Source organism: Polyodon spathula, chromosome 23, assembly GCF_017654505.1.
Source record: "Polyodon spathula isolate WHYD16114869_AA chromosome 23, ASM1765450v1, whole genome shotgun sequence".
Lineage (NCBI taxonomy): Eukaryota > Metazoa > Chordata > Actinopteri > Acipenseriformes > Polyodontidae > Polyodon > Polyodon spathula.
In genome coordinates, this window is record NC_054556.1 from 25867700 (window position 1) to 26007497 (window position 139798).

General features: G+C 42.5%; 13 protein-coding genes and 1 long non-coding RNA gene across 26 annotated transcripts; 9 read left to right on the forward strand and 5 right to left on the reverse strand.

Moving 5' to 3' along the window:
* Window positions 1–7314: 7314 nt before the first annotated feature.
* On the forward strand, window positions 7315–9714 carry LOC121297973. Its single transcript, XR_005947247.1, has 3 exons — window positions 7315–8720; window positions 8906–8996; window positions 9335–9714. It is a non-coding gene; the product is annotated as an uncharacterized LOC121297973 (long non-coding RNA).
* On the reverse strand, window positions 9580–11631 carry pdrg1 (p53 and DNA-damage regulated 1). Its single transcript, XM_041224632.1, has 5 exons — window positions 11377–11631; window positions 10979–11054; window positions 10524–10598; window positions 10324–10404; window positions 9580–10117 (listed from the first exon to the last, which is right to left on the reverse strand). The coding sequence occupies exons 1-5, from the start codon at window positions 11512–11514 to the stop codon at window positions 10035–10037; spliced, it is 453 nt and encodes a 150-aa protein (XP_041080566.1). The 5' UTR covers window positions 11515–11631; the 3' UTR covers window positions 9580–10034.
* Window positions 11632–11720: 89 nt separating this feature from the next.
* Window positions 11721–16598, reverse strand: LOC121297970. Of its 5 annotated transcripts, none has more exons than XM_041224627.1 (5): window positions 16518–16598; window positions 15634–15732; window positions 15294–15402; window positions 14850–14935; window positions 11721–14592 (listed from the first exon to the last, which is right to left on the reverse strand). In XM_041224627.1, the coding sequence occupies exons 2-5, from the start codon at window positions 15729–15731 to the stop codon at window positions 13248–13250; spliced, it is 1638 nt and encodes a 545-aa protein (XP_041080561.1). In that variant the 5' UTR covers window position 15732; window positions 16518–16598; the 3' UTR covers window positions 11721–13247. The 5 variants fall into 5 exon arrangements, with proteins under 5 accessions (XP_041080561.1, XP_041080560.1, XP_041080562.1 ...); XM_041224626.1 differs by having other exon boundaries at window positions 15634–15738; XM_041224628.1 differs by lacking the exon at window positions 16518–16598 and adding an exon at window positions 16175–16491.
* Window positions 16599–17169: 571 nt separating this feature from the next.
* LOC121297971 (protein phosphatase 1 regulatory subunit 3D-like) lies at window positions 17170–19506 on the forward strand. The gene has a single exon (XM_041224631.1). The coding sequence runs from the start codon at window positions 17183–17185 to the stop codon at window positions 18131–18133; it is 951 nt and encodes a 316-aa protein (XP_041080565.1). The 5' UTR covers window positions 17170–17182; the 3' UTR covers window positions 18134–19506.
* Window positions 19507–26490: 6984 nt separating this feature from the next.
* LOC121297719 (synaptonemal complex protein 2-like) lies at window positions 26491–28755 on the forward strand. Its single transcript, XM_041224169.1, has 7 exons — window positions 26491–26589; window positions 26770–26936; window positions 27067–27156; window positions 27357–27435; window positions 27521–27578; window positions 27870–27961; window positions 28171–28755. The coding sequence occupies exons 1-7, from the start codon at window positions 26502–26504 to the stop codon at window positions 28698–28700; spliced, it is 1104 nt and encodes a 367-aa protein (XP_041080103.1). The 5' UTR covers window positions 26491–26501; the 3' UTR covers window positions 28701–28755.
* Window positions 28756–28878: 123 nt separating this feature from the next.
* LOC121297938 (synaptonemal complex protein 2) lies at window positions 28879–33003 on the forward strand. Its single transcript, XM_041224573.1, has 12 exons — window positions 28879–29021; window positions 29122–29158; window positions 29460–29542; window positions 29864–29909; window positions 30233–30279; window positions 30427–30487; window positions 30681–30855; window positions 31044–31096; window positions 31202–31372; window positions 31716–31881; window positions 32438–32679; window positions 32776–33003. Exons 1-12 carry the CDS (start codon window positions 28963–28965, stop codon window positions 33001–33003), a joined length of 1368 nt encoding a protein of 455 aa, XP_041080507.1. The 5' UTR covers window positions 28879–28962.
* A 135-nt stretch (window positions 33004–33138) lies between these two features.
* Window positions 33139–39948, forward strand: sycp2 (synaptonemal complex protein 2). 2 transcript variants are annotated; one of them, XM_041225470.1, is made up of 10 exons: window positions 33139–33303; window positions 34501–34662; window positions 35364–35516; window positions 36467–36600; window positions 37095–37189; window positions 37289–37388; window positions 37617–37675; window positions 38338–38416; window positions 39302–39358; window positions 39563–39948. In XM_041225470.1, the coding sequence occupies exons 1-10, from the start codon at window positions 33249–33251 to the stop codon at window positions 39632–39634; spliced, it is 966 nt and encodes a 321-aa protein (XP_041081404.1). In that variant the 5' UTR covers window positions 33139–33248; the 3' UTR covers window positions 39635–39948. The 2 variants fall into 2 exon arrangements, with proteins under 2 accessions (XP_041081404.1, XP_041081405.1); XM_041225471.1 differs by having other exon boundaries at window positions 35364–35492.
* Window positions 39949–40920: 972 nt separating this feature from the next.
* LOC121298362 (phosphatase and actin regulator 3-like) lies at window positions 40921–73673 on the reverse strand. Of its 4 annotated transcripts, XM_041225467.1 has the most exons (14): window positions 73539–73673; window positions 73066–73180; window positions 60568–60729; window positions 59959–60036; window positions 59501–59695; window positions 58324–58515; window positions 57811–58054; window positions 57501–57733; window positions 56632–56785; window positions 46578–46633; window positions 43954–44015; window positions 42995–43135; window positions 42341–42417; window positions 40921–41433 (listed from the first exon to the last, which is right to left on the reverse strand). In XM_041225467.1, exons 2-14 carry the CDS (start codon window positions 73169–73171, stop codon window positions 41418–41420), a joined length of 1716 nt encoding a protein of 571 aa, XP_041081401.1. In that variant the 5' UTR covers window positions 73172–73180; window positions 73539–73673; the 3' UTR covers window positions 40921–41417. The 4 variants fall into 4 exon arrangements, 3 of the variants coding, with proteins under 3 accessions (XP_041081401.1, XP_041081400.1, XP_041081402.1); XM_041225466.1 differs by having other exon boundaries at window positions 73066–73673; XM_041225468.1 differs by lacking the exon at window positions 73539–73673 and having other exon boundaries at window positions 40922–41433; window positions 73079–73163.
* A 7072-nt stretch (window positions 73674–80745) lies between these two features.
* Window positions 80746–88269, forward strand: pigt (phosphatidylinositol glycan anchor biosynthesis, class T). Its single transcript, XM_041224615.1, has 12 exons — window positions 80746–81242; window positions 82043–82220; window positions 84445–84572; window positions 84782–84882; window positions 85130–85216; window positions 85584–85671; window positions 85823–85920; window positions 86221–86383; window positions 86522–86722; window positions 87085–87250; window positions 87360–87443; window positions 87612–88269. Exons 1-12 carry the CDS (start codon window positions 80780–80782, stop codon window positions 87859–87861), a joined length of 2007 nt encoding a protein of 668 aa, XP_041080549.1. The 5' UTR covers window positions 80746–80779; the 3' UTR covers window positions 87862–88269.
* Window positions 88270–88754: 485 nt separating this feature from the next.
* LOC121297965 (acyl-coenzyme A thioesterase 8-like) lies at window positions 88755–97449 on the forward strand. Of its 2 annotated transcripts, none has more exons than XM_041224617.1 (6): window positions 88755–89167; window positions 94468–94604; window positions 94949–95174; window positions 95651–95808; window positions 95992–96183; window positions 96287–97449. In XM_041224617.1, the coding sequence occupies exons 1-6, from the start codon at window positions 89034–89036 to the stop codon at window positions 96403–96405; spliced, it is 966 nt and encodes a 321-aa protein (XP_041080551.1). In that variant the 5' UTR covers window positions 88755–89033; the 3' UTR covers window positions 96406–97449. The 2 variants fall into 2 exon arrangements, with proteins under 2 accessions (XP_041080551.1, XP_041080550.1); XM_041224616.1 differs by lacking the exon at window positions 88755–89167 and adding an exon at window positions 93438–93655.
* On the reverse strand, window positions 89379–92469 carry LOC121297966 (whey acidic protein-like). The gene is made up of 4 exons (XM_041224618.1): window positions 92200–92469; window positions 90942–91079; window positions 90636–90773; window positions 89379–90273 (listed from the first exon to the last, which is right to left on the reverse strand). Exons 1-4 carry the CDS (start codon window positions 92291–92293, stop codon window positions 90140–90142), a joined length of 504 nt encoding a protein of 167 aa, XP_041080552.1. The 5' UTR covers window positions 92294–92469; the 3' UTR covers window positions 89379–90139.
* Window positions 97450–97945: 496 nt separating the features above from the next.
* On the reverse strand, window positions 97946–104631 carry LOC121298198 (sorting nexin-21-like). 4 transcript variants are annotated; one of them, XM_041225141.1, is made up of 4 exons: window positions 104326–104631; window positions 100746–101016; window positions 99972–100126; window positions 97946–99779 (listed from the first exon to the last, which is right to left on the reverse strand). In XM_041225141.1, exons 2-4 carry the CDS (start codon window positions 100999–101001, stop codon window positions 99054–99056), a joined length of 1137 nt encoding a protein of 378 aa, XP_041081075.1. In that variant the 5' UTR covers window positions 101002–101016; window positions 104326–104631; the 3' UTR covers window positions 97946–99053. The 4 variants fall into 4 exon arrangements, with proteins under 4 accessions (XP_041081075.1, XP_041081073.1, XP_041081072.1 ...); XM_041225139.1 differs by having other exon boundaries at window positions 100746–101794; window positions 104326–104505; XM_041225138.1 differs by lacking the exon at window positions 104326–104631 and having other exon boundaries at window positions 100746–102106.
* Window positions 104632–111476: 6845 nt separating this feature from the next.
* Window positions 111477–118008, forward strand: LOC121297722 (troponin C, skeletal muscle). Its single transcript, XM_041224172.1, has 6 exons — window positions 111477–111584; window positions 114400–114454; window positions 114855–114998; window positions 115108–115222; window positions 116421–116557; window positions 117627–118008. The coding sequence occupies exons 1-6, from the start codon at window positions 111582–111584 to the stop codon at window positions 117656–117658; spliced, it is 486 nt and encodes a 161-aa protein (XP_041080106.1). The 5' UTR covers window positions 111477–111581; the 3' UTR covers window positions 117659–118008.
* A 2055-nt stretch (window positions 118009–120063) lies between these two features.
* Window positions 120064–124124, forward strand: LOC121297730 (troponin C, skeletal muscle-like). The gene is made up of 6 exons (XM_041224187.1): window positions 120064–120168; window positions 122122–122176; window positions 122763–122906; window positions 122994–123108; window positions 123282–123418; window positions 123740–124124. Exons 1-6 carry the CDS (start codon window positions 120166–120168, stop codon window positions 123769–123771), a joined length of 486 nt encoding a protein of 161 aa, XP_041080121.1. The 5' UTR covers window positions 120064–120165; the 3' UTR covers window positions 123772–124124.
* Window positions 124125–139798: the final 15674 nt, after the last annotated feature.

Below are 139798 nucleotides of genomic sequence, written 5' to 3' on the forward strand. Positions count from 1 at the left end.
CTCCCCATTCCTTAATGACTCCATATACAATCCCTTTCTGCGCATCTAATAAGGGACACTGTGAAATTACAAAGGGGTGCCAGGTCAAAGTCTTCTCCTTGGATGAGTTCAAAAATACAATGTGTTCCCATTCTTACACAAAACAGATCCATTTCCAAGCCTGGACCACCCCTCAACACACTCTAAACTGTCTAACAGAAATAAGCCTTGTAGGGTCGCAAAATGAAGTGCAGAGATGATCAGAGACAATCGATCACACCGATCGTTGCATCAAAGGTTTATTGCAGTGGTCATCAAAATACAGAGCGCTCCGGAGAATAACAGTCACTTCATTAGTAACTAGTGTATTCTGCCGGGGTAAAGCACATACATGGTTTATATAGTTCCTACATAAAATTCCCTGCTCCTATCAGGATTTGGCACACAGCAGACAATTCATCCATCCCTACCCCCTAAACTCATATACTCAACCAATAGAGGATAGCTGTGGGGCATGATTGCCCCCTCCGTTGCGGTTGTTATGTTCGCTTCAGCCTGGCATTTATGACCTAGCAAGCAAGCAGGCATTGCCCTTCTTCTACCATCCCCCCACTGCCCCTGGACATCTGACCCAACCTAATGGTGCACTGAAACATCCACCCTTCCCCCCTCCTTTCACAAATTCCTTATGAAACATTGTAAAACCGCACCCAAATGATCGTTGGTTGATCAAGTTATAATATTTGGTTCCTTCAGCCTGATCTGTAAGAAAGCCTGTGCCGTTAGAAAAGTGATTGCAGATGCCTTTCTTCATGTTAGACAACAGAGTCAAGATTTTAAAAATAAAAGAGATTAAGCCAAAAACATGCCACAGCGTTGAAGTTCAGTTAAGCCCTAGCTAATGATACAGCCACTGGCAGTGATGTGAAGGTGACATTACAATTCTCCCGGGCTTTAACAGTGAGTTCTTGACGATATTTTTCATTAAAGCAGGAACTAGATCTCATGATGCCAAGCTACTAAAACCTGGTGGTGAGGCCCAGCCTGATTAGTCTCCACCTGGACTCTTTGGGCGAGGTTCCCTTGACATGATTGGCAACTCTGCAGGAACCAGTGAGCTTCTGATCAAATTACTGACCCTCCACACTGCAGCGCCTTTACTGGATAAGCCAAGACAACCCCAAAAGCTAATTTGACCTTAAAAATATTGATATTGCGGCTGGCAGTAGCCTCTCACCAATTGCCCTAAACAGCAGAAACACAGAGCCAGAGCCAGAGAACTATTTATATCATGCCTTTCATATCACAGCCACAAGATCGCCTGCAAAAGAAGATTCTTTTGCTTCAATGAAGACAGCACCTGCGCCGATGAACACAGAACCGCTCTGAAACCAATGCTAGGCTTGCATGTTGTGAGCTGTTGAATTTGGTCCAGTCATCTGTCAAGCCTCTCTCATTTACTCTGTTTAGTTTGAAGGGGAACAGATGCAGAGCATGCAAAACGATAACGACATACCTCAGAGAGCACAGTCATCTTCTTCGCCACTTCAATCTGGTAGAGACGGATCCATTCCCAGGGAACAGTTAATAACATGCACACAAGCACCATGCCTCGTACAAGCTGCAGCCACGGGTACTCCCCCTCCCCCTCCCCCTGTCTACCGCCTCCTGCTGGTGAGGCCAGTGCCGGCATGCTGCCAGCATCACCATCGTGCTCAGAGACAGGAGGGAGGCGCCCAGGAAGAACTGAGAGTAGATTTTCATGCACCTCACTGGACAGAAACTGCTGTTTCAGCCAGGAGAACAGGCTCCACAGCTCCATTCACTCAGCACCCCTTCTGCACTGGTTCCCCTAATTGAATAAAAAAAAAAAAAAAATGCAAGGGGAAAAAAATATAATTATATTTATTTGCATTTAAAAAATAAAAAAAATCACCTTAGGGGTATGGCAATTAAACAGCAAGCGAGTTCTTAAACAGCTTTGTACTTTAAACATGTGGGAGCAATTCAAAAAGCTGGGTTAAAAAACAAAATTATATCCTATACAAGAAAGTATAAAAAGATTACTAAACATAAAACATTTTTAATGAGTGCAATCACTAAAGCACTTGGTACTTCCTACAATTAATGCTTACAGTTTCTATTTGGTATCACTAATTACTTCCAGCTTTTCACGCTATAAAACATTTCTTTTTGGAAAATCAGAACTTAAAGTGAAGTTGGTACCTCCTGATTGGCGCACAACACCTTGTTCCTCGCTCTTCTGCTCTAAAGAAGACATTACAGTGTATGAATAACATGTGTGTGTGTGTGTGTGTGTGTGTGTGTGTGTGTGTGAGTTCCTGACCATTTCATATGCATGTGTGTGGTTGACTTCAGTATCATGACATTGTTATTTATTTATTTATTTATTTATTTAATGGTTGTTAAGCTGTGCGTGATTCAGTAGCATTCTCAAAATGATTAGATTACACTGAAACCAAAGATTATTTATACTGGCTGTGAAACGAAGCATTAGAAAACGTGACTCACCTCACACTGGAAAACAATATCTATAAAAGTCACTATAATACAGGAGACTACACGCCCTTGTAGAATCTAATGAGCCCTGCAAAAATAAATACGAATCTGCCTGAAAATGTGTAATTACATGAATAGAACAGGTACTGTATGCACACGGAAATCTGCCACCAATGGCATTTAAAAAATGATATGTCTAAATGAATCTTAAACTGGACAGGAACTTCGCAGAGAGTATTTTAATAAGTACATGTCTTGTGTTGGGATTAGTTCTGGGGTTTGGATCACTCATCAATAGAGGCCAAAACGTCTGATGTAAATCCTGGGAGACGACTCTAAGAGCATCTGGATCCTCCCTGACACCGGCTTTTGAAAGCAGATTTGCAGGGTCCAGGTGCTGTAGATTTGCAGGGTCCAGGTGCTGCAGATTTGCAGGGTCCAGGTGCTGCAGATTTGAGGGGTACAGGTACAGCAGATTTGAGGGGTACAGGTGCTGCAGATTTGAGGGGTACAGGTACTGCAGATTTGAGGGGTACAGGTGCTGCAGATTTGAGGGGTACAGGTGCTGCAGATTTGAGGGGTACAGGTGCTGCAGATTTGCAGGGTCCAGGTGCTGCAGATTTGCAGGGTCCAGGTGCTGCAGATTTGAGGGGTACAGGTACTGCAGATTTGCAGGGTCCAGGTGCTGCAGATTTGAGGGGTACAGGTGCTGCAGATTTGAGGGGTACAGGTACTGCAGATTTGAGGGGTACAGGTGCTGCAGATTTGAGGGGTACAGGTGCTGCAGATTTGAGGGGTACAGGTGCTGCAGATTTAGAGGGTACAGGTGCTGCAGATTTAGAGGGTACAGGTACTTCACACCCCGAGGAGCCAGCGCTAGTACTGTAGTTGCCGTTCTTGTGAGGAGCTCTGCTCATCAAAGAGGAAAACATCAAAGAAACAAGACTTCAAATGCAGAATAACAACCCAAAGCAATGCTGATGACCTCCTCTGACTGGTAAAAATTATTCCACATGTGCACCGATGAATAATCTATCCCCAGAGAGGACTTGACTTGACTTCACAGCTTTAGAAATACAAACCATCTCCAATTGCAGACTTGATCAGAGGCCACATTCCATGCTGGCCCGTGTTTAGTGATGCAGGACACTGAACCCTGAGCGCTCTGCTGCTGAAGACACACAGACCCACTGGCTGACTCTATTAGGGATGCAACAATACACTAAGGAAACGGAAATATAATGCGTAGTTCATAAACCTTTATCAGCACCATACCGGAAACAATACCAAACGTCATTGAAATATATTCATAGTAATTATTAATCACACTTATTCATCATTCACAAGTCGTTTGGTGGACCACAGGTAGTGATGGACGGTTTTTGGTCACATATGAAATAACACACACTGTATCAAGATACAGTAAAGTACATCGATGTCTACACCTGTAGCTCATGCATTACTATCGTTTAAAAAGTACTACTGCCCTAAAATCCGCCCAGTTGTGTTGCATATGGTAAGATCATCAGTCATCAATTATCACTTAAAAGGCAGATTATACGGTTCAGTGCTGTTTATATATTTAAGCTGAACCGATCTCATCAAGCGATCAAGGCAGAACTGTTTTGCTATGTTTATTGTCAACACATTGTCTTCCCTTTTGGCAGCTGAGCTGCAAATGAAATGCGGTCACCTGACACTGTGGCATCTTCAGCAAAGCCTTATTCTGAAGCCAAGTATACTATGAGCACAGCATAAGCCTTACTGTAAAGAAACAAATCAGAAGTGTCCAATGCTTACTCGTGGTGGGAACCCTGTGCCGAATTCAACAACTAACAAGGAGAGGGTGTTTGTTACTGGACTGGGCTGGGTCACACCAGGGAGACGTTCATCCACAGGTGGCGAGCGGCTCTCTCAATGACAGGGAGTTCAGTTTCCTCATCTTCCCACCTTGATATTCCTAACGATGTGTTACTGCTGCTCTTCCTCTTACACAGCACATGCTAATTGAGATGTATCCTAGCTTCACTGCGCAGGCATGCCAGGTGCTTACATCTCTATTAAAAGATGCCCGCAAGCCAATCTGAAGCCTCTCCCAACACTGAATGTCTTATTTATCATGTGGAAAAGAGACAAGGCACCCTGGATAGCTATGCCTATTATTAACTGCCTGAGATCCACCCTCTATAGCCTGCTGTAGATCCTGTGAAGTGATTCCTGCTCAAACAGTTTTATTGAACAGGGCAGCTTTGGTAGATTTTCTCTTACATGCTTTCAATTTGTACTGTAAATGACAGTGCAACAGAAAACTGTCTGTCAAACCAAACAACTGTACCAAGCCAAATATCTGGAATGTATTTGGGTTTGTTTTTGTTCCATAAAAGAATTCTAAGTAACCGCATCAAACACATGTCATGCAAAGGAAGTGAATACAAAAATGACAAGTGAATCCAGTAACAGCACTGGTCCTGTATACAGTGTGTCTCTTCTTTTGATTAGACGGTTTGATATACCAGAGCGGAACATAATCAAAAAAGAAGTGCTGGCACATGACATCACTAAGACAGAGACCTCTATCCAGAGCAGGATGCCAAACCATTTCTGAGAGAACATGCACATCATCTTGTGACTATGGCAACTAAAACATTTCAGAAAAATAAATACATTTTATTTTTCCCCGGGGGGCTTCGTCGGTCAATACTTTGCAGATGATTTAGCACCTTATAAAAAGGAAAGTGTGGTCTCCAAGTGTGAGCTAACACTGCACTTTCCAGCTGCTTAACAGATAACCAATAATACTAACCCCCTCCCTCGAGAAAACATCAAACACAAGAACACACAGCCCTCGCAGTCCCACCCACACTCACAACATGTGACACAGAACACAGCACAGCAACACAACATCATCCCGGTGTCACCACACAAGGACTGCGAGTCTAGCATTCTCACTGGCTTAGTTTGCACGTCCCACCCACACACGCAGGGTTACATAACTGCTCCACCCAGACTGCAAGCAGCAGTGCTGGGGGCTCTCTGTACACACCCACTAGGGCACCAATTAATTGGTCCCCCGACTGGTCTTTCTATAATTACGAGAGCCTAAAGGTCTTTAATAGCACAGACTGCTTATCAGCACCTTCATATGTGCATGTGAGTTACACTTAGCCACTCCTTTGCGATAATGACCCTTCATGTTCTCACACCACCTGCTTGTTTTTTTTACATTCAATTCTATTATACTCGATTCTTACAGGCCCATATGTCATACATAAGGACTCTGAGTCAACAGATAATGCACTGAATTGGGTATTTTCAGATTTGGAACATTCCAGATGCATTTCACACATTCTAGTTGTGTTATTGTGTGCTGAAAAGTTCCAGTGATAGGTCCAGTTTTGTCAGATGGATGTCAGGGGGTGGGGACCCTAAAGGGTTAATGTTACAATATCACAAAACATACATTCATCATTCACTACATGACAAACCTGCTAAAAAACTTAACTAGGAGTCCATTTGTGTTTGTTTAAGATTAACTGCAATGCCATTTATACAGTATGTGCACCACATAAAAACATTCCATAAGGCTGTATGGATTGAGAACAGGGTTCATAGCTGCTTGTTATTTCTAATGGACATCTTTATTGCGAGCATGCTGACTGCAGCGCAAAACAAAGTGCTGGGATACTGTATGACTGAGTGCACCCTGCCTGCTGTCACTGCTATGAAGACACTCTTTGAAGTAGAAGTACACTGTGTAAGCTATAGGGTTAACGAACCCCTGTTTATTCTACCTAATTTGAACTGTTGCGTTTCCTTTAATTAACTGAACCCCTGCGAACTTGTCAGATGAGATTTACAGTTTGAGCATGTTGGGATTTGCACAGGATGCACTCGTTCAGTGCCAAAGCCGTCCTGGTTTCAACCGTCGAGATATTCTTCACTTCCAACAGCCGAGTCAATGCTTGTACCTGGAATAGACACTATACACCAGAACAACAAACACAGACACACCTTCCAGAACAGGGAAAAGACTGCATCAGGGTGCAAGCTGAAAACAGACGCATTCAAATCGTTTTTATTCAGCAAGTGCCGGTTCAGCCAAGCATCTCCTCACAGTGACAGCTCAGAAAACAGTAACTTTCATTATCCCTTTTCTTTCACCAACACGACTTTGTTATTTTGTTCTTCCACAGAGTTCTGTCAAAACCCCACCATTTGTCTTATCCTTGAAGAAGTCTAGTATGGTCAAAATGTTAACTTTTTTTTTTTTTTTTTTTTTTTAAATATTTTTTAGATTTCCACTCTAAAATACCCAAGCCTTCTGCTTGCAATGCTGGCGCCCCCTTGTGAAAAAAAAAAAAAAAAAAAAAAAAAACAAAGTCCGCGCACTGGAATAAGGATATTACTTGGATCAGTGTTCATGGAATAATTGTACATGTAGACCTGGTAACAACTGAGATTGCTTTACAACGGGGTCTATTTAAAACTAGCTATTTTATAAACAAACTATATTTTCTCTGGGAAAAAAAGAAATCACAGCACCGTCTGTTATTATTTGAAGAAAAGTAAGGAAACAGTGCCCTCTGGTGGTTCAAAGCTGTACTAAATTAAATATTGACCGTTTAAGCAATTATGAATACTGACAACGAAACGGACTTCAACAGTCGCCAGGGTTACAGATACACACAACAAACTAAACAAAACAAACAAACAAAAAAAAAATGTCAAAAAAGGTTTTAATAAATACCTTCATTTCAAATCTGTGACAGTTTAGTCTCAATTTACATTATCAACAAACAGAAGGTAATTCGACAACGTGTGTCTCTAGGCAGGAGGAACTCCCCATGAAGAGTAAGAACAGAGTACCTCGATGTAAGGCTTGCAAACTTCAAGCGGTGGTTAAATGTCTGTTGTCGTGAATACAAAGAAAGGGGTTTATGTTTTGTTTTTATATTTGTTACATTTGTTTTATTGCAATACCTTTTTTGCACCGTCAGCGAGCCAAGAAACTGTATCCGGTTTAAGTGCAGCCTGATAAACACGAAACAAGATGCGCCGCGACAGAGCTGGGTGGAAGTGAAGGAGTGAGTCTGGCGTCTTTATTGAAGGGTTGGGAAAACACGACACGCGTGTCTGGCCGGGTGTTAGGAGACGTTATGAGAGTTTTGTACTGACCCCTCTTTCCTGGTGGCGCTAGATGCAGATGCAACCATACGCACACTATCCATTCTTGTTATACAGAACTGGCTTTACAAAGATCACATGAAAGAAAAGGATATGTTTTATGCAGCGTGTCCCCATTTTAATGCTGGTTAAATGGTTGTTTTAAGCTGTTTAATGATAGTTTTAATGCTACTTATAATGCAAATTCCTTGTTTCTACCCTTGTGTGGAAATCTGCACTGGTGTGATGTTGTTCTGTCATCATTGCCAGTGAAAGCGAGTGGGATTTTTACTGGTGTGATGTCGGATGGCTCCGGGAAAATACGGGCGCTGAAATTCCAATACTAACAGTTTATCAGTTGAGACTCCCATTGCATAGCAGCTGGAGTCATTTCAGGCCTTAATAGGACTGATAAATCAAACATCAGCCTAATTTGACATATCCTGGTACCAGCAGGCTCCTCTGTAACGAGCTCACAGTAAAGCCTGCAATGGTTTTGCACTGCTGTGAAATGAAGGTCGTGTATGCTGCAGTCACTCGTGGGTTAGGGTGCCTTTGGTGTGGGGTTGGAAATGATGCACCCCTTCTTCAGGTGTGTTTAGTGACTGGCTCTTGTTCCCCTGGGAAGCTGACTCGTAAGAATCTGATGGTGAAGAACCTGAAGAGATACCGTAAGCTGCTGGAGTGCAAGGCGGGGAGGCAGGAGGCGACCAAGTGTGACTTCTTCCCCCCGCACCTTTGAGCTGCCCTGCAAGTATCACCTGTTTGTGGAGGGGTTCAAGAGGAGCCCCTGGAGCACCTGGATCACGAAGCCGGTAAGGTGAGGCCGCTGAGGTCACTCATGAGGAAGTGCTGTGATTACTCAACAGAATCAGTCTACATGCTGGGGTTTTTAGTAAGTTACAGATAGTTTTAAACTACACTATTGCTTCATTGAGGATTTTCAAAGCTCCTTCGCACTTCACTGTGTCCTTTCTGGTTGATTGCAGGTTGCCAGGTCCCAGGGAAAGGGCATCTTCCTCTTTCGCAAACTAAAGTATATCATGGACTGGAAAAAGGTAACCCATGCTATCGACTACTTTCACTCCCCATTTCTTAACAACCAGCTGTACTGCAGTTACACTGGCCTCGTCTTACAGTAACAAAGCATTTACCACAGTGCTAAGCTTACACCTGAGTTTCTTAATACTGATTCTAGCCTTTGCCTTAATATTGAATCTCGACCCCCCCCCCTCTATTTCAGGATGGGAACCGTTCAGAGGGTCAGAAGGACAAGAAGCAGGTGGAGAGCTACGTGGGTCAGCGTTACATTGAGAATCCGTATCTCATTGGAGGTAATAGTCTCAGCTATGGCATGTTCTGAATACTAGCCAAGATGCAGTACACTTAACAATACTCACTTAGGTAGGAGATGTGGACAGAGGAATCCACAACCAAAGATATGTGAATGTGGCAGAGTGGTCATGCCTGTGTTTTGATTTAATCAACATATCAGAATAAAAACTGATCAAAGTGCAGTTGTTAATTGAATATATTTGTATTTTCCTAAAACCCTTTCACACATCTAAACGGTTATAGAGTTGAACCCTTGACAGTCATTTTCCCATGCACCTGCCCTGACTGGTATTCTGGTTTCAGGCTATAAACTAATATTCTCCCTTTGGATTTCCAGGGTATGTAAATGACAGGAAGATACAGCTGAGGCAGCTTCTGAACCCCCTCCCAGGACAGAAGAAAGTATGACAGGAAACAGCCAACCCACAGAGGGATTGAGAGATCAAAGGAAGAGGACTCGGACAAGCCAGAGCAGAAAGAGAACAATAGTGACATCAGTAGTTAGGCTGACCAGCAGTTAAAACATGTTTTAGTAATCATTTTTTAAAACAAGACTCAAGTGGATGACAGTTCTGTAGCAGCTTTACCGGAAAAAAAAAAAACACATTTTATTTTAATCGTGGTAACAATGCAGTCCCAACAATGTGATTGATGGATCCTGGTGCATGTGCCAGACTACCTTAAAAACTAAACGATTTTTTTTTTTTTTTTTTGGCCGAAACAAGTACACAATGGGTGATCACTGTGCCAGCATGGCTTACCGAGGTGTTGTAATGACTCACGCTCACACATGAATGACTTGTACCCTCTGAATATTTCACTCAGGCCCTCTGTCTAGTGCAAGCTCACCAAAGACAGAGAGGAGATGCATTACAAATACACTGCCATATTGAAGTGAAAGACAGACTCTGAACCAAGGCTCCTATTACAAAAGACAAGTTTTTAGTCCACACAAACAAGCAAAGACTTCTGTCCACGGCAGGTAACACAGTTACAGTCACAGCTGATTCTCCAAGACGATGAACCCTGGGTGGAGTTCATCTTCTGAGTTGCATGTTAACAGCCTGCAGCTCCTCTTTCGTGAGTGGGGCGAGGTTGAAACCCCGGAGTTCTGGCTTGCCTGGGAACAGAGAGATGATGTAAAGGTAACATGGACAGCAGCCTTTGATCAGACAGTGCTGCTTATGATAAAAGCTTGCAGTGTGTAGAACAGAGTGGTCGAGTGTATGAGCAGATATTCTTTACAGCCTTGCAGTGTTTAGGACGGGGTTCTGAAAACTCATCTGAATGACAAATTGACAAGGGAAAACGGAATGGGTTTCATACCTTGCAAATCGTTCAGTCGATTCACTTTCGCTTTCAGTTGGTTTCTTAGATCGCAAATCTCCTTATCAAGCTGTTTCTGGTCTGTGAAGAACAATAAAAAATAACAAATGTAATAAATTGAAAATGTTAACCTCCGATGGAACGACATTCCAGGGCAGAAGCTGCCTAGTGCAAGCTTAGAATTCCTTAAATGTGCAAACCTTTTTGAATCATCTCTTTGGTCTTTGTTCTAGGTAGCTTAATGAACATGTTCCCAAAGCAAACCTTCACCTTGTCTGAAAATAAATAAATAAATAAATGAAGTGTTCTGTTAAACAACATGCTGTCCAAGACCAAAAAAAGCACCTCACAGAATTTTGATAAAACAATAAATCAGTCTCATTCACAGACATAATTTAAATGCTACAGATCAACACAAATTATGATAAATTTAATTCTAAATGTGAACACATACACACTTTGAATTACTGATGGTGAGATTATACACACACACACACATATATAGATTATACACACACACGCACGTTTTGGAAGTTGCATTGTTTGGCCATACATTTGATTCTGAACACCAGGAGATTGAACGTGCTAATGACGGCCCAGTTCACGAACATAAGCGGTAGAATTCATGACAAGCCCAGAAACAGCCCTGTCTTACCAGCCTGCTCTCTGTCACCTTGCAGCGCTCTCAGTGCCTCCCTGTTTCTGTTTCTTTTGATGTCCAGATCCACAATCTGAGGGGACCGGGTAAAACAGGTCAGGCTACACTGCGACACTACAGCGAAATGTGCTGGTAGCAAACCCTGCTAAATACATAGGTTCCACAACATGGGTGACCCCACAAAACATTGCTAAATTACGCTGCTACCAACGTGATTTTTAATCCAAATATTCCTCGTTAACAAACACTCCGTGAGCACGAAAACACGCCCCACATTATCAACAAACCAACATGTCACCGTCTATTAGAATCGCCAAATCGATTCACACGTATCTCCGCGATGATGAATACGATTTAAAAATCAAAGCGTAGAGTATGCACGTTCACTTCCTCACCTGCTGTCTATCTGCTAAAACCTCTTCGGCTGCCTCCTCCACTTCACACAGGTACTGTAACACCTTTTCAGAGTCCATCATATTTCCGGAAACGAAGCCACCACACAAACATCTCCGAGAAGGGAAACAAGGATGCATAAAGAAGTGTTCCGGGGAAACACGCTTGGCTCTTGTCACCGCGACACTGTCCTTGATTAGAACCTACAATTGCGTTATGTGCCTTCAGAAAAAAAAAGATGCAACAATTCTGTATTTAATAATCTATGCTTATAAATTGCAAAAAAATAAATAAATAAATAAATAAAACGTGACGTGATAAGAAACAGAAATGTATATACTTGCTATGCTTTACAATAGGCAGATTTATTGAAAAACAACAACAAAAAACCCCATAAAATACAGTATTTGCAAATACACAATACAACCTTCAAACGCTTGAGGTACACATTTTCGTTTCATCCCTGACTCACGAATTCTGGTTACAATCACATGTTCTAGAATAAATAGAAGCTGGTTGAAGTTCTGAACGAAACAGATCCTGACATTGTTTTGGACTCTACAATTAACCCATTTAAACCAATTATTAGTAAATGTGTTTGTGTGTGTCGATTTTCAGAATCATTTCTGTGTAACAAAAGATGTGTGTGTGAAGTTCTACAATAAATAAAATGATAGGACACACTAAAAAAATAAGTTATTTCAGTAACCCGCCAAATATACATTCAACGTATGGAACACCTTATTGTAACAAAAAGGTTCATGTAAACTTTAAATCACGTTCTGTAACGTCGTTCCCAAGACAGCAGCTAAGCTTAACGTTTATAAACAAAACAAGCACCTATTGTGATCAACCAGAAGTCTCACACTGCGTAGGAAAGACACATAAACAAGACTATTTCTTGCCTGAACAATCAATATAAAAGTACATCTTTCAGACATATTCTCAAGCTTCTAAAAAGACAAAATCCGGCTTCCTGAAAACTCATTGCAACATTTTCAACAAAATATTTTACGGTACACATCAAAATATATTTTTCCTATCACAATTGATATCTTTCAGTCCTTCGACAGACATTATAACTTTACACTGAGGGCAGTTTCCATTCCTGAAATATGACTTTACTAAGTTTACAAACATACAACATGACACAACAGAATAGATTCTTATTTTTGCTTTATGTTAAAACTACACATGTCTATTACAATTGATATTATTAATCCTACTTTCAGAAAAGTTAATGAAAACTTTTTAATGCACCATTACAGTCCATTCTGTATGTTCTGTAGAGATGCTATTTACAAAAAAACCAAAACCTTTTAAAAGGACAATGCAACTCTCTCTCTCTCTCTCTCTCTCTCTCTCTCTCTCTCTCTCTCTCTCTCTATATATATATATATATATATATAAAACGTCGCTCCTACTAACCCTTCAGTGACAGACCAAGTGGGAACTAACTGTATTTCACTCTTAAAAACTGAACTGGCAGCAAATAGCTTGCATACTACGCTAACTGCTTAAATAAGACTTCATCGTGACTGTAATAATACAAATTGAAATAGTTGCTGTATCTAAAAAGTTATTTAACTTTTTAAAACTATATTTAAATGCAGTGCTTGTACTCCCCTAATAAGTATGATCTGGCAGAGATCTTATCTCTCTACATAAAAGATACAAATCACAATTGCTGTACTGTAAATCTTGATTGACCACATGTGGCTTTAGCACATTAAAAAAAAAGCATTTTAAATAGTTTGAATTGAGCAGTTTCTGAGAAAGCACTGAAAATGAACACAGTTGCTAATGAACACATCGTTGAAACATTTTCTTCAAGTGTTGGGTGCAGAAGGAAACCTGATCGTTTGGTAAGTGGCTATATAGTAAGGAACTGGACGCGTTTCACTTTCCCATTGGACATGGCACAGGGGGGGCCCTTTGAGACAGGGGGGGGTTCCCTCCTCCCCACCAACGACCCTCCTGGTTTGATATCCTGGCCCGACACCCCTACTGGGGCCCGCTGCCTCTCATTGCCACCTTTCCTCAGGGGACTTCCCTCATGCACATTCCCACGAGTGCCCAAGGAGACCCCACTTTCCACATCACCCGCCTTCCCAACCGCGGGCCCCCTCCGTCTTCCGTTCCTGCCAGCTGTGGACCCAACACCGCCATTCCTCTGTGCAGCCTGCGGCTTTGCAGTGGTGTCTGCCAACGGTGTCGGGTTCCTGATATTGCCGGTGGACTGCATGCGCCTCAGGTAGCTGTTCGGCGGGGAGGGGTTCCCTGGTTTCTGCCCCTGCGTCTGGGCCCCCCTCCCCCTGTTAACAGCAGCCCTCGTCTCGCTGCTGCACCTCTTCTGCGCATCCTCCAAACCTCCACCCCGCTGCTGGACTGGATTGAGCCGGGAGTGGCGCTGGTATGCGTATGAGCGGCAGGAGCCGTTACAGAATGGGTAGCGGACCCGGCAGTGAGGGCAAGCTGCCCGGGAGAGCCGAGGGGCAGAGCCATTCCCCAGGCAGGACAGGAAGGCAGTTGGGAAGGCACGCTGGCACTGCCGGATGCTCTTGGGCGAGCTCAGATACCAAGCAGGCGCTGTGTGGGGTCTGGGGCGGCTGGCGGGGGCGCTGGCAGTGGCAGAGGCGGGGGTGGTTGTTTTGCCGATCTCCACCTCAACGGTTTGGATCTGCAGCCACTCCAGCTGCAGGAGGCGCTCCAGGTACTTCTCCAGCTGGCCCACAGGCTGCGGACGATGAGCGCATCGCCCCTCCGTGTTCAGGAACAGAGCCAGCTGCCGCAGGCTCCAGGTGTTGAAGGGAGGAGGCAGGGAGTCTGGGTAGCTGTAGCCACTCTGGTTCCCCCGGGGTCCTGGGAAATAGGGGTCAAGGTCGTTGGGGTCGATGACCTCGGCCCGCAGGTGGAGTTGAGGAGGCGAACAGGGGGAGGGAGGCACTGGGAGCCTCTCAGAGTCTGAGAGGTCACTGGCGCTGTCTGCATCCTCTGCCTCTCCCTCGTACAGCTGCAGGGTCTCAATGCTGGGGACCTGCTGCCTCTCCGTCAACACAGGGCAGGGTTCAGAGGCACCAGGGGCCAGCGGAAGAGACATTTTGGGCCTGTTCCTGCCTGAGCCAGGTGACTCTACAGTGCTTTCCCCGTTGTCTCTCCCCTTATTGCTCACCGTGGAGGCAGAAACGCCCTGCTTCAGCTCTGTCGCTCCAGGTGGCCTGCGGAAACCAAACTCTTGGGTCACATAAATAGTCTTTGCAACTGTAACAGATGACATATAGAGGCACGTGTGTATCAATAGAGTTGGTGTTAAGAAATATAAACATTAAGGTTAGAAAATGTATTATGAAAAATGCTTTCCATTGGACCCATTGCAATCCTGAGACAGCAATAGTCACGTCCTGGCCATTGGCTTGTGAGCCCGTTTCAAGGTGCAGTGTGTGTGTGTGTGTGCGTGTGCGTGTGCGTTTCTCACCAAGTTCTGCCTCCAGGTAGCAGAGGGGAGCTCTCTGCGAATGAGGTGCTCACAGGTTTGGCCCTGTTCCCTCTCTTCTGGGTCCCCTGCAATCACAATGTGGGCAGTCAGAAACACATACAGAAGCACAATGACAACTGAGAAGGGCCCTCATTGGCTACTTAAAAAAGTCACCTTTTCTTATGTAGGTCACAGTTATTTATCTCGCAACACAGAGCTCACATTGTAACAGTACTGATCGATTTCTAATGGTGTAAGGTTAACTCATTACCATGAAAAGTTAGCTACTTAATTATAAACTCTATAGGTAATCACGATTGCATGCTCCAGCTGCTTTGCAGAACATTCGCTCATGGTGTTATCACATTATACAGGGGACTATGTACAATGGAAGGGTGCACTGTGAGTCACTGAGACATCTAGCTTCTACTACACTGGCCTTACCCTCTCAGCCTGTGCTGGGTCCTTGCCCTGATGAGGCGTCACATGCTTGGGCTGTGGACCTGCCTTTTTCAGGGTCCGATGATTCTGGTTGGCCTTCCCCTTCTTAGAGCTGCCAAGCAATCAGTAGTATAATTAATTTTACATAGGAGAAAATATATAATTGTATTTCTATACAAGAATCTAGAACAGGGCTGGAAATAAAGTAGGGAATTAAATATAAACATTGGTAAGCAATTAAAAAAAAGAAAAAAACTACCAGCAAATAGGGCATAACAACTAATAATAATAATAATAATAATAATAATAATAATAATAATAATAATAATATCCAGTCTCTGACCTGGGTGCTGATCCGCCTGATACTTTGCTTCTGTTCTGCTCTTTGGATACGCACTTCTTCAGCGCGGAAGCGGGTCTCTCTTGCAAACTCGGACCCATGCTGAACCTCTCAGAGACAAGGCAATTTATAACAGTGGCCTCGCTAAGAACGAAACTCCGCGGAGTCGATCATGTCTAACAACACTGTTTTATTGGTATTATTAGCACTGCATGTGGTATAACTAAACAGATACGCAGTATTCATTTATCAAACGTTGTCCCTGTCTGAAAATAATGCGGCGGTTCAATATTGTTAAAACGTCACTTTTTTATTTTTAAGTTGTTGTTCTATTTTTCAAAAATGCAGCACGTATTCGTTCCATTACAAAATCCAGTACTGTGTAATTATTATTTTTTTTAAATCCACTTGTTCGCACACACAAACACATTATATACTTGCTGCATCTACACGAAATGGATTAAATATGGCACAATTATATATATTTTTTTTTTACATAAACACACAACACGAATGCCCCTTCTATTTTAATGGATTTATTTACCTTCTGCTAAAGGTTTGTTTATCTCCTCACTGTATCCAACTGCTTAAAGGGGTCGGGCTAGCGTTTGATAAACATTGCATTCTGGGACTTGAAGTCCATAGGTAAGACCCAAACTAGATTACTGCAGGCCGACTAAATTAATTTCCTTAAGTCACTGACAAATCATATGTAGCCTAACCTCTCAAACCGTTACATTAAATATTATAATTTCCTAAAATTACACTGTTATGCATTTAAAAATGTTATTCTTTATAAAACTACAAATCCCACAAAGCACACCACACATTCTGTGTCAACAGTGAAGCTGTAAAAATAAAATAAACGCATACACATAGATACGCACCAAGCAGGCCAGTGTGCTACTGTACGGATATCAGAGGCTTTCGTGCTGCAGGATGCAGAAAGACGGACCCAGATTCTGCAAAATGTGTCGGATAATTGCAGATACGCTGGCAGCTGCACGGTAGCAGGTAGTTTGTGCCCCGGCCAGTAAATGCTTCGCTGAAGAAACTCGACGACTTCTTGGATTTCTGATAATATGAACTATACAGTGTTCGGCGGACGTGACTAATTGAGCGTTGACACAGTACGCGCTGTGTTGCTGAACTGGAACAACAAACACTAAACTTATGTAACAGTGGAATAAAAAACGGAGCTTTTTCGTTGAATGTAATGTTTTAAAATAGACAGCCAGCCAGAATGACGTTTTTTGAAAACAATCCTGTCTAGAACTTAGGTTTGAGAAGAAATTAAATCTGTTCAAAAGCTGGAAGAAAATTTAACCAAACCACATTTGAACCACAAGTTATTTATAGGTACTGTTTGACTAACCTCCTACAGTAATCAAAACGGGGATACTTATCAATCACTTACTATTACCTATTTTTCCTGGTAAAAATATAAAAATCGAATAATCAGAATCAATGATGGACCCCCGCCAGCCCCCTAGTTACGCCTCTACGTTTTGTTCATATTTATTTGCCTAGTGTTCTTCTGTGCAGGTGAACAATGCACAGGCCCAGTTTCAAGTGGGAGCACCACCTCCCCCAGCAGCAGCTACTGCAGAAACAGGTTGAGTCGGTGACCCCCAGGGACTTTGCTTACATCTCGGGGCAGTTCCAGCACTCACGGCTGGCAGAGGGATTTGGGTGCGATGTCATGAGTGGGGAGCCGGGCAGGGTCAAGATCCGCCCTCCACCACCCCGGCAGCAGGATATGAACAAGGAGCCTGCCTCGCGAGGACCCTCGTGTGAGCCCCAGCCACGGCCCATCATCCGTCGACGGGCGCGCTCGCTGCCCTGCTCCCTCGAGAGAAAGGGAGGCCCTTCCAGGGAGGGCCGGAGCCGGAGGGTGCGCTTTGTGGATTCCCTAGGTCTGGAGCTGGCAGAGGTGAAGGTGTTCAGAGCTGGGGAAGACCCCACGGTGCCCCTGCACGTCCTCACCAGGCTCATGCTGAGCTCTGAGCTGGCTTCGGGCCGGGACCTGGTGATCTCCATTCCCTACCTGGAGCCGGACTTCCCACCGGAGCAAGGCAAGCGAGAGGATTTCCTGGAGCGGCTGGCCCGGCAGAGGGTTTGCCTGGAGAGGGTCTTGTGCTCGGAGCTGGGGATCACAGGCCTTGCATGGGTCCAGAACCTCTCCTTCAGGAAGGAGGTCAGCGTCAGGTACTCCTTCACGGCCTGGAAGAGCAGCTCCGACAGCAAGGCCTGCTGGGACTCCAGCGAGGGCGGGAAGGGGGCTGCAGAGAGAGGGTCCGAATGGGACGTGTTCCGGTTTTGCCTGCCTGTGCCCCCTTTCATCCTGCAGCCCGGAGCCTCCCTGGAGTTCGCAATCCGCTACCAGGTCTTGGGGGCTGAGTTCTGGGACAACAACAGCGGCCGCAACTACAGCCTGACCTGCCACAGCTACAAGCTGACCGTCCCTAAAGAGTGTGAAGACAGCTGGATACACTTCATCTGAGCCCCTCCTCGGAGAGAGCTGAGGAAGATGGAGCAGCCTGCACACACACCGGCATCGCCTACAGTTCTCTTTACTAGAGCTGATCATAAAAGAACACTTTGAAGCAGTGTGCTGTAGTCTCCTGTTTTGTTTCAATTTTAAATTCTGCCCTGCTTCGCTTCAGTCTGCTTTTAAAAAGTGCCAAATATTGAATCCTACAACGCCTGTGATGAAGATAGCAGGTGGCATGTTATGGAGTGTTAGGGTTAAGTAGCTGGAGGTGTTACAGTTTGTCGTGCATTGAAACACTGTCGCGTGTCAGTGTCAAAGTTTGCACTTCTTTTTTTTTGCCCTGCAAAGCAGACCTGCTGCAGTTTATAGCAGACAAGAGCAGCATCATATTTTGGAAAGTTCATTGTTGTTAGTGTTAATAACTTTACCAATCCTTTCAGGTGAATGATAGCGCAGACTTTGTTGATGCGGCTCAGTATTTCTGTAGCTTGTTTGGAAGGTGAAACTATGCACTGGAAGTGGACGTGATCAGTTGGAATCAGTCATGGATCTGAAGTCGGTCTGTTTCTATTGGGCTTGGATCTGAGCGCAGAAAAGACGAGATGAATGTCGCATTGCTCTGGAACAGGAGCTGGACCGACAGTATATCAGCACAAGATATTACCAGCTTAGCATGAGAGGCATGCATTGTGGACATTGCACTTCAGCTCAGACATGCAGAGAGTGAAGTCCATCTGTGAAGCAGTGCTGTATTCCAGCAGGTTGCACAGCAGGGATGGAAATACGACTCCCATTGCATAGCAGGTTGACCAATCCCTGGTTCTACTATGAGTTCCCCTGAGTTTGTTGTGTACACTGGGGCTAATCAGACTCATAACAAAACCTGGAATGGGTGGAACTGCTATGCAATAGAAGATCTATTTCCATCCCTGCACAGTAAGTTAACCACATTAGTGCTAATGACACGTTTCATTGTAATGTTTGTATGTTATTGCACTAGCCATACCCTTCGAGCCCGTGGCTGTAATGCACCTTTCAACAGGGACTGCCACCGCATTGCAGTTTGATTCATTTCATATTTTACTGGGCGCTCCAATCAGCCACAGCGCAGAGGCATCTAGCAATGTGTGTGACAGGCTGCCACTAACATTACACACCCTGAGTGAATGCTAATGTACACCAGCAGCTTTTAGATTCGCAAACTATACTGGATTATGTTATTTACTGGGATTTTTGTAACATTAAAAAAATTGATCTTTTCAGAAAAAAATAACTGCAAATACAAATCTAGCCAATATTATGCTGTAATCGCTGATTGTTCATGATGAGGCACTTTTCACACAAGTCGTTTCTGTTAGGAATGTAAGTTATTAAAACATTTTAAAAGACGTTTGTTTTTGCCTGTATACTTTTTTACTGATACACATAATAATAGATACAAGTACAAGTGTAGATAGCGTCTCGCTTTGTTTCAATTTGACAAATTTGTCAACACTACAGTGTTTTAAAGATCGCTCATCTCCAGTACAATTATTCAGATAAAGAGGATTCGTAACTAAATATACTACGGTGTGTCTTGTCTGGTGAAATAATATAAAAATAGAGATAGAAAATTAAATTCTAAATACTGAAATGTATTATTTTTCTCAATAACAGTCGGCGAAATTCAGTGTTTACTGGCATATTAACACCCCGCCTCTGCTCCCGAATGATTGGACAGCTGTCAGATCTTTCACTTTCCCATTGGCTACTCAGTCGCCTCCAATTTTCATGCAGAATACCGTGAACGGCCTCTGCTTGCTTATGATTGGACATCTGTGTAAAACTTGGCAGAAATCTGACTCTCCTATTGGTTCAACTTACAGTCGGTACCTGCACCTGAAACAGACACAGTTTATGTCCCCCACCCAGCTAACTTATGATTGGACGACCGCAGAGACAATGCAGATATTCAATTGGTTGAATATTCGTATCGCAAAAACCATTCTTGTTGATAAGGTACAAGTGTTTAAAGCTTTCTTTAATTTCCCACGCTACGACCCGCCAGAAAGGTGTTAACGACCGATAATTTAAGAAGAGCTGCGGCGGGTACGACGACCTGGCTTCGCGGGCACGACTTCGAGACGCTCCGGAGTAACGGCGCGCTCTCACCTCGCGGCACTGCGCGCGCACCGCTCGGGTTCGAGGGGTTTTCGCGCGCCTCGTCTCGAGTCACCGGCGCAACCGAACAGGGAGAGTCGAAGTGTTCTGTTACTGCGTTTGTGTGAATGGATGTATTCAACTAGACCGCAGCTTCGTGTTATACTAAACAATTAGGTGTATATGTCTTCTGTTTAGAGTAAGTATTTCGACAGTAACCGTTTACGAGATTATGTGATCGAGAGAAACTGTTTGCCAGCCCGCGTTGGTGGTAGGTTCTTGTTTTTTTCCTTTCTTTTTTGTTATTATTATTTTTGGGTATTTTATGATTTTCACTGTTTATTTACAGTGAACAGCCTGGTAGTAGATCGAAGTTATAGTATAATGTTATTAAATGTACCGGTATGTGAGATATCCTAGACTAGAGAGAAAGAAACTACAGGTCTTGTTCATCTTTGGGATTTTGATCTGGGAGGTGCTTTTGCCCTAGAAACCCACGACTCAGAATCGATGCCTCGGAACTTATCTTTTTTCTTTTTTTTTTGATCATAGTGATGTTTAACTGCACGAGTCACCACATTTCTTTAAATATTGATGTGGGAGAGCTCATAACGAATAAATATATAATATTTATATTTTGTAAACAACATTAAGGTGAATTGCAATTAACTGTAAACACGCTCTTAAATATAGATTATGGTCAGAGAATTACATAAAATATTCTGTTATTGCTGTTGTGTAAGTCAGTTGAGCATAGGGTTCTAAAGACAGTAAGATAATGCCACTGAAATGAACCGTACAGTCAGGTGTGCTGACTCTGAAAGCAATTGAAAATGCCTCTAAGGGGCAGCAGAGTGTTTTACTTTCCTCATGCAGCTGACTTCTTTCTACACACATACACACTATTCCTTAGAAGGTGAGTTTAACAGCCTTCTTTACCCATTAATCTTCAAACCAAGGCTCATTTGCTGTATGTAGCTGATTACTGCTGATCCAATTTTATTTGATAGACATGCATAAACTGGCTTATTTTAGATTTTTAAAGCCATTATTAGGCTGCCTGAACCTTTTATCAAAAGGCTGATTTATACTGGAGCACCAAGAAAGAATATTTTGCCCAGAAGCAGGTTTTTATACATTTCAACTCCTGATCTGTTCAGACTCCTGCTGAATGTGACCTAATTCAAATTGAGTATTCTTCCCTAGATGGCACACAACACTGTGGTCACAGACCCACAGGTGATCTTTTTCTGTGATCTGGTTCAAAGTAACAGATATATTTGTATAAAAGTTGATCTCATGTGAGATTCAAATGATGATGCCATATTCTGTATTGTTTTACAGACCTCTTTCTTTTGCTGCTCAAGATGCCAGTTAGACAAGACGCCCAGGTAATGTTAAGGCATCGGGATTAGCAAGCCCATGTGCCCATGATCCTTTCTTTGAAAAAATAGAAAGGTTAAGCAATTCATGTTTAAATCCTGTTTTTCATGGTGCCATGGCATCTGTGTGTATACCCCAGGCTTTTCCTTACATATTCTGTTCAATATAACTCTTACCACAAGTGAAAGTATAAATGCCGTTTGGGAGTTTTACAATCCATATTGTAGATGTATATAAACTTGCTTAAATGGTATTCTAAAGGACAGTTAGTACACGTTCCCTTGTTCTTGTTTTGCAGCTCTTTGGGTTCCTTGGTTTTATTGTATGCAATACTTCATTTGGAATATGAATATGCAGTTATTTTAAAGACAACACTAGAGAAGTAGAAGTTGCTTTAATTCCTGGTTGTGAATGACTTCAGGTGCAGTAGCTCAGTCTCATGCCCATGGTCTAGCTTCAGTTGGGCTTGTAACCTACCGCATAGCAAGTGATTATACACCAGGAAGAAACCAGTGTGCTGTCAAGCTGGCCCTTTATTTACAGTTAGTTAAGCCTGTGTTTCTTCCTGCCTCAAGCTTGAAAAACTGATTGATGAGACTTTGAAGAAGAGTGAATTCCAGAACTTGGAAGAGTTCCTGCAGGGTGACATCAACGAAGACGCGTGTCAGAAATGCACCAAACAGTTCATCAATAAACTGGACAAAGTGATCAGAAGGGTAGGATTGGAAATATAAGGATGTTGTTCTATAAACTTCCTTACCTCGCATTAGTATCTTTAAAGTATTTATGTTTCATGGAAGGGCAGTAATATTAATTCCCAGACCTATTGTTAGTAAACATTTCAATCTATTGCCATAACAACTTGAAGGCCAACTTGAATCAACAAATGACTCTTTTTTCCCAACAGGAGCTTGATAAAAACAATGTTGAGAATGCCTCTCTGGTGTTGTCAGGCCTGCATAAGTTTGGGAAGACCCTGAGCATTCAGGCAGTTGATGGAGTCAGTGTAATGATAAAGCAAGGGCTTGTTGATAAGATAAGTATAAAGATGTAGCCTCTTGTCTGCTGAGTGGGATGCACACTGTTATATCACTGCCTTTATTTAGTTAATCAAATTGAAATATTGGGGATAAGTAACTAGATATTTAGTGTGCTTCTTTTGCAGTTTATTAATCAGCTGACAGATTTTGATGCTCCAGGTTAATCAGCTAATATTGTGCTTTTTTACATGGTGCAGTGGTTTGAGAAAGCCAGGGACATCTGGGTGGAGGGAGGACAGCTGAAAAGCGAAGCACTGTTAAATCTTACAGAAGATTTTTTTGATGCTTTGATGGTGGGTAGCCGGTTCATAGCAACATCCCTCAACCTTTGTAGCTTGTAATTAGAGAAGGTATGAGGCAGCAAGTTAAGTGCAAGTATATAACAAAACATTTATATCATATTACACAACAGTTCTGTTCACAAACACAATTGGTTTTAATATTGTATGCGTTGTATACATTTTTCAAGTAATCTGGTTTGTATTCTGCCATTGGTTTTTTAACAAGTGAAAAGGATGACACTCTAAAAAGCATGTTTTTTTTTAAAAATATAGGTTGTGTATGAAAATAGCAGTGAAGGTAAGTAATGTATTTATTTTATGCCTGTTAAGTGAATCTCTAGTTTTAAAGTGAAATGTCACATTTCTTACAATCAATATTTTGTAAGTTTCAGCAGAAAGGAAGAGTTGGCAAACATCCTTTCGAAGTTTTTATTTAATCATTTAAGAGCAAGAGATTGCTCGAATCTCAGTTATGCTAGGAAATGTTATTGTTTTATGCAGTGGTTATTCCTTTTCCTCAGGTAAAAAACAAGTTGTTGGATCGTTCTTACATCGAACAGGAGAGCTGATTGCTGATTCCGGTGTACATATAACTATCCAGCAGGAGGTAATGTCTCTAAATATAGGTTCTGCACTGCTAATATAACATTTGAATACCTTTAATAAGTTAATGACTTTTTTCCAAAATTAAAGTCTTGATTGCTTTTTTTTTTTTTTTTTTTTTTTCAACGTGCTAGGCTGTGAGAAAACTCAACATGATTCTGGGTGAAATCCCAAAAGAAGACAAAACACAAATCTTATCATCTGGGAAGTTGTTATGTGTCATGTACGTGAGTTGAAAGTACTGTGCCTGATCTGTTTCAGGGCTTAAAAGAAGGAGCTTATAAATTAGCTTTACTATTTTTTTTTTTTTTTACTTATACTGTATTTTTGCTGTAAGAGTTTTTATCCATGCTAACATAGAGTGAATAGTGTATTTACAAGTGGTAAAAGATTTCCTACAACAGATTATTGTGTCTTACAGGAATAGGTTGGGGAAAAGAATATTGATCGGTGGAGGTGAGTGAAATTGTTGTTTTTAATAAAGTTAGTAGGGGTGTAGAAGAATGTAGTGTATTTTTTGAAATACATATTTTACAACTGTTTTGAAACTTCAGTTTACAAACTAGATTTCAAGGTATCCAGAAGATCTGAGAAGACTATTAGTATGTCGTTTATCTCCATGAATTCCTGGGGGTTATTTAGAAACCTCCATACAGGAGCAATACAATTGATGTGGATGGAAGTGTTCGGCCTGTCAAAACTCAAAGATTAGTAACCGTAAGTAAGTTGAGGACATGCAAACAAACTCTGCATCTTTCAGATTATGACTTGCAAGTTGCTATAACTGAAGCTCTGTGCAGAATGACTACAGGGAAGCAGAGGCAGGAGCTGGCAGACCAGTGGTTTACTATGGAGTTTGTTGCAAATGCCTTTAAAGGGATTAAAGACTCTGAATTTGAAACGGTAACTATGCTATCTCCTGAATGGACTGCTTTTTATATAAGGTCCAAAAACTTAAAATAGTCTATTAGAACATAGTCAGAAGACATGTTTAATTTCTCCTCCTTCTAATTGCAAGGATTGTCGAAAATTCCTTAACCTGGTGAATGGCATGCTGGGGGATAGAAGAAGGTATTACAGTTTTATTTATGAATATTTATGTTACAATGTTAAGCTTGTGCATTTGTGAACAATATGCTAGGGACTGCCTTATTAGTGTGTGCTGTTGTCTGTATTTTTGAAAGGTTTTTTAATGCTGTTGTGTGAGTTTATCTTTTTATTTACAGCGTTTACACTTATCCATGTTTGAAAGTGTTTCTTGATGAACATGAGGTGAGTAGTTTAAAAACGTTTCTGTGATATCCTGATTCTACCTTTAGATGGTATCAGCATGATACTTATTTTTATATTTGTGTTTAAAATGACATGTTAATAAGAGGGGATAAAATATGAGATACATTTACCGATACTTTTGTGCATATACTGTTACAGGGCTGAGCCTAAACTTTGTATTTTCAGCTGCTAATGCCTGCTGATGACAAACTGCAGGACTTCTGGATTGATTTCAATGTAGGCAGCCAGAGTATAACGTTTTATATTTCTCCTGATGACAATGAAGAGGTAAGTGCAGGGCAAGCCCCAGAGGTGTATGTCGATCTCTTTTTGTTTAAAAGCAGTATGTAACTAATAATGGATTTGCTACTATAAATGTAATTTAAATGGAAAGATATCATGCTTAACAGCCGGGCAAGCTTTCTCAACATAAAATAAATGTTTTACATGATGTATTTATGTATAGGAAAACCAGTGGGAGACTGTTAGCCTTCCTGAAGATGAAGTGGAAAAGTATCTTGTTGAAGGTATGTCTTTAGATAGAGGTTCAGATTTCAACAATGAATATTTTGATTAAAAAAATCTGTGAGCCCTTAATTTACTGTTGGATTTGTATCTGGAAATGTAATGTATTATTTTTTTTTTTTACTGGTGTTCAGTAAAGCATGTATACTAGTACTTTTCGACAGTGTCAACCACATAATTAATTTCATATTCTGTACCATTTACAATGAAAAGGAATGCTAAATAATCTGCAGCACTATGTTGAATTTTTACCTTTTAATTTTACCCAATTAGAGAAGGATGGAAATAACCTATTAAGGGTGTCTATGAAACATCCATTGAATGTCAGTGGCAAGGAAGGATCCCAGATTCAGATATATTTCAGTGCTGCACTGAACATCGTTGAAGCAATCAGAAATGTGTATGGAGCCACAAAAGCCAAAGTAAGCTTTACTGCTTTAACTTTCTGGGGTCATTAATAGTATTTATCACATTTACTTACAGTGTAGTGCATTCATATATGCATACAAATATATGCAGGCTTGCATCTGTGTGTATCATTTTATTTAACATGCTGATAGTGTAATACATATTTACATATAGTACTTTTGTTTTTATAGGAATTTGTTGGAAAGTGTGGGAGTTCTGTAGCGAAAACCACAGTTCGAATTATCTTTGATGAAGATGGCTCACAGGTCTGTAAAGTCATGCTTTCTTTTTGCATTGACATATTTTAGTTTGATTTCTTGACTTTGTACACATGTGTATACTGTCTGTTTTTGTGCATACCTGACAGCTTTTAGTTCCGGAAAGCCAAGTTTCCTTAACACCCAAGAGTTACAAAAGGTCACCAGGGAGGCAAAATAAAAGAATCATTCAGTATTCTCAAGAATCAGTCGTGCCTCCAGAGAGGGCTAGAGCCAGCCTGGAACAAGCCCCACAGCTTCCTTCTAAGGCAAGTCATGTAGACTATAGCAATATGAAGATCTGCAATGCCAGTTTTCCTTGTGAAGCTAGTAGTTGGAGTAGAGGACTCAGAGCCAGCTATTAAAAGGGCAAAAAGTGAGCCTTTGGTTCACAGATATTATGGGCTGTCAAGGAAACAAACAGTTACCAGTACGTTGTGCTTTCTTACAGCCGGATACTCCTGCAAAGATGAGGGTGTCTGAAGCCACACTAGCCATCTCCAGTTGTGGAGGGAGCCGAACAACAATGAGTCCAATTACACGTGTCATGGCAACATGTGAGTAAAATGTAACTAGCTCGTCAGATAATCCTAAGCAGGCTCTAAAATCACTCGACAGTGTTAGAAAACGTGAATATTTATTGTGTCTATAACTAACCGTGATTGTTGGGACACAGGCAGCTGTGGGAATACCTTTGCCAAGTATCTGTGTGTGTTAATTATTCTGTTTTATTTTAGCGACTCCTGCAAGGAAAGAGAAATTTAAACCAGAATTAGAGCTCGTTGGCTCATCTAAAAGAAACAGTGATTATAACCTCAGTAAACTAAAATCAGAAACTCCCATCAGAAAGTCACCAGAATGTATCTCTGCTGAAAGAGAATATGGGACTTCAGCCAACAACAAGGTTAGCAACTATACACTGTCATTAATATCGAGTCATTATATCAGTTATTTTTGGATGTTTGGATTCATTTTTTTAATATTAAGCTTTTTAGATCGACATTCCATTAAATGAGTTGTGAATTCTTCCACAGCCTGTTGGAGCAGCTCCAGAGAGCAGTAAAGCAGATTCAGAAGGCAAGCAGGAACCAAGGCTTGGAAATGGATCAAAGAAATTTTGCAAGGTATCCAAGTGCTCAGAATGTCCTTCTTAAAAGTGTTTTAGTTTTATCCCTTGTTTTGTTGATCCAAAGTGATTTGTATTTAATATGATTACTGACTTTCTTGTCACAGCCTTCTTCTAAGAGCTGATCCACTAATTACTAAGTAATCGATCCAATTTTTTTTGAAATTGTCAGAGTATTTCTTGTTTATTCCTTTCTAGCAGATTACTGCAGCCAAGGTTGCTGAGATGCTGCAGGAGGATCAAGACAAGGCCAGAGCGTCTGAAGAAGAAAATTTAGGTACTAAATATTTCAAAATCCAAATCAAATTGGTAAATATCATGATGTACCTCTGTAACATCTACTTTCTCTCTTTGATTTTCAGCGGATTCAATGAATATTGTGCCTGACTCCCAGCCAATGATGAAAAAAGACAAGACTTTGTAAGTCTATTTGCAACATTTCCGCATATTATACTTGCATCTGTTTCTGTTTAATAATTAAAAAAATCACTTAGATTGCTCTTAGATTTAATTACTAATACTTGGATAATTTGCAATAAAGGCATTGTATATACTGTGTGCATTCCAGGGACCAATCTGTCTTGCATCTTTACTTCCAATTACAACTTTTCCATGTTCACTATTCTGGATTATATTTCATATATCATATGTATCATTTATCTGTGTCATTTTTTCCCACCTTTATGTTTTTGTTTGTGCCTTCATTTTTAGGTTGCCTAACCCACTGATCAGCTTTTCCAGGGATCAGGATTTCATCTCTAGACGCAGAGTTTCAGTGGCTGGGGGTGTCTCTCTTCAACAAGGTGTTTGTCTGTTTAGCATTATTTGTCATAGGCATATCCTTAAAATTCTCCATTTATTGAAATTAAAGATGTTGGCTTGTGCTTACAACATACTTGCATGCAATTAACGTGGGGCTCAGTTAGAAGCACAATTTAGAAAGGGATGTTTGAAGAGAATGTTAGTAAAATAATTTATCACAATAAAAAATCTACCTTTTACCCCCTAACAGGACAATCTTTCCAGAACCGAGTGTCCAAACAGCAAGCCTTCTCCGCGGCTTTCAATGACCAGTCACCTCCACAGCTGCAAAGATCCAAAGAGCCAAATCAAAAACAAGTACAAGAACAGCTGGCTGAAAAACTGGAGAAACCCAACAAAGAGAAGAAACAGAAACGGAAACAAAAAGCTGATGGCAAAAAGTCTTCTGGGGAGACGAGAGCTTTGGAAGAAAACCATGCTGCAGCGAGAGGCATCAAGGGACAAGGGCAGGCACCTCTGGCTCTACAGAAGGCAGAGAACAGTGCAATACAATGCAGCAAATCTAATAAAAAACCTGCATTGGGCAGCTCCAGAAAAGAAGCAATACCCCAGGAGATGAATCCAGCTAGAAATCATAGAGACTCTTTATCTCACAGACAGGAGAATCTTCAAAGAGGAAGGGAGAGAGAGATGGAAGTGTACTATAGGGAAATGAAAGAGAAGGTTGTTTATGTGTTTCATTATTTATCAAACCAGGTGCACAATCACCAAAACTGTTAGCAAATTGATTACGCAGCTACCCTAGCTAATCTAGACAATTCTTCATTCTCCTCTATACCAGGGAGCCTTTTGCAGTTACATCCGTGCAATTCAATGCAACTGTTTTTGCAAAAGTATTTTACCCTTGGTGAAAACTTTTTGTCATGTGGTTTTAAGTTTTTGAATTTGATTTCATAGGTGGATATTGAGCTTTGTTTTTTGTTGTTTTTTTTTTTAGAAAACCAAGTCCATTGTAAAAGATTGCATTGGTGTGACAGAAACAATGATTAGCTCTATTTCAAGCAAGTATAGAACACAGACAGACCCTTCGGTTTTGAACAGGTGAACTTGACAAGCAGCTCTGCAATGATTTAATTCCGTTGGTATTGTGCTGTATTTCTTAAGATAACATAACGCAATTTATTATGTTCTTTTATTGTAGGTCTCATCTGGAAAAATCGAGGTCTTTCTCTTTTTTAGTGAGTATAGTACAGGTGTAACCATAAGTGTTTTTAAGAGTACAGTTAATACCCTTCCAGTGAATGCTAACAAATTTGAACAGTTTCCAGCTCTGAAAATAATGAAAGATGGGTTACACATAACACTGTGCCACAGAGGATGCTTTGTTTGGGTTTAATAAAGAAACGATCACAGTCAGAGCAGTGCCGTACATAGGTCATCTGTTTTAAAACAGTATTGTACATGTACTGTAACATACTCTACAGATTCTGGTTGTCATGAGGCATTAAACCTGTGCCAATTTCATTTTCTTTCTGATAGGAAAAGGGGCAAACAGGAAACACTGGATTTCTGAAAGGATCTAGTCATTCCAAGCAAATTAAGATGAATGCTGTGCAGACTGGGTATGAAGTATTATATGCAGTAAAAATAAATATGTGCTTTACTCTTAATACTGTATTGTATGGCTGTCCCTGTAATATATTGTCTCATTAAGTACTGCAGTTTCGATGAATTTTTAAATAAAATATTAAGCATTATAATTAAAATTTAACACCCTGTTTATAAATGCTTTCTTCTGTAAATTGTTATATACCTATATTTGTAGTAAGCGTCTGAATAATTTTGAAATCATCTCAATTGTTGTAATTTACAATTGCAGTTTTAAAGTTGTAACTGCTCAGTATAAAAAGAACATTTTTTATTGTTTGTATATTTTTCATTAGGGATGATATTTACAATTTCAGCGATGAATCCACAGTTAATCGTGGGGTAGGTTTTTTTAAATCCTTGTGTGCCTCTGTTGGGATAGATGTTCTTTAAAGTAGAATATTGATTTTACATATACTTACTGCATAGTATATTAATGTACCTTTTTTTTTCTAAACTGTCTCTTTTTGTTTGTCATCCTTTGGGTGTCAGAAAAGTTTTTGTCAAATTTGCCTTTTTAACACCTAATGAAGATTTTTTTCAATACAACTGACCTTCAGTAAGCTTATCCAAAGAAGGGGTATTTGTTTGAATTTACAGTTTTTGTAAAACTGATTTTATCCTAGTGTAATTCCCACTCATTTTTACTCTGTCCTGTGTCTTAGGCAAATGATACAAGACGCTCAGAACAATCAGGAAAATCAGACAAAAGGTAAACTTACTGTGTAGTGCAAGTGCCAAACCTCTTTAAGGAGCAAGAGAAACTACATGATGTCCAGTAAGAAAATATTGATGCCAAGTAAAATTCTAGTTTGCTCCCTCTTCCATACTTTATTTACATTTTTCTTTAACTTTTTAGTGGGAAAGCTGAAGAATCCAGAATCAAGTCTGGCTCCCTAGAGAAAGGTGAAGGTGAAAAGGTAAAAAAGAATCTGGGTCTTAGCCAAGCTGCTTTGTCCTTTCTGCGTCAGTGTCAGTTTAAATGGCTATATGCAATTTTAATTAAATTCACCTGAGTTAAATATATTTAAATGATTGCTGTACTGAAATACATGGCATTGTTTTGGAACAGTGGTTACTGCTATCACTGAAGGGATTCCTTGTTGTTGTCAGCCTGGAGGTCGCTTTGTGAAGAAGCACCTGTTCAGTGACACAGACACAGAGCCCAGGGCTGATGACAGTAGGATTGAGGTCAGCTGGCTCCGGGATTATAACAGGAGGTCCAAACCAAACGTTGTGGACTATAGCAGACAGCGGCACGGCAAGCAACCCCCCAGTCCTGGCAATGGTAGGGCTTATCCTGGTCATGTCTGCCGTCTAATTGTAATAAAACAGAAGCATATTAATGGGAGGGTTTTAAGAAAATGTCCTCAGCTTTTGGGGCATGTATAGATGTTTAAATAATATTTTTACTCTGAAGTGGGTTTATTTAAAGTAAAGGAAATAAAGTCTTCAGTCATATTGTTCTTTATTTAGATAAATCGCCAGAGTTTCCAAAGCTGCGTAATGAAAAAGCAAAAGCCAAAAAGGTAAGAAAAATGTGATTGCCAAGTTCACTTTCTGTGACGTTATGCTTGAAATGATTGTGTAGGTGTGTAGGAACCCCCAATGAACAGGTTCTGTTTTGTTAACAGAATGTGGGAGGGAAAGAAAGTGCACAGAAGGACAAAGCAGTGCCCACCAAGAGGACAGGGAGGCCACAAAGGGCAGCTGCCAAAGGCCATAGGTACTGGGAGCCCTCGGAATCAGGCAGTGATGTTGAATCAATGGCATCGTTACAAGAAGAAGAGCAGTCTGTTTATAAGGTACCAGATAGAATACACTTCTTGCTCACTGCTGCTGTCCAAATGTATTAAGATGTATTGGCCATTGTGATAATTATGTTCTCCAAATTAGTCTTATTATTATAATGTTGTTATTTGTTAAGTTGGGTTCTTTGCTGTAAAAAGCATTCCCCTTTTGCTTAATAGGAACATGGCCTAAAAGTAACAAGCAGTAGGGTTATATAAGCCATGTTTCCCCCTTCTGGTAGAAATCCCTTAGGGACCCAAAAGTATGTGCCTGTAGTACAGTGTCAAGTCCCTTGTAGGCCAACTTCACTCAATGTGTTTATTCAGTGTAAACTGTCTCTGTTATAAATTGTTACAGCCTAAGCAGCATCCAGCTAAAAGAAATCGGGAACGGAACAAAAAGGTGTGTGCGCCTCCAGAGCAGAAGAAGAGTGCTGGTGCATTGCTGCAGGTTACAATGCGTAAAGAGCTGCAGAAAACATGGATAGCAACCTCACCTCCACCGTCCATAGAAAAGATGAGATGTAGGCATTTTCTCACTTTAATAGCGGTTAGCTGTTTGTCATTGTACAGAGCAGTACTTAATCAGAGATAACTCTGTGTGTGTGTGTGTGTGTGTGTGTGTTATCATTCCCAGAACAATAGAAATAGCTTACCTAAACACAGTGTAACTGCACTAATAATAGACCAGAATTTCAGAAATGACTGCTGTAGAACAGTATTGGTAATATATTACCTGCAGTAATATATTACTGTATAGTCTGTATTTGCAATTTTAGAATGTGTGTGAATGACGGGTGTAGGAATGATTTATTCTTTTGCCTGTGAAATTTAATTTGATTTGAAGAAACTGCATCTTTAACTTTGTCATTTTGTAAGGCCATCTATATTTGTTAAACCCCCAGATACTCTCCCTAGATTCTCAGATATGTAAATACATAAATCATGTTTTTATGAATGGAAATGTGAGATTCTGAAAGCACAAACTTGGATATTAGATGAATTTGCATGGTGAAGCATATTTTTATAAAGCAGTCAGTTTTAGGTAGTGTGCTGTAACAAGTTACCTTTTATCTGTAGGTGCAGAGAAGTCAAAAGTAGTTGCAAGACCTGCTGCTGCTCCAGCTCTGCCTGATTTAACCCCCAAGCCTAAAAATCCCCATGAGAACCCAAAACAAATCCATCCCAGAAAGTTCTATAAATCAAATAAGAGTAATCTGAAAGCACCGTCCCCTCATTCACCTGAGGCAGCTGCCAAGTCACCAAAGATCATAGTGCAGGATATTGATGATGTGTCACCTCTTTTAAGTCCAGTGGTAATGGTACGTAACTGTTTATGCATCAGTTCAGTCAAATAACAGAATCAAACTGATAAATAAATAAAAACTGATTAGACCTGATTCTCTTGAACCCAATAGCCCTTACTCACCTCGACTATTCTGAAGAAGTCTTTGGTTAGTGAGAAGGATCTGGATGAAGAGATGAAGCTATGTCTGGAGATCCAGGATAGCCTGAAACAGGCTGTCTCATCGGACAACGAATGCGCCATATCAGTCGAATCACACAGCAATTCCTCTGACAAAATAGCACTGTACACTGAGAGAGAAGTATGTATCTATACATGTTACCAGTTTCAGGTTGAATAGAAATCTTTCTTAAAAAGTTTTTTCTTAATTTAAGTTATATTTTTAGACTGCAGTGCTGCTTAGTTGTTTGCTGAGCTTTGTGGTAGAGTATATATATTTGTTTCTTTTTTACCAGTTTCCCTGATTAGATAATGATGAACTATTTCATTGAATACCATATATTTGCCTGCTTACTGGTTTAAGTAACGTGATAGTAATTCGTTGATTTGCTTGTTGCACTCCAGAAAACACCCTCTCCCTTTGTGATGTCTGAAAGTAGTAGAAAACATGGAGCCAGAATAAATGAAGTCCATGTCTCAGGTAAAGGCACTGTGGAAGGGGTGTGGGTAATTCACTGACTAGGAGACAGACAGGTGTACTTGAAAACACCACACAGGTGCCCAGTTTTATTTTCAAACAGTTCTTGTTTTTTTTCCGGCAGAGGGCACTGTTGACCGTGGGCTGCCTATCAACGATGATAGACAGCACCACAGAAATACCACAGCTGGTACGTGAACAGCAAGTGCACTCGCAGGTGCTCAAAGAAATAATAATGAAAACAGAAGGCGAAAAGAACAAGGGAAAATAAAACAGTAATAAAACTACAAATAAAAGGTGCTGCACTTGGCAGCGTTATCCCGGTCGCCGCTACCCGCACGACCCGGATCACCGTCCTATTCTATCGGCTGTCTAGCCTGCTCTTTTACAATACGCCGGGGTCTGCCCAAGGATTCCCCGCTCTCTCTCTCTCTGTCTCGCTGTGAATCTTTTTTTTTCTCCCGGCTGATTCCCGGTCCCGAATCAAAGCTTCCTCACTCTTAGCGCGTCTAAGTGGGCAGACCTGAGGAAACAACAGAGCGTTATTTTATAGGACCAACAATCACCCAAGACCCGCCTCTCAGCCATTCAGAGAGGGGGAAAGTCCACACACCCACTTTCCCACCTCCCCGTGTCACTGCCATGACTCGCAGGCGGTTGTTGGGCGACTGCCGCCCTCTTCCTGCAGCCCGTGAACACGCCAGCAGAGTCAGCACAGATCTCTCCCTGTTACAGGCACACACAATTCTGTTTTATCAGCTTACATGTTCGCGTGTACATAGGTCAGCTTTCCTATATGGTCACATGGTGTTTCCAGTTCTCAATTCATACCTTTAACTAAGATCCCGACAGTTTCAAAACCCTACAGCCATTGAGACCTTTACAGTTGGGTGTAGCCATCCTTTGTAATGCGTTTTATAAAAACAGTTTAGTGTTGTCGGTTATTTGTTGGTGTTTGGTTATTTAAAAAAAAATATTGATCATAAAATGTAAAACAAAAAACAGCTTTCATCAGTGGATACCTAGACTTGACTGGCTAAAGGTGAGTAAAGGTATTGATTACAAAAGTGGTGAAACATCCCTAATAACATAATGATTCATGTTACTGTTCAAAGAGTTACCCAATATAAATATATTATAATGATGGTTATACAATAGCCAGTGCCTACTGATCTAGCGGTGGTATCATCCTGTTCACAGGACCAACAGGGTTCTCCTCTGCGACCCTGAAGCGGCTCCATGTAGACCAGAGTGAAAACTGCTCAGAAGAGGAAGATGAAGAGGAACCAAAAGACAAAGGGTCCAAACTGAGACCCAGAAAACTCTTTAAATTAGACGCTTCAGCCCACTGCACTGAAATTGGTGTGTTTCAAAGAAGGACTGTTCTGAGTCAGTTTGTACGCAGCAAGAGGAACAATGTTAGGTTATTCTGCGGTGGAAATCTGGGAAGAAATGCTGGTTTCCTTTATTACTGTTTCTTATTGCACTTTCCCTGAAAATGAAAGTTACATACATTTAGAGAATATCACTGAAACATGTAGATGTCTAAATCTGTTTGTTTCATTTTAAGAGCTGACCTAAATCCAGCATTGTACCCGGAACATGTTGCTTATGCATGTAAAGTACCAAAGGAGCAGATCCCATTTGTCTCTCTGACTGGTTTAAAAGCCAGGATTCTCAAAATATGTACTGAACATATTGATATCTTCTCAGCCCTTAATCCTTACCCAGTAGGTATCCATGGAGAAGGATTAGTTAGCAGGCTTTGATGTTCGGCTGTGATTCTTCAGATAAAAAAACAGTCCTAGTCAATGCTATACAACTACATTTATTTTAAGTGTAAAATTATTTCATTTTTGAATTATGCACTTACCTAGAGTGCTTGTGGAAGGTCTGATGTGATGGGATAATGTAAAATAACAAGAGAAGCATACATGAGAAATTAAAAAAATCTATACCACTTAAACAAAGAAGATAATTGTGAAATATACTGTGATGCACGGCAGCTATTTTTAATTTATGTAGAAATTTAGGAAATAACTGATACTTCCTTATATCTCCAGAGACAACTTCAACCATTATAAGGAAGGAAGTGTATCAGGAGGATTGTGCTGACAGCTATGATGAGGAGGAAGAAGAATGGAGTGATAGAGAAGTGACGCATAGACCCAAAAAACTCTTACAGATGGATGGTAATGACAAGACAACTGACAGAGGTCTCTTTCTTCTTTAATAGTTAAACATGAAACAAAGTGTAATAAATGGACAGCACACCAAACTGAAGGGTACTGTTACTTACAAATACCAACTACGATTACTGCACAGAACACTATTGCTGCATACCAAGAATGTACCAGCATTTGGAATAAAATAACATACAGCATTGTAAACATACTATTTATGAATTCATCAGCACATTAGAAATTCTGGACAGAATTGAGCAAACTTGACATTTAGCTACATTTGGAAAGATTTTTTTTCCAGTCTTTGTTTGGTATTTGTTTTCAGAAGGGCTGGTAAAACAGGAATATTTCTGAGGGTGATTTAAATTTTTTCTATGTAAAATGAAAAGTGAAGTAAGTGGAATTTTCCTATTGTTGCCTCCTTGGTGACAACACATAATGTTCTGTGACTGTGGATCAGCACAAGAGCTCTCTGTATTTGCCTACATCAGCAGGAGAGTGGATTCCTACAATAAGAAGAAAATGGCTTCTAAAGCAGAATAGTTTTGCCTTAAAGGAATTCTGGAACCATAAGAAAGTCTGACTGAGAAGAAACACATAGCCAAAAAATACAAAAGCCTTCCGGCATCACTTAAAATAAGCAATTGCAAAGAAGGCCAGTATACATTCAATACCAAGAACCGGTTCCATGCAGCATTGGTGCTACTTTGCTTAAAAAAAAAAAAAAAATCAGGAAAACAATGTATATTAAATACCTTTGAATAACTCATTATTGAAGGTGTTCAGAAAAGGAAAGCATATAGATAATCAAACTTGAGGTAATAAATAATTTGAATCTTTCATAATGCTTAGATCATCCTGGTTGTGGAAGAATATGCAAGTGTAATTACTGTTAGTAATGAAAACAGCCAAACCTGTGCCAGTAACGTAATTACTGTTAATATAGGGATCAAGACCACATACTGACACTGTCCCTTTCACAGACCAAGAAGTACAGTCCACTGCCTCCTCTCACACGGTGTCTACTGTGGACATGAGCTCCTGGGAGACCAGTGGACACCAAGACATGGGGATGATGTGTCAGAAATTTAATACTGATTTAAAGAGGAAATTCCAGGTACAGTCTTTTATGGCTGGCCTTTTTATTCCTGGTTAGCTCAAAGCAAGACAGGTTTTGGGGGCAGGGCTGTCTTCATTTTTTTGCAGTAATTCATGCAGTAATTGGCTTATTCTGGTATAAACTAGCAAAAACATTTGAGAGCAATGGGTTAACTGTTCCTTCTTGAATGTGACTAAGTTGTTTCTTGATAGTTTTATATTATTATTATTATTATTATTATTATTATTATTATTATTATTATTAATTGATTTCATTGTTCTTGCATTTCTCTTATAAATAGGTTCTGTAGAGTTTATACCAGTTAGTTTGTATATCTCATTCTCTGGGTAGCCCTGCTAACACAGTAACATTATTGCTTTTCAGGAGAATAAATGACTCTACCGTTTTACAAAAGTTAACAATTGCTTTTATGATTGATGTTGTTTACTTATTTCTTGAATTCCTGTCTCGCAGAAGGTTGTGTTTGTGTGAAAGTGTGTGTTTGTTTTCAGGCTCGCTCCAGGAAGATGGAGTATTACATCAAGCAGTCACTGCAGTCCGTGCAGCAGCACCTCTCCTCTGTGAGCGTGCAGGTTCGGGAGTGCAGGTCAGTGTCACGATGTTCTGGGGACTCTCAGAATGCTGGGCACGCTGGAGGGAACATCTCTCTCTTACCTTTCCTCTGTCCCTCTTTCCCTCTCCACAGGGTGCAGAAACTGGAGAGCTTCATGGGTGAGATCATGGATCAGCTAAACGACTTTGAAAAGGACACTAAGACCTTGAAAAACATGGAAAAAGAACTCACTGTAGGTTTCCACTTTTTTTTGATAAATCATGATAAAAGGTCATGAGTAGCTGTGTGAGTATTCTGTCCATTTGATAACATTCTGGACTTAAAACTGATTGGCAGCTCAATTGGGAGGCAGAATACATTTGTATATACAGTAGATGTATACAGACAAAAAGAAGTAGAATTGTTTGAGTCGGTGCCTTACAGACAGAAATAAAATAATGCATGTGTTCCTTCTCAATAGAACTTTTGGAAAAAGCAGACTCAAGAATTGGCTTCTTATCAGGAGAAAGAACAAAGGAGGTGAGTGGTATTTCTTATTAAGACCAGTGTTTAAAATAGTCAGTTGTCTACACTCTAGACTGATTTCTGTGTCAATGTTTTTTAATTGATGGTGTTTACAAACAGTTTTTTCCCCATCTCTGTTGGAAATTCTCTTCAAACTCTCCTGTGTAGTGGTAGCATCTGGTGGGACTGGAGCAGCTTCAAGCTTCTTATACCCTGTGTCTGCTAATGCTCCAGGGTTAGCAGCTACAGCTGGGCTGAAAGACGCACTGGGCTTAAGGTCATGATTCTCTGTCCATGCACGCAGAGTCTGTTTCCCTAAATTAGTTCTGGGTAACAGAACCAAAATAGGATCACTTATATAATAGCAAGGGGCTCAGCTGAGGATCTTTGTTAGTGTACATTATTTCCCATGGCCAATTGGATGTGACTGTCACCATATGAGTTTCTTGGTGCCTGGGGTGAAAAGTGTTATTACAGGTTCTCCATAGAGAAATGAATCAAATGAGCTATGCTGGTTATCACCCAAGTTTTCAGAGTTTATTAAGTTATATGAGTATTGGCTTGATTAATGTTACCATGATGCCATGTTGCAGGTTATAAATAAATAAAACAGCAATATGCAGTTTGTTGCGATTGGCTGTCGATTACAGATTTCCTGGCTATCTTTTTTCCTACAGAATTCATCACCTCAAGACTTCCTTTGAAAAGAGTGTATGTCACATTCTTGAGTATGAGGGGAGAATCTTCACATCTGAGGTATATTTTGAGAATCGATTAAGAGTGGGAATAGAATACCATGTACTATAATGTTGTACTTCCTAAACAGACTGACACACTCTACCAAAGCTGTTTTAATCGATCTTCAGTTGTTTGGGAAGTATTTTAAATCACACATTAAATAAGTTTTGGATTGAAATGGCAGCTCAAAAACCAGTGTTGACTTCTGAATTATGAATATTAAAATGTATCACAATCTGTCTGTCTGTGAACTGTTTGTATGCAACCCTTCCCACACTGTTTCACACTTTACATTTTAAATGCATTTCAGTTTTACATTTTGTAGCTTCATAAGTGAAGAAAAACCTGACTCCTGGTTACATGTCTATTGTCGGGACATTGAAGAAAGATACATGAGCTGTTACAGTACATTCATTCTTGACCATGAGTTTTAAAAGAGCACCACTTATTTTGCTGACCTCAGGACCTTTGAAACAGTAAACAGAAGAGATGAATTAAGGACTGTGCCAACTGAACATTTTTTAATGAGTTTGCTCAAGGCGCTGCCTGCCTAAGTCCCATAGCTGGTTTCAGAGCACAGATAAAAAGGGATTTTTTTTTTTTATCAAACATCAATTAGATGTAATTGAAATGCAGATCATGTGTACAGCTAATTACAACTCCCCCATTATAGTCACTGAGAGAGAGACGGTCTGTAGAATATCATAATAGCGGTTATTACTGAATATATTTGGATGGGAAAGCCCTGCTTGTTTTCAATGAGGCCACTTCTCAATGTTGTATTACTGGGTAGGAAATGTAGGTATTTGATCTGGAATTATCCCTTGCAGACCCGCACTTAATACAGAACCCCACGATACACTGCTCTGCAATGCATTCATATTATCTCTTATTTTGTCCTAGATGCATTTGATGAGGAAGGACATGAATACAGTTCAGGAGAGGTTTCTCAAGGAAATGGTGGGTGTGATTGTCTCAAATTCTTTGTGAACAGCATGATTGGGTTCTTATATAATAACTGCAATGTTTACCACACAGAATCGCTGGCTCCTAAACAGGGATGACCCCATTGTATCCTGTTATCTAACTGTTTTCTTGGCTGCCCTTCCCTGCCTAAGGGTCTCATTTCAGTAACAAATGCATTTTATGCTCTTTAATCTAAAGCAAGAAGAGGAGCTCCTTGGTGTTCGCAGAGGACTGCAATCGCTGTTTTTGCCAGAAGGCAGGAAATTCTAAGTTGAGTGCTGGCTCTACATTTTATGAACAGCAGACGTATATAGTTGTTTCTTTCTCTTCTTCGAGTTTTAGTTTTTGTGTTCTACATTTACACAAAAGAGGAGACCCAGCTGTCAAGAAGTTGTTTTGTGTCTTTGGTCACTCATTTCTTACATTTTGCATTAAGACAACAACAGAGCATTTTTCGAATACCATGAATCTTCTCATACACATTGTAAATCGTTCCACAATGACAGACCATTTTAATGCAAAATTACTAATATTACCAGTAGAAGGATGTTCTAATAACTGCACTAAAAACATAAATAAAGCTAATGTTAAATATACATTTTAACTAAAAAAAGATTTTACTACAGACAATGGAATGATTTCCAATAAAAGTTAGGATTAAATTGTTTTAAGTGTTGTACTGTTTTAATTACATTGTGTTTAACTGCAATAAAGGTTTCATACAATTTAGAAATTATTTTCTATTTCCCTTTTTTATATGCCATAAACTGATAATAGATGCGGGCTAGCTCTTTGAGCAAGCATGCTCATTTCCACGTTTAACACTGGCAAAAAAAAAATGCAAAGCAAATATCTCTTGACCAGTGCTGTCAGCCGGTGGAGGTATGCCCCAGCTATCTGGAAGTGCTCTTACTCCCCCATATGCCATCACCAGTGACTGACTGGGGCATCACTGTATATATGTAGGCTATCTCTAGGCAGAATATTCTATTCCTTTCTTGGTCCAAAGAGGAAGGCCCTTCCCCACTGTGCCACCCACACCTTGAACAGGGAAAAAGCTGCTCGATTTTCCTGCTGGCGTGTCGGAGACTGAAAAGTTACATAAGGCAGCTGGCACAGCGGAGGAACTGGTAGAGCATACCACCTGCAAGGGTTCAGTTTAGTGCACACATTTGAAGTCTTATTTACTGTGCTACTGATTCCTGCTAGTATACTTGCACACCTAAAGTTGTAAAGCAGAGCTTACAGACCTGGCTCTCAGTCAGTCAGTAAAGCCCATAACCTGCCCTTTATTACCCTACTGCAGGGTAACACTTTCCATAGGGTCTCCTACATGTAACAAATTAACATCATAGACTGAAGCACAAAGTAGTGATTAAACGCACAACCACACACACATACACCACATGTCATGAGTACAGCTGATACAGTACTCTAGATCAAGGTCTGGGGTCCACAGTTTAACCCATCAACAACAAGTAGACCCAGCCTCCTTCCTTGAAAGTTATTCTAAAAGAAAAAAAAGAAATAACATGTTTTTTTTTTAAAAAAAAACTTGTATTGTGAAGACAATAAATAGTGCTTACAAAGGGATATTTTTGTGATAAGACACGGATTCCCATTAGATTGATATTTACACAGTTAATATGAGATTGCTCCAGATCAGTGAGCCCACGATCCACGAGTTGTGACTGGTAATGTGGTAAAGGAAAGGTTAAGATGGTCACATGCACAACTCCCCCTTTGTATCGATAGGCTGCCTTCCAACAGTCTGTAAAGAGCCTTGGAAACGAACAGCAAATGGATCTCCATTCTCTTCCCCTCTCTTGAACATCATCGGAAGCGTCTTGCGGAACTGTTAAGTGTCCCCTGTGCGAGCTGCGCCACACCACGCCCGCCAGCAGTGCCCACTGAAGAGGCATGGCCCCCAAGGTTTACAGCACCTAAATGTCAGAAAGGATACCAGGTTATCTGGCTAGGGACATTGGAAGAATCCTTTCAAGGTCTTCAGTAACAACCGGGTTTAGGAAAATTCTTCATAGAAGAAATCTTTCTACGGTCTGTGAAACCTGAAACAACAAGAAAAAAATGAATTTAAAAATACAGTTTCTTGTTTATCAGCAGCTTCATATAAGCAGAATTCCACTTTAACAACCAAAAAAAAAACTATCCTGCAAAAATATGTTGTGGCATGCTACTCCAGAAAAAAAAAACTTGTAAAATACTGGTGCTCACCCTAAAATGCAAGTAAATAAGTGAACAAAATATAAAACGATCTGACGGGACATCCTAATGTTGCATAATGCTGGCACTGTTGGCTGGGCTGTCATCGCTTTGGCAAAAACTCGACAATTTTCAAACTGTTGAAATGCTATGATCATTTGCGACAAACTGTCAACACAGGATACAAACATTGATATAATGTTGACATGTATTGCCAGATTGAGAATGTATCTAGAATAGTGGAAAGGGTTTCGACAGCAACTGTGATGCTCTCCCCTGGAACAGTAACCCTATCGACGCTCAGCATATAGAGCTCTCCCTTGTGGAGATTAGTGTAGCAAGAGGCAGGAATAGAAGTCTCTTTGTTATAAAATTGCTACGCATAATTTCCGAATTAACTGAAAAGGGATGTCATGGATAACCTGTGTTGAGCCAGTTGAATGCTAGCCAGAGAACTCATTATTTACGTAGCAAGCAAACCCCTAAGGGATGAATAACTGCAGGCTCTGCCCTTTACAGTGCGCTTGATTCCATCATGTGACCAGACAGAAACAAGGCGAATTAGGAGAATGGAGCTAAATCGGGAACTGCATTAGTTAATTTTGACAGCGTTTGCAAGTGTGTGCAAATCTTGGGCCCCAGGAGGACAGAGAGCCCTGCTAAATCTGGCTCGGCACTATATTGTTATGCGACTGGCTGCCCGTGCTGCTTAAAATAGCAGCCTGCAGCTGAAGCACAGCTGGCCATACTGACCTTGTCAAGTGTTTGCTCGACGCGTGCACTTGCATCTCGTTGCTTTTGTACTCGTTCAGCTCTTTCCGAATCGCCGCCTGCAACAAATAAAACCACAATGCGGTCAGAACTGTCAATTCTGAGGCTTGATAAAAAAAAGAACCAGGGAAATGTAACAGGCAGTGAAGGATTCAGTGCCAGGGAAAGGACAACAACAGACAGAACACTTTTATCTACAGGGTTGGCTCCACACCAAACAGGCACAGGGATTAATTGAGTGTTTATGAAGAGGACTGGACATTAAAAGTGACAGAAAAGCTTGCTTCCTACACATTAAATTACTCCTGCATGCCGTTTCTATCTAAGACATAAACTGGCAACCACTGTAGCTAAACCTACAGCCAGGCTTCTCCTGGTATGTTTTACTAATATGTAATTAAAATGTGCAGGAAATATTAAGTCTGTTTCATTCACCTGTCGCACAGTTTCAGTAAAGCAGGACTACACTGGACTTCTGGGGACTATTAATAGGTGAAGACCAACATGTAAAATAGGTCTGCTCTATAGTGCTGTACCTTTTCCAAAGTGAAGGAATACATCTTAGCCAATTAATAACAGCATCCAGAAAAAGAACCCACAGGATTAAAGGCTTGCTCCCTGATCTGTCATGGATACCTTGTCTGCTGCAGAGAGCCGCGTCCAGGGCTTGTCTGCCCGCCTGTCGTAATCCTGGGCTTTGGCCACCTCCACGTAATCGCTAAAGCGGATGAGGATTTTCCGATCCCGCAGCTCATCAACTGTGGGCCGCTGGTTGAGCTGAAATACAAGAACGGCAATGCACAGATTAGAAAAGAGCAGGGCACAGCAGGGCACTGAGGATTTCTTTCTACTCTAAACAATTAATGTGCAAAAATATTGTTGTCTAAATTTTGCTGTAGAAAATAACTTTGTATTTGTCACCAGTTAAAACAGCCACTGGTCATTTTGTACAAATAAACAGCTATTGTTGGAATACCACAAGACGGGCCAACTTTTGTTAATTTTATGAAAAACACCTCATATTTTTTGACGGATTTAAAGCACAGCCTGATATCATTCTGGCTGGAGTGCAGGTGGGCACTGGCAGCAATGCCAGCCCATCTGGAAACAGCGTGCAGCGCTGTTGTGTGGTGAAGGGAAGGGGCCATGCTTGCAATGCAACATCTACTTTATCCCTGACTCAGGACAAGGTAGGTGATTTGTTTCAACAATAGCAGGACGAAACATCTGGTGCTAACAGGGGCGTCGGTGCCTCATGAACATTTATAATCTGCAAAAAAATAACCCATAAAATGTGAAAGAGCAGCTGTTTTGTTAATTACACGCCCGGCCCCTTCAGCTTGGCTGCATTAAGACTGCTGGGGCATTTTTGATTCCTCACTTTCCATACGAGATTCAAGACATCAGTTATCTTTGTGAATACGATTGAAAGTGAAAAAAAAATATAAAATAAATAATAATAATAATAATAAAAAAAAGATGTGATGTTTATTGTTGAGCTGTTTGTGCTAATCACAAAACGTCCTGCAATACTAGACACTCATTGCACATGCACACCAGCACGCAGATTAAAGGTTAGAACAAGTTTCACATACCTTTCTGTTCAGCCTCTGTTTGATTTCTCTCCTTTCCTCTTGTTCTATCTGGTCATTCCTCTCTGCAGGACAGAAATGGAAATCAAAGGTTAGTATTTGCAATTAAATCAAGTGAGAAAATCATTTGACAAGATCATTCCCTTTCGTTTTTGATGCACCAAATTACCCACGATCGCATCGGGCACCCGTTTTTAAATGATATATATATATATCCTTATCTATCTTATCTATCTATCTATCTATCTATCTATCTATCTATCTATATATATATATATATATATATATATATATATATATATATATATATATAATATATATATATATATATATATATATATATATATATATATATGTATATAAATGCCTAGATGGATAACTAGCTATATATGGCATCAGGGCAGTGTACTGCTCTTTGTATTTCCCTACAAGTAAGATTTAATACAACAACTTCGAGAAAAGCAATCGGATGCAATCTGGACTTAATGGAGTTCAAGGTGTTACCTAATTATTATTATTATTATTATTACTATCGTTCTCTAAAACATTTTATACATCAGTGTTCTCTGCTTTAATTGCATTCAGTGTCTTGAGACTGTGGAAAGCTGCCACATAAAGAGTTAATAGGATCCTGATTAATTAAGTTACATGGGATCGTGCTTTGTCTCCTGTTTGCATATGGAGATAATGGGTAAACCACTAACCATCACCAAACCTGGGGAACTTACAAAGACAATTGCCATTGGTTGTTAGTGTGGCAGCGAGGAGGGTGATATCTTTGAAAGACTTCATTTCACAGCTTACATGGTGCAAGTGAAGTCACAGGACACAGACACAAGAAGATCTGGTAGCCCTCTACAACAATATAGCCTCCCATGTGTGCAGCAGCAGCTCAGTAACAGAAGCACAGGCATGCTTCCCTACTGGAGTGTTTCACTTGTCAAGTGACTTTATTTACACTCTGTGCAGCACAGGGCACATGCACTGGGGCTTTTCCATTCGCTCTGCAAGCTAATGCTTCTTTTGAATAATATCTTTGGGCCTATAAATGAGCGAGCGTTAATACACTACGTCTAGGAGTTAATAAAAAAACACTCATCAAATAAACAGAATGAGCGCTGTTAGAATCGAAACAGTAATGTGGTCCACAAGGTCATGCACAATGAACGAACGGAGCCTGCAGTGCACGCTCCATTCAAATGTGCAATACGCAACCAAGGTCAGACAATGAACATCGATCAGGAGTTCAAATCATTTTTAACGGTAATGTTTATGTTTCTAATTCTACAATCACTGTAAGTGAGAGAGGGCACCTCTGCCCTCTTGCCCCTCCCAGAGAGAGGAGAAGGGGGAATCTCGATCTTCAAGTCCATCAAGCACTGGAGGATCAGGGAAGAGTGTTATACAGCACAAACCCGTTAGATACTGTACAGCTGATCATTCAAAACTGGTGTTTGAGCTCTGAATCCAGCAGGTACTGTAAACACTTTAAAGTTCACACTTTAGTATGACTGGGTTTGCTTTAAAGCATCACTCATATTACAAAAAAAATAAATAAAAAAATAAAACTGGATTTACATTGTAGTTATAGCTGTCACAAAATCTGTGATGAAACTCAATAAACAGATGGATACAACGTATAGGCCTGCTGTTTGTTTGTTTGTTTGTTTGTTTGTTTGTTTTGTTTTAAGGATAAGTAGGAAAATGCATGTAATTTGTATAAAAAGCACGCTTCCTATTCTTTGTATTTTGGGGGGTTGCTGTCAGGCGCTGTCGGGGAGGTACAGAGCGTGTTTTTTTTTTTTTTTTGGTTGGTTTCTGGGGCTGTGTTAATTTAGCTTTGAAAGGGATACCCTCCTCTCGTGCTGCGCGGGCAGCTGACTGGAATGTGTAATAATAATAATAATAATAATAATAATAATAATAATAATAATAATAATAATAATAATAATAATAATAATAATTTCATAGTGCACACTATCCGAGGCAATCCTGAAACAACGACTCCGACTGTAGCCTATCATCGGTGTCTGATCTGGTGGAAAGGGTATATTCTTAATGACCAGTTTATCATAACAAGGTGTGTGTGTGTGTGTGTGTGTGTGTGTGTGTGTGCGTGTGTGTGCGTGTGTGTGTGTGTGTGTGCGTGTGCGTGTGCGTGTGCGTGTGCGTGTGTGTGTGTGTTTTATCCCGGTAAAATAAAGCACTGTATCTCGATGAATTATTTAGTGTCAGGCATAATAACACGATCGAAGCAGTACGCTATGCACGCAAACCTGGTAAAAAAAAGAAAAAAAAAACACTACACAGGTATACCGAACCTGAATGCGCATTACTATTGCTATACAATCATATTATTATTATTATTATTATTATTATTATTATTATTATTATTAGTAGTAGTAGTAGTAGTAGTGGTAGTGTATATTGAAGAATACGTTATATTACACATCTGTAAAGCTGAATGCATGTTTTTCCTGACATGTTTTAAAATAAGAGACCCCCTGCATATCACTGTGAAGAAATACAGTATTTACACAAAAATACACTGGAAGTGTGATAAGTGAACAGGTGCATGCAGAAATGGTGAACAAAAAGGGGCGGGGGGGGGGGGGGGGGCGACTTACGTTTTAAGATATTTCGGCTTTCCAGTTCCTCCACTGCCGGCCGCTGGCTTAGCCTCCTGCGAAAAAACACCAAAATCACGTTTTGGACCATGGTGTGGATCTCGGTAAATCAAAGTCCTTTTCCAGTGCTCTCCTAACTCCTCAGATCCCCGGCGAGAGGGGCGATAACAGGCGAGACTCGTATCGAAAGCAGCCGAGTTCCACTCTCCCCCTCCGCGCTCCGTCTGGTAGAATTGAAGACCAGCGGACTCGGTCAGCATCTGGAAAGCCCTTTCATAGTCGCGTACAAATAAAAATCCACTTATACGACAAGTCCCGCTTATTTATCTTGCATCGGTCATATTCGGGAAAAAAATATAAATAATAATAATAATAATAATAATAATAATAATAATAATAATAATAATAAACTGTATAAAAATAAAAATCTGTATACAAATATAAATGGTCAATTTATATTTCACACAAGTCCCTTATGTCTTCTTGCAGATGCTCAAGATTCAAATGCTGCCAGTTCTGCCTTGCAACCTGGGTTGTCGTGATCAAAGTGGTCCAGCCTCCTTTTCTTCCGTGCACAATTATGTTATACTAGAGGCGGTACGAGAGAAATTCCCACGCACACTCACATCTCCGCCGAAAATACTGCTGCAGCCAGGACGAGCCTGTATTACAGCGAGGCTTCCCCCATCTCAATTTCACGCTGCACTGACTGACAACCTCGTTCGCTCAATATAACACCCTCCCCGGCTCCCAATCGAAAGAATATCTTTGTATCCCAGCACAGCTATTCTTCCTCCTTTACAAACGCAGTGTCGCCGCATCTACATCGAATGGTGCAGGAGAAAATGGAAATCTTATTGTGGTACATAAATGCGGCTGTCAGTTTTCAAACGTGCACCCCTCTGCATACCGCACGCTGCAGCTGCTGGCGCCGCTGTCTTCTCTTGTCACTGCAGCGAACGATTAATCCGTGAAATCGGCTGATCTACGGCCCCCCCCCCCCCCCCTTCCCCCCGTTTCTTTGATAAAGAGGTATCACCCAGTATAGATACACGAACAGACACACTGGGTAGAACAGCAGCATTCAACAGAACGGTGTGTTCTGTGACAGCAGTGTTCCCACAGGACTGTCAGTCTTTTCCTGCGTATATATATATATATATATATATATATATATATATATATATAGTATATATATAGATATTACACATTAATAGATATACACCCTTTTAAAATGTAACACCCGTAGGACTGACCTCCCAGGCATTATGTTCTCTATAAATGTGTATTGATTTTTTCAGGGAAATTAGTTAAATATAGACACAGGACTATAAATATGGTAACAATGTGCAGTTCACAACAAACACCACTGGTGCATGTAAATTATTATAACTGTCTGAAGAAAACCCTTTTTAAATCAATCGACTGTACCGCTGTAATATTTACATTCAGAACCCTCCCCAGACTGCCTGTTGTCAAAGGTGGAACGTGTCACGCTTTGAGAATGACAGACTGTTTAACTGCTGCAGAATGCAGAGGGAATTCCTTAAAGAATTGCAGAACACAAGCATGCTGGACTGCAAGCAAGCAGGACTCCATTGGCATTTCCTACCCCACCCCCTGTTCCTTAAATCGTTCTGGAATGCATCCATTGTGTTGGCTCTCCAACACAGGTGCCTGCGTATTTACTCCTTACAATTAGTGCTTGTATTGACACTAGCAGGGTTTTTGATAAGACACAAACAGGTGACACATCATTCAGCAGAGCCCTTGTCTTATATACCTCGAGCCAGCGTTCCCCTGGCTGGGGGCTGTTTGTTTGTTGAGACGGCAGAAAGGAAGAAACACAGAAACACAGCTGCTGCAGTGCATGGGTAGGGGGTGAAGGGGACTGTGTGGGAGCACAGCAGACTGGATTAGAACCAAGAACAGATGGATTACACTCCAGCAAGCTTGGGGTGCCTTAGGAATGCCTTGTGCTGTGGTCTGCCTTGTATGTGTGTGTGTCTCTCTCTCTCTCTCTCTCCATCTCCCTCCCTCTCTCTCATTAAAGAGCTGCGCACACTCAACGCTGCCTCGTAATTGCACGATTCCCAGTGCCACCTCGTAATTGCACGATTCCATTTTGAATTTGAATAATTCTTGGTCAGACTGTAAATTCGACTTGTCCTACACTTCACTGTACCAGCCCCTTTCACCAGTTCACTGTATTTCTTATTTTTTGCGTGTAACACAGATAGCAGCATCTCATGGTAGCACTGTAAAAATTATTATAATAACAAAGCATTGTCTGCATCACTGCATCACTGCGCTCTGTGTTCGCTGCAAGGGCTACGCCCCCTACAGGTGGGCATGGATAATAACTTCACTGGCACCATGGTGAGGGCTTTACAGATTATTTGCTGCACAGAAAAAAAGGGAATTCTGAAATGCATAAATACAACCAAACCTTGTGCAACCAGTATCTGTTGGTCCTTCTTTAAGTTAGTAATCATTTCAAGGTGATGTTTCAGTTGGAAATTGGAGATCCTTTCACATCCATTTGGGTCTCGTGGCAGATTCTAATGAAAAGGCATCGCTAGCACATGAAGGCACCTCAGCACACAGTTTAAATGCATGTGTTCAGATTTAACAGGCGTGATGCGATGCCCTCGAGTGGTGTAATAAAGGTAAGAAATTACAATTCCATTTCTTTGTATGGGGAGGGTGTTCATAATGACTTCTCGTTGGAACATTTGTCAGAGGAGTGAGCAAGTTTCCTTCTATTACACACATTCTGCTGCAGCTGGGGCTCCAGTGGCGATGCACACGAGACACAGATTTCTATATTGCTCGACGGAGTTAAAAATAACCCTGTGCTATTTTGATCCCACTATGTTTTCTGGCCAACATCTGCTGTACCTCAAGTAAGCTGCAAATGACTGTGGCCCAGTTCTAAAATGAGCACAGTGTTCCCAAGTGAACTGAGCTGGCTCTGCAGAAAACCGGAAAAATCACATCAAAATAATGTGTTTTTTGTTTTTAACCCTTTTCATCAGTCGTCCCAAGATTAAAGCTGAAAAAAGAAGTAAAGACACGCAGGCTGATCTACCCTGTATTACACCGAGGAAGCGCTTCTGAAGTCAAGCACAGAAGCACAGACCAGGGAACAAAAGAGCATGTGATTGAAGTCACTGACTTTAGAACCACTCTGAATCGTGGCAAACGGACAGTAACAAACTCAACTTCTTTGTTGCTACATTTCTTTGGGTGAAAATGTTTATCATCCTCATTTCATATAATGTTGCAGAGCTATTTTGCTAAGCAAGACTCCTACCCAGCCACTGTGCCACACAGACCTGTGCCAATTACCCTCCCATCTACCCTCTACAGCGTCATTGTTACACCATCCGCTATACCCTTCTATGGTGATTGATAAAGAGAAATGCCAACACACTGCATACAATGCCTCAAAAGAGTGTCATTCCTGCTGCTCAGTCGTATGCTTGTTTAAATGCTTGGATTTTTTTAAAAGCCACTGCAAGGATAGCGTTGCCATAATCAGAATTTAAGTTAGCTCTAGTTTCATACCGTTGCCATCAAAAAATCAGCTCCAAAAGTGTGCCACTGTTCATTAAAAATCACCTTTTAATTTGGGTGTAAATAAAGGGTTGGTGTTTGTTTGTGTTTGGTGGTGGTTGGCAGGGATGGGGTTAATTCCTGTCCCTGCCAAAAACACGTGAGAATGTGGCTGTTCCCAAACGAGATAACAGCCACATACTACAAAAAGAGAGCTTGCAGCTCCACCAGGGAGCTGGATTAAGAAGTGAAGTGCAGTGCAGTTTAGAAAGGAAAAAGGTATTGTGTTAAAGCTACACTTGTGTGTAATAATGCGTTTGGTTGGTAAACAGCTTAGCCATCCTGAGAGCAGTCAGGGACGATGCAGAGTATAGCTAGGCTCTACATATGAGCTGTGTTTTGTTTTGCTTTGTTTTGTTTTGTTTGTTTTGTCTGTGTAAAATAAAAGTACACTACCAGTGCTTCAACAGCCCGTGTTCTCCTATCGTTTCAGTCTTGACCATCGGCCACTCTTTAACTCTATATATAAATATAGCAGTCTGGTGTCTCTGTCCATGTGCACCTCGTGTCAGTCTTGCCATCAAAGTAACCAAAGAAATGCCAAGAGCAGCTTGCTTATGTTTTTATTTTTCATTTTTGTTTATTTTCCCAGATCAAAGAGGTTAGAAGCTCAACTCCCCGCCTACCCCAAGTGTGCCGAGACTGACAACAAAGAGTTTCTCTTTCCAGAGAGCAAAAGATAAACCAAACCTGCTTTTCATGTGAACCTCATCAATGATTCATCAGATACCTGCCCGGCCCAGTCCCAGACTCTCTGAATTATTAACACAGCTGCCCTGTGGTGGAGCTCACTGATCCTGCTGGGAACAGCCTATCTGTCCTGGTCTCTCCCCTGCAGAGCGGCACGAGACCCAGGGCATTCGTGAGAACGACTGCTGAGCAGTGTGGCTGTCGAGAGCACATCTGACATGAAGGTCACATGATCCACGTGACTCCCTAAACTATTGCTTTTTAATTTAAAAAGGTTGCTGTTTACAGTTTATAAAGAAAACCTAAATGTTGGTTTATATATTACAAGAAATGATCCTCTTCACCTTCACTGAGTTCTAGACTAAGCGTTTGTCTCAAACCTCTCAAACCTCCAAGGACTGCCCTGTACATAACTCCACTTCTCTAATAAATATCTAAAAACAAATGACCGAAAAAACACTGACACGAGCCAAGACTATTCTGGGAACACTAAGAATAGCACCTTCTCAATCAAAGTACATCTCGTCGACGCAGAGACCCGAGATCTGTCAAGAGCCAGGCGGCGTTTAATTGCTTTCAATATTCATCTGAAGATTTTAACTCTGTAACTTCCAGAACTACCTTTGCAATAATAATGCTATTAGCTGAAGGGTTTCAGGGAGGCTTTTGGGTGCTGCTTCTGTCCATTCTAATTTGCTCAATGGTGCAGACTTCCTCCATCCCACCATGCCACTCCCCCTTATGAAATGTCGTTTTAAACAGTAACACACAGTTGGCTTTGCCCATGCAGTTTCAAATAAGACTTCTGAGTGATCTGTTGGCCTGTGGCAACTGTGATGTTACACGACTGTACATGATCTGGAGGTGTTTCGAAGACAGAAAAGGGGAGAAAACATGAATACATCCTATGATGAAGTTGCCTGTATATTGCCTGTGCAGTATTTCTGAGCAGTCATGCATGGCAAGCCCCTTTGGGTGTCCACTCAGTGCGTCACGACTCCACTCTGTACCTCGGAAAGCGAGCGCCACGTCATCACTGAGATCCCTACTCATGCACACTTCATGAGCTCACACAGCCAGACAACTTGGACGACATCCCACTGAAAGGATCCAGTCGGCAGGAGAATCTGGGATGCAGCAGCTTAATGACTGGATACTTCATAACTCGGATACTTCATAACCCAACTTCAAAACCCATTTCCCAAAATCAAACACCAAGCCCAGATTTACCACAGCTAAGAATCTGCCCAAAGAGGACAAGTTATAAACCAGCATCTTGAAATCGTGTCCATCTGAACTGTTACCTGGGGAGAGTTTATATTGATCCCGGTCATTTAGATATTTCGATCTGCCACTGTTAAATTGAATAAATAGACCCACATATACCTCTTTATAAGGGCTCTGTTAATACTCTATATACCGCCCATACTTCACTTTATATAACAAGGCTGATGCCATTTTTATTTCTTAATGCCATTGGTTGAGCTATACTGTATCCCGTTTCCCAAGCATTTCCCATACAAGCCCATACATCATCGCCTGATCTCTTTGTGCAGTCAGTGATATAATTGTGTATCTCACTGTACAAGCCCTTGTTTAAGTAAGCAGTGTTTTTTTTTGTCGCTTGTTCTGTTCCGCGATGCACACACACACACACACACACACACAAATTGCATCTCTCACTGGACCTGCCTGCATAAATATTTTAACAAATGAAATTAAGGCTCCTTCCTGGGGCCATAGCACAGACATGCTAGAACTTCCAAGAACTTTATTGATTTGGGGTTGCCTAGCAACTGCAGTTGCTGTTGAAATTGTAAAGAATGAGATGTGATAAAAGGAGGCAGCAGACAGACCAGGCTACTGTAGCTAGCAGATGTGTTCTGAATAACAAGCAGAATCTCTTTCCAGTCATTCATGACTAGGTCTCAATTTTGGTGAATATTTTATTTTTTATTTATTTATTTCCTTTTTTAATTCTACCCAAAACACAACATATTTGGGAATCCTCTCCCCTGACTGACTTAATTGTAAATGGAGATTTTGTCATAAAGAAATGAGAGAAACACACATAACATTATGCATTTGTATCCTCTGTACGACTACACAGTTTGGTATACCAGAACCAGAGCGAATGTGATGCAAAAGTCATTCCATGTCCTTGAATACATTGCAAGCAATACAATCGAATTTCAAGCAATAGAATAGTCAAACATCTGTCCCGTAATTAGAGTAAGGCTGTTCTTAAAATATATGCTTTCATTTTATTGATCCAGATGCTATTCAACACATGCTCATAGTCTACAATGAAAGACCAAAGGAATGTATTCATTTAAGACACAATGCAAATACAGCTAAAACACTGGCATCTCTGTATGCAAGAGTTAAAAATAACTCCATCAAATGCCATGCGTGGGAGCCAGTACAACGCCTCACGGATTCTCGCACCGACAGCGAGGACAGGTTGTTCAGAAGAGAATGCTAAAGAGAATAATTAGTGTAATCCTACACGATTCCTAGCGGAGCCCCTGACTCCTCCAAGCTCTGCTTTGTTCACAGAGTGCTTCACTGTGAGGAGGAGGGGCTGCTATTCTGAGGGCTTTGGGCTATATTTAGCAACTGCAGGCTCTTGTCCCCTCTGAAATGTAATTTCTACAAAGCTATAGATAGAAAGGCCAGCATCGTGCTTCTAAAACTGGAAACATCGATAAGGGCTGTTTGCCAATCCTCTCTTTTTCTGCCAATAGGTGATCTGTGGTCATTTATTCCAGCTTCCTAACAGCATTGCTGTGTGCTGGGGTTAGAAGAGCTTCACTGGCTGGGAGAATGTGATTTTATTTCACATCCATCCTGAGCTGAATCATTCAACGTGAGCAATCGCAGGCTGACTGGGAATGCCTGAAATAAGGTAAATCCTTCCTGGTCAGCCAATAGCAAACAAAGACGTGATCTTGCAGGCATTACTACTTTCAAGCAAAACTATAATTTCCTCTTTCCTGATCACTGTGCAGCAGACGTTACAGTAAATTTTTAAGGTGGTCACATTGATCCAGCTGGCGTTCCTTACAAGAGTAGATAATAATGCATAAGAATGTATTGTACTGCCTTCTCACAAGCATTCCTAAATTAATTTCTATTCATATTTCAAAGAAATCAATTTGAAATAAAAAAAAAAATGTTTTGAGCCATAGGATGAAGATGCATTTACAGACAGCCACATTCTCATAAATCCTACCTAATAAATATATAAATAGCAGCTATGACGACCATAATGATCCGCAGGGTCCTTGTTCACATAAACGATTCAAAAGGAAGTCAAAACTGAAGGTCAGACAACTGCTGGTCCTGGAAAGCTGACCTGCTCTTCAAATAGACGACCTTTCACCTCTCGAACAGCTACACCTAACTACAAACACCCCAGTTCTCAGCTCTTCAACTCCACATGGTCCCAGAATAGAAAAAAAAAAAAAAACTGGCACATCATTAATCAACACTGCTGAACAACGAGTAATCAGAAATCAGCAATCAACAGATAGAAAGGCTGCAGAGCATCAGATATGACATGCATCTGAACAGCTGCTTTTCAAACAGGAGACGTGAATTCAAAATATGAAAGCAATCCCAAGAAAGTTGAAAAAGAGATGGCAGGGAGACGTGCAGCGCAAGCGGCAGACACTGTAATTAAAGAGCTTGTGTTCTGAGCACGACACTGCTCTACAATGCTTCAATCTCCCAGTAAACCCTGGAATGGCCCAAACGGCTATGAAACAGGAGCCACTGGCTGTGCAGCTCTGCCAACCCTTGAACCTGCTGCATTTCCCATTCCTTCCAGCAGCAACAGAGTCTGCAACACCCTCAAAGACACACCATGTTACAGAAATGAAGAAGGATGTCCCAAGCCTTGCTTTCTGTGCATGCATTTTCTAACCTGGAAATCCCAGTTCTCACCTCACAACCCCGCACCCTTCAGCCAGCATGTCCGGCCTTGTGCAATATTGATTCAGTTTGTATGCTTACACAAGCTGGTTCTGTTTAGCACTTAAGCTTATGTAAGTTGCACCATGGGATAACACAGTGTAACTAAGACTAAACATTATCCGCAACCTTATTTCTGCTTCTCTCCCTGTGTAATTATCTAAGAAACGAACAGATGCATTTACATTTTGCATGAGATGCAGCACCTTGTTTTCAATGGGATCTCTAAAGACAATATACACAGCAACATCTAATTCTATATATGCACCATAATCCAGTTTGTCTTATTTTGCTTTAGTTTCATTTCTTTCCCCACCCAAACCTCACACCCCTTAGAGAACATCTAAAGCCACAAACCCTCCTCCCCAACTGTGCCTGCCGTTCCCCAGCCCCCACTGCCTGCTAATCCCTCTAATAGCTGGATCTCACCTGCCGACTGTACCAACAGGCCTTTCCGCTGGTAGAGTAGCCTGACACCATGCACAACAGCCCCAGTGGGACAGCCTGCTTATAACACCATGAACGACTTCGAGAGCGAGAGAGAGCGCTAGCGAGAGCGAGAGCCGTCCCATTGACTGCACGCCCACTCTGCTCACAGAAACACTCCAGGCTCCTCCGCTCCTCTGGAGACTTTTAATAATAACTGAACGTCACACTTCATAGACTGTCGAGGTACAGGATTACTCCCCCTGGACCCAGATTGGGATTTCAATATTTTGATATCACACATGTTTGTGACTCATACTGGGAATATGTGATGTGCTTGGGATATATTACCTATATATATATGAATCATATAGATAGTATATAGTATATCTATATATATATATATATATATTTTATAAATATATCATTTCTTAGACTATGGATGACCTTAGTAAAACTGATTTCTTAGACTGGAATTGTATCCTACCATTCAGTGCCACTCGCTGGCAAAAGGTTGTAATTGCAGTTTAACAGCATACTATATAATGACCATTTGCATTAACGATCTCAAGTCAAGGGCACATCAAATCTATCTGAAGAACCGGAAAAAAAAAATCTAACATGAATTCTTCCTCCAACAGATTGCACAACACGTTCAGTAAGTCACTGAGATTAGAATTATCCTAGTGAGAAATGCAGCCATTACAATGTACTTCAGATCCAGAGGCTAATGATGCAATTCAAGAGATTGAATTGAACTGCGGAGCTGTGCTATTTATAGAGCCATCTCGAAATGAACCGACTGGTACAAATGAATGCCAATACAATGTCTTATACTTACGGTTCCTTTTTTTCATTCAGTCCAAGGAATACATTAGACATCTCTGTGTAGAGACTGATCTCTGGTGCTTTCTCATTCCAAGGGTGGTACGGAGAAGCCACAGTGTAAAGCTTTTCCCCTCATCCTGAAGAAGCCTTTTCCAACAATCTCACTTCTTACAACTGCTGCCCTCTGCACCACGCTCATTGTGTTAGACTACTATTATTATTATTATTATTATTATTATTATTATTATTATTATTATTATTATTATTATTATTATTCACATGTTGTGGGTTAACTGGAGCCTCATAATCAAACAGCAGTACGACTACAGGGGGCAGTAACATCCCAGTTAATTCATGGCATAAAAACAAATTTATATTGTTTGCATCTCAGGGCAGCTCACTTATACTATGCATACAAATTCAAAGCAGTAATAATGCTTATTGTGCAGCTTGTACATTTTGCAGAAATGAGTGAACATCCCATGTTTTCCAGTGTTTTGTCCCGCGTGGTTCTTACTTGGCGAGCTTCATCTCGATCTGTTGCCGGATCTCTTGCCGCTCCTCATCGCTGCGCACTGGGAAGATGTTGCGATCCTCCAGCTCCTGCTTGCTGGGCCGGTTCCGCAGCTTCACTGTCAGCAGCTCCTTGTGCACCTTCCGGGGCAGCGTGCCTGAGAGGGGAGGGGAGGGGATTGGAGAGGAGAGGGGACAGGGGATGGGAGGAGAGGGGAGAGGAGGGGAGGTGTGAGGAGGAGAGGGGAGGGGAGAGGAGAGAGGGGAGAGGGAGAGAGGAGAGAGAGGGGAGAGAGGGAGAGGAGGGAGGGGGAGAGGGAGGGGAGGGGGGGGGGAGAGGGGAGAGGGGAGGAGAGGGGGGCCATTAGTGATTGCTGACACAACTCATCATTCACAGTTATGTGCTGTTAGTGCTGGGACAAAAACCTTTTTTACATATTCTTTCAAAATACAGTCTTTCGTTTGGTATTTTCTGGTAATCAAAATTATTTTGCAGTAATAGAATCTCCCAGGAGAAAAACAAACCCGCTACCCCATCAGAATATCTATTGAAGAAAATAGGAAGCACTCTTCTGTACGGCACAATGTGTGGCATTTACTTCAGATGTCAATGATGCAGTCAGTTATGAATTCTGAATACAAACATGTTAATTTCTGCCATGTTCATATTCGTACTTGCTGTGTTTGTTCCAAGTCCCAGCACTTATTATTGTTCGATTGAAATCACACAACTTTCTACTGAGCTGAAGTCTGTACATGTCAAGATATTTCAGTAAGACACAGCTTATAATAGTTTGAACTGAAAATGTCCTCTCTAACATTCCCATGATTAAAAGGTTCAGTCCATTTCCTGACTGTGCCGGTGATACTTACCCGAGATGACAGAGTCGTTCCAGCTGTCCTGGTCCTGGGGCAGCCCGGAGGCATCGGTCCAACACTCGCCCACTCTCACGTTCTCTTTGTTCTCGTCCGAGTCCTTCCCCGCACCCTGCTTGCTCTCGGGGACCCCTGCACCCCCCGCCGGCTCCCTCTCTGTGCTGGAGGTGTGTGACAGCCGACCCTCCGACCTCCTCTTCGGCGATGGCCTCATCTCCTTCCTGAGGAAACTGCAATGAGAGTGCCGGAGTTGAGTAGAGAGAGGGGAGCCGTCACCAAGGCATTGGAAACCACAGCAAGCCCTCACCTGTCCTGCCGGTGCTTGGTGGCCAGGGCCCGGTGCAGTTCCTCGATGATGCAGCTGGGGGGAAGCGGTGGGTGGACGATGCCCATGTGAGGAGACCCAGTGGGGGGCGTGGCAAGCTGCCCTCGCAGGGGGCCGGTCGGCTGCTGCTCCGAACCAATCACAGCGGAGCCCGGCTCTTTGGGATGGATGGAATTGCTCAGGACGGGAGACAAGGGATTCTCCCCTTCCGATTCAGAATGGGAACCTGGCGGGGAACACAGAGACAGGGGTTACTGCGAACAGCCAATATAACTGCATGCATGTATCCAAAGCAATATATTGGAGGTAAAAATACAGCTAAAACTATTAATAACACCAGCATTACAATGTTACAAAAACATGTACCTCAGTTATAGTAAGATACATATGTATCAACATCGACAATACAGCTCTGCAATACAGGCACTTATTCAGAGGCAGGTGTAATATTGAAGCATGACACTTTTTGGAAGGATTCCTCCCAGGGCACCTCACCTTCCGTGCCCCCCAGCTTGTGCAGGAGTTTGGAGGGCAGGCCAGGTGCGGGAGGGGGGCTGGGGTGTCTTGTGGGGGGGTCCCCCTCCTCCTGGTTCTCAGGGGAGTCGTAGGCAGGGGAAGGCAGCGAGGGCTCATCCTCAGAGTTGGTGCTCAGCTCCCCCACAGTCTCACTGTCTGTTGAGTCTCTTGCTGTGGAAACCACAGAAGCAAACATCACTGTGTGACTAATGCACGCTGTTTGCTATATTATGGGTATCGCTGCATGACTAATGCATGCTGTTTGCTATATTATGGGTATCACTGCATGACTAATGCATGCTGTTTGCTATATTATGGGTATCGCTGCATGACTAATGCATGCTGTTTGCTATATTATGGGTATCACTGCATGACTAATGCACGCTGTTTGCTATATTATGGGTATCACTGCGTGACTAATGCATGCTGTTTGCTATATTATGGGTATCACTGCATGACTAATGCATGCTGTTTGCTATATTATGGGTATCACTGCATTACTAATGCATGCTGTTTGCTATATGATGGGTATCCTGTCTTTTGGTTCTGGTAAAAGTTGCTGTTGTACTGCTGCTCTATTCACACATTGAAATCCTCTTACATTACATTTGCAATGCAAACTACAGTTCTGTCACAAACCCCACAAACACACACAGTACTTTTTCCTGCATTACACTGCAGCATTGTGCTTTGATTTTATCTAAAGTCTGCTATGTGTGGACATAAGTACCATCGTCCTAAAACTGAATAGGCTTCTTATTGTAAACATACACTCTGCACACAGCCACTGCGTACTGTGGGATTTTTGCACCATGTTTTTTATTGAACATAGGGTGCCCTCTGGTGGTTGTATACAGTGCAACATTCACTGACCTTTCCAGTTAATCATGGCTCTTAATGTTACCCATTTATAACCCTGTGTTATACACTATTTGGCCTCTTTCTGTTGTGTCTGATAATATGTGAAATATGTTCCATTTGCCCAACTTTATTTCATAAGGAACATATTACAACAAAAATATCTTCCACTTCCTCCAAAGCATTCTGATTTTGTAAAAACTCACTGAACATTGAAGACACGCTCAACTCTAGTTGGTGAGCTGTAAAGGTCCCTCAGTGCTGAACGTGCAGCCGGAGCCCAGCTGAGCTACTCTACCTGTGGAGGTGACCTCCTTATCTGAGCCCATGTCCTCCAGAGTGTTGAGGTTGACCAGGGGGTCCATGCCCTCCTCCTGCCCCTCCTCCTCCCCCACCTCCTCCTCTTCCTCAGCGTCCGAGGGCCCCTGTGAGGGAGTGTTGGGGTCTCCGGGGGTCACCCCACAAGCCAGATCCTGGTCCCTTCCGTCCGAGTCTGCAAGGGGAAGGAGGTATCAAAGGGGTACAGGTAGAGTTGGGTTTTAAAAAGTGAAAAAAAAAAAATCTTGCAGACAGTCCTCCAGTTATAACAGGTAAAGCTTTATGAGCATTAACTGATCTGGCCAGTGTTGACTGTATTTTGTTATTGATGCATTTCTGCTGCATCCTTCCCCAGGATCAAATTGAGCTCAGGGAGTAATCTCTGCAAGGCAGGTATGTATGGAGTTTATATACAAACATGCCTCCAGCGCCACTCACCTTGTTCCATCATCTCCGCCAGTCCTTTCCGCACCAGCTCATCCCGGCTCTGCCGTGCTGCCACCTTCCTCTCCAGTGCTGCCAAGATACACCAGACACCAGCTGTCAATTCATTGAACACTCCCTCGCACTACTCCTGCGCAAGGCAAGACTCGCTGCATACTGCTGGGTATGGAAACTGATGTAACCAAAGCAAGATGCCATTCATCTGAGTGTGGAAGAATGTCAAAAACGATTACCAGTTAAGTGATTAGATCACTCATGGTGTGAAGGATCAGACCCCCATTAATCTGCAACAGCATCCCAAAGCACACACATTATTAATAAATAAACTGATAAACAGGGAGGGGGGCTCCTGTGCTTGTTTGATCAGGCGTTTACAAAGCAGACATGAAAACATCACAGATTTATACATTTTCTTTGAGGTTTAAAGATCACAAGCCAGACATCTCACTGTGAATAATTTCACCAAGTCACGCATTCATTTATTTAAGAAAAAAAACAGTTTTATACTCATTTATGGATCTGGGAACTACCACACAGGCAGGGTCCTGTCTGTCGCAGCTGTGCAGGTGAGCCTGTCCACGCTCCTCGCTCAGACACACTCACCCGAGGAGTTCTGTTTCAGCTTGTCGTTTTTCTTTTTCCTCCATTTCCAGGGTTTGAAGATGCGCCCCAGCGTGGCCAGTTTGCTGTTGCGACGGATCGGGGGGGTCCGCACCCCCGACATCAAGCAGCCAGAGTGTAGCGCCTTCTGCTGGTCCATCAGATCTACAGCAATAACAAAATATCAGGTCAGGATGACACCACAATCAGCAGCACGGCATGCAAGGATTTACACTGTGAAAATTCAGCACTGGCAGAGAGCTGAACACTTGACGTCTGTAGAGACAGTTAATGTCATCCAGAGAGCTCAGTACTGGGGGTCAGAGAGCCAGTAAACCTTAATACATACTTAAAACAAGGTGACTTACAGAGACTAGGGTGTGTGAACTGTGCATCAGCTAAAGAGTCACTCACAACAAAGTCTCACCCAAATGACAGAGCACAAGGAGGTTAAGTGACTTGCTCAGGGTCACACAATGAGTCAGTGGCTGAGCTGGGATTTGAACAGGGGACCTCCTGGTTACAAGCCCTTTTCTTTAACCACTGGACCTCCTATGTGCATACATTGAACTACAGTAGATTTATATTGTGAGACTAACTTTTAAGAGAATTGCATTATGTCCATAGCCTTGTACACTCCCAAAAGAGAAGTGCTGCATAAGAAAGAAAGAAAGAAAGAAAGAAAGAAAGAAAGAAAGAAAGAAAGAAAGAAAGAAAGAAAGAAAGCTCTAAAGTTGGATGAGTGAAGGGTTAAGTCGGGTTCAGATGTTCGGTTCTGTGGTAAGAATCAGGGCTCGGGAATCCTGAGCACTCTGCAGTCTCCAGCAACACAAACACATCATCCCACAGTTATAAGAGTCTCCACAGGAGATTGGGTTCGTTCAGCTTTGAGGAGAGCCGTCAGCCCAGGCATGCATGCCTTCAAATTGAACTTGGCTTTATTTAAACCAGGCTTGAGCGCTGAGCACCGAAAGAGCAGCCAAGGCTTTCTGTCTTTCACATACCCAGGTCACAGGATGGAATCCAGACCAATGGGGCTAAAAGGAGGCAAGCTGTTCTGTTAAACTGCAGTGACAGTACAGTCAATGGATAAGCATCAGCACTGCCAGACTGCAAAGGGGTTTGTGTAGTTATTAGTGCGACGTCCCTTTTTCTGGCACCCGATAGACCCAGCTGTCCTGCTCCATGCTTGCTCATGGAATGCTATTTATTCTAATGCTAGTCTCCTTGCTGTGGATGAACCCCAGTCTTGATACTGACAGCTCTAACCAATATAGCAGTGGTTAGGGTGATATGTACAACAGAACTGTTAATAATATATTGAAATGGTCACAGTGACTAAAGGGGGATAGCCTAATGAACCCTGATGCTTGTCTTGAGAAATGTTTAATCTCATTAAAATAAATAAATAAATAATGCGATACCCAGCCCAGAGTAAGAGACTTTAGACAGCTGGCAGCATTCATATTCAAATATAGAGGCCTGCTTCTGTTGGGAAGCTGAGTCCAGTAATGGGCTGTACACTTTCACCCAGGGGATGGCTGAACTAGACTAAAAAACAAAATATAGCAGGTCAAACTTCTCAGGGTGTCCCTCTGACTAAAACAGCTCCAGAACTCGCAACCACGCCGAGAGGAGTGGAGGTGACGTCATACAGTCAGAAGAACCAAGAAAGGGAAAAAGGACCAAGCGTGCTGCTTGTGTGTAGACTGCAAGACTTTCACTGGCGGAGGAGGCTTTTAAAAACAGCAGGTGTACTAAACTCCGCCCTACCTTTAAATGACAGGGTCATGCAAACGTCGATTTTAATTGTCAGCACTGCATGCATGTTGCTGTTGGTTTTAAAGTATTTTACGGTGTGATGTTTTCATTTGCATACCGTGTATTCTACAATGTTATTGTTATTTATTTCTTCGGGTGGTCACATGATTTGCTTAGCTATTGCTAATGACAATATTAACAATAACATAATTTATTAAAATTACAATATATACATAAATAAATGCATACATTCATAAATACCAAACAGGAACGTTTGCATGATTGCATTTCCATGATTGCTATTTTTATTGCATTAAAGCTGGCTGTAAATAACGCTGGTGAGATTCATATTACGAGTAAAATGTAATTGAGGAAGTTTACTTGCCTGTGTCGGTGGAGTACCTAGCAATCTGTGTGGATGCGACCTCGACACAGAGCCAGCCTAATCCAGCCACGCTAGAGCCGCACCACAGTAACCAAGATCACATCTCCTCAACCGCTTTCGAGTTAGCGCAGTTCCGCTGCCTTCGTGTTTTCTTTACATAAACGAAAAAAGATTCGTCCTGACTGACTGACAGCGCGAAGCGAAATCTGTAAACTGAGAAACTCCAGAATCCCCGCAGTATATATATATATATACACACACACACACACACACACACACACACACACACACACACACACACACACACACATACTGTGATAGAACCGTATTTGGCAGTTATTTTGTTTAGTTATTTTGTTTAGTACACACACATCGCTCACTTTTTAATTCAACTACAGTATAACAATCTCATCGTTCGCCTCTCCCGCCGCCTATCCTTTTCTGTAGCCGCTGTAAGGGTCCCGAAAGGCGGCACTTCTATTCCTGGGCTTCCCGCTGACAAGAAGGTATCACGATAGCGTCCAAGTAGCTCGCAGCCCGCACAGAGTAAGAAGGACTAATGGGGTTTCTATAACCCTGACTAGGAGCGCATGCCTTTAAAAAAAAAAGAAAAAAAAAATTCATAGCGCAGTCAGCAAAACGTCGAGCGCTCACTGTCATCCAGAGCGTCACCCTTTTACTGCAATCGCCGGTCTGGGCTGTGTTAACCAGTACGCTTCTTTTCCCTTATACTTAGCAGTCGTTGCTCAAACTGATCAGTGTCGGGGTTAATGTGCTTCTTAACCTTGTTGAAATCTGAGAAACGACCAGCACTGGTCTGTTCTGCTCAGCACACTTGGTGAGCATGACCTGTATTCATATCAGCAGCACTCCAGTGAAATGTATTGAAGTCCTATACATTTACATGCATGCAGTTGCTTCATGAGTGGGGTCTGATATGTTAAAACAGATGAGGAGGTGCTGTAAAGGGGGGTGCAAGTAGACAAAGGAAACTGGCAGCAAATACCGAAAATAAAAAATAAATAAATAAAGCTGTAACATCAAAGCTTTTCAGAAGAGCCTCAATCCCATTCTCCCCTGAAGGGTTCAGATTAAAGACGCTATAAACTGTGGTTAGCGATCCGAGTCTCAGTTAGTAAATAAGACCTTTGGCATTTGACATTAATAATGCATATCACTGGTGTCACTCTGTCCTGAGCATAATGGAGATGCACAGGTACTGTATTGTGCCTCTTTGTGCCCCTTCCAGCCGGAGAACCCTTTCCACTATCTTTGACTGCCATTATCTTCACTCAATCCCTGTTAATCCCTATGAATACACATGCGATAGTGGTATGAGGACAGCATGAGAAGGCTGTGCAGTGCACAGATGAAACGCAAGCAGTCATTAGGTGTAGCTACACCAGGGGTGTGTTTGGCACACTGATCGATGAGGGGCACATGGAAGGAAAGCAACGATACCGAGGAAGGAATAACAGATGGCAGGGAACGTGGTACCGTATGTCTAGAGGTGATGCAGTTTGTGTATTGCCATATGCACAAGTTCTCTTCAGTGACTATGCAATGTCAACTGAGTGACTATGCAATGTCACTCAATTGCAATATAGTGTATATATAATTATTATTAATTAGTCATTTAGCAGATGCTTTTACCCTATGTTGTTGTATGTCTATGAAGGAAAGTAAATGTTTACAGTACAGCCCCTCCTGGGTCCTGGCAGTGTTATCCTCACATAGTTTCTATTCAACAAGATGTATATAAATAATCACTTGCACAAGCCTGGGGTCTCCCTTTCCCGCTCGCTACACCACCGCAACACAAACACACACACTTCTCTGGCAGTGAGGGCTGGTGCATTCAGGTGACTACAGGGAAGAGTGGGAGGCTATGTGATGCAGTGGTTGGAGCCTGGTGGCGTAGTGATTAGAGCTGAGGACTGGGAGGAAGTGCAAACTACTTGTGATAGTTTTTTTTTTTTTCCTTAACATTTTTTAAATGTTAGGTCAGATTAATTCGCTTGTGCAACATTTGCTTCTTTTAATGTAGCCTGATTTTAAAATGTGCACAGCTCCACTGCTGATACACAATGTGAGGCTGATTTGCTACATGCCTGTCCAGGGTGCTGAATTATATATACTGTGTTTGTGTGTCCTTCTCTCTGTTGCATGCCTCACAATAGAACTGTCCGTGGTACTGATCATCACATTGTCGCTAAAGACTGCTAATTTGGAATTTCTGCACTAGAATTGTATCACCTAGTAAAATACATCGTATTATCTATATAAAATGATGCATTCAATCTGCTTGAAACAGGTATTTTTTTCTCTGTTTATCCTGTGAAGGAGCTGCTCTTCCTCTCCAGATCTGCCGCTCTGCTGTCCTTGCCTGTGTTTTTCCTTAGGCTCCATTGTTTCCCTCTCCCGCATGTTGAACACCACCTGAGTGATTGAGACCAATCAGGGAGCTCTTGTGTAAATGCTGGCATTCTCACGACACGCAATGTGAGTTGAGTGGAGTGGAATGACATGCTCACTCACTCACCCTGCGCCCCCCCCCCCCCCCCCCCCCCACCCACATAGCTCTCTATGGTGCTGAATTTCATGATGTTCTTGTTTTCTTCTTGCTCTCCAATGAGAATATTTGCTATAGCATGTCAAACCCTGGTCCCCGTGGGATAATGTAGTTCGGGTTTTGTGTCCTAACAAGACCCTAAATATTCATTTTCACAATGCATTGGCAGCACATATAATGCAATGTACTCTACAATAATTATATTCGCAATACACTGTAGCATGTAGGGCAACAATGTCCTGGGACCCAAATTAAGCAATGCATCAATGAACCTTATTGGACATGAGAAGAGGTAGGCTTCTTAAAAAGAAAGTTAGCAGCATTCTCCCGCAAAGCAGCACGAACCCCAATGTGGAGGACTGAACACTAAGAAAAGTGAACCTAGGGTTATTTAAACTACTGAAGCAGCATGGGATATTGTAGTTATAGCATCATCCTTGATAAGCAGGTCCGTGTGACTGCCAATATTATTCACCAGCAATCGTGCCATTCTTATGCAAGCCTTCTGTAATCAATGCATCAGCCTTGGGATGACTCACTGTATAGAGAACTGCCCTTTATTAAATATCGCAAGCCACTCTATTAAATGTACCCTCAAGTGATTGTTATTGGATAAGCCTGTTTGATCTCACTGGGTAAAATATATTGCACTGCAGTGCCTAGCAAGAGGCTGCCCCATTTGAAAGGGTGCTGAAGCATTTTAACCCCTGCCTCCTTTTTTGCACTGCGGAGTTAAACTAACCTTTCCTTCACTCTCCTCTCTCTCTCCACCTCCCCTCTTTTATAACATGTTTCCTCTCCTGTATTGTTACAATGGCTAGGTACCAGAAGCTTGAGCAATCAGATCTTTGTTCAAACGACCCTTGTTCTGAAATGCTCCTGACATGTTACCAATTAATGACCTACAGACACAAGTAAGATGTATTACTGTATTAACAGTCCTGTGATAAGAAGGTTCAGCTGACAGCAGAATGTGCTGATAGCTGCAATCTCAGGCACCTGGCCATTTAAACAATACATCTAAATGAGAATTGTTCCAACAGCCACGACTAAGTAGCGCTTTCTATGGCTCCTCTTGTCCTTTCTTCCACACCCTGTCTCTTTCTGTCTCTCTCTCCCCCTCTCTTTATTTCTCTATCTGTCTCTCTCTCCCTCCCTGTGTCTCTCTTACTCTCTCCCTCTGTGTCTCTCTCTGTCTCTCTCCCTCCTGTGTCTCTCTTTCTCTCTCTATGTCTGTGTCTCTCTCTCTCTCTCTCTCTCTCTCTCTCTCTCTCTCTCTCTCTCTGCACACACCTCTTTGTTTCCTCTCCCTCCCCCACCCAGCATTCTCTAAAGCTTGTGGCCTGCCCCTTGTTCTCATATGCATTTTCTGATGGTTCAAAACAGATCAACACCATGAAATTGCCCTGCCTCAGACACAGCCCTCCTGTCCACATCCACAAGATTTTTCCTACTAATCTATTCATACCTTGTCGGTAAATTAGGGCTGGAGTTGGGATTGGAGTTGGGGTTAAGGATCCTGATGGTGAACTACAGCTAATGCTCCAGCAACAGAAACACAGCTGATCAGAAGCATGGCTGTTCACACTGACAGTGACCCAGCTCCACACTGACCCAGCTTTCAAGCACAGGAACACAGCTGATCAGAAGCATGGCTATTCACACTGACAGTGACCCAACTCCACACTGACCCAGCTTTCAAGCACAGGAACACAGCTGATCAGAAGCATGGCTATTCACACTGACAGTGACCCAGCTCCACACTGACCCAGCTTTCAAGCACAGGAACACAGCTGATCAGAAGCATGGCTATTCACACTGACAGTGACCCAACTCCACACTGACCCAGCTTTCAAGCACAGGAACACAGCTGATCAGAAGCATGGCTATTCACACTGACAGTGACCCAGCTCCACACTGACCCAGCTTTCAAGCACAGGAACACAGCTGATCAGAAGCATGGCTATTCACACTGACAGTGACCCAGTCCCATACTGACCCAGCATTCTGTGCAATACCTTTCAATATGATAAGCAGAAAGTGCATATATAATAATACACTAGCTTCTTGCAATGAACTGAACCCTTTTAAACAAACTCCAGGGCAAGTTCTCCCCATATCTCCTATTGCTCAGTTCAATTGGACCAACAAAGCAGGACCCAATGGTGTACTAACTTTTATTAAAAACCCAATGCTGTGCTTACTTTTAAAGACAAAAGTACACTAAAGAGAACCCACCCCACACACACACAAACACACACGCACACATGTATTTCTATATTTCTGGGGACTTCTCACTTACTCTCAATATATTTTTATTTACTATTTCTAAATCCAGTCAGACAAAACTCCACACAGGGTGAAAGTCGACAAACTAAATATTTTGGTTAGTTGTGTTCCATGAAGGCATTCTTTTAAAGTATTAAACAGAGGTGGTATTTAGATTAATTGAATAGACCCCCATATCTCTTTCGCTCTCTTTTGCTGAAATATTAATGTGCAAAGGACAAGGCAGAAATATTCTTGCCAGTCGTGGAACTGATTGATTTATTTTCACTGTTGCTCTGCTCCCATGAGCTAACCCAGAGGCACTTTATCTAATTACAGGCAATAAATCAGCATCTCTCCCTACTCACTGAGGAAGGAGCACAAGCCTCACTGTCCCTGGGGCTGGGTGCAGCTCTGCAGCCAGGACAGAGATCAGTGACTCAGTGACTCTGTTTCAATGCAGCAATGGCAGCTCTGGGTTTGCTCAGCTAGTAGATTCGGTGCTTCATCAGAATGCCTGCTGGCAGCCACTGTCTCTCTGCTTTGCAAGCAGGCTGAAACTACACACTGATGTCATAACGACCGTTTGACTCTGGGTTGTTCACAGTGCAGAAGGAAACTGCACTGGTAGGTTCTGTCACTAGCAAATGGTGCAGTTCTTGTGAGAAAAAATCCTTTCAATCTGCAAAAAAAATAATAAAATAAAATAAAAAAAAGGTACTCTTATTTAGCGAGGGACACTACTTTCTATGGGTTTGTGACATAGCTACAGCCGAGTCTAGTACTTCATTTTGATGCCACATTGCACAAGTTGCCTTAACTCCCATCCAGACTCCTGCAGCCCCCAATTCATTGTGATTCTTATCTGCCTTGCCACAATACAGATTGTTCATCTGTCAAGTTGCTCAACCTGGTAACTACTGTCACTCAGTAATGTACAACCTACATTCACCAGCACAGTGCCTGAAAGCCATTCTCTGAGGCACCACTGTCCATGTGAGATCAGTCTACTACACCTTTTGCTTGAACCCCCACTCAAGACATACAAAGCATGCTGTTACTGTGCTCTCACGTTCGGCCATCACAACGCTGAGGTGATAGATCCACAGGCCCCTTCTCAGTAATGATCCGTTTCATGACATCAGTCAAGAGCCACGGCTGTATAAGCTATAGATTTCCAATAAATCCCTGTCTTGTTAGTCTGGCTTTAACAAGACATATATATTGCAATAAATGGAGCAGGATATTCTGCGGTTCATCACGCCATGACACAAACGTTTGATTACTTGACTCTTGTCTAGAAGTTTTCCCTCCTTTTGAGTTTTTCCAAGTTAAGAATGAAGTTGTAGACTGCAGTGTAATGGCACACTGCAGTGGCGACTGACAGCACTTCTATCCTGCGGATTGATCCCTTCCCAGCCCCAGGGCAGTGAATCCCTGTTGTAGAGAACTGAGATAACCCTGTGAAAGAGGCCCCTTGTACTGCTCAATTGAAAAAAAAATCTCACGCTTCATTTCCAGTTTCTGCAGATACCCTGGGCACAGCGGTAATGGATGATTTCATTTTCATGCCATTACGTGCAATCTCTGCAGCCTCTACTCTCTCGGAACGCACATTAAAACATTTCTAACAAGTGTTTTTCATGCAAAGCGAACACTAATAGATACACTTCGGCTTTCTTTGGTAACAATACCAGATAAATGCACACAAATAGTGTAAAGAACAGCTGGATTTTATCAGCGAGTCAACGGCTCCTGTGTGATTCACTGGGACTCTCTCAATTACTAGGCTGTTCTTGTGGTTCCTAACTATAATTCTGTTTACTATCATCTCCTGTATGAGGATTTCTGTTTTTTCTGTTAACTATTACAGGGTTAGGGTACAGGGTACATTAGAACATGTGCAGAGATTTAAGTCTCAGATCACTTAGCTCTCTGTCCTCAGCTCTACCCACTGTGCCACACCACCCCCTGCCTACTGTATCTCATAATGGAGCGAGGTGCATATTCAGAGTTGAGAAAAAGAGCCAAGATGATTTCAGAATATCAGAAACGCCAACCAAACTGTTTCAGTAGAGCCATTACCAATGCCATGATTAGCAATGTAAAAGCAAGGGCTAAAATCACTTGCAGATGTTACTGTTTGCTTTTGATTCAAAGAGTCTCGGCATATACAGCAGTGCGACTTGGTAGAATATCGAGACCGTGCCATTACTTTGAAAGATAACAGCAGCGGTGGAAATGCAAATATCCTGTGTGTGTTGCATTTCCAATAAAAATTTACACCAAAAGGCTTCTTAGAAGAAATAGGTAGCGAGCCTGTGGCCTGGTGAATAGATGCTGTTGAGCTAACACAAAGTTGCCCCTGATATGTGCCAGTTCACATCAGAAACCATGCGGTAAAAGAGAGCTGCCAGCCTCTGTTAGCAAAATGAACAACTGAGTGTGCAGAATATTCACCACAAAGAGAAGCGGTGGGATCTATATATAGCCTCTGATTAACAATATATGAGCCCTGTCAGTTTAAATACAGTGTCCTAATCCTTCTTGTCAGGACACCCGCTTGCAGTAGCTGGAATGGATGGGGGAATGTTTTTTCCTTACAAAGCGATTATAAAAAAAAGTCTGAGTCCCTTTGATGTAACTTTGGGGAAGGTTAATCCAATAGAATCCAATCCAACCCAATCCAACCTCAAAGCTGCATGGCTTTTGGAGATCAGTAGCAGCCACAGAGTCTTCAGGGTTCCTTCCAGAGAATGACTGGGGTGCCTTCTTTAAACTGGTAAAATGTTTGAGCTGTCAAATCTGCAAACTGCTTAAAAAGTAAGTAGAGTATCACATTGGTAGTTTAGAAAATTCATCTTTCTTAATCCAAGTGGCGTACCGCTAATTTTGAAGAATAATTTTGCTAAGCCTATTTTAAGCATGTGCATTCCGTTCGCAGGTTTCATAATCCTAACGAACAAACACCTGACTGCCAGAGAGCATTGCCTTAAAGCCAGCAGCTGTGAAGTGATACTGCTATTCTGGGACTTGTTTCCTCACAGAGAGGAGTTGCAAACTGCTTTTTAAAAGAAACATGCTTTGCGCTGTGCTGTTTTTTTCTACATTGTGTCCCTGATGAATGCAGCATGTGATGTTTCTGCAAATGACGAAGGAAAAAAAAATAAAAAACACATTTTGAGTAGCCACCATTTATCCTAAAAAGTAGAGATGGTGACCTTTACTGTAAGTGCACTGTGTGGTTCAAGTCTTCACGAGGTCTGGATAATCCGCTGCACAAGTGCAAAGCTAATACCAGGACGTAGCTCAAGAATCCTTGCTAAAATAACCATCATGATCTACACAGTGCCAGATGACGCAGGTCTTCTGTTTGGCATGTCTGTTATTGTAGAAGCTGTAATCATAAAGCACTGGCATGCTACTTGCAAATGCATGAGACTGAGTTCTTCACAGTCTGGATAGTCAGCATGGGTCAGTTCATCCCATGAGATGATGCAGTCACTTTCGCTAGTGGTGGAATGATTTCACCATCGCTGTTGCAGTCGCCATAGTAACAATTAACTGCGTGCGAAAACTGATCATCAGTTTCTCTACAGCTCATTAATATCACACTATGATGAAACTGTTCAGAACATTCGCTTTATCCAAACTTCTTGGGCTTATGAAGACCACTTTGTTCTTAGATAACACTATACTGGAGTGCATAATACATATAGGGACAGTACCGAGAGTGGAGTATGGATTATTTATTTTATTTCAATGTGTTTAATCAGTATGTATCTCCCATGGGGATGCCCATGAGATCAATACTAAAAATAAAATAAGTAATTGGAACAGACTAGTTAATATCAAAGATGTGACAAGCATCTCTTTTAAAATCAATACCGAACCTCTTAACGGTATTATCAACGTCCTCAATGCCCCCTCTCCCCATTCTACTACCAAAAACTGTTGGGTTGAGGATGTGCACAATTTCCAAACAGAATAGGGAGCTCAAAAGCTGTCATTCTGTTTGCTGGTACCTGGCAACTTCCTGCTCTGTAGGTCAGTCTTCCTCCAACAGTCTATCTGTAAACAGACCTGCAGAAGCAGCAGTAACAGACTCTTAAAACACTGACAGTAGCTGTGCTCCTAACACAGCACTCCCGATCTCTAGGTGACAGACATTAAACCAATGCTATTTCTAATAGGAACAGAGAGACGCAGGCATTTCCTTTGCATCTTGCTGAGTAACCTAGTGGTGCTGTTGAGGAAAGTCACTGATAAAACCAGGTGCTGCACCTCAGAGGAGCGCATCGTCCTCTGAAGTTAGAAACCAAACATTGGGATGATGAATTGCCAGTCTCCTAATGACAGGTCTGAACCTTTCACTGGTGTGAGCGTCTTGTGCACCTGCTTCAGAGAAGCCACCTGATGCTGAGAAGGTGTGCCTGTGTTTCGCTTGTTTGGAATTGCCGGTGGCACATTCTTAATAAGGCGTTAAGGCTTTGTCGAAATGCTGAAACTGTTAATATGTAGTGGAGGACAAAGGGGCGTTCAATTACCAGTCTCCCCCACAGCACTGAAAACCCACAAACTGAAACACACAGGAGTCTTCTGTAGTGCCATCAATAAAACACTGACTATGTCTACAAACTCATACACTTGAATAGAGGTTAAAACAAGTTCTTACTGTGATTAAAATTAGACGCGTCTTCAATGAAAACAATAAAAGGCTACTCAGTGTGTGTCTGTGTCCATGTTTGTGTATAACACACGCACACACACAGAAACATACACACACCGTGTGTATGCATGTGTGTCTGTGTGTATGGGGGGGTGGGGTGTTCACATTTTATCAGTGAAAATGTCACCTAGGGGTCACTGCTGATAGCTAAACTGTAGACACAAATGCATTTGATATTTGAAAGATTTAGAACTGAACTAATATATCTCACATAATAACATACATAATGCATATGTTGCTTGAGGAGAGAGAGCAGGACAATAGGAGAAAAGAGAAACCTAGTGTTTGCGCCAAGGAATCCCCAGGAACCAATGTAATTAGGGTCTTCTTGCCAGCTGTGACCTGCATTGTACTTTACAAGGATACATATACTGCAGGAACGCATGCATGTACCAGAGCACTTGAATTGTAGACAAAAATAGAACGCGCTGTGTGTGATCGCTCCAAAGAAACCGCTTTAGAAAAGAACCAAAATACCGCAATAGCACAGAAATAATGTCATTATTATATATGAGAAAATTAATTTAGAAGAATCTAGTATAAAATTATATTTGTATATCAAATTCGGATGGTTTATTGCTTCCTTTATTCGATCAGCCGTAAATAAAGAACTGAAAACCGACGGCCTTGCGTTTGTGTTTCCTCGAGATGTTTCTTATTAAAAGTACCAAGCATCCCTAGAATGGTGAGTGACCCCCCCCATCCCCCGCCAGACATGGTCTAGAAGAAAAGTCAAAGCTGTAACAATACACGCTGCTTCCAGCGCACAGCGAGGCTGCCACTTACCTGTGTTCTGTACCTGATCAACTCCAGTCTCCGTGAGGATGTTTGGGTCGCTCTGAGATCGTCCGCGATGCAGCACACAGTTTTCTGTTTCATTCGATGATGCCATGGATGTGAACTACAAGAATGCAGAATGAAATATTGAAACGCCGATCGGTGAAGCCAAGGTCACTACCAAACATCGGCAGCGCGGATTTAATTTGGTCTGACAACAGCAGCTTCAAACGAGCTAGCAGCCAGGGAGGTTGAAGACAATTCCTCAATGCGTGCCACACTGCGATCGTGTGTGTGTGTGCGAGGGTGTGGACTGTGTTTTCTCCTCTTAGAATAATGTCCCAATATGAAGAAGGGAAAGGCTCACGCCTGAGTTCTTATTTGGAGTCTCCAGATGTGCTCCATTATGACGTGGAAAGGACAATTAAAGCGGAGAATATATGCATGCAAAAACAAAAAAACACATACACACACACACATACATCAGCAAGATCCCAAAATAGATTCTGTAAAAAGAAAAGGCGAAGATCTCCTTAATTCCACAAGAGCATCTAATTCTGAAATCAGTTCAATGTGTAATCGACCACACAGCATCTGTGTGAAGGGAACAGATTCTACCAGAATCCCTTGCGCTGGGCGACAGGAGGCAGGAGGAGAGAAGAAGAGAGGAGGGGCGGGGTCGGACATTGAAAGAAAGGAGACGGGGAATGGTTGGAGATGGTGTTTGGTGATTCATTGGGGGGGGGGGGGGGGGGGGGGCAGAAAAGGGGATGGGTTATATAGCAGATGGGAGATATATTGTTAAATTGGAAGGAGTTGTACATTAGATACAGTGGGAGATGGCGGCATTTAAATTGAGAATATAGGCTGTAGACTTTTGCAACGCAGAAGGATACAGCAGACCAATAACCAATAGACAAACCCAAAGCGCCCTATGTTTGCTGTACAACGTGATGTCTTAAATGCCATTATATTCTTCAAAGACAATACTTGATAGCTAATAGTAAGGGCCAGGTGTATGGGCAGTATGAACTGTGCAATGACACCCATAAGCAGCTTACCAGTGGGGTGTTTAGACGGTGTGCAGACTCCACGGGCTACAGTTGACTGGAATATTTTACTCTACGGAAAGGTTTTTTTAAAAGGATCTCACTCAAACGCAAGCTTGCATGGTCTACCTTTTTTTATCCCCTTTGTTCAAACATCTCCACGGGGTATGAGGTAAATCAATTTTTTCCACTGAGCTCAAGGATCCCTCCCATCCAACATCTCTGCCTGCTTGTCCCTGGACTGCCGCCTTGCTTTACCTGGCATCTTGGGTTCTTCCACACTGTACACATTCACGATACAAATATGAAGTTGCCAGTGGTACACACTGTCTGTACGATTGTTTTTAATGGATATTCTTTAATCCCTATAAGCACTTGTTATAATACTTGCAGATTAAGTACAATCTAATGAAGTCAAACCATACTGTACACTAACCTCGATAAATCTGCGACCCCTGGATTAACCATCATATTAAAAATAAATAAAACAAATAAAATACCACTAATTACTACTATTTGGTAAAACGATGTACATTTTTTTTTAACAGGGATTGATTGTTTTGTTTGGATCTCTTTGTAAGATTTGGTAACACAGCCTTTCATAATTGCCCGAATTCCTCCAGGGGGTCTATGTTGTGTTATTTTCTGTCTGGGGAGCACTGTCGTCTTTCTTTAAATTGTCAGACAATAAGAAAGACATGGCTAGAGCTGATTTACCCTTGTATTGGTTTATGCTGGTATGTATTTGGATGGTGCGCCGTGAGCAGGCACTGGGTTACACGGTGGTAGTAGTGAATAGCGAGTCAGTGTGCTGTGTGCAGGGCACGGCAATGCGCTTAGTCAACAGTCTCTTCTGTTCAATGAGAACAAGACACTTACTGTTTTCATATGTGGAAAGCGTGTAGGAGTAAACATTAGAGTCTGTAGCCTCCAGTACTGGTACAAAACGATCAGTGCACAGAAAATAAAACGCTTTGATACACACACACACACACACACACACACACACACACACACACACACACTGTAAGCCAAACTATTATATAATAAAACGCAATTCCATGCAACAGATCTCTAACAGATTTTAACATGCATGCGATGCTAATTTTAATGAATTAATTTTTTAAATTAAGTTTATTATCAAATAGGCCTACTTTAAAATAAACACGATGAGCTAAAGCCTATTAATTTATGTTTACAGTGTGGTTTTACAGTGCCGCGCCAGTCAGTTGCTGTGAACCTGTAACTTGCAATTTTAGCACGTTATTTTTACGATGCTGTAGAGCACGTTGTTTGATTGTACTGTGAATTTCGCAAACTGGATTAATTTTAATTTCTAATTAAATGCGGCAGATAACACACGTGAACAATTGATAGTTTAAATGCTGTTGAGCTAAGAGCCTTTTTAAAATAAACAACTAAATCATCTTCACTAAATATTGCATGCATTGGACCAAAACCTGGGCAATGAAGCCTTCCTTTAACCAATTTGAACTCACCTTAAAACGCATTGTTTAATGAAACATTAGAAATGAAGAAAGCCAACCTGGAGTGAGACGGTCCAATTCCACCCTCCTGCTTGCTAACTGATCTCAAAGCAATAAACACAAATGTTGGGCACGGATTTTAAAACCGGAGAGCTGTCTTTTAAGAAATGTTTGTTTTAAGGGACTGGTTATAGACATCCTCTCAGATAAAACAGGGCTTTGAAAAGTGAAAAAGGAGTTTCCAACCCTCTCTCAAACAGCTAAGGAAAAGGTTTCATAAACTGATTCCGCGTACAAGGAGGTTTCGCTTGCTCTGCTCCTTTACGTTCCATTCCATACACGGAATCAGGAGTAATGTACCCGCTTCTTCTCTTTCATGAGCACGATTTAAATCTTACACTTAGAGGTGCAACGCTGCGGATTATCCACACACAGCAGTGAAAGGAAATTGAATTACCAAAGAGAAGGCAGCACTCTTATCAGATTCAGAGAGATTTGATGTGCAACTATTCATTACTCCTACTGTGCATTTACTATACTGAATGGGAATCGGTCGCCATTCAATATCTTAAATGCACAGTTAAATAATAAATAAAGCCATTTGCATTATTACAAACTGCATAGCTATAAACTATAAATCCCATTAGAATCTAAATTAATATTGGGTTTCATGTTATATTTAATCTAAAACAAATAATAAAATGTCAGCCTTAAGAACAATTTCACATAGAAAAACAAACAAACAAACAGACAAAAATCAACAAAACATTCTATACTGAGCCCATTGAGTACAACTCTATTTAAATGAAATATCAAAGAATGATTCTGCAGCTTGTAATAACATGGTAATTACTGGATAAAGACCAATGGTTGCTGTTCTTGCATGATTACTGATTTAATAGATGTGTAGTTACCTGGAAATGATATGTACCAGGTGATTACCCAGTTATTACAAGGTAACCATGGCAATTCATGCCTTGTAATCTAAGCTGCTACTAAAGGCTCTTTATACAGGATTATGCTGGATTGTCAGGATACAATAAGGACAAAATGTGCAAACACCACACACGGCTTCTTTCCGGACAGTAACTGGAATACAAAATAATGCATGTGCCAGGAGAATGGTAGAGCCTGGTAGAGAGTTGTTTACCAATCATCCTTGAATACCCCATAACAAAATAATGGCTCCAGAGAAAGTTAAAATATATAGACTGCCGTGGAACTCCTTGGGTCAGACAGAACGCAAGGAGGATTTCTGGGTTTGTGTTGTAGCTTGTTCTAAATGTCACACCAATATTCCAAGCCTAAGAGCTTGGCTGCCTCCTCTCAGTCAGTAATTGTTTCTACGCAACACAATAGATTCCCCTCAGCTCTCTCTCTCTGTGAGTTTTCATTAAAGACATATCTCACCCAGTGAATGACATTTAAAACCTTTCGGGAGGTAAAACACACTTCAGTGGATATCTTCCTGTTAATTAGCAAGTTAGTAAAATAGATTCCAGCTCAGGAACGAAGCCTAGGGGTCCTTTAGTGGTGATATTAGCTTTCTGAGTTGTCGTCTGATACTGTAAACCATGCTGATGATGCCATTTGTATTAGATTATATTTGACTTTTAATGTTGACTGAAAATGCAAGTATGTGAATAGTAAATCATGTGTCTATTGTCTCTATTTTCTTTAGCAGGGTTTTTTATGTGTGGCTTCTCTTCCTCCTTTTTAATTAGAGCCTGCCACTCTGCCTGTGGATAACATGATGTCTTCCTGCTTTTAACAGTATATATAGAAATCAACACAGTGCATGGAAGATAATGCAAGCAATGTCTGCTGCATTCATGAAGCAAAACCTCCTTCTATTTATAGTATACTTCATTGACAGGATTTACACCTGCACACAAAAACACCCCAGGCTGGATTCTGTGGAAGCAAACCTATACTATCCATTTACAAAGGGAGAAAAAAACACATTAGCCAACACGTAGCATGTAACTCTTGTGTAAATACTCATTAAGCCCTTCTATCAAGTGCTTATAATTGCATTGTTCAGACGAACACAATCAGTTCATTATATTACAACTCGTTATCACACAGGTCATTTCAGTGTCACAAGGACACTCTGAGATCACCTAACTCAAGTCTTACACTCTAATAGTCTTGATGAAGACACTGTGTTTGAGGCTGATTACCTTATTATGAGTCCAGCGATTCCTTTCCCAGTCACGGGGTCGGGACAAAAGTTATCATGAATTGCAACAAACCCTAATTGGCTAAATAGTTAATAGCCATGTTGAAGGTTTAACAGCCATTAACAGAATACAAATCTTAGAAGACCTCCCTTTTGATGTTATTGATGTTATTATGTAAACTGTGGCAATGCAATTTCTAGTATGATATAAGCTCCACAGCTAAACATATTTTTGTGTCAACACTTTTTTGTTTTAATGCATGTTTTGCCAGATCATTGGTTAGAAAGCCAACCCTATTTGTAATCCCAGTCTCTGCTTGTAGTCCCTTTGATGTGATATTTTAAGGGCTTGACTGAATTTAAATGGAATAATACCTTCAGGAAAGTATTACCGGCCAATATATTTTTCAGCTTGACCTCACCATGTTATCATCTTGTGCTTGAAGTTAAAGTGATCAAAATATAACTGACTGCATTGTATCCCCGGGAAATGTCAGATGGACCTGACTTATTGAACTGGAAGGATTCAGCAGAAGGTTTCTTAATAATGATGTTAATAATATGCTTACCACAGGCCTTCCTGCAGGCCCAGGTACCCTGGAACTGCTTTTCGATTGGCTTCTGCAATCAGAGGTTAAAGGTCAGCACAGTTTGTGGGAGGAGAGCAACTTGTTAAACTGTGTCTGGCTACCCGGTGCAATGTATACATGTATACATCCCTCTGGTAATGTAATACGTGGATTATCCTGCTGCAGGCTATGTCTGGTTGCAGTTTTCAAGGGAGCCAGCCTGGATGACTTTCAAGTTCTGTTTCAACTACGAGTGGATGAGATCATCAGACTCCCTTCATTAATCAAAGCCTAATTCACAATACAATTAGACTCAACTCCACAAAGACACTGGAGGAGCATCTGGAAGGGTAGTTCTGCTTATACAGGCACTTGGAAGAGTAAAGAGTGAAGGGCCCTTGGTTGTCTTCTAATTGGGACTATTTACACTTTCCGCCCTGGCTTAAGGAGTTGTGCTGCTTCCTTGAGTATAACTGGTCAGTGCTGGTGAGACTGTCCACTGTGAAGAGCAGGGCTTATATAGTGTCTTCAGGGCTACACACTTTCAACTAGACAACTGCAACGGGGACCAGAGAAGAAAATAAGTTCAATAAAGTAAGAACATACACATGTCTGTCCTGATGCAATCTTTGCTGTTGTGATACTGGAGTGTCCTCATGAGCAGCCTTCAGTAGGGACTGTGTGCCCAGCAATGACAGAAATTCATTTGAAGAACAAGGAGCAAACTCTACGTTAGAGAAGGAAGGCTGACCTTGAAGCAGTGGGGGGTGTGGGGGTGTGGGGGGTGTGGGGGGGGGGGGGGGGGGGGGTGGTGGTGGTAGGCTGCAGAGGAGATTTTGCCCAGGGCACCAATATCCCAAACGCTGCTCCTGTTTGAAGAGAAGACACTGCAGAGAGAGTAAAGAGAGGCCCAAGCTGCAGTACACATTTAAAGATGTACGTGGAGAGAGAGAGAGAGAGAGAGAGAGAGAGAGAGAGAGAGAGAGAGAGAGAGAGAGAGAGAGAGAGAGAGAGAGAGAGAGAGAGAGACATAGTAGTTACCCAAAAATATTGGCACGTCTCCATAGTTCTTTAAAACAGCGGGTTTCCATGACATCAAGATTAAACAGATAACACATTCAAAGCAGAATAATCCACAGGGCTCTGACCTGGACAAATCAAAGAGCCTTTGTTTCTGGTGTATTTTATATTTGAATGAATATTTTATGTACCCTTTCCTCCTTTTTATTGACTAGCATTTAATCACTGTATAATAAAGTAATTATTATTACTGCGCTGGCAGGGTGTGTGTGTGTGTGTGTGTGTGTGTGTGTGTGTGTGTGTGTGTGTGTGTGTGTGTGTGTGCTGATGTGCTCAGTGCTGCTCCTCCAGCTGTGAATTCCCGGCGGAAATGCGTTTCACATGTTTTAGTGCAAATGTAATCAGTGACCTACTTCAATAAAGGACATTATGCACAAAATAAAATCAAAGGGGAAAAAAAAAAACTAAGACGATATCAAAGATTCAGGAGTACAAAGTTATATAAATAATGCAGCCGACACTTTCCGCTGTGGCAAATACTGATTGTGTTAATCCCCATCGAGACTAAGCTTTCATTTGTAGTTATTTGTGTACATTGCTGCTGTGAACGGAAAAGAGAGGGGAAAAAAGCCTTCTACCCCAAAGTGTAAGCAATAAGCTGCTGTTATTGCTGCCTGATTAGCTATGCATTGCTCATGTAAGGCAGCGTTTGCAAATTCATAACCCTACCATATTAAGATTCACAGCTACTGGGATTGCTATCTGCAACATAACCCCCTTGTGCTATTTGGATTTTTGGTAGGCTAAGCAGAAGTGGACATTTCGATCACAACCCTCGCCGTGTGTCGTCAGAAAATCGTCAATTCCGTTCCTGCAGCAGTGCCAGAAACACTGTTGAGAAACGCAAAGGGAGGCAAGCTGTCTACAGACAGTGAAACGGGTAGAGGCTAATGGAATGATCTTATCCACAATATCATTCTAGACGCAAGGAGGTAAGACACAAATACTATTGAGAATATACAAGTGTGTGTAGGGTAATGACTAAAGCGAGATCTGCAGGTTGAAATACACACTACACTGAAATGCACTAAATATACACCATTCACAGTGTAAGTACTTGTTTTTCTGACTGTGATTGATAGGCGCTGGTGACGGAATGAAGCTGTTTCTTTACATTATTTTAATGAACCATGTCTGCATAACGTTGTATGTGCGCATTCATGGACCTAACAGAAAATCAAGTTGCAACACAGACTGCAAACCTGCTGTGGCTTCAGCTAATCAAATACGCCTCTCGAGTAATAACAGCCAATAACAAACAGATATTCGAAGACGGCTCTTGATTGGCCGGAGGGGTGCAGTAGGCGGAATTATAACGCTTTGCAAGACCGGATACGGGAAGTGGTTGAGAAAAAGATGGCAAGTCATGGGCTCGGCGTTGCTGTGTTCTTGTTGGTTGCTACGGCAATCCTTGTGGCCGAATCAGAACCGAACCGGGTCGAGTCTGAACAATTACAGGACGTCAGCGGGAGTCCTGAAGCTATCGCAGAAGGCGGTTTCAAAACCGGGGACGGAACTAGTGAAACAATACCGGGTCAGGCCGAGGTTCATCGGCACCCGATAGAGACTGGACAGGCGGATTCCGTGTCGATCGAGGTGGGATCGGATCGGGTCGAGGTGCCAGTCGCAGATGAAGAGCTGGAACATCTTCAAGCAGAATTTGATTTGCAGGATGCACCGCAGCAGACAGAACCGGTACCGACTCACCGAGACCACTTTGCGGAAGAGCTGGTTATCAGACCCTTGCTGTCCGGGGATATTTACACCAATTTCCAGTTCCGCACCCGCTGGGATACAGACCTGCACCGGGGGAAAAAAGGTGATCACATAATATCCAGTAATAGGATTTCATACAGTCAAGGGGTTTAACCATACATTAATCTACCGAGGGCGTACGCTTCAGCATATGCGGATCGCGATACTGTGTGTGTCACGATACATGTGAGTCCTGATCGGCTACTTGTAGGGTGCGTAATAAGATCAAATGGTCATTAATCATCAACCATTTAGTTAATACGATTAAACGAGACACTTAAGCGCGGCTCTTTTTCATTCAATCTACGGTGAGCTCTGATACATATTGATATTACGATACTGTATGCCATGTAAAGAAAGTATCACCTTCCTCAGAACAGGATGAATCGTTACGCCCCAAGTATTTCAGCCAAGTTACTTGGCATTAAGAAACATACCAGTTCTGCTCTTCATGCTAAAAGTAGCCTCTACCACCATCTAAACTTTCAGAATGATGATTTTTATTTCTGTTCTTGTAACAGTTGTCATGGTAACACACGAGCCCAGAGGGAGGAGTTGTCCCGTCCCTTGTGAGGTGCTAGGGTAGCCCACACTGTGTGATGGGGGTTTGTGATCAGAATTGGGTGAAAAACTCCCTTTAATCTAGACCTCACTCGATCTAGTTATGCAAAGGTTCTAATAAAGAAATATACAGTAACTTACCATTTTCTCTTGTATAACATAATATTCCCACTCTGTGTAACTGGGCACAGTGAATGCTTATGCCACTCAAGGTCATCAGATAGATGGTATTACAGGGTGATTTGTTCTTTTGCCCTAGCATTATTACTCTGCCAGTGAGTCTCTGTGCTGTGTGTGTTCCAGTGTCTCACTACAGGCTGTTCCCCAAGTCCCTGGGCCAGGTCATCTCCAAGTTCTCTGTGCGGGAGCTGCACATCTCCTTCACACAGGGCTTCTGGAGGAGCGCGCAGTGGGGCCAGCCGCTCCTGCCTGCCCCCCCTGGGGCAGAGCTCTGGGTGTGGTTCCAGGACAGCGTGGCAGAGTAAGTAATAGTAGTGGCTGGAAGAATTTGAATCTTTACATTTGCATGTAGTGCAGCGAGTGCAGTAGGCTGTGACGGCTGCCCTGTGTGTGAATGAACCCTCTTGCTGTGCTGCAGTGTGTGTGAATGAACCCTCTTGCTGTGCTGCAGTGTGTGTGAATGAACCCTCTTGCTGTGCTGCAGTGTGTGTGAATGAACCCTCTTGCTGTGCTGCAGTGTGTGTGAATGAACCCTCTTGCTGTGCTGCAGTGTGTGTGAATGAACCCTCTTGCTGTGCTGCAGTGTGTGTGAATGAACCCTCTTGCTGTGCTGCAGTGTGTGTGAATGAACCCTCTTGCTGTGCTGCAGTGTGTGTGAATGAACCCTCTTGCTGTGCTGCAGTGTGTGTGAATGAACCCTCTTGCTGTGCTGCAGTGTGTGTGAATGAACCCTCTTGCTGTGCTGCAGTGTGTGTGAATGAACCCTCTTGCTGTGCTGCAGTGTGTGTGAATGAACCCTCTTGCTGTGCTGCAGTGTGTGTGAATGAACCCTCTTGCTGTCCTGCAGTGTGTGTGAATGAACCCTCTTGCTGTGCTGCCGTGTGTGTGAATGAACCCTCTTGCTGTCCTGCAGTGTGTTTGAATGAACCCTCTTGCTGTGCTGCAGTGTGTGTGAATGAACCCTCTTGCTGTGCTGCAGTGTGTGTGAATGAACCCTCTTGCTGTGCTGCAGTGTGTGTGAATGAACCCTCTTGCTGTGCTGCAGTGTGTGTGAATGAACCCTCTTGCTGTGCTGCAGTGTGTGTGAATGAACCCTCTTGCTGTCCTGCAGTGTGTGTGAATGAACTGTCCTGCCTCTTGCTGTGCTGCAGTGTGTGTGAATGAACCCTCTTGCTGTGCTGCAGTGTGTGTGAATGAACCCTCTTGCTGTCCTGCAGTGTGTTGAATGAACCCTCTTGCTGTGCTGCAGTGTGTGTGAATGAACCCTCTTGCTGTGCTGCAGTGTGTGTGAATGAACCCTCTTGCTGTGCTGCAGTGAATGAACCCTCTTGCTGTGCTGCAGTGTGTTGAATGAACCCTCTTGCTGTGCTGCAGTGTGTGTGAATGAACCCTCTTGCTGTGCTGCAGTGTGTGTGAATGAACCCTCTTGCTGAATGAACCCTCTTGCTGCAGTGTGTGTGAATGAACCCTCTTGCTGTGCTGCAGTGTGTGTGAATGAACCCTCTTGCTGTGCTGCAGTGTGTGTGAATGAACCCTCTTGCTGTGCTGCAGTGTGTTTGAATGAACCCTCTTGCTGTGCTGCAGTGTGTGTGAATGAACCCTCTTGCTGTGCTGCAGTGTGTGTGAATGAACCCTCTTGCTGTGCTGCAGTGTGTGTGAATGAACCCTCTTGCTGTGCTGCAGTGTGTGTGAATGAACCCTCTTGCTGTGCTGCAGTGTGTGTGAATGAACCCTCTTGCTGTGCTGCAGTGTGTGTGAATGAACCCTCTTGCTGTGCTGCAGTGTGTGTGAATGAACCCTCTTGCTGTGCTGCAGTGTGTGTGAATGAACCCTCTTGCTGTGCTGCAGTGTGTGTGAATGAACCCTCTTGCTGTGCTGCAGTGTGTGTGAATGAACCCTCTTGCTGTGCTGCAGTGTGTGTGAATGAACCCTCTTGCTGTGCTGCAGTGTGTGTGAATGAACCCTCTTGCTGTGCTGCAGTGTGTGTGAATGAACCCTCTTGCTGTCCTGCAGTGTGTTTGAATGAACCCTCTTGCTGTGCTGCCCTGTGTGTGAATGAACCCTCTTGCTGTCCTGCAGTGTGTTTGAATGAACCCTCTTGCTGTGTGTGTGAATGAACCCTCTTGCTGTGCTGCGGTGTGTGTGAATGAACCCTCTTGCTGTCCTGCAGTGTGTTTGAATGAACCCTCTTGCTGTGTGTGTGAATGAACCCTCTTGCTGTCCTGCAGTGTGTGTGAATGAACCCTCTTGCTGTGCTGCAGTGTGTGTGAATGAACCCTCTTGCTGTGCTGCAGTGTGTGTGAATGAACCCTCTTGCTGTGCTGCAGTGTGTGTGAATGAACCCTCTTGCTGTGCTGCAGTGTGTGTGAATGAACCCTCTTGCTGTGCTGCAGTGTGTGTGAATGAACCCTCTTGCTGTGCTGCAGTGTGTGTGAATGAACCTCCTTGCTGTGCTGCAGTGTGTGTGAATGAACCCTCTTGCTGTGCTGCAGTGTGTGTGAATGAACCTCCTTGCTGTGCTGCAGTGTGGACGTTGCCTGGAGGGAGCTGACCAGCGTCCTGTCTGGGATCTTCTGCGCCTCTCTCAACTTCATCGATTCGACCAACACAGTGCAGCCCAGCGCCTCCTTCAAACCCCTGGGCCTCGGGAATGGTGAGTCCCAGGCAGGAGGTTGGGCAGGCACTTAGAAGTAAAGAGGGGGGGACTGATTTTTTTTCCACTGATTTCATACCGTGTGCTGGAACAGTACAGGTGAGCTTGGTGATTAGTGATTTTAAAAAGGAACATTTTAAATTCAGACTGTGCAGTGTATAGGTGCTGTACAGGACGAGCTGCTAATGGGTTCTTGTGCTGGGGTTCAGTTACAGAGCAGCGTTTCCTGCGCTATGCTGTGCTGCCTCGGGAGATCGTGTGCACTGAGAACCTCACACCCTGGAAGAAGCTGCTGCCCTGTGAATCCCAGGTAAGAAACTGCACTGCACTGCACTGTACTAGATTGTATTGTGCAGTGATGCTCTGTACTGCACTGTACTGGATTGTAGTGTGCAGTGCTGCTCTGTACTGCACTGCACTGCACTAGATTGTATTGTGCAGTACTGCACTGCACTGTACTGGGTTGTAGTGTGCAGTGCTGCTCTGTCTGATGGCGGAGGGTCCTGTGTGGCAGTGTAACGCTGCTCCTCACCCCCTGCCCTGTGCCTCTTCCCCAGGCTGGCCTGGCTGTGCTGCTCAAGTCAGAGAAGCTCTTCCACAGCAGCTACCACTCCCAGGCTGTGCACATCCGCCCAGTCTGCAAGGTAAGGACTGTCTGTTTAATCATGTCAAGCAGGGTCTGTACCACTAAGGGAAACGGCAAAATAAGTAGCATGAATCCCAAAAGAAAAGCTTTCTGCATCAGGTGTAATACTGTATACTGCTAATGTAAGGACTATTATGATGATGCTCATGATGATAAAAAATATGAAAAAAAAATAAACTTGCTGCATTTTTTGTAGTATCTACTGTTTGTGTTTAATGCGCTTTTAAAATGATATCATGAGTACTTTCTAAGCATACTGGGTGCAGGGATGGCCCTTGTCTCTTGAAGACCTCTGCACCCGAACTCAAGGAATGGATGACTGCTGAGATAAAGAAGGGTGATATTAAGTATGGCTGTTTTTGTAGGACTCTGCGTGCAGGGAGACATCCTGGGAACTGAGCCAGACCCTGGGCATTGTCTTCGACCTGCACGCCTCGGGGCAGAGCAAGAGAGGTGAGTGAGGGCAAGCAAGCTGGGGGAGAACAAAGTCAAATGTCAGACTTTTCCATCGAACCGCGTTCGTTTCACCTTTTCGTTCACTTGGAAGCAGAGGAAGTTGCATGTGTGTGTGCTGGGTGCTAATGCTTAGATGGTTTCTTCTCAGAGTGGTCTTTGTTCAAGATGTTCTCCCGCACACTCACTGAGCCCTGTCCCCTGGCCTCCAGCAGCAAAGTGTACGTGGACGTCACTGACAACCCCCAGGTACAGTTTCAATGTATCTATTTATATAGTGCCTTTCATACAGCAGTATCTCAAAGCGCTTTACAGGTCGGTTCAAACAGAAAGAAGCATAGTATCAAGAAGTAGTAAAAATTACATAATAAGAATAAATATTAAAAATCTAAATAAAACAATTGAAGGAAACCGGAAATGAATAAGAATCGATAAAACACAGAATATAAAAAAATACACAAATGAAAAAGATGAAAACGGAGGAGTGTTCTCGTTGCCTGGTCTCTGACTGAGCTGTGCATTAACTGTGCTGTGTGTCCTCCCGTCCAGGGGGAGGAGCTGTTCGATCTGAGCCCTGCGGTGTCCTTGCAGACCCAGGTGGTGGTCCTGGGGGATCGCAGGACGTTCACAGTGTACGACCTCATGACCCCTGAGCTCTACGGCCCCACGCGCTCCCTGAACATCCTCCTGAAGTGGAGGCAGCAGGACAGCGGTGAGGACTGCTGTATATTTAGAGGGGTAAAGGAACGAGTGGGCAGTATGTATATGGATTGATGAACCACGTTATAGGTGATACAGTATCACATCCAGTTTTATTCATCTTTGGTCTGCCTTGTCTCCCTGTCTCCAGTGGACATGCAGCGCCCCATTCTGCACACGGAGCGCTATGTGAGCGGCTACGGGCTGCAGACGGGCGAGATCAACACCCTGCTCTACAACAGCCACCCGTTCCGGGCGTTCCCTGTGCTGCTGATGGAGACGGTGCCGTGGTACCTGCGGCTGTACATCCACACCCTGACCGTGCAGAGCAAGGGCAAAGAGAACAAGCCCAGTGAGTGCCTGTGCGCTGGGGTGGGGCGATGTTGTGGTATTTGGGTATTATTGAGGTATGAGGGGGTCCGAACCAGTAGACCCCAATATTGCTGGAGAGGTAAACATGTATGGATCAATGACAACTATGCTTTTTGCATTCCTGCTCAGATGCGGTGTACTCGTTGTCCACTAGGTGGGGCAGTGCTTGTATGCATGTGGAAAGCCTGGATGTAAACTTGCTGAAGTGATTCCTCCACTTCAGGCTCTGGAATGCTTTGTTTTACACACTGCCATTTAACTGTGTGAGCTAAGAAACGTGTTGCTGGTGATAAGTAATTTTCAACAGAAGGAAAGACGTTCATGTAGTTTCTGTGTCTCCAGGTTATATCCACTACCTGCCCTCGAAGGATCGACAGCGCCCCCACCTGTTGGAGATGTTAGTGCAGCTGCCCCCCCACTCCGTCACGAAGGTCACAGTGCAATTTGAGAGGGCTCTGCTCAAGTGGACTGAGTACACGCCTGACCCCAACCATGGCTTCTACGTCAGGTGAGACCCCCAACTCCCCAGCCTGCTTAATCGCTGACTGCCCAGACGCTGCAGGTTTTAAACAACAGCAGCTAATGATTCTTACTTCTCTCGTTCCTTTCCTCTGTAGCTCCTCAGTTGTTAGCGCTATGGTGCCAAGCGTGGTTGCCATGGATACCAATAGCACAGAGGAACGCCCCCTTTTCACCACCCTGTGAGTATCACAACTGATCCACTGTACAATGCAGGAGTTATGGTTGGTTTCAAAGTACGCTGTATAGATTTTTTAGTGAACTCTTGAGAAAACCTTCTTGTGTGAAACCTTGCTTTGTCAGTAATACAGCTGCGTGTTAATGGTGCGTGTGTGCGGCTTGGTTTGCAGGTTCCCCAGTACAGAGGAGTCCAGCTACTTCATACGTGTGTACAGTGAGCCCCTGCTGGTGAACTTGCCCACCCCGGACTTCAGCATGCCCTACAACGTCATCTGCCTGACCTGCACGGTGGTGGCCGTGGGCTACGGCTCTCTCTACAACCTGCTGACCCGCACCTTCCAGGTCGAGGAGCCCAGCGGCGGGCTGGCCAAGCGGCTGGCTAACGTCATCCGCAGGCTGAGGGGAGTACCGGCACTGTGAGAGGGGCAGGGGGAGAGAGAGAGCCCCCACAGACTCTAACACATTGAGCAGGGCACTCCCGGTGTGCTGGGGCCCAGGGGAGAGGAGAGGAGAGGGGCTCCATTTAATAACATACACAAATGTGCAGTTCTGCAGCCCACCAATCACAGGGCTACTGTTTCTGCTGATGCTGCTAGTTCATTGTGACATTTCCATTTGTACTTTAAGTCCTTACATGGGGTGAAATTGCTGGAAGAAAATGCCCCCTGCTACTACTTGCTTTAAAAGTAGCCTTGTGTTTTTTGGGCTTAAGATTCTTGATGAAAATATTAGGAAAAACCTTTGCTATTCAGAAAGTTTAGAAAAGTTATAAAAGAAATTCCCCAGTGGCATGTAAAAATAATTAAAGTAAAACCTGGAAATAATCGGTCAGCATTTCAAAGGGATATGTAAAATATATAAACAAATCAAACAATAACTGCAGTCTATCCTAAGAGGTGACTGCTGTCATGGGGTTCACTGCACAGTATCTTACTCTTACACTAACTCTGGCCCAGGGTGGTTATAGGCTGATTGCTGAGCGTCTGGGAGGAATGCTGGTGTTTATAAGTCAGCTGTGTGTACAGGCTGCCTCTCCCTGCTCTTCTGCTGTGAGAACGACAGCACGAGTGAAAAATGTACAAACTTCTGCAAGTCTTCTATTCACAGAGGGGCGGCAAAAACACAGCTGCGCTGGAGATTAGCAAAGTGAAAAGAGGCTTTCAGACAACCCACTGGAACACAGAAACCTACAATGTTGTACATCTGAACACTTCAGGGAAACTTTATTTTTCCATTAACCCAGTGCCTCTGTAGCTTAGAGTAAATGCAGCATAGCCCATTCTGTTGGCACTATATATGCCAGTTACCCTGTTCAGTTTGCATACAGGACAGGAATGTGCTGCCTGCTTCAGTTGTGCTTGACTTTCATTTGACAGTGGGTGGGGTATTTATACTGGCAATGGAAATGTATGTGATGACAGTAGAAACCCTTCTTGCTGTCATAAAGTACCCCAGTCTGATTGTTCTGTGCAAGCTCAATGAGCTCTTCCATAAGCCTTGCATTGCCTCTCGTTAAAGACTTCAAGACTGCCAAGGGAGGAGAAAGAAAAAACATTTGGCACATCCCCATTGACTGACTGCACTGTCTGGCAATGCCGACTGACCCCAGCAAAGAGCAGCCCTGCAGGGACACTGGGAGAAGGAACAGCTCCCCCAAGCAATCTGCTTCCAGTTTCCGATGTTCGTTTTACAGCTCCCTGAAGCAGTGTGCTTCTAGTTTCCTAAGGTAGCTTTGCTCTTGTGTTTCAGCTTGAGTACATAGTTTGCTTGGGAAGGTAGTCTGATGTGTAAGTCATTTTGCATACATTTTGATTAGCCTTTTTAGTTGCAGGATTTTATTAACAGATTTACTCAAGTTAACTTTGATAACAGCCCCCATAGTGCACAGGTGTACCCTTTCGTGAATGGCAACCTCGTATGGGGACGGATTAAAAAAATCTCTTCTAGTCTTCATTTGGGACATAGAAAACGCAAATGCATTATGATATTTCTCCCCATATAAAGCAGTGGGGGAAAAAATTGAAATAAATGTCAATGAAAAATATATGAATATTTCATGCACGAAAGGGTTAAGCAAAGCACAGACCTGTTTTCCTACTTGTAATCCACACTTGCCATATTTGTTAAAGCCCTATTGGGTGATGTGATTTTTGGCATCTCGAGCGGTTTGGTCCCAAAGCCTGCCTGCCTCCCTCTCTCTCTCTCTCTCTCTCTCTCTCTCTCTCTCTCTGGAATGTGTGCAAAAGGGTCTAGACGTTTAGGAAAACATGTTGGCATGTTTAAAAAAGGGCTCTGGAGCCTCTTCCTGTGGGAGGGAGGGAGGGGAGGGATGTCTTCAGAATAACTTTCTAGCTGCTACCTGGCTCTGCACAACCTTGAGAAACTATTAGGGTACTCTTAACCTGAGCTCGGCCCAGTATTTCACACTTTACACTTGAGTGCTCACTTAACTGAGCCAAGTTGATTTGTTTTTCACACAGAGAGAGCACTAACACTCAAATGCTTTTATCTGAATGTTTCTATGGAAGACAGGAAGGAATGAAAATGTAAGGCTAACCAGGCCGTTTTATTGGTTTAAAAACCTGATACGGACACACTGCACAACATGAGAGAGAGAGAGAGAGAGGAGAGAGAGAGAGAGAGAGAGTTACAAAACGAAGGGTCAAGTATAAAAGGCAGCCTGCTGCGTGGGGTGTGGTCAGCAGGGCTCGCTGCAGGCGTGGCCGCAGGTGGTGCGGCAGCACTTCTGCTCCTCGGGACACTCCCCGTCGTGGTAGCAGAACTCGGCACACATGTGGGTTCCCTTGGGGCGAGCACAGCGGCCTGGCTTCACTGGGGAGACAGGGAGGGTAACAGCACAGCGCTCTCCTTATCAGGCTTCAGTGTAACATTGCAGTGGATTACAACCGTACCTGCGAGTTTATGAATGAGGAATACTCTCCCTGATGCTACCAGTCAGGCACAACATGGGAGGCTTTACAGTTAATTAAGAAGGTCAGGTAACGAATATTAGGGTTTGGTGTAGTCTGCAACAACAAGTCTGCCTTCAACTTCAGTAAGCTGCTTTTAAGCAAGCACACAGGACATATGTACGTAAATGCGCCAATGCTATAGAGTTTACATCTCAATGCGCTGTTCGATATACACTTCCCTATCTCTCTATCCTGTATATTTAGTGCAATGCATGACCCTACCTGTGTATGGCGCTGTGCACTCGTGTCCACAGCCATTGCTGCAGCACTTCTCATCCTTGGGGCAGTCGCTGTCATCAGAACAGAACTCGGCACACATCCCGGCTCCGCGCTGTCTCCGTGGGCAAACACCGGGCTTTGCTGAAACACCCAGGCACAGTTACACTTACACAATACAGTATCGGTGGCATAGAAGCAAAGAGCACGCAAAAATCGCTACGTAAAGTACATTGCACATGCCCTCCCTTAACTGGAAACTGAGAATCTCACACTCTGCAATTCCCACAATCTTATTAGGTGTTTCCTTACTGAAAGCAGGGGGCACGCAGACAGATCCACAGGCGAAGACACAGCACTTGTCATCCCCAGGACAGTCTTCATCACAGACGCAGGCCCGCTTGGAGGGGGCCACCTGCAGCTTCCTGGGACAGTGACCCGGCTTAACCACTGTGTGTGGGTCAGAAAGAACCACAGTGTCAGCTGTCATCAGAGGGTGCCTGCAACACTGTATACAGAACCATATCTAATCACGAATCCCAATGGTGCGTGAGGCATATATTATAGGCACTCTGTGGCTCAGTATATAACAACTGTACATGCCATGGCAAACAACTTTTAACCCCAGTCACACTCTGACATCACTGTAAGGAGCTATTGCCTGTTTGTGTCACAGTAACCAGCTGCTTCTACAAGACTTCCACTTGGTTGCCGTTATCTGAGAAGGAAGTGAATGCATTGTCCAGACAGCTGTAGCTTGCACAGCACCGCCGGCAGCAGCCACTCTTAGGTAACTGTTCTGTTCTCAAACACAGTGTTTGGCTTGAAGTCTGAATTTTTGAGGTCTGCTCAATTAGCCAGATGGTGCTAGCTGCCCTCAGCCAAGTCAGCTAACACTGCAGCCTATTCACCGCTGATCCAACAATGTGCTTTCAGCTAACGTCTACCGACCAAATAAGAACACACAATTGATCCGAGACAGCTAGAGAAGTTTGTTGGTAAGAGCTGCGTCACAATGCCAAGAATCGTAGACCACTCTGGAAAAAAGCTGCGCTGTGCGATTCCAGTAACGTTGGCACATAATATGCAAATTCTAAAAATCACTGGCTTTAATCAAATCAAAAGAGAGGGAAGCTTCAGACCGTACATTGGAAATGGAAAAGGAAGCATAGTGGACTGTCAGTAACAACGTCTCCATAAAGTGGAGCATGACTGAGAAGATAAATGAGCATGAATCACATACTGTGTCAAAAAACTCTATACCCTTCGCACTTAGATAAAAAGGGGTCCTGGTCCTTCTATACAGCTCTTCACTAACAAAATAAGGGTTCCGGCGAAAGATCAAAGGAAGTGTGTGGAAAGCCCAGTGTACAGTTTTTTCAAAACATCCCCAAAACAGCCTACCTGCGAAAAATAACCGAACAACGCAATACAATAAGGCATGCAATATAGTCGCTAGTAAAAGTATATGAGTAAAGTCACAAAATGATTATTATTATTATTATTATTATTATTATTATTATTCCCACGCCCGCCTAGGCTATTATTAAATAAAATAAATGCATCTTACTTGTGGAGTTGTGTCCGGTGGCAGCGGCTAAATGCAGCCATGTTCCCAAAGCACAGAGAATCGCCAGCAGAAAGTAAGTCTCGCCCGCCTTCATCGTCTCTTCTGCCGGCAGAGTTTGATTGCGTTGAGGGAGTAAAAACCAGCTCAGGCAAAAGCGCAGAAAGAGAGGGAGGGGGGTACAGGGGGTACAGGGGGCGCCGGGCAGCGACCAAGGTTCTCCATCCTAGTGTCTGCCCTTTTCAATGTTTTATTTATTTATTTATTTATTTATTTATTTTTTACCGTAGTCATTTATTTTCCTGGTCCACAAATAAACCCCCGGGTTTTGTTCCAAACAGTCATCTTTTTAAATTTGTATATAAGAACAAATGTGATTGAAAGACAAATGGGGGCAGTTAAGATAAAAAGTCTTATCTGTAAAGCTGCTAAGTGCTATTAAGAGTTAAGGTCCGTTTGGGATTATTGGTTCGCTGCCAAAATGTAAAAAAACGTCATAGCAACAATTTCCTTTAACGCTTCCAAATAATTCCCCCGTAAAGGAGTCTGCTGTGACAACGCAAATAATTTAATAGCAGTTTGTGCTCCCACATCACTACAGTGCTTCGTAACGGGTATATTATTATCTTTTAAACATCATATAACAGAAAACGTACAACAAAAATGCAACATTATGAATAATGTTTTTATTGATTAGTAAAATAAAAAAATGAAAAACACAATTGCGGATATCATAATGCAATACACCTGATCATTTGAGTGTAATTACTGGTTTACTAAAAATGTTTTTTTTTTTTGTTAATTAATAATGATATACAATAACTATTTTCACTTTGACCATAACAGACTTAGTAAACCGAACAGCGCCCTCTTGTGTTCAATCTGTTGAATTGCAATGAAACCAAGGGGTGTTTGTGGGTACCAGTCTCCATGGGAACCATTCTAAACACATGCGGCTCTTCGGGTGGAGCAGGCTGAACGAGATGACACTGCAAAGCGACATCCCTACAAAAGCAGAACTACATTTCCTAGGTAAGGCGACACGGCACCGCTGATTATAAAACAGAATTGCATGTTCTGGGTGCAAAACTTTAAATGCGCATCATCCAGAAAAACGGTTTTCAGCTGACAGAATACAGGACTTCCGCTTCATTTTCAGGGTGCAAAACATAAGAAAGCAAAAAAAAAAAAAAAAAAAAAAAAAAAAACACGTCGAGAAGCACGATCCTCGACCCTGTCTCCCGTGACCCCTGAACCGCTCACATGACGAGATTCATGTCATAATCAACATGGCCGCGTCTGTCTCCGGAGAGAAATTTCACCAGGCGGATAAACTTATGGACCCCAAGCCGGGTACCGACTCCCCTCACACCGGTGACCCCAAGCCCAAACCGGACCTGCGCAGCGTCTTGGTAACCAGTGTCCTAAACCTGGAAGAACTTGATACCGACCTGTACAGGTATTCAAGCTGGAGTCGGCCTGTCAAAGATACTCGCTGTTTGGAACGAGATGCACCTGCGTGCAGCCTTTATAATTCATTCATGATAGTATTTAGATGCGTATGCAGAAACACACATTCGTATTACAGAATAATACAATCAATATGACACACAACATACTTGCAATATACATATTTGTTGTTGCTATTACTGTTATTTTAGCAAACGCATTATGACGTCTGTTTTTGGTGCACTAAGAAGGCTAATTCTTGTACAGATGTGACGTTAGCTTGAGAATTATGGACCTCACAGAGCTGAAGATGATGTGTATCATGTATCTGTGTTTGTAATTCATTTATAAATGGGGCCCACGCCAGCTGTAATACATGCAGCGTGTGTAATAACTGACACAGAAGGTGTGTATTGTGGGGTTAGATGCATGCATGTATAAATGTCAAAGTTATATATTTGGGGAATATGTGTGCATGATAAGCTTGCATGCCTGTTATTTAAAAATGTTATTTAAATGTCTATATACTTGTATATAGACATTTAAATAACATTGCATCTTGGATGTTGCATCTTGTAATGGATTACTGGATGTGATGCAGAATGCCTTGTGATGTATTTATGTCCAGTGCATTTAAGCTACTGCAGTAGTAGAGGATGGTGGAGGGGCTATACTGGAGCTAGTCAGACACCTGCAGTGAACAGCAGGTACTGGCTCAGCATTATTCTGTGTCAGAGGTGTGTCTTCACAGTCAGTCTGTTCCTTTGATGGGCTGCTGGAAACCCCATTACAATATATCTACGGTGTGTTCTCTTCCCTCAGGGGAACTCACCACTGGGTGCCCCGGACTCAGCGCTTGTTCGGTGGGCAGATTGTAGGACAGGCTCTCGTTGCAGCAGCCAAGTCAGTGAGTGAGGACATCTCTGCCCATTCCTTACACTGCTACTTCGTACGAGCAGGTGAGCCCTTTCCTAGAGATAAGTGTGCCACTGCTTTCATTTCTTATTACTGAATTTCTAGAAAATATAGCAATACTATACAGTATAGTTAAATGTGATTTGTATTTCACATGATTTTAGTCAGATTTTTTCACATATGATCATAAAGGTTAATTTGAAGTTGATAGCTCTGTGAATGGCATAGGACCTAAAACCTAAAAACCTAGCTTCAAATCTGAACCTGTGCATGTAAAAACCATAGTTGGTCTCGTCCTCCTTCTATACCATATGGAGTTTTAAGGCAGCTCAAGAAAGTCAGCTTTGTACCCTCTGATGCCACTTCCCCAATCACCTGTCCCACACAGGAGACCCGAAAGTGCCCGTTCTGTACCAGGTAGATCGGACCCGCGATGGGAGAAGCTTCAGCGTGCGTTCAGTGAAAGCTATTCAGCACGGACAGCCCATCCTCATCTGCCAGGCATCTTTCCACCAATCACAGCCCAGCCCTGTGCAGCACCAGTTCACCATGCCGAGCGTACCTCCTCCAGAAGACCTGCACAGCGTCGAGGAGCTCATCCAGAAATACCTCAGGTGTGAAAGAGGAATTCCCTTCAGTGTCATTTTAACTGCTGCTCTAGGTCCCCATTAATTGCTCTGCCAGCCCGGTTTGTGCATTCTCTATAGAAGTGACGTGTAGAGGGTTGAAAGGTCATGTGGTTTGAGTGGAATGAAGGCAGCTGTTCATTCCCAGCATTTAGGGCTGCATAGAGAAGCTCAAAGTAGAAGCAGATTTAGAGGAACATTATGATGGGTGGAAGTAAGACTCCTGTTGCATAGCAGGTTCACCCATTGCAGGTTTGAATATGTGCTTGATTACCCCCAGTGTATAGGTAACAAGGTCAGGTGTGTCTTATTAAACTCATAGTAAAACTCTTATTTCCATCCTTTATACATGTATCATATAAATGAGTGAAATATTATTTTAAGCTACTTTGTCATTAAGTATTATTTGGTTATGGTACACCTGTTCTGCACCTCAATCAACTCTGCCCTGGATTTTATTTCAGCGATCCAAACCTGGCCGACAAATACAAACTGGGACTGAATAACCTGCTGGCCCAGGAGGTGCCAATCGAAATCAAACCAGTGAACCCACCTGATATTTACCACAGGGTGGCAATGGAGCCCAAGAAGCTGTTCTGGGTTCGAGCCCGGGGACATATTGGTAAGGAGCAGAACGACAGGTTGTTCAGAAATATTGCAATATAAAGTGACAATGTTCGTGTAGGATAAAAATGAGTTCCCATAGTTCTGTAGCTGGTGTAACCAGTCCTCCATGAAGAGAACTGTTCTGCAGTGACCCTTCAACTCATCCCTTGCCTGACTGCACCTTCTGCTTGCCTGGCAGGTGACAGCGATATGAAACTGCACTGCTGCGTTGCTGCCTATGTGTCGGACTACTACTTCCTGGGCACAGCACTGCTGCCCTACCCCCAGCATAAGACGCACTTCACCGCCTCTCTCGACCACGCAATGTGGTTCCACAGCTCCTTTCGAACTGACGAATGGATGCTGTACGAATGTGAGAGCCCCTGGGCAGGTAAGGAAGGACAATTGTGTTCTGTGGTTCCACTATTTGGTGTTTGTGCATGTTGCTGCTGTGTTCCTCGGCATTGAAATTCCACTGCTTTGCTGTTCTGCAGGAGGCAGCAGGGGATTGGTCCAGGGGCGGCTGTGGAGGCGTGATGGAGTGCTGGCGGCCTCGTGTGCACAGGAGGGGGTATTACGAGTCAGGCAGGTGCCCAGTCAGAGCAAGCTGTAGGGACTTGTAAGAGGGCAGTCTGCATAGTGCACATGGGCCTCATTCCTCTTCTGTCAGCATGGTGAAAATGCTGGAATTGATTCCAAACTGACACAAAAAAAGAACACAGATAAAGTTAATCTTTGATGTGTTTTTGACAGTTCTGTAAGTCTGGCTATGAAAATTCTTAAGTCAAAGGGATGGTTTCAGTAATCTTGGACTACTCTATAACATTAGGTAGTCCAACATTACAGCTCTCAGCATCTTTGAAATGAGTTACAGGTTTTGGACAACTTGAAGCTGTTTAAAGTTTTGTTCAGTTATATAGTTATACTAGTTCTAAAGACAACCAAGACCCTTAACAGATCGATTCATAATTTCACATTTACACGATCAGAACCAGACTGTCCTCACGACATTCATAGTTAGAGTTCTGTTCAGGGCTCCCCGCTGGTGCAACACAATGTCTACCCCTGGTATTGGGCTTACTGGTTTCTGTGAACCCCAGTCACAGCAGTCGAAATCGATCAGCGTATTTGCACACTGTGAGTGAGTGACTTGCAGCCAGTGAGCACTGCCACGTGAGAGGAAGTGACAGCATGTGTAGTAACCAGCTCTGACCCTTCCCTGGGGCTGTTGTCCACTCAATTCAATGTCTAAGAGCAGCACTGAATTCATGAGTGTTTAGAAAAGAAGAGCGGACATGCAGAATGTGTCCCATTTGTCTTGAAGAAGTCAGATTATACCAGACTGGTTTTCAATCACTTCACCTGTGAATTGCACTAAGAGCGGCTCTGGGGTTTATTGTTTAAATGATGTAAACTAAATGAACAGTGAATCTCCTCAAGTAACATAGCATGAAAGTAAACTGCTAAAATGTAAAGTCCCCCTTTTAAGGAGGAGGGGCGTAGCGATTTGTTTTTATGTTAAACAGTTTTTTTTGTTGTTTTGTTTTTTTAATTATTAAGGAATACACCTATAAAAATATATTGTGACCCTTTTCAAAACACATGCTAAATGAATATAGCAATAAACTCCCATGTCTTATATGTTGTCCCTGGCACTTCCTTTACTCTGATCGGAGGTCTTCAGCAAGTATACCACATTGTCAGAGCCTCTTGTACAAAGAGACTGAAAGATGTCTCTTTCTCCTTCCTAAATCACCGCCTGGGTCCCAACCCGATTCCAGTTTTACAACAGCAAGGACTCCTCTGGGTTTTCTAGTTTAAATTAGGAAGAGGACCTGGCCCATGCTGACTGGCTCTAGGCAATGTGGTTTTCAAAACACAGTAACACCACAAAGGCTTGGGTCTGTTGTTCCTCACAGGCTAATGAGTCACAGCTCCTTGCATATCAAGAATGTTTCAGTGAGGTTTATCATTAGGAGCATGTGTCACAGGGAGCTGCCTTAGTGTTCTCTTTCACTGTCTAAGCTTCTTCCCTACAATCCTAATGTTTCTCACAGCCCACTATATTTTTTGGTATTAGTACACTACTGTTTAAACCCTGTTCCCTCTGGTCATACAGAAAGTAATGTTTCACAACGGAAAAACAAACAAGCTAGAGTTTAAAAAGATATTTATTTACATTAAAAATATACATTCAAAGACCAGTGAAAAAGGTGACGTTACAGGCTATATATATTATATAAAACTAATTCCAAAAATAATCCATGTGTACAGCTAATTATACCTTAAGCAGCATTACTTCTAAATACCACAGTCTACAATAAGATGCAACAAAGTCATACACTGCTTAACTTCAAAGGCTTGTAGGTGTCACACTGACTCCACTCTATGGTGAGAGTGAGTGGTGTTAGGCTTTAGTGTAATAGCAGCCATGTCAACTGTGCCACAGCACCTAACAGCTGAGCACTTTCCCCCACACTCTGGTAATCCAATATATGAGTTTCCCTATTTGTGAGCACCAGGGTAGCAGCTTAGCAAGGCAGCGACAAAAGGTGGTAAAGCACCCTGCCTCAACCCCTACTCCCAAAGAGAGGGTGAACTTTATTTCTGAACTAGTAACTTCTGCCTCATAGTCTTTAGTGCCAAGATCTCTGTCTTCTAAAACCACAGGACAGATATGAATCTCAGTTCTCATCAAGTGCCCGGGCCACAATAAATCCTGTAGCTGTACACATGACTAGGCCACAGTACTGTTAAGTTCTTAGTTCTTGGTTCTTGACACTAGTGCCATACACCTTCTCGGCTATAACTCGCTACTCTTGGGCAAGTCTGCCTCAAAAATGTTCCCTTTATACACTCAGTTAGTGGTTCCCAATCCTGACCCCCCTAATGGGATCTAGTTCAGATTAAACAAAAACATAATGTATAGTTTTGTTAAAAATTGAACAGGTGGTGTTGGTTTACATGCATAGGAAAACAGTGAAGTCTTTAATAAACATACTTGTCCACAGTTGAAAGGAAAAACCCAGACTTCTTTGATACCAGGGCTGGGGATCAACTGCAATTGCATTTCCTTTTTCTCATCAATTCTAATTCCAACTTGCCATTGGATTTGGAATGTATTGATTTTAAAATGGAATTGAAAAAAATGAATTGATCCCAACCTTCCTATCGGCAACCAGTTTCCCAGACAGTCGCACGACCAACAGACTAGAGAAACTGCCATCAGAGATGGTCACGCGATTGCAGTAGGAACCAGGCTTAAGCCATGTTGTCCCCCTTGTGCCTGCCTCCCTCACTCCCCTCCAGGCTTTCCTTCACCAGGTACTCCTTCAAGCTGGGCTGGCTGCTCACATCCACCCCTGAGTCCCTCAGCTGCTGGAGCTGGGACTCCCACTGACGCTTGTCCTTGGAGACCTTCCAAGACAGATGGACAATGGCCTGCAGCAGAGGCACCAGCAGGGGGTGCTGCTGCTGCCGCTCCAGCGAGGGGGAGCTCAGGTCCTGGAGTGCCCGCTCGCAGTACTCCTGAGCCTCCTCTGGCTGCTCCAGCTCCTGAAAGCTGGCTACCAGGATGGCCAGCGTGAAGATCCAGTGGCCCTGCGGCCGACAGCCCAGCTTCTCCTGCAGGCCCAGAGCGTTGAGCAGGCAGCCCACTGCCTCCTGGTACTGGCCAGTCCTCAGCAGGTTCTGTCCCGCTTGCAGGTCTCCGAGGTAGAAGAACTCCAGGAAAAGCTGGGCCCGGCGCAGCTCCGCCAGTGAGTACAGGTGAGTCAGGTACTGCTCGAAGGCGCGGCTGCGCTTGGCAATGGTCTCCGCGGCAAAGTTCCTGCGCAGCTTCTTCCTGGGGAAGGAGATGCCCTGCATCTCATCCCTGTAGAGTCCCCTCAGCTGGCTGTGCAGGCGGTTGAAGTCCGTGTAGCGTCGCGTGATCGATGACGGGGTTTTATCAAACTGCCCTGACTTCATCACGTGGACAGTGTACAGCTAAGGAAGAAAGGGGGATTTTAGGGATACATTTTTGAGAGTGTATCCCTAAAGTCTCATGAAGTCATACAGCTAAACAATCAATTTTTTCAATTTTTGGAGCACAAGTATACCAAGAGGCATCGCCAGTCATACAGTATTATCTAAAGAGGTACAATTTGTTTTCAAGTGGAACTCTACTCACGCACTCACCACATACTTGGAGGTCCCCTCCTGCACCACACTGGCATCTGTCACCTCGAACAGCAGTCTCTCAGGGATGCTCCGGGTCCGGCTCTTCTTCCAGCTGTCCTGCAGCTGTTTCGTCAGCATGTTGTGGGCTGGTGGTTGGCAGGCTGGGCTGCTCTCTGCAAGGTAAGATATCAAAGTGGATCAGGACAGCCCAGTTCATCTCATCCCTGTGGGCTACTCCATTCCAGGTTTCTGTTTCTATCTAAGTGCTACTCATTTTCATCCATTTCTTCTGACACCCCCCCCCCCCATCATATATTTAGCAAAGAGAATGTTTCAATAAGCCACTGTCAATGCGAGACACATCGCTGTACACACAGATGTCCAGTACCGTTCTCAAACAAAGCTCAAAGTTCACTTACTGGAATACTCAATTTTTCCTGTCTACGTTTTGTGCTGAAAAAGAGAAAATTAATTAGTGAAACTTTGATCGCACCTAAAGCAAAGTTACAGCCTAGTTTTCTCTATAAAATAGATTTTTGTTGGAACAGATTGTTGTGAAAAACAGGAAACTACTACAGAACATGAAACTATTGCATAATGGACCACAACGCGATTTGCTGTTTTTCAACGTCAGGATATAAGTGTCTTGTAATAATGGCCAAATTAAACATCTTTATATGACTGCTCCCTTTTTTGTTTTTACTTTAGTTCTGTCCAATCAGACAAGGTAAGGCAGTGGTTTGGTAGCCACCCTGCACTCTCAAGCCGTCGAGAGACTGGGTGAAGCAGTACCTGCGATCTCCGTGCCGTTCTCTCCCGAATCCCCCAGGATATCCGAATCGCTGTCCAACTCCGAGTTCAATTCCGGATCCTCCGGCTCCGGCTCCCCCTCGAAGCTGAGAGTGCCACTGAACCGCGAGGACAGTCCCTCGGTGTCATCGTCCAGCTCCGAGCTCTCGGGGAAGTCCTCCGCGCCGCCCAGCTGGGGCTGCAGCGTCACCTCCCTGAAGAGGCTACGCCGCAGCCTGTGCAGCAACTTAGAGGCCATGTCCCCGGGCCAGCACTGCGCACAGCACACAGACAGAGGCAAGGTGAGAAGCAGCGTGGGTCCAGCACTGCACACAGCGCACAGACAAGAGGCAAGGTGAGAAGCAGCGTGGGTCCAGCACTGCGCACAGCACACAGACAGAGGCAAGGTGAGAAGCAGCGTGGGGCCAGCACTGCGCACAGCGCACAGACAAGAGGCAAGGTGAGAAGCAGCGTGGGTCCAGCACTGCGCACAGCACACAGACAGAGGCAAGGTGAGAAGCAGCGTGGGGCCAGCACTGCACACAGCACACAGACAAGAGGCAAGGTGAGAAGCAGTGTGGGGCCAGCACTGCACACAGCGCACAGACAGAGGCAAGGTGAGAAGCAGTGTGGGGCCAGCACTGCGCACAGCACACAGACAGAGGCAAGGTGAGAAGCAGCGTGGGTCCAGCACTGCACACAGCGCACAGACAAGAGGCAAGGTGAGAAGCAGCGTGGGGCCAGCACTGCGCACAGCGCACAGACAAGAGGCAAGGTGAGAAGCAGCGTGGGGCCAGCACTGCGCACAGCACACAGACAGAGGCAAGGTGAGAAGCAGCGTGGGTCCAGCACTGCGCACAGCGCACAGACAGAGGCAAGGTGAGAAGCAGCGTGGGGCCAGCACTGCACACAGCGCACAGACAGAGGCAAGGTGAGAAGCAGCGTGGGGCCAGCACTGCACACAGCGCACAGGCAGAGGCAAGGTGAGAAGCAGCGTGGGGCCAGCACTGCGCACAGACAGAGGCAAGGTGAGAAACAGTGTGGGGCCAGCACTGCACATAGCGCACAGACAGAGGCAAGGTAAGCAGTGTGCTTTAACTTCCTAAACTGTACACTTATTCTGTAAACACTGTGGCAAACAATTAGACAAATTCTAAAACACCAGGCTAGTTTAACCCTTTCATGCATGGCAACCTCACATGCGGACAGAGATAAAAAAAAAAAAAAACTCCCCTAGTGTTTAAGGGGCATATGGAAGATGCAAATGCATGACAGACTCATAGGATGCAATTTTTCCCCCCATATAAAGCAATGGGGAAAACAAAAGTAAATGGAAAATATGTATTTTGTCCAACACTATTTCACCCCCCCCACCCCCCCCCCCCCCCCCCACCCCCCCCCCCCACCCCACCCCACCCCCCCACCCCCCCCACCCCCCCCCACCCACCCCCCCACCCCCCCCCCCCCCAACCCATCTATTTTCAGTAAGGTTTGGGGGAAGTAGTGTGTGCCAGTGATCAGAGAGGAGAACTGAGGAAGTGATCTATTGTTGCAGAACAAGATTTACAGAGCTCTGACACATGCATCTCTGTTTCACACCTCTCTTCCTTCTGTGAGCCTTGGAGCCCAGGGACAGGGAGGTGTCACAATTGTTGCGAGACAGTTTGCAAATTCTTCAGATTTACTGTGTTTTTGTGGGTGAACGTCCGGTGCTTGTGAATGTAGTGCTTACCTATCGATGCCTTCCCATTCTTTCACTATGCTTGATTACAGTTTTCTATGCTTTTAATATGGGAAACTTCTAAAGGTGACACATAATTGAAAAATAAAGCGCACTACTTTGCAAAAATGTTTTGCTGTAGTAGTTTTGCATTAGTTATGCTAATTACGTGCTCCAATATTGTTATATATACTGTACAGATTGGCAATGAAAAATCTGTGGGAAAATGTCTGGACCGCCAGCGATTTTCCATCAAGCACACCCGATGATGGATCTAAAGTGAAACACTACAGCACAGCTCAAAGACGCAGATCTAAAGTGAAACACTACAGAACAGCTCAAAGACACCGATCTAAAGTGAAACACTACAGCACAGCTCAAAGACGCAGATCTAAAGTGAAACACTACAGCACAGCTCAAAGACGCAGATCTAAAGTGAAACACTACAGCACAGCTCAAAGACGCAGATCTAAAGTGAAACATTACAGCACAGCTCAAAGACGCAGATCTAAAGTGAAACACTACAGCACAGCTCAAAGACGCAGATCTAAAGTGAAACACTACAGCACAGCTCAAAGACGCAGATCTAAAGTGAAACACTACAGCACAGCTCAAAGACGCAGATCTAAAGTGAAACACTACAGCACAGCTCAAAGACGCAGATCTAAAGTGAAACACTACAGCACAGCTCAAAGACGCAGATCTAAAGTGAAACACTACAGCACAGCTCAAAGACGCAGATCTAAAGTGAAACACTACAGCACAGCTCAAAGACGCAGATCTAAAGTGAAACACTACAGCACAGCTCAAAGACGCAGTGCCACACTGAGGTTTTCATAAACTAAATATTATCAGGAAAAAACAAATAAGCAGCTTTAAAAATGTTTATTCCCCATAGCTCTCGCAACCCCATTCCATTTAGGGGCTGTAGTTCTGAGTGACAGGACTTCAAGGAGGGTGGAAGCTGAAAGCCGAAAGCCAACACGTTTCTAATTAGATAAACTGGAGGCGTGAGTAAAATAGTCATTTGTTAACTGAAATGGTAAAATATTCACCAGTGAATTATACAGTTTGATAGTATTATCTTAAATAGATCGTTGGACACTGCAGCTTTTGAGTGAAAAGACATATTAGTAATTATGTTATTTAGTTAAACGCAAATCCTTAGTTACGCTTGTGCTTATTTTTATTTTTTCTGTTTTATTCCAACAGTCCTATCTTCCGCTAACTGTAATTCACAAGCCACCACAGCGCTGGTGACGTCATTCCACTAAACACAACATTAGGTTCGAGTATTACGGTACTTTCAGCAGCAACACGAGTTTATATCACACAGTTGCAATGTTTAACTTGGGGTTTCTATGGTCTAGCTAACTAATAAAATCCGCTTGTGATTTTCAAGGAAATTAAATTTAAAAAGTACCTACTTTCCTGTGGTCCCAATGTAATTAACCATCTCCCGATGTGTTAGTATGAGGCCTACGGGCTATGTGTGTTTGGACGAAGTGATAGCTGCTTACTAGTCGTGACCGGGATTAAGGATTTTAATTTAAAAATAAAACCCCCCCCCCCCCCCATTATTATTTCTGTTTGGTAAATAATAGACTTTTTAAAAGTCAAACAAATCAAAGTCAAACTGTTTGCAGCACCCCCCACCCCACCGTTACAAAATACTGTGTTATTACGGATTCCGATTTCGCTGCACATTTCCAGAAATAATGGAATCATGCAAATAATAAGTTAATTGCATTCATATTAACAACCGAACCCGCGCTGCACCGTTGAAAAGGGCGCACAAATAATGTCCCTCGCAGTGTAAACAAACACAGATTTTAATACACAGAGATAATTATTCCAACTTACTTTTCTTCTGTCGACGAGGTCAGTCCACGGCTTTTAAAACCGGCTCGCTCGGTTGTTGTTTGTGTAATTCCTTTTCCAGCGCTCTTGGCAACAGAAAGACCCGTAACTCGTTCCTCGGTGGAGGGTTTTTCAAGTGTAAACGTTTGACAAAAGAAAAGAAAAAAAAAAAGTTTTCCTTCATAAAGCTAAGACGGTTGCACTTGAACTATCCAGCGCCGATCCGACCTGCGCCGCCCTTTTTCCCTTGTCGGCGAGTCTGACAATCAGGAAGGGAAGGGAGGAACTGCGAGATCAGGATGAAGTTGGGATACAACAATAGTGCTTTTAGCCCGGAGCAAAATTAGGCTACCAAACAATACGATGATTATACTCATATGCATGCGTTATTTTTACTTTAAACAATTTATACAGTTTTTTTTTTTTTTTTAAATACGGAACATGCATTAATTTTGAACACAAGTTTTTTTTTTTTTAAATGTTGGCATAGGTGGCATACGATTCTCAGTTTTACGCTGTGTGCACTGCATTTATACATAATATGATTGCTGAGTTCAAATGTTTAGATAAACCAGCTAATGCAAATTGGTAGTGAGTGTAAACCAGTTTCACAGATAATCAGTTGTGTCTTCAGTACACAGTAATTATTTATTAGTGTTCCTCGTAAAAACAAACCGCTGCATACATCGAATTACGAGTAACTTGATAACAGTTGAAAAGCTGTCTCATGTTGCATTAATCAAGTGTTATCTCACATTGCAATGAGAGTGAGACTCTGCTAATCTGTGGCACTCTCTGGCACTGTGGTCTAGTGGTTGATGTAAGGGGCTTGTTACCAGGGGGTCCCAGCTGAGCCACTGACGCACTGCGTGTGACCCTGAGCAAGTCCTACACTTCTTGTGTCCCGTCCTTCGCATGAAACGAAAGACCGAGGTCCTATTGTAGGTGACTCTGCAGCAACAGTTGTGGTGCATAGTTCACGCCCAAGTCTGTAAATCGCTTTAGATAAAAGTGCCTGCTAAATGACTACATAATAAAATACTACATCTGTTGCTTTTACAATTATAGTGCTTGAACTTTCAAGACATTGTATTTACATTACCATGCTTGTCTGTGCATGTATTATTATTATTATTATTATTATTATTATTACCTTGCTTACCACTTTTTAATACTGTTCTTTTTACCATTGCAACACACATGTTAAAGCTTCAGTCCGGTAGAACAGGATAAAGTGGTTGTTGTGCATGATCTGAAGATCTTCAGTTTGTTCAGAGCAGGTCTGGTGAAGGAAGCAGCAACTGAACTGTGCTATGCACGGGGCAGATATGACAAAACCAGTTAGAACAGCAGCTGCAGAACTTTCATAGTGAAGAACAGTAAAAGCCAGGCTTTTCATATGACTCCACGTACACTTGGACAGTTTGGGACAGTTCAGGCTTTTCAACTCACATTGCAATGCATTCTGGTATGCTTTACCTGTCTCAGGTACCTTTCACAGCCGGACTACACTTACCAGAATGCATTGCGGTGGGAGTTGAAAAGCCTGAATTGTCTCAAACTGTCCTAATGTATATGGAGTCATCTGGTAACCCTAGTAAAAGCATGGTAAAGGATAATCACACATAATAACAGTACAAAGTTAACATGAGAAAGCAGAGTGTGTCTTCTATAACAAACGAGCGCTCAATCTAACCTGCGAGGCAAGACTCATTAATGTCCTGCACGGATAAAGCTGAAAAGGTTTGCCGAATGATGGGTTAAAAAAAAAAAAAAAAAAAGCTTTTTATTTTGTATTTCGTAAAAGCAGGGGGACAGTACGAGTGCTGTGGGAGTCTAGCTAGGTGTGATCAGGGAGTTTGATGTTTAGACCACCAGTGTGTTTTAGTGATGTATGGGAGCCATTACAACAACAACAGGATAGCTTTGTCTGCCAATCAGAAAGCCCAAAGTCTACTATTCAACGACTGAATGAATCCCAGAATAACTAAAGCCTTGATTACCAGATTATGTGTGTTCTGATTGGCTATTCAAAGATCTGCAAAGTAGTACTGCGCTATTGTTCGATGATTCGGTGAGGGCCATTGGTGTTGACTGGGCTAGCTTACCATTCCAAGCGAAACAAGCAAAGAAAGCATGGATTTGTGATGATTGCTGCTTGTCTGAGACTCTGGAGAACAACGATCATCACAACTCCAGACACCTGTCTCTTCACTTGTTTCAGTCTGATTATCCCAATCAATGCCAATGACCCTCACCTGTGGAGAGGTGAGCCGAATAACCGAATCATCATTTCCTGCAGCATGACTGCAAAGTATTTTAGCCCACAAGACAGCCCAGTCCTCACAGAAATACTATGACTGCTCCAAAGTAATCCTCACATTCCTAGCTGGGACGTAGTAATGCTCACATTCCTAGCTGGGACGTAGTAATCCTCACATTCCTAGCTGGGACGTAGTAATCCTCACATTCCTAGCTGGGACGTAGTAATCCTCACATTCCTAGCTGGGACGTAGTAATCCTCACATTCCTAGCTGGGACGTAGTAATCCTCACATTCCTAGCTGGGACGTAGTGTGTTGCAGCTGTTTGCGGAGATGCAAAGCCCCCCACTACCGCCCGACTCTTGCCTTATTTAGTTGGGAGTGTCTTGAAGGATGTCTCAGCTGTTTTTCTAAGAATAAAGTGTTGTGGCTATGGGAGATGGAGAGTCACACCAGGCGCTGTCTGTCTATCAGACCAGGCATGTGGGCCCCCCCCCCCACACACACATGGTCCTCACAGAGGACAATACAGGTGAATGCAGACACAGATATACAGAATCTAAGGACAGGAATACCAGTGCAAAAAAGATATATACACTGCTGGGCAAAAGTCTTAGACACATTCAGGAGTTACTATATATATATATATATATATATATATATATATATATATATATATATATATATATATATATATATATATATATATATATATATATATAGTGTTTTTCACTATTATTACAACTTTGACTGTTATTAATACAGCTTAGTTTGGGTGAGAAGACACCAAGCTTGTCATTTAGCAATCTTTAATTCACATTGATCAGAATCTTCAAAAACCTGTGATCACAACAACCCTAAGTAAAATGTGCATGAGCAGCTAATATGAGCTGTTGTTGTAGTAGCTAATCCATCACATTTACCCAGTGGTTCTCAACAGGGGCAATCCAAGGGTGGCGTGAGAAGCGTCCAAAAAACATTTTTTTAATTATTATTATTTAAAGTGTATGCATGACATGACGTTCGGTAGATGGCACAAGTTGATTCTATGGTAGTACCCCCCCCCCCCCCCCCAACCCCCCCCCCCCCCCCCAAAGAAAATGTGCAAAATCTCTAGGACTATATAAAACACTTTTATTGGTTTGTTGGTTTGTTTTTAGGCAGATATGTACTTATCCAAAACTGGTAATGGAATTATTTTCTTAAGAGGAACTGTGTAAATCAAGGTCTGATAGAATAAAAGTCGGGTACCTTATGGTTACATGTTCAAAGAAAAACTGTTGAGAATCATTTTCAAAAAGAGCGTACGAGTTACAGTCCTTTTCATATCCATGTTTAAAGTTTAGTGATGCTCTGCATGTCAACACGGTACCATACATTGTGATTTACCATGCTTTCACTATGCTTTCACTCTGTTTTACTACACTTTGCTATGCTTTTCCCATGGTATGGTGCAATGCACGTTTGTAAAGGGACTTTAAACATGTCTTTGTGAACCAGGTGGCACAACAGGGAGGAATGAGGCAGTCCATTTGTGGATGAAAGACAATGACACTTGTATCTATAGATCCTGCTTTCTGTGAGGTCTTGGTGTGACCTAATGCATGTTTTGTTCAAATTGCAAAACAACCTAAAATACCCACAAGCTCATTATTTAATAGCAGCCGTTTAATATTTTGGGATTCTAAAAGGTCCAGAGTTTTACCTATATATAAATAAAAGAAAAACAAATGACTTTTAAAGAAATGTGTTCATGTATTTCTGCTCCCATGGCCAAACTACAAACAGCCATCAGTTTTTATATCAGCACAGGCAATCAATGGGTTAAAATATCTATTTAAATGAAAGCAATATGCTTGCATGATTTTCTTTTAATTGTATTTAAATTGTGAATGTGTGTTGATTTGCTCCATTGTCTACACACTTTAAACTTGATCTGTTTTAATAATATTGCTGTTTACAAACAGTGCTACTTATTTTAAGCAGAACAGCATGTCATTCTTTAGCATCAATAACAATGCGATAGGGAATGAACGGAATAAACCCTAAATCAATAATTTAGAGAATATGGGCGCCTCAGCAATATGATCTGCGGTGTGTGAGTCTCTGTGTACACAAAGAGCTTGTGATTCAGACACAGAACGCTTTGCTTTGAAGACAATCTCTTATTGTTTACAGGTGTTCTTTTTTTTTACATTTATTGGCTGGGATAGCCCCCTCCAGACTTGCTATTTTGGGCTGGGTATATTTATTTCATGAGCTAATGAGTTTCTTTTGCTAACCCAAAGTGAATACAAGAAGAAACTCTTAGAAAAAAACAAAACAGTAAATAAACAGTGAATTGCCTTTGCACGTAAGAGAGCAGCTGATTCTACCATGTGAGTGTGAGTGAGTGTGGGTGGGTGGGTGAGTGAGTGAGTGTCAGTGTGTGGTGTATCACTGTAGAAGTCATTGTCTTGGACAATTGTTGGATTCTGTGACACTGGAAATGCTTATCATCCAAACCCCAAACAATAGTTTGAGTCACAATAAAATCCTGGCTTCAATGCTCCCCAGGTGTACAATTACATAATCATTTCTTCTCTCTGTATATTACAAATTAAAGCTGAGGGAACACAAAGCCACTTTTTCAGGAACAGTGGCTTGAAACCTGGTTCCAGGAGACCAGCAGACCTAGTTTGAGGCAACTTTGCTGATGCCACCCCTGGTGTGCCATGCAGTTGCCTGAAACCTTTTCAAGCCACAAAGTGGCTTCATGTTCCCTCAGCTAGTGTGATGTGCTCTCTAGAATGTATTGCTCGTATTATAGGTGGTAAAGCGTGCTGCTGGCACGTGGAATCATGCATTTAGATGACATGATTAACACCTGTGGCATTTGAAATGTTATTTGATATCTGTGAAATAAAAAAGGCTTGTAATTTACAGACACCACCACTCCTGTTGAGTCCCATAAGATCCCGCCGAACATTATGTAAGGTAATCGGCACCAGCTATTAATCACACTGATGAGAAAATCATCTCAAAGAGCCATTTATAGGAGTCCAGACGAGAGCTGCTTGTCACTAAGATTTAATGATCTGGCATCTAGAGTATAAACTTGGGCACAGAAGCAACTTGCCATAAAAATACAGCGTCTGTATTCATCAAACTTTCGAGTGCCAGAATGTAATGAATTTACTAGCATGATAATGCTTCACGAATAATGCTCAGATGGGCCCTTGTTTATCAAAGCTTTTTAAATCGTGTTTGCAAAAGAAAAATGCAACCTGGCGTTGTGACAAACCGCCTGTTGTCTGCATTCTGAAGCTGTTTCTTAGCAATGTTGTACCGTTACTGATGTACATTCTCTTTCACAGAAACAGGATGGTGCGTGCTGGAGTAGACTGGTTTGAGAGTGTTCTTAATATGTTACCTTTCCAGAAAGCAAGAAACTGAGAAGGAAAAATGGCAGCAGTGGAGCTGTAAACTTCTTGTTCTGAACAGGCAGCAGAAAGTGATAGCTGTTTACAGCTCTGTGCCCCTGCTACCCCTATCAACAGCTTACAAACTGTCAGTCATCAACCACTGAAGGAAGAGCTAGGACTGGCTTGTTCACCCACCACTGAACTAAAAAGTCTCAGTGTGGACTTATTAAATAATACCCCATTCACACTACTTATATAATGCATGACCATGACCAAGCGGGATTGTCAATGACGAGAATAGCAATCACTTAGGCAGTGTGGATTTTTGCTGAAGTTGCACTATTCGGAATAAGCTCCAGAAAGTCATGGCTTAGCAGTTGAATATCTCTCTCAGTAAACAACCCACGATTAGGCTAATTGGGTATGCCTAAGTGATTACGTGTTGTGCATAGACACAGAAACTCAAGTACATGAAATACAGATAACCCAATTCACTTTACCTGGCTTTCATCTCCAGAACCCAGCAAAGCGTCCAACACACCTGTGTATCTTCTGGGCTAGAGGTGTACAGCCAGGGTGTCATTCTAGACCAGGTGTTTGTAAATTACTTAATCGAACCAGTGTTTGCATTTTCTTTCGTTTGTTAAATGTGTTCGGATTCTTCGCATGTGACCAAACCCATTTTAATTTAATCTAATTTACTGGTAGTTCCCTTCTCATGAGTTCGGCTTGTGTCAAGCCAATCAGATTCTGAAATGTTTTCATTGCAAACTCTCTGGAAAGCAAGCTGTAGTCCAACAAAAGACCTGAACTAGAAGTGCTGATGTTGCCTATGCTGTTAACAGCTGATACAGCTTATTTTTGCTTATTTATCCTGGTCAGTGTTGGCATTTTGCGTGATTTTCAGCTGGTCATATTGGTTCAAGAGCTGGTTATGCTGGACAATTGATAGGTGTCTACTAGCAGTACTGAACGCTGCTGAAGACAATTTATACAGTTTGTGTCAGCATTAGCAGATCTGCTGCACCGGTATTGTTTCATTGTACCTGACTGAAAACAAACAAACAAACAAGCAATAGTTTTAAAGTAAGCAGGTTTCCTTTGGGGCCAACTTTTAACAGCATTATATAACTATGTAAACATATTTATACGTACATGTATACATGCGTACATATAATACTGTGTCTCTATACATTAGGCACACCCCCCCTGCCCCCCAGTGAACATTACCAGCCTGCCATATGCTGTGGCTCCTCATCTTAAGACTGTCAAAAATAACCTGCCAACATCTTGAAATTTCTTCTTTAAATGTCAGTGATACATTGCGTCCTGTCCTTCAGCTAAATAAGGTTAAATTGCCTGTGCTGCCAATCATTGTGGTGCAGGATAAACGTGACAACCTGATTGGATGCCTGCTGCCTGAGCTGGTGCTCTAACCCAATCCTGAAGATTTTGGGATAAACTTTGCTGAGGTGTGAGGGTACAAATGAGAGGGCTGAGTAAGACAATCAGGCTGCTTGGTGTGTGCTGTGGGGATCGTGTGTGCCCTCGCTTGCTTTTCCGTCTCCTGTTCTTTTGCATAGCCGGTCAAAATGGTAAGATTTTCTACAACAGCAACAGCATTGTTGTATTTTTGTATTATGATTGATTGAGGACGAGAAGGACTGACTGGATTCTACAAACAGTCTGGATCCACAGGATGCTGCTGACCACTGCACTGGAATGTACCATGCGGGCGTCCAAACACTCCTTGTCTTTTATTGAATTTGTTTATGGGAAAAAGCCACCTGCCTTGCCAATTTTATTTTTATTTTTTTTACAAAAATGAGGTCCTCAGTAGAAACGAGTATTTAAAAAAGTTCTTTTTTTTTTTTTTTTTTTTTTTTTTTTTGAGGCTGGAGTCTTTAGATTAAAAACCAAGAAAAATATTTTAAAAATGTTCCCAGTTGGTCATGTGATCCCATTCAGCCAATCAGTGATGCTCATTGATGACGATTTCCTTTGGAGGGCATAAGTGACACCCTTGGCAAAATATTCTTTTGCTCTTTATGAGTCTAGCTTGGTAATTGATTTTGTAATTTAAAAAAGTTAATATAAACCTCCCTGATTACATGGTTAGAGCACTCTGATGCAGTGTGGTAAACTGTCGTTTGAGATGCTCAGTAGTTAGAGAATGTGCTTTGCTGCAGTGTGGAAAACTGTGTGTTTGAGCAGCTCAGTGGTTAGAGTGCTGGGCTGCAGTGTGCGAGGCAGTGAGTTTGAGGAGCTCAGTGGTTAGAGTGCTTGGCTGCAGTGTGTAATCTGTGTTTGAGGAGCTCAGTGGTTCGAGCGCTGGGCTGCAGTGTGTAATCTGTGTGTTTGAGGAGCTCAGTGGTTCGAGCACTGGGCTGCAGTGTGTAATCTGTGTTTGAGTAGCTCAGTGGTTCGAGCACTGGGCTGCAGTGTAGAGGCTATCTGAGTCACATAGCTCATTCATTAGAATGCTAGGTTCCAGTACAGAATGCTAAGAAAGTAAGCAGCTCAACTGGGGAGCTCCCTGCCATGAGGGAAGTACCAGGGAAGTTGTTCAGATGGCACATGTTATATCCTTGTTTTACAGAAGCCAAATATAGTGCAAGCAGCTGCCACAGGAGGGTTTATAGCTTCAGGACTTTTATTCAAGAAATCAAGTTTTTTTTTTATTTGGTGGCTGCAGTATGTTTCACAGTTAAAAGGTAACATAATTTCTGTGAATATAACGCAGTAGAATTCAGATGAACGTTTTGTTTGGCGGTCCAATGAGATGTATCTTTAAAGGCAGTCAATAAGCACAGTGGCAATGCACATATTAATGTGTACAATCATCATAAGATTCAGCTTCATCCTTGTCTTGGTTATTTGGAAATGTTCCAACAGCTGATAGCTCCATCTTGAAGCAGCAGCTATTTTTATGAGTCAAAAGGCTATACGGTAATTTGGCTCCCCAAACGGCAGCACTCAAACCCTGCTGGCATCCTCCCGCTTATTCATACTGGTACCCACTCTTTTCAGTCTCCATCTTTTAAGCTTCCACTGGGGGCAGTGTTTGCCGTTGCGTTCTCAGTCTGTTTAGAAATCTGTTTGGAGGGGAGGGGAGGGAGAGTTATATGCAGGCCATCTAATTCAACGATTAAGCAGAGATGCTTTTCTGCCGGGAGGCTGGGTATTCAACGTGCAACTTAGTGGGTTACTGTATTTGCTGATTGCTTTTTTTTATAGTAGCTGAAGCTAACAGTAGAGCAAGCAAATTGTCATAGACTCCCATACCATTTTTCTTTATAACCTTGTCAATGTCACGATGCCTGGAGGTTAAATAGAAAGGAATAGTAGATCATCATCACATTATTAACTTTGTAGTAAATGACGTGACAAGCACATTAAGAGATTTAAATAGAAATAAATGAGTGTAGCATCAAAAGCCTATAAGTACCTCCGCTGTTTGTTTCATATATATAATGTACAGTATATAATTACTGTAGCTAAAATGATTTTGCTCTCCTAAGTGTATTTTATACAGTTCTGTGTTGAGCCAGCAGATGGTGGTGTTATATTTACATGTTTGTAACTCAATATGATGGTCACAAGCCTGCAGTATCACTTGAAGATGGCTCCTAACACACTCTTCTGTAATATCATCTGGGATAAGCTGCATGCTTTTGCCTTGCGTCTCCTTATTAGGAATCAAGAAGATGCTAATGCCGGCTTATTAATATCTCGGAATTGTAATCTGGCACAGGAGGTTAAACCATTTCGAGTTCTCTGCTTAATCCCTGGGTAAAAAGAGCGAGTGGGACTGTCTTTCAAAGGCTCGGATTCTGTCTCTAACACGAGGCTACAGTGTTTCTATCCTTGTCCCTGATAGCACTTTCAATTATCCAATTTTGCCAACTGCATTTCCAAAAATACTCTAAACTAGCTGCAAAATACGACATGTATTGTAACCGTTGATTTGTCAAGATGAAGGGAGCATTCCTTCCCATTACATTGTCATACGACCAATAAGAAACTTTGTATATTCAATGGGTGTGTTTCTCTGTTCAGAGGCACAGCATGCTTTAAAAGTTGCATTGCAGTAAAGTGTGCACACCACAGGGCTTTGGGGCAATCTGGCTAACTTTTAGGGACGTAGACCAGCCAAAAAAAAAAAAAAAAAAAGCGTGTAATTATAATGCAGTCTTCCAATGGATAGTATTATTACCATGACAAATTGAGAGTTTCTCTCCAGCACTTGCTGACCTTGATAACTCTGAACTCTTTTACCAGACCGGTCCTGTGTTATTCTGTGTAAGGAATTGATATTGAACGGTTAAAAGGACAGCCGGGAATGGCAGGATGCTTGTGTTATGTGGCTGCATTTTGGACTTCATGTGTGTTTTTGTTTCTTTATTTCAGCCGACTGACGCCCAGTCAGATGCTCGCTCCTACCTCAGTGAGGAGATGGTAGCCGGTAGGTATATATATAATAATTGAGAGATAGACTTTATTAATAGGAAAGTAATCTTTGTTACATTATTCTTTTTGAGAGGACACTGAAGCCTATGTAAGCAAAAATACTGCAAACTAGTAAAATGAGTGTAAAGTACAAATGGATGAAGTGAAGGCTTGAGTTGCTGTCATAATGGTGAGCTTCTAATGGACATTATGAACTGTTTAAAAGTTGTATTAAAATTGATAGTATTAAACTGTGCTGAAAAAATCTGAGCGATTCATTTAGTTAAATAGTGGTGGTGCTTAGACTGGCTGCTGTTTAGAACAGATCTAAAGTGGACTCTGCAGTCAAAGTCTAGATAAGGGCAAGTTTCGTGAAGAGGATACTGACAGCGCTTCACTGCTCTGTGTGATCGTAGAGTTCAAGGCTGCCTTTGACATGTTTGACTCTGATGGTGGTGGAGACATCAGCACCAAGGAGTTGGGTACCGTCATGAAGATGCTGGGTCAGAACCCAACCCGAGAGGAGCTGGATGCCATCATTGAGGAGGTAGATGAGGACGGTAAGAGTCATCTCCACTCTTGCAAACAGAATTGTCCTGAGAGATCTGTCTACCTTTCTGTCTGTCTATCTGTCTGTCCCTCTTGACACTTGTCCGGTTTGTCCCCTAGGCAGTGGTACCATTGACTTTGAAGAGTTCTTGGTCATGATGGTGCACCAGCTTAAAGAGGATCAGGCTGGCAAGAGTGAGGAAGAGTTGTCTGAATTCTTCCGCGTCTTCGACAAGTACGTGTGCATTGGATATGAATCACCTTGTGCAGTGTGTGTGGGAGCGAGCAATACAAGCACATAGCATTGGGTCCAAATGTAAATCAATTCAATGGTTCAGGCAGGAACTCCATAAAACACCCCATGAAAATAATACAAACATTATTGTTGGTGATGCAATTGATTTTTTCTAGTTTCAAGCATTCTCATTATTAATGTAGGTTTCTTGACTTCCTTGCCTCTTCCAGAACTTATATAAGTGAATATGTAGACTTGACTCCCCTACATTGCCACCTACTTCCCCATGTGCTGTATTCCCCTTCGCCCACCTTCACAGTCTCTTATAGTGCAGCATATTGCTGGCATGTGTTATGTCAGTGGTCTGAAAATGTGCACACTGGAATATGTAAGTGAACCGTGGTTACATCAATACAAGGGTCAGTATGTAATATCCCTACACACCGCTTTTACTGACAACAATGTACATGGTGACATTTAACATTTTGTGTCATACAGTGCCCATAAACATATGTCTGAACTTATAACAAATAAGGAGATGAGAAAGGTTTGGGAATGAGTAAAGGCCATTCAGCCCACAAGGCTTGGCTCTTGTTAGCACACCATTCTCCCCTACTTGGGGGGGGGGGGGACGACTCATTTAAAACCCCTTCTTTTTTATAATGCTCCCAGTGTTTTAGATGCTACCACGTCACCTGGCAGGCTGTCCCATGCATTTATAACTGTTGGTGTAATAAAGAGCTTCCTCCCCTCTCTTCTGAACTTTCTTTCACTCAGTCTCCATGTATGCCCTCTTGTTCTTCGCTCTGTGCTCAATTTGAAGTCTTGTCTTGGGTTAGTTTATTCATACTGTTTATGAATTTATAGACTTCAATCAAGCCCTAATAGTTTATATATAAACATTACTCACACCGCATACAAACTATGGTTGTGTGATACTTTCTTCCACCATAAGAGACTGGTGTATGTTTTAATGTGCTGGAACCCCTTGCAGACGATATCGTTACCTGAGTGAGGCGTATCCTGGTTAGATTAGCCCTATCATGCATGACGTATTGAAAATAGTCTCCTATGCATTTTCCATATCTCCCCAAATAAAGACTAGAAGAGAGTTATTTTATCTGTCCTCATGAGGACGCCATGCACAAAAGGAGTCAGTAAATGAAAAGAATAAATAGACCCGTTGCTCACCCCACAGAAATGGCGATGGCTACATCGACCGTGAAGAGCTCGCTGAGATCCTGCGCTCCTCTGGGGAGAACATCTCAGAGGAAGAGATGGATGAGCTGATGGCTGATGGTGACAAAAATAACGACGGCAAGATCGACTTTGATGGTAAGAGACACTTAGAGTCCAGACCATGCAGCTAATATCACACAGGGGCTATTTTAGAATACGATTGCTGGGTGGTACCCCTGGGATCAGTTTTCCAAATATCCCAACATTAGCCACAATCGGTGAAAACAGAGGTGTAACACCATGCCCATTTCCATTCTCTTTCATCAGGCTGTGGGTTTAGAGGCTGGCTGTCCCTGCTTAGGATTTTGGGATGAGGACTGGTCTTTTTTTACAATGGATGTTACTGCATGCAGGGTGTGAAGGGCTTGATTATCAGACAAGATCACCAACAGCCTGCTCATGGAAGTCAGGGCTGAACTTTGCTCTCACAGCTGCCTCTGTCCCATTTGGGGTTTAGGCAGGTATTAACCCATTCAGTGTCATTGTCCTCATTTGAGAACAGGCTACTTTGCTGTTTTTTGGAGCATTTCTGGCATTATTGCCTTATTATATTGATATGATAGCCTGCTTTAATTTTGTTAAATGTAGAAGTTAAGTCTAAATGTGTCTGTGGGTTCTGCAAATAGAGCCCTTCCGATGCTTTTATGAGACCTTAATGTAAAATAAGAAACTGAAGTCTAAAAATGATTTCTCTTAGCCACGGTGATGATAAAGCTCTATTTTCTTTATGTGTTGAGCTTCATAGCCGGCGTGACATGTCACTAGTCTGATTACGGGCACGTCTAACTTGACAGCCCTCAAAATGGGGCACTGAGGATATATATTGTAAATATGCCTTGTCAGGTTACACTTCTAAAAGATTGAAAACTTGTAGGATGGATGCGTATTGATTTAGAATGTATCACATTCCAGAAATACAGCTTGTGTTGTGATTTTGTCAAAGAAAAATGTATGGTACTTTTAATGGGTTAAGAGGTGAGCTCTGAAACGCACGACAACTTCCCTGTCCACTTGGATTCCTCATTTCGGGTTGTATATAAGGTTACACAAAGAGAGAATGCTAGGGGGAGCAGAATCCGATCTGACTGACACTCCAAAAGAATGTACAAACCACCAGACTGTTGCAAGCAGGCTATGTTTGTGCTCTAATTTCTTTCTCTTGCAGAGTGGCTGAAGATGATGGAAAACGTACAGTAAAAGACCAACATTCCTCTACGACACGACAACAGATTTTATTTTTCTGTTCAAGCCATTGATTCACAATTACTCAAGTGTGCCAGCCAAGCCTCTTTAAGTTCACCAAGACAAGCAAAAGCAAAAGAAAATAAAAAGGAAAGAAGGATATTTGCATCCTCCCACCTAACGTGACAGGACTCTGGGAAATGGAAATGTATATTTACCCCAAACATCAATTTAAAGCAATCTTCTTCCACACCTGTCTTCGTGTACTTACAGTATGTTACTGGCCAGGAAAGGGGGCTGCCCACAGCCCAACATTGTAATGTACAGAGCTGGAACGAAATAAAGCTGTGTCAATTTTTGCCTCAGGAATTTGGAGTTATTGTAACAGCATGTCCCAGTGCCAGAGGTTCCAGTCATGGATTGTGGCCACAAGACATTTAACAGAAGTTTGCTTTTCTATTTTTTTTCCTGCATGAGCTGTCAGTTTGATGATCTACTTGAGTCATCATAGCATGCCAGCATGAGCAGTGATGCAGGTCAGATATATATATATATATATATATATATATATATATATATATCTATATATATATATATTATATAGTATGTATGTATGTATGTGTATGTATGTGTATATGTATCTGACTGTCTACATCGATCTCCTTAAGAAGTTGTGAACTTTTCTATTTATAAAGACCAACCTCTTTTGGTCCTCCTCTTGAGGGGATACAGCAGTGACAATAAATCTTGTAAAGCTGTTCTAGGCTTTTACAAGAACTGATCTCCTGGCTCTGACTCGCTGACCTGACTCAATGGAGTTCACCTGTCTGAGACAAGCCAATGAAAAAAATCTAAGACTCACTTTATGCAAGTTATTACATGCATTATTATTGTTACTGTTATTAATAATAATATGATGATAATGATAATAAGATAATGATATATAATAATAATAATGATAATGATAATGATAATAATAAATAATAATAATGATATTATTATGATAATAATAAGATAATTATTATTATTATTATTTCTTAGCAGAGAATAAAATCAGTAGCAAATAAGATCACATTCAGATGAAAGCAAAGTAAAGAATACAGTAAATAATTACATTAAAGAGAGAGTTCGGCTGAGAGTAGTTAACTTTTATAGTAAAAATCTTTACTTATATGAATAAAGTCCTGTAAGAGCACATAGCAAGTACGATAAATGGGTGAGAACGATTTCAAATAAGAGCAATTACAAAAAACGTGACTACGGATACCTATAAGAGTAAAATCAAGTACCGATATAGTTATAATTAAGAGCAGGAGTAGAATACGGCAAGGTATGGAGCAGATCAGTGCAAGTACAAGCTGATGCAAGTACTGGAACAACTGGGTGGCATATAGTCCAGTGTAGGGGAGAGTTGTGAGGTTTACAGATGCTGTCTGAACAGATGTGTCTTGAGGCGGTGTAGGAAGGTGGTCAGGGACTGAGCAATCCTGATATCCATGAGCAGGTCGGTGGTGGTGGTACAGTACAGCTAATCTGCTGGTGGGGGGGGGGGGTGGTACAGTACAGCTAATCTGCTGGTGGTGGAGGAGCGGAGGGGGAGAGTTAAAAACCAAGCAAGTTCTACGATTGAATAATAATGTAACTGTGAATGCACTGTACTGGTCAATTGAAGGTGTTGCAGTGAATCGAAATGCATGAATGATCTCAATCCAGCATCTTATCATCAAATCTTCAAACGCACTTTATTGCTTACATTGTAATGTATATCTCATTTGAACATTTTACTCTCCTGACATAAGCATGTGTCCCAAAGTAAAATACGATTTGAGTAGCTATCTAAATGGATATACTGGCACACGGTTTAACAAGAGACTCTCTCCCTATCACAAACAAAAAACGCAGCTAGTGACAAGCAACACATCACACACACACACATACTCAAATTGTAATTTTTCTATTTATTTTGGCATATATATATATATATATATATATATATATATATATATATATATATATATATATATATATATATATATAGTATTAGTTTCCCCAGATTTCAAAAACACCAAAGTGTTATTATTCTTCATATGGCTGATGTTTTCCCTGTGAAAGCTGATTTCCGTTCTGCAGTATTCCCGTGATCCTGGTTAAAAGAAGAAGATTTCCCTGAGCTCTGATAGAGTGAAGACATTTCCTCCTGTCTGCATATTGAACATCACACATCTGAAGCCTTGAATGCTTTTCAGCTGTTTAGTCCCTACCAGTTTTATAACAGAGTCTCATAGTGTGGAGGGTGGCAAAGCAACACAGGAAATTCGATTCCAAGTAGCAGCGATTGGTTGGAATCGACAGAGATCCCTAAAAGTTCAGGATGCTATATCTGGAAGAGGGTGGGTCAGAGAGGGGTGGGGGTGGGGGGTTTAAAAGCTGGGCTTAATCCTCGTGGCTGTCTAGTTATTCTGTGGAGGGGAGCGGTGACCTATTCTTCAGTGGGAGTAGGGGGTCCTTCGTAAACTGCAATCATGGTAAGGAAATTCATCCATTCACTTGCTGTTTTGCTGAAGATTGAATCTGTGCATAAGCCCAGAGCTAAGATGCAAATTCCTACGAATGTACCTGGGGAATAGAGCAACTGTCACACAGACCAAGCTTCAAAGTGATCCGTTTACATCAGCATTGACCGAATCACTTCGTCATGCAGCAGCAAACCATTAGGATAGCTGGGGAGATAATAATAATAATAATAATAATAATAATAAATAATAATATACATTTCAAATGTACAACACAATGATAAATATGTAACATATAACTTCCCTAAAATAAATGTAATTCATATATTGTATAATAATGTACAGTACAGAGAGAGAGAGAGAGATTGATTATATTCACAGTATACAAGACTATAGTTACTAAAATATGAATTCAAACTTTGACTGGTTGCATATATACTTTGGGTTATATTCAGATGCATTTACCACTGTGCTAAATTAGCTTTTTAAAATTGCGTTCATTTATATATAAAAACTATTAATGTTGCTCATGTTAACACGCTTGAAATGAACGCCCTGGGATATTTATTTGAAGGTATTTTTAACGTGAAAGTCGTGTTTGTTTCTTTGAAAAAAATCAAGAGTTAAGACAGGAAAGTGCTTTGAAAACGGACCTTAGTTTAGGATTCAAGTTTTGCAGGATAACATTTCTGGCATAAATGCGCTACATTGATTTCTATTAATACACGCAGGAGAAATTACTTTCTGTTTTTTTTCTTCTCCTTCTTTTAAAGCAGTACGGCATGTTATGCATTTATTTTCATTTATAATAAATAAATAAATAAAACAAAACCAGTGGTGATATCATAGTAGTGGCGATGTCCTCCCCACCTGCTCAGTGTTTTACAGACTCACAGCTGTTGGTGGCGCGGCTGCGTCAGCTGTAATGTAAGCCGATCTAACCTCCTGCGGTAACGTGATCCTGTTAGGCAGTTTTTCCCCGATGTAGCAGATTCCACAGTCTCCAAACTATCTTAAGCACGGAGCATTAATACAAATACAAATACCTGAAATGCCGACAAGGCGCAAAAATGGAAGAGGCACAAAGCGAGCGCACAACTATCCAAGTGGCTTTCTACTGAAAACATTCTGTCATCTAAATCATTACATGCACAGGCATGCATCATCGCTTATACAAGGGGCAACATAGTATATATGCAAATACAAACACATATAATACAGTGAAAGAGATCGTTTGAAACCCCAAGCTCTCTGGTGGTGGTTTATTTGCTAAGATATCACATTTAATAATTCCGTAGCTCTGCTTGACTCGAATTGAATTAATCAGAATGCAGGTCATATTATACAGAAGTTTTGACTTGTGTTAAACTAAACCAGATATAACTCAATCAATCAATGTATTTTTATATAGCGCCTTTCATGGCAATGCCCTCCCAAAGCGCTTTATAGGAAAATAAATACATAAATACGAAGTACAATGTCATAACTACAATAAAAGCATGATTGCAAACATTACAACACGATTTACATAACAAACCAATAAAATACAAAGTACAATATCATAAGTGGAATGCTATCTCGTTTGTGTTCTTGGCTGGTATGTGTAATTTCATTCGTAAAAGCATTGGTATTAGTTATATAATTGTAGCGTTACTTGTACACTGTAATATAGATGTGTATTTGACACCCTCGAATGTAGTGTAGCGGGCAGTCCTAATATATGTGCACATATAAATATATAATACATGGAAAGGTTCCATCATATTTTCAAATATAGTTAGATTGGTGTCCTCGAGTTCTACAATATATGCAATATCTCCTCCCATCTCCCATCCCATCCCTTCTAAAAACCCTATACTATAGTATCCTATAGGATATAGTTTTGGGGTCAAGCTGTTGAACATTGTTATACATTGGAGAAATCTCTGCTGTATTCAGTTGAACTATTATGATTTTTTTTTGCAGCCGACCGCCGCACAAATAGAAGCGCTGTCGTACCTGAGCGACGAGATGGTGGCTGGTAGGTATCAGTGTTTGCACTACTACTACTACTCTACTACTACTACTACTACTACTCCTACATCTACACTACTATACTATGACACTATAGATGATGACTCACTGAGTTATGATGCTAACTACTACTACTTTTACTACTACTCTTACTATACTACTATATGATACTACTACTACTGTTTAATATAATAATAATAATAATAATAATAATAATAATAATAATAATAATAAACCAGTATTGTTCAAAATAATAACCTTAGGTAATGTATGATAAAATGATGTATTCATGTACCCATGTAATGTATTATTGTGTGTTATTTTTAATATTATTGGTTCCTCAACAACAGTCTGGAACAGTTTAATGAATGCCAAACGTATTTAATTCATAGTCGTCTATTTTAATAATCTAAACCGCATCAAGATTTAAAAACCAACTAACAAAAAAAAAAAAAAGAAAACCTCAGAAGGAAATGGTGGAGGTGTTTAGACTGGCTTCTGTTTAAAACATTAAAATTGACTCTGCAGTCTTGATAAAGGTAAGTTTCGTGAAGAGGATACTGACAGCTCTTCGCTGCTCTGTGTGATCGTAGAGTTCAAGGCTGCCTTTGACATGTTTGACACTGATGGTGGTGGAGACATCAGCACCAAGGAGTTGGGTACCGTCATGAAGATGCTGGGACAGAACCCAAGCCGAGAGGAGCTGGATGCCATCATTGAGGAGGTAGATGAGGACGGTAAGAGTCATCTCCACTCTTAGAATTGTCCTGAGAGATCTGTCTGTCTGTCTGTCCCTCTTGACACTTGTCCTGTTTGTCACCCAGGCAGCGGTTCCATCGACTTTCAAGAGTTCTTGGTCATGATGGTGCAACAGCTTAAAGAGGATCAGGCTGGCAAGAGTGAGGAAGAGTTGTCTGAATTCTTCCGCGTCTTCGACAAGTACGTGTGCATTGGTATCGCCTTGCGCAGTGTGTGTGGGAGCGAGCAATACAAGCACATAGCACTGGGTCTAAATGTACTGTAAACCAAGTCAATGGCATCGCAACAGCTGCCCTGCGTTGATGAAGCTCTGAAAGCTGTATTTGAAAGGTTTTGTTTTTTGTGCGCCTCAGGAACGGTGATGGCTACATTGACCGCGATGAGTTTGCGACAATTATCCGCAGCAGCGGGGAGACCATCTCTGACGTTGAGATCGACGAACTCATGGCCGACGGAGACAAGAACATGGACGGCAAGTTGGACTTTGACGGTAAAGACAGAGGGCAGCTTTCTTACTTTACCAATTTCTCCTGGCTCTAAGTCTCTTTTGATACAATGCGCAAATGTTTTGAATAACCTACCATCGTGCCCTTTAGTGGAATTTTATTATTTTAACAGTAGAGAGTATTTCTGAAGGATTTTTATGTTGTTGTTGGGTTTTTTTGGAGGGGGGAATTATTATTTTTTTTCCCCTGCAGGATCTCCATAGACTTTTGATCTGCTAAATATTATTTTTGCAACTTTCACACCTATTAAAGAGTTGACATTTGTAGCAGCTTTGCAAAGTGAAATCTCCCTCTTTGTCTTTCAGAGTTTCTCAAGATGATGGAAGGTGTGCAGTAAAAATTAACATTCCTCTTCGCATTGACTCTCCCGTGACCCCTTTCCTAAGTGTACTGCTTCTGAACAATCTCACCACATCCCATAGTCTGACTTTGCATCTTAACAATGTCTTCAATAAGCTCCACAGAGGGAGCTGCCCCTTTCTTAGCTGCAGTTAGCTGATAGGCTGCCATCCTATGCCAATCTTTATACAGCTGACCCCCCTCCATAGATGCAGCGTGGAGGCACTACTAGGTTAAAAAATGCAGCCTCTGCTTTTCAACAGCCTGGGATGCTCAAGGGCCGCAACACAAGACCACACCGCGCTCTAGACTAAAGCACTGTAGATGCTTCAATAAACTTCTGTGGATTTCTCCCGTCTTTTTTTGTGTCATTCCATTGAAACCCCGGCTTATCCCAATGGATCTTTTCTTGCAACTGTGCTCTTGCATTTAGTACAAGCCTTGGGCGGTGTACTGTATCTGCAACATAGCGGACCGAAGCACTTCCATGGCGTGCGTTGATAGATTCAGAGGCAGTTTGGAATTCATTAACAGCAACAGTCAAGTTACATGAATATCAAACTTGATTTAATTCCAGCAAACGATCTGACATGTTCCCATAGGACATAGACGCGGTGTATATATATGTAGGAGTACAGATTTCATTCTGCATTAACACGATTATTGCCTGGACTCTCCTTCCCACAGCACACATTCTTCAGTTTCGCCTCTACGGGGCAGTATTTCCTACATGTACATTTTCACTTTCCCTTATTGACCACTAGAGGACACTGTTAACACAGCTTTGAAACCGAGGGCGCCAGTCACCAAGGGGGGGTTTCATTATACTGGTTTAAAATGACAAATCCCAACACTGAATTTAATTCCAAGGATTATGATACCAACATAAACATTCAGACTAGGGACCAGGATGTTGTTCTGCCTTCCTTGTGTCTTCCTCATGAGAACTTCAAGATCACTTGTGTGACACTGTGCTTGTAAACTGTTTCAAGGTAAGCAGCTGACTCAGAGTGCTGGCCAATGTACTTTTTCACACACACACACACACACACACACACACACACACACACACACACACGCACACACAGACACATAAAAATAATAATTACGATTGAAATTCCAACTGTAATAAAAAAAAAAGGCACAATAAAAATATAAAATTAATGATACAATAGTTGTGAAAAAATGACTAGCATTAACAACCTTCACCACTAGAGGTCAATCCACTAACCTCAAAGCTGCTCGCTTCTTAGAGGTAGAGATTTAGTAGGGGTTTGGGGGTAATGGAAAGTCGGTAAGATGTGAGAGAGGGTTAAGAGATGAACTACCCTGGGCAGCCCAGGCTGTCAATACCAGGAAGACTTTCTCAGTCTGCTGTATCCCATTCACTGTGTATAACAATAATAAACCCCTGCTTGGGTTGTAATCAAGCACAGAAGCACACTATGCAAATCAGGGCAGTCATTTAAATCAAAGGCTTGACTAGACTGGAAGCTGCTTGAAAAATACTAAGCCTTCCACCCACTGACAGGTCTAAGAAACAGCCCACCAAGACATCTCAAGGGGGCTTGTTCTGTTACTGAACTGAAACAAGCCAGCAGCCATATCGAGGTGAAATTAGAAAACTTCTGTTTGTGTTTGTCGTATTCGGAGAGCAAGGAAACCACTGTTTAATTGAGGCAATTCGTTAGTATGCCAAAACATGCACATTTCTTTTAACTTCTTCTGGGTTTATCTCTTACTGTACCTCACACGTAAGAGTAGATGGAGTCATGTTTGTAGTTGAATAAGTTGGTCTTGTCGCACTTCATAATCACTTCACAATTTGACTGTGTAACGAGTGTCTTATGATTCAGGAGTGGTATCTTATTATTAATCATGTTTTTGAAGAGCCACTAAAGAGAACATCAGCACCCCCTTGTAGAAATAACCTCCATCTCTCTCCGGCCGCTCCAGCCAACCTCCCCTGGTCACATTAGCAGCTGATAAAACACTCAGCGCTGCAGCCCAGACATCAAAGGGCTTTCAGACAGATTAATGACTCTGGGTTTGCAGGAGTGACCCTCCAAAACAAGGGGACAGGCTGGATTAGTAACACGGCCCGTGTGAGTCGCTCTCTCTCTCTCTCTCTCTCTCTCCCTCTCTCTCTCTCTCTCTCTCTCCTCTCTGTCTCTCTGTCTCTCTCTCCCATCTATCTCCTCTCTCTGTCTCTCTCTCTCCCTCTCTTCTCTCTCTCTCTTGCTCCCCCTTTTTTCTTTCTTTATATCTGTCCTCCCCCATTCTCTCACTCCATCCTTCATCTCTTTCTCTCTAGTGGGGGGATTAGGAGTTGATGAACTGTTATTTTGTTATTTTCTGCTTTTCCTTTCTTCCTTCTTTAAGTTAAATCAAATCCAGAAAAGTCTCAGTCTCTCCAAACCTCTTTCTCTCTCTCTGTGTCCTCCCTCCTCCTCACACCAACAGATAAGAGAGAGCTGGTTGGATGAGTGCTTAAAGCGAGTGGCAGACAGGGGTTCCGGGGAGCTTATCAGACAGCAGCAGACCTGGGTTCAGTGTCACTTCTGGTAGAACTTGCTCTGGGATCCAGGTGGGTCTTTCAGCTCTGGAAGGCTGGGGTTCAATTTGGTTTTAACCTAATTTGACTTTATCAACTAAACTACCACACAATCTGATGTAATTTCGCATTCATTTGGAGCAACGTATAGTTTGTTGGGTTCTTGAAGTTCTTACAGCACGTATGGCTGAGTCAAGACTGCGCCACCAGCCCAGCCACACCCACTTACAATAGAGCCCCCCTTTACTGAAAAGAACCACACCCATTAGTGTGATAACCACTCCCCTTATGATATTAACCACGCTGGCCCCTCCCCTTGGGTAATGAACCCCTTTTCTGTTTAAAGTTGAACCTTTGTTGTTTTTGACTTGTCCAGCACCCAGTTCTAGCCCTGGGCTCCAAACATTTAAAAACAGGAGATCTGAGTTTTCCTCTGTAATCCTCTGTTCCCTTGCTGTATATATATATATATAACAGAGGAAATGCTGCTGGCAGAAGGTTCTTTGCTTGGCTACATGTACGTCTGGGGAGGTCCAGAGCTTGTGGAATAGGTTTCAGAACCAAAAACACATGTTTTATATGGAAGCTGGGAGTCGAAGAATATCTGTTATTCACAGCTTTTTAGACTCTAAGCAAAAGCAGGGGTTGGGTTTTAATTTAATCATGCTGCCAGCTGAGTAAGAAAGTATATCTGGAAAAAGACATCCAAGGGATGGTTAATCCAGTGGTCAAAACCAGGTCCACACTGCCTCCCAGTCCCTGAGCGCTAAGCACTACACCACACTGCCTCCTAGTCCCTGACACTAAATACTACTCCACACTGCCTCCCAGTCCCTGAGCGCTAAGCACTACTCCACACTGCCTCCCAGTCCCTGAGCGCTAAGCACTACACCACAATGCCTCCCAGTCCCTGAGTGCTAAGCACTACTCCACACTGCCTCCCAGTCCCTGAGCACTAAGAACTACACCACACTGCCTCCCAGTCCCTGAGCGCTAAGCACTACACCACACTGCCTCCCAGTCCCTGAGCACTAAGCACTACTCCACACTGCCTCCCAGTCCCTGAGCGCTAAGCACTACTCCACACTGCCTCCCAGTCCCTGAGCGCTAAGCACTACTCCACACTGCCTCCCAGTCCCTGAGCGCTAAGCACTACACCACACTGCCTCCCAGTCCCTGAGCGCTAAGCACTACTCCACACTGCCTCCCAGTCCCTGAGCGCTAAGCACTACTCCACACTGCCTCCCAGTCCCTGAGCGCTAAGCACTACTCCACACTGCCTCCCAGTCCCTGAGCGCTAAGCACTACTCCACACTGCCTCCCAGTCCCTGAGCGCTAAACACTACACCACACTGCCTCCCAGTCCCTGAGCGCTAAGCACTACACCACACTGCCTCCCAGTCCCTGAGCGCTAAGCACTACTCCACACTGCCTCCCAGTCCCTGAGCGCTAAGCACTACTCCACACTGCCTCCCAGTCCCTGAGCGCTAAGCACTACTCCACACTGCCTCCCAGTCCCTGAGCGCTAAGCACTACTCCACACTGCCTCCCAGTCCCTGAGCGCTAAGCACTACTCCACACTGCCTCCCAGTCCCTGAGCGCTAAGCACTACACCACACTGCCTCCCAGTCCCTGAGCGCTAAGCACTACTCCACACTGCCTCCCAGTCCCTGAGCGCTAAGCACTACTCTACACTGTCTCCCAGTCCCTGAGCGCTATGCACTACACCACACTGCCTCCCAGTCCCTGAGCGCTAAGCACTACTCCACACTGTCTCCCAGTCCCTGAGCGCTAAGCACTACACCACACTGCCTCCCAGTCCCTGAGCGCTAAGCACTACTCCACACTGCCTCCCAGTCCCTGAGCGCTAAGCACTACACCACACTGCCTCCCAGTCCCTGAGCGCTAAGCACTACTCCACACTGCCTCCCAGTCCCTGAGCGCTAAACACTACACCACACTGCCTCCCAGTCCCTGAGCGCTAAGCACTACACCACACTGCCTCCCAGTCCCTGAGCGCTAAGCACTACACCACACTGCCTCCCAGTCCCTGAGCGCTAAGCACTACACTGCCTCCCACACTGCCTCCCAGTCCCTGAGCACTAAGCACTAGACCACACTGCCTCCCAGTCCCTCACTACACCACACTGCCTCCCAGTCCCACTACCACTACACACTGCCTCCCAGTCCCTGAGCGCTAACACACTAGTCTCTCGGCCACACTGCCTCCCAGTCCCTGAGCGCTAAGCACTACTCCACACTGCCTCCCAGTCCCTGAGCACTAAGCACTAGAGCACACTGCCTCCCAGCCTGAGGATCCAATGAACGCCCCTGGGATCCTGAGGGTAAAACAACCCCTCCCTCTCCAACGCATTAATGGGAATTAGCTTTGTTTACAAAGCTGTGGATAGTTAAAGATCCGTAGCTCTCACTTGAAAGAGAGGAACAAACCTATCAAGCTGTGTGCATCCAAATCAGGACTGGGTATCACCAGGCAAAAAAATAATAATTCAACGGCAGAAAATAACTTTAATTGTATTTCATTATTGTAACAAGGAAAGTGTTATCTAAAATTCTAATACACTGTAGTTATAGTTTAAAATCCTCAACATCACAAGAGATTAAGAGGACGGAGGTTAGGGGTAAACTAGTGAGCAAGCGCTCTGCACACAAGCTCCACTGTACAGAGCCGCTTGTGCAAGAGCAGTTGTGTGCAGCTTTTAACCTCGTTTCAGCTGCAGGATCAGAGCATACAGCCGGAGAGAATTGCACAGCATTGCACATACATATAGTCAGGTCTGTGGCTTTATGCACGGCTAACTGCTGCTTGCTTTTCAGCGTGAGAGGTCGGGATATTGACCTGCACTGTGAGGTATCACTTACAGGACTGGCATGTGCATTATACTCAAAAACGTCTCTGTTTAGTTTAGTCGAAATAAACGTTTCGAAAATCCATACTACAAACTAGCATTAAGCAATGACAGGTCTGTATCACTGGTCGCAGTTATATACATTTTTAATTGTTGTATGTAGAATTGCACACTGAATAAATGGCAACGGTCATTATTAAACAACCTATATTTGTACTCGCAAATATCAGCTGTGTATGTGGTGGGCTTTTTTTTTTTTTTTAAATATGTGAAACTACATAATCCACAATGCATCGGAGCGGTTTTCCTGTCACGTGAATATTCACAGTCTAACGTGGTGTAAATTGCCTTGCTGTATGCTGATGCTGTCGGTGTCAACGTTTTAAAATGGTAATTTTTTTCATCTCAATTTAGAAAAGGAGGCTGTATAAGAAAAAGGTAGGCGCAGTTCAGTAATAAAGCTTCAAACTGTAAAACAACCTCCAATGCAATCGCTAATGATATTTAAGTATGTATCTAATTTAAAATATAATTTATATTTGCACCTTAACAGAAAAGTGTGTTATGTACGGCTGTACTGTTGTGAACGTGAAATAAAGTGTAATGTCCAATTGAAAGTAATAAACAAACCATGAATTAATATACTCGTATTATTGCTATTGAGAAAGCCCCAGCCCTTGTTTGAAGGGGGCGGTTTAGTTACTTCATCCGTTTACACGTTTACAAAAAACTGTAAACGTGACAGCGTTATCCAGGACATGGTTGAGGCATTCTGTAGGCTTTTGCTAGAAGCTTTGGTAAATACATTTTCATACACACACACACACACACACAGAGAGAGAGAGAGTCTGTTTCTTGGTTAAAGCATTGCTCTGAACCTGTGGTAACCAGATCTCTTTCCTGTGCTTTCCGCTGGGCAGATTCGCTTAGCATTGACGTTCACATCAAAAGTTCCATTAGATTGTGGACTTGCTGCCTTGTTAGGAGCAGTGCGGTTTTCTCATTGATTCTCCCCGAAACCTTAGCTAAAAATCATTTCATTTCACTTCATTAAGGCTGTCGAGGGACAACTGGAAAGGGGCTTTTTAAAGAAAAAAACCTGTTTATTAATGCACTTCATTCCTTCTTTTATCCAGAATGCTTTTCAATTTTCCGATTTGCCCAAAGACCTGTCTTTTTGTCTTCCATTTGCCTGTGCTACATTTCCAGCAATTTAGAAATTGCATTAGAGTTTATGAGATTACCGCTACCTCGCCATTGAATGTTTTCCCATTATGATTCTTGTTAGGCTCCAGAGTGCTATTTCTGTTGGCAAACTGGTGCTAACATCCCTCACCTCTCTAGAGATCCAGCTAGCTCAATATTTCATTTTTAAAATTATTTTTTCAAACGTCCTGTTTGCTAACCAGCATAGCCGTAGGAAAGGAATTCTTAAAACATTTTGACTGAAGAAGAAAAGCCTTCTGTAAAAAAGGTCATCATTGTTTGCAATTCATGGAATCTGTCTGTCAGTCCCTGTGCTCTAACCACTATTCAGCACAACTACCTAGTCGCTCGGCTCTAACCGCTCTGCCTCCTAGTCCCTCGGGTACAATCCCCAAAGTACACTGCTTCCCAGTTCCTCAGCTCAAACTGCTAGGCCACACTGCCTTCAAATTTCTCAATTGTAGGGCACTCAGGCTCCCAGTCCATAAGCTACGATATTTGGGCTACCGGGACTGTTGACTTTGCTTTGAAGGCAATAATGTGCATTAGCTTTTATTTAGCTGAAACATTGAATGAGCCCACTCTCCAGCAGCCCCACAGCGTTACATGGCTCCATCTGCCACTGATTGTGCAGGGAATGAAATCCAATTAAAACAACACAAACTTCATTCGGACTGAAACCCAATCAATTTTAAACTCATTTTTCAAGAGAGCCCAGCTTTAATTGCAGACAGCGGGCTGTGCCGGGCACTGAGTGGAGTGCACTTTTCTTCTCTAATTGGAAAGGAATTGCCTTATTTGTGTTGGCAGCCTCTCGCAGAGCCAGACGAGTCACTGTGCGTCTGCCGCGACCCGGCAATAGAAACCTGAAGCCGCCTCGCTGGCCTCGGAGGTAATAAACTCGCATTAAACTGTTGAAACCGCGGCAGCCAGGCAGTTAACATGTTTAAGGTTATGATAATATTTTTGCATTGCAGACAGCAGGAGAGGGTTTTGTTTTTACCTCTCTGCTACCTCTTGTTTGAAAGAAGCTTTCATTTGGGTTGATAAGCTGTAGTGTTTGCTCTGGGCTCTCGACTGCTAGACATCACTGCATTCTGCACAGCCTCCTGAATTCGTATTGGACCAGTATGTTTCAAAAGAAAAGTCCAGATTTGCAATTGAGGTTGATCTCTGAGTTTTCACGTATGCCGTGTCTGTTTGGTTGTATGTGTTGCTTTTACGTTGTGATATCTTGAGAACCTAATAAATCACAGACAGGCAGTAATATCCATATTTAAGTATTCAAAAATGACAGCTAATTGCATAGATATATATATATATATATATATATATATATATATATATATATATATATATATATATATATATAGATTCCTGCATAAAGTTAACATGCATCAGACTGTTTCATTTTGGAAGTCTTTCCTTAAGTTTTGCAGGTTGAAGTGATCGGTCCTGTTTGTTTTTTTTAGCAGTTCCAGTAATTTGGCTGAAACGCAATGCTTATTATTAAATGAGTTGCTAGCTTGAATAATGCAACGCTGATTCTCATCTGCATCCCTTTTCCGTGAGCATTTAGAAATGTGACCAGCTAAAGTGCGGTTCACATTTTATTACCCTTGACTCTTCAACATGGATCATATTCAGCGTGTTCTACTGCTTTTTAGAATACATGTACCCTGCTCACCATGTGGCATCTGAACTCGGCAAGGAAGAGGTCGATCAAATAGTTTAGGTTAAATGAAAGCACTGCTGCGTATTATATACTTTACTGCAGTTGTAAATTGCGAACCTATTTCACAAAACATACAGTATTTCATTTCAAAACCACACACCTACTCTCCCGATATTCAGACGTGTAGTAATGCCTACTGTTGTTAGGAATTCACTCAATTATTATTGAACGGAAACTCAATACAAAACCAATGCCTTCACTGCATCAACCAAACTTGTAAGCTAGGTCAGGTCATTTTTCTTCCGTACATTTTCACATGGAAAATCTATTAGCAGTCTCCCTGCTTATCCTGTGCGTTGAATTTGCTTTGCAGTCATCTCACTGTACCTTTGCCACGGAATACCACGGTCAGTTTTTTATAAGGGCTCCTATACTCATGGTATCAGAGTTTCAGGGGTTGAGTTCCTCTTTTGCAAACAGTCCTTAAATGTTTGTTGTTGTCGTTCGAGGTCCAGGAAAATACAACGTTTCGACATGCCTGATAGACTGGAAAGCACACAGGGGCCTGGCTTCTCAGAGCCAGTTCCACCCGATCAGGGAGTCTGAAACAGAAAGGGAAGCTGACAGCAGTCTGCCAGAGGGCTAGTCAGTCCAGTAGCAGTAGTAGTCAATCTAGCAGCATGTGCAGGATAGATATAAAATCTCCTGAGCTTGCACTACACATGTCATCTCTAACAGGTGCAACAGGTAAAGGTAGACTGGAACACCAGGTGGTGTTATGTCCTATGTATTACAGATAAGCAATGCAGTGTAATAACATCAAAAGCATAGCAAGTTTTATAAAGCACAGTGCAATCATGGTAAAGCATTGCTAAGTATTGTAAAGACCAGTGCTTACCTGTGCTTTACCACGGCAAATGCATAGTATAAAAATGGGGAAACTGCTTGTGTGCAAAGAGAGGGGCCAGGTACATATTGTATCAGGAATCCCAGATTGACTTTGTGACCTCACCAATTATTGCTTGATTGTTTTGCCTGTGGACGTGATGCGTATAACAGCAATGGAAATGGGAAATGTTTTTAAAAGGGATTTTAAAGTGTTTGCCTTAAACAAAAACAACAAAAAAAACCCCACCTATACCTCCCTGCTCTATAAAATACACTCTCCCGCAGCTGTTTGCCTGCATTTGCTCTTCCTTGTGGAAGGAGTCTGCAGCTGCTTGAGTCAAGGCTTGTGTGAGGAGCTTTATTTCAGGGAAGAGGATACTGTACAAGAAAGAATAACCAGCCATAAATTGTACATTTTAAAAAGGAAGAAGGAGTTAAGCTCCTGCCCTGTTGCACAATATTTTTTTAAGAGAGAAAAAAAAAAAGCTCTTCGGTTTGACAAATGATGTAATAAACAGGGAAGGAGATTACAGCCGGTGTGCCCAAGGGAGAGGAAGCAGGGCAGGGCATATTTTTTAAAGGCTGTCAATAAATATGTAGTGTTGAGTTGAGACCCAAGCCGGAGCAGCAGTGAGCAGAAAGGCTTTTCCTGAGTTTGCATGCCCTGACAGAGGCCTGGAGAGAAGGGCATGTGCAGGAATGGGATCGAATCTCACCAGAATAAACCTGAGTAAAAAATATACTGCAGAATGCTTGCAGCGTTCCTGGAATAATCCGCAGCATTGGTAATTGTTTTTATACAGCGCTTTATAAGGATCTAAACCATGGTTACACCAACTCATTTTTCTAAAAGAGAAATCACATGAAACACCCTACAGTGTGGGAGTGCTGGTCAGGTGTTTTTATCACACGATCAGTCAAGAAATGTTAACAGACCGAGATGTTTTTATTTCCATTTGACCCAAAAAAAAATGTGTCAATAGTTCAGCAAGCATTTCTTGTCAGTACTAGTCATAGCGTCTAGTTTCACTGGGGTATTGATATAGGCTGTTGAGGAGAGGATATAGATATACAGTGCACACTTCAAAGTCATCTCATTTTGACCCCCCCCCCCTTGAATCTCAGGGGGCTGTACAAACCTGTCTCTCTTCTGGTTTCTCTAATTATCCCCTGTGGGGGCTGGAGTGATGGGTAGAGATGACCTCCAGCCTTCATTTCAGTTGTCTGTCATGAAAACTCCTTCCCTTGTAAAGGTCTGTTGAGGTAATGTCAGAAATAGTGAGAGAAATTATTATTATTTATTATTATTATTATTATTTATTATTATTATTATTATTTTCAGTAGTAGTAGTACTAGTCATAGTAGCAGTCATCCATATTATTATTATTATTATTATTATTATTATTATTATTATTATTATAAACTAGCAGGGATTGAAAAGCTGCAATAGGATGCTTAGTGGAAGCCTGACTGCACTTTGAGTTTGATTATGCTGATTACGAGTGTTGTAATTGGTTGATCTGCTGACAGTAGTCGCAATGCTTTGTTCTTGGAAGTGCTGGTGATAGTGGGATCCAGTTTAGTGTAAGTCATAAAGTCTGACATTCATGTGCCTCATCTATTGCTAAAGAGTGCAACAGGAGTGTAGGCCAGTGTTATGAATATCAGACAGTTCTTTGAATAACACAGGTGAATAGGTAGCTATGTTGCAAAACAGGTGGCAACCCCCAAAGGTGGGTATTTCTGTGTTACCTGCATATAGTTTGAGTAGATGGACAGTTCACCACCCGCATCTCACTAGTCAAAGTCTAACCTAGATGTGACCTTGGCTGCAGATGACCCCCCCCTCCTCACCTGCCCAAACTGAAAATCACAGAAATGAGTGAGGAATCGAGGAATCAAGGAGGAAGAACAATCTGAAACCAGTTAAAGCCTGCCAGAGGTAATAAAAGCTCCAAGCACAGAGGACACATAGCAGGCTGCTCTGATTTCTGTCAGGGCTAACTGTAATGATTGGGAGGAATTCAGCAGGGGGAGTCGCTTTGCTGCTGTGATGAGGCTGTGGCTGAGCTGGGGGGTCCGTGGCTAGAAGAAACCATGCTTCCCATGGGTTCAAACCTGCTTATGAAATCAATCTGATCTGCAGCAGCCCAGCAGTGACCTGCTGTCTACCTGCTCTGTCGGCTAGCATACAGTAGCTGCAGTGATAAGGGATAATCCTGCCAGCACTCCAGCACGATGTATATGGGCTCTGAGCATCACCCAGGACTTAATAGAGAGCACATGGTGGAGACCGCAGTGGCCTGATCACCAGACTCACCGGGTAACCAACTGATGCAAAGAAGACCAATGATTGGGCAATTGCCAACTTGCTCGTCTTCATGTGCAGGCATCAGTTTGTAGATGCGCCCCAACCCCCCCCCCTCCCAGATTTCCTTGGTCACAGGCCATCTCTCCAAGGCCAGGATTTAAGCTGCTATTCCCCCATCTCACTGGAATGTGCTCCCTAAGGAGGCAGAGGTGCTGATAACCTTCTCGGTACAAAGAAATACTCAAGACATTCCTGTTTAACCAAGCATTGCGTGCCCTGTTGCAACCTTAGGCTACTTCGGTAAACATTGTCACTTGAGGTGTTCTATTATCTCACAAGCAATATGCACAGTCTTTAGATGTTCTTTACAAACAGGGTTATTTCTATTTAAAATACATTTTGCAAAGTAACATATTTGCATGTTCTTAGTGACTCCATGGACTTTTCGGTATGGTTAATCATTTTGGTTGCGGGTACTGGCACTGGTCACATCAATCCTAGGCTCACCTACCCTCTCATATCTTTTGAATTGACCACATAGGCAGCCCTTCCCGAAATGGAGGAAACAAAAGTTACTGGTACCCCAACAGTCTTCAAAAATGTATTCCAGTGCCAGTAGTCTTCAATCATTACTGTACTAATTGAGAACACTCATCTTCCTATAGGTCACGATCAGTTAGCTAGGCACTCCCTGGAAGATTGCTGCAGAACTCTGTAGCAACTGGAAGAAAATCAGTAATAAAGACTAGTGTAGTTAAACACTATCATTTTACTCGCTGTCAGACAGTGATCTGCCATTGCCCTACGGTGGCAGAGCCTGACTTCAGTGCCTGGAAGCTGCGTGGAGACTAGTGGCAGGTTTAAAGTTTCCAGCAGAAGGCACGGAAGCCCTCAGTTTGAGTTTGAGAGCTGAGAAGTGGCAGGCTGTACCGGGAGCCTGGCTGCTGTGTGAAATGGAGCTACCAAACAGGCATCACAGAGAATTACCATCAAAGAGTCGACGTCTTGCACAAAATGTGCTCCACTCTTAAGTTTCTTGTTAGCAGCGCTGCTTCCAACACTTTGCTGGCTTCTTAGTCCAAAATGTTTCACGTTAATGCCGAGGACTTTTTATTTTTTGGTTGGGTGATTTTGAAATTAATTGTCTTCACAGCCGAGTAAAGTGCAAAGGGGGGAGGCTCTAGGGTGTAGCACAGGGTCTGTACAGTATTGGGGGAATGAATAATTTGGACATTCAGTTTAACCTTCACCAGAGGGTGTCCTGCTCAGGTTTTTTGCCTTTTTAAGGAAAAAAGTCAAGATAATATTGCACAGCTCTCCAGTGCTGTCTTTCTCATACTGTACAAGATTTCTGTACCCACCTGTGCTGCCCCAGAGAGTCCACAGTCACCCAAACCAGCCTGGTGTCCGCACTGCAGATAGACCTTTCACAGCCCCTAATGTATCACCACACCTGACTAAGCTGGCGAAATTCCTCCCGTTCCTTTTCCCAGACACCAACTTTGTAATGGCACCACCTATCCTGTGATACTGTACCTTTATAGACTGAAGGCTTCAGTCCCCTGTGCTGTCAGCACCTCTCACCTCACAGGCTCTCAATCCCCTCCTCAGTATTTGAAGGAGTGAAGGGTGAGATTGATTCCGTGGGAGAGGTGTCTGTAGTGAACTCCCCGGGCCTCTGCTTGCGGTTCTCTGCCAGGGACTCCGCCGTGTCCCTGTCATTTAATAACCCATTTGTTATTGAAAAACAAACAACCAGAAAGTACAAGAAATACCACTCAAGAGTCCAGTCAAAACACCCAGGCGAGCACTCGCAAGCACTCGGCAAATCAGTAACAGATGTTACTGGGGACCAGGCCGCTTAACTGTTTCATCTCCCTCCCTTCTTACTGGAAGCGCTGGGTTGTGGCACAGGTTAGATCCGCTTGTTGTGCTGGTTTTCAACTGGTCATGCTGGTTTAAATAAAATATTTCAAACATGTACAGTCTAGAGAGTTTTTACAGACTAAGAAAAGAAATCCTATTGAAGTGTCTTCCAGTTTTCAGTGTTTAACAAGTGAACATCTCAGCCACTGCACAGCAATCAGCAGGTCTCTTCACTGTGCGAGTGGCTGTGTGATTAACCCTAACTTTGCTGCTGACATGGCTGGAAGATAATGGAGACGATGCCTGTATTTAAAAAGTGAGCATCTGCATTTTTCTATTGACCGTTCAGTGTACTGCACATGCTCAGTCTTGTTAATCAGTCTAACTGCACTGGAGACATTAAGCCACTAAGATTTAGCTCTGGTGCAAAGTTTGCAATACTTTTTTAAATTAAGTGAAAAGGTTACGCATTCACATACCTTCCAAGGGTTACTCAGAACTCCAGAAGAAGCTTACTGTGTTCATTCTTGGGTATGTTTTATGGGGCTGGATTTTATTGTACACATGACTGCTGTTTTATAGCATTTCACATTTGGTTTGCTCTGCACATATAAACAAAAAATAAATAAATGAATGGCTGTGATGCTGTGTATAGCACTTTTCTTTCTTTGGAGTCCCCCCCCCCCCCCCCCCCCAAGAATAATTTACGCAGCTACCTTTGAACCTTGGGCCTCATTTCCAGCGAGTAAATTGTAATTGTAAAATCCTAAATCTCACTTTTACTTGGTGTCAAGCTACCAGGCAAAGCGTAATGTAAATTCCTGGGACAGCTGCTGCCCTTTTGTCTTGGTCTGCCAGCCTGCTGCGCTGAGCTGTACTGCAGGGTCCTGGATAGTGGTCTGTGTGATGCTCTCTTATAAAACACCCTGCTCATGTTGTCACAATCTCCATCAATGGGGTCGAAACTGGTTAAGCAGACACTTGCGGGAATTCAGGCTCTTTGTTTATAAAGAACGGCTCATGTAAACGTTCAGGTTAATGAACGTAAAACTGCCTAATCCTCCCTCAAACCCCTATAATCCAGTGGAGTGCACAGGGCTGTCAATCACAGTGGTGGAGGGGGGGGGGGGGGGGGGTCTGGCACACAGGGATTCAGGGGGGTGGGAATTACAACAAGGCTGATTAATGCACCAGAAGCTAATAAATGCCACATGAGCCCAGCCTCTTTACGCAGTGATGGAATGCAGGCAGGGTGGAGTATAGAGGGGGGTGCAGAAAACACTTTTCATTGGACTTATTTTAACTTTCATTTTATTGAATTCCATTGCATTGATCTAACTTGCATTTTACTGTATTTGGAGGGGTTTTTTTTTCTCCTGTCAGACCACAAATCTATATATTAACATCATGAATTAAAGCTGATTCAGGATTTCCCTTGCTAATTCGCTCGTCGTTTGTATATTCTTCGTTACATTCTTGACAATTTAGCAGCATCAAGCTAGATGTAGACCTGAACTGTCAGACCACACTTCTACCCAGTCCCATGTCTCTAACTACTACGCCACACTGCCTCATAGTCCACAGCTAAACACTAGACTAGTCTTAATTTGATGTATTTAAGACATTCCATAGTGAATCCCCCATGGAAAACACCTGAGTTGAAACAGAGACACCAATATGTTGTGCGTTTGTTTTTTTCCAGTCGCAGTGTTGCCTGTAGCCAAGGTTAAACAGTCTACCAGGCTCTGTCTTTCCTCCCTTTCAAACATTTACAAATCTATTGTCCACTGCAGTTAAAACAGCACTGGAGCCCTGCTTCTGTAGCCTTGACAATTTGATCCACAGTCACCTCACAGTCCTGGGTATATTTGTAACCCCTTTTGTTTGGTTCTGTGTTTTATCTATATATTTTCGTTAAATATAGGGCACGTTTTGCAACCCTTGCATTGATCTTACGCAAGCATGACGTCTCTTTGCAGCTGATTGTGCAACAGAAAGTGGCACAAACAGGCTTTGCATCTAAATGTGATTTTTTTTTTTTTTTTCAGACTTTTGCACACTGTTTCTGAGTTCGTTCGCAACAGGTCTTGTATCAAATTAAGGGGATGGTTTTCATCATAGCGTGCAAGTGTTTACCCTGAACATGCTTGCAGTATAGTTGTATAATGTTAATGTTTTTTTTTCTTATTTTTTTTTTTTTTTTTTTTGGTTGGGGGGGGGGGGGGGGGGGGGGGGGGGGTAATTCTGTACTCCAAGTAGACATTAATATCTAAATGTTACATAAAAAAAAAAAAAAAAAAAAAAAAAAAAAAAAACAGATTCAATGCATTAAAATATGAATCTGAAGAGCAGTTACAACATGTATTTTGGGGTCAGTGAGAAACGAAAGTATGGGTCAGTGTAACTATAAGATCATTATAAAGGAAATGGGTGTGAGTGTTTAAATGTGAAGGTATGTAAAGGTATTCTGACTGAAATGTGTTTACAGGTGGGAGGCAAACGTTAAATTCTCTGCGGACACCAGAGAGTAATTGCTGGAAGCACATTTAATCTGAAGGCTCAGGTCGTGGGCAGGGTTCCAGAATTCAGACAGCAATAAAAGTTTAAACATCTGTTTTAATGTAACTGTTACTGGAACGCCGCTGCCTTGATCC

Coding starts and splice junctions, on each gene's coding strand:
- pdrg1 (XM_041224632.1), bottom strand. CDS start 11,514: ATGCATCCTTGTTTCCCTTCTCGGAGATGTTTGTGTGGTGGCTTCGTT. Junction 10,599..10,978: donor AGGTGACAGAGAGCAGGCTG/GTAAGACAGGGC, acceptor ATTTATTTTCAG/ACAAGGTGAAGGTTTGCTTT. Junction 10,405..10,523: donor CAAAGAGATGATTCAAAAAG/GTTTGCACATTT, acceptor TGTTCTTCACAG/ACCAGAAACAGCTTGATAAG.
- LOC121297970 (XM_041224627.1), bottom strand. CDS start 15,731: ATGGGTCCGAGTTTGCAAGAGAGACCCGCTTCCGCGCTGAAGAAGTGC. Junction 14,936..15,293: donor ACCCAGCACAGGCTGAGAGG/GTAAGGCCAGTG, acceptor TTGTGATTGCAG/GGGACCCAGAAGAGAGGGAA. Junction 14,593..14,849: donor CTACCTGGAGGCAGAACTTG/GTGAGAAACGCA, acceptor TGGTTTCCGCAG/GCCACCTGGAGCGACAGAGC.
- LOC121297971 (XM_041224631.1), top strand. CDS start 17,183: ATGCACAGGCCCAGTTTCAAGTGGGAGCACCACCTCCCCCAGCAGCAG.
- LOC121297719 (XM_041224169.1), top strand. CDS start 26,502: ATGAGGGTGTCTGAAGCCACACTAGCCATCTCCAGTTGTGGAGGGAGC. Junction 27,157..27,356: donor GATCAAAGAAATTTTGCAAG/GTATCCAAGTGC, acceptor ATTCCTTTCTAG/CAGATTACTGCAGCCAAGGT. Junction 27,579..27,869: donor ATGAAAAAAGACAAGACTTT/GTAAGTCTATTT, acceptor CTTCATTTTTAG/GTTGCCTAACCCACTGATCA.
- LOC121297938 (XM_041224573.1), top strand. CDS start 28,963: ATGATTAGCTCTATTTCAAGCAAGTATAGAACACAGACAGACCCTTCG. Junction 31,373..31,715: donor AAGAGCAGTCTGTTTATAAG/GTACCAGATAGA, acceptor AAATTGTTACAG/CCTAAGCAGCATCCAGCTAA. Junction 31,882..32,437: donor GTCCATAGAAAAGATGAGAT/GTAGGCATTTTC, acceptor TTTTATCTGTAG/GTGCAGAGAAGTCAAAAGTA.
- sycp2 (XM_041225470.1), top strand. CDS start 33,249: ATGTCTGAAAGTAGTAGAAAACATGGAGCCAGAATAAATGAAGTCCAT. Junction 37,190..37,288: donor GTGCAGGTTCGGGAGTGCAG/GTCAGTGTCACG, acceptor CCCTCTCCACAG/GGTGCAGAAACTGGAGAGCT. Junction 37,676..38,337: donor CAGGAGAAAGAACAAAGGAG/GTGAGTGGTATT, acceptor TTTTTCCTACAG/AATTCATCACCTCAAGACTT.
- LOC121298362 (XM_041225467.1), bottom strand. CDS start 73,171: ATGGCATCATCGAATGAAACAGAAAACTGTGTGCTGCATCGCGGACGA. Junction 60,037..60,567: donor GCTGAAACAGAACTCCTCGG/GTGAGTGTGTCT, acceptor GTATCTTGGCAG/CACTGGAGAGGAAGGTGGCA. Junction 44,016..46,577: donor AAGCCGAAATATCTTAAAAC/GTAAGTCGCCCC, acceptor TCTGTCCTGCAG/AGAGGAATGACCAGATAGAA.
- pigt (XM_041224615.1), top strand. CDS start 80,780: ATGGCAAGTCATGGGCTCGGCGTTGCTGTGTTCTTGTTGGTTGCTACG. Junction 84,883..85,129: donor TGCTGCCCTGTGAATCCCAG/GTAAGAAACTGC, acceptor CCTCTTCCCCAG/GCTGGCCTGGCTGTGCTGCT. Junction 85,217..85,583: donor ACATCCGCCCAGTCTGCAAG/GTAAGGACTGTC, acceptor CTGTTTTTGTAG/GACTCTGCGTGCAGGGAGAC.
- LOC121297966 (XM_041224618.1), bottom strand. CDS start 92,293: ATGAAGGCGGGCGAGACTTACTTTCTGCTGGCGATTCTCTGTGCTTTG. Junction 91,080..92,199: donor CACCGGACACAACTCCACAA/GTAAGATGCATT, acceptor ACCCACACACAG/TGGTTAAGCCGGGTCACTGT. Junction 90,274..90,635: donor GTGCACAGCGCCATACACAG/GTAGGGTCATGC, acceptor CTGTCTCCCCAG/TGAAGCCAGGCCGCTGTGCT.
- LOC121297965 (XM_041224616.1), top strand. CDS start 93,486: ATGGCCGCGTCTGTCTCCGGAGAGAAATTTCACCAGGCGGATAAACTT. Junction 93,656..94,467: donor CTTGATACCGACCTGTACAG/GTATTCAAGCTG, acceptor CTCTTCCCTCAG/GGGAACTCACCACTGGGTGC. Junction 94,605..94,948: donor CTGCTACTTCGTACGAGCAG/GTGAGCCCTTTC, acceptor TGTCCCACACAG/GAGACCCGAAAGTGCCCGTT.
- LOC121298198 (XM_041225138.1), bottom strand. CDS start 101,802: ATGTGCAGTGCTGGCCCCACACTGTTTCTCACCTTGCCTCTGTCTGTG. Junction 100,127..100,745: donor GAACGGCACGGAGATCGCAG/GTACTGCTTCAC, acceptor CTTACCTTGCAG/AGAGCAGCCCAGCCTGCCAA. Junction 99,780..99,971: donor AGGGGACCTCCAAGTATGTG/GTGAGTGCGTGA, acceptor TTTCTTCCTTAG/CTGTACACTGTCCACGTGAT.
- LOC121297722 (XM_041224172.1), top strand. Junction 114,999..115,107: donor TGAGGAGGTAGATGAGGACG/GTAAGAGTCATC, acceptor TTTGTCCCCTAG/GCAGTGGTACCATTGACTTT. Junction 115,223..116,420: donor TTCTTCCGCGTCTTCGACAA/GTACGTGTGCAT, acceptor CTCACCCCACAG/AAATGGCGATGGCTACATCG.
- LOC121297730 (XM_041224187.1), top strand. Junction 122,177..122,762: donor GAGCGACGAGATGGTGGCTG/GTAGGTATCAGT, acceptor GTGTGATCGTAG/AGTTCAAGGCTGCCTTTGAC. Junction 123,109..123,281: donor TTCTTCCGCGTCTTCGACAA/GTACGTGTGCAT, acceptor TGTGCGCCTCAG/GAACGGTGATGGCTACATTG.